The sequence below is a fragment of the Aricia agestis genome, chromosome Z, assembly GCF_905147365.1.
Source record: "Aricia agestis chromosome Z, ilAriAges1.1, whole genome shotgun sequence".
In the NCBI taxonomy this organism is placed as follows: Eukaryota; Metazoa; Arthropoda; class Insecta; order Lepidoptera; family Lycaenidae; genus Aricia; species Aricia agestis.
The window spans coordinates 23,537,548-23,681,726 of NC_056428.1; the positions used below are offsets into that span (position 1 = coordinate 23,537,548).

The following is a 144,179-nucleotide window of genomic DNA, read 5'->3' on the forward strand; positions in this document are numbered from 1 at the left end:
GAGCTCTTCCTTTTTGTAAAATTCTAGGAATTCTAAAATTCACCTTTCACTCCACTCCATTTTTATTACATAATAATAATAATAATAATACTAAAATGCGAAACTAATAAATATAATACTTATTATACTTTAACAACAAAATAATATAATCTTTTTGTATGTGTTATATCTTAAATTATGACTTATAAGTTTACACAATGTTAACTTACTAATGCCACGTATGTGGCATTAGTAAGAAAAAGAAACGAGTGTAATAACTAATAACATTGTACTAACGTTATAATAATAATAACATGATAACATAATAATATATAGAACATATAAATAATGTAAGCCTATTTTAATATAGAATATAAAAATAGGCTTATTTTCAGTACAGTGTACTGAAAATAAGCCTATTTTTTATTCAAATATGTATGTTCAGCTTTGTACACGTCCTGTAGGGTCCAATGAATAAGGAAACAGAATAAGGAAACAGATGGAAGCGACATAACTACAAAAAAGTGTGGCCGGCGCCATATTGCCAAGAACTAAACATGGCGGTCTATAGTGATGGGACACTCGGTTGATATTTGTCGAGGATATCGATAAGTAAGATGTTATAAGTGAGCTATTAAGGTTAAAATCTTTTAAATAAATGATCAGATTCTTCATCTTGTATTTTTTAAATTCGATAAAAAAGTACATCAAGTAGTCAAATACATCAGGTAGTCAAATCTACTAATTTCTATGTTGATTAAATATCGAAAATCAAGCCATGTTATATTCTATTCTATCACAAATCTTATTTATTGTCTAATTATTAACTAAATTAGCACATACGAAGTCAAGCCATCGGTAAAATAACAAAAATTTTAGTAATAATATAAACGTACCGATCCAAGGACAAACTTTTTAAAATTTCTTCACTTTTTTATTTAACCACATTTTAAATTTAACCACAGATTCTGCGTATTTTACTTTTGATTTTGACAGTCGATAAGTGGCCCCATCCCCACTAGCGCGCGAACCGCGCGCGACGCCGCGAAATTTCCGCGAAACGTGAGTGTGGATCCGGTTCGCATATTTTTCGCACTTCGCGGCTGGTTCCCCGACTGCATCCCCACTCGCGCGCGAACCGTGCGCGACGCCGCGAAATTCCTGCGAAGCATGAATGAGAGATCCGATTCGCATATGTTTCGCACTTCGCGGCCCGTTTCTCGATTGTTGTCGGTTTTCGGTCCCGCGACAAAGAGATTTTTTTTAAATCTTTATTTTAATAAGGGCTTTTGCCATACAAGACATGCCAGCATTGTTTAGTGAACAGAATATAATTAATCCTACTTTATTACTTTATAAACTTTATTTACTTTATAATATTATAAAGGCGAATGTTTGTTTGATGTATGGATGTTTGTTACTCTTTCACGCAAAAACTACTGAATGTATCAACTTTACAATAATATAGCTTATACATTAGAATAACACATAGGCTACAATTTTAACTGACTTTCAAAATGGGGGAGGTGTTATGTTTGTTTTTTATATTCAACGATTACTCCGCCGTTTGTGAACTGATTTTCAAAATTTTGCTTTTGGCGTACAGAGTGTCATCCCAATTTGGTACTATACTCACAAAAGTGGTGATCTGATGCTGGGAGCCATGACTAATCGAGGGAACTCCTTAAAATTTATATGGAAACATGCGGTGACTTCGGTCACCACATGTTTCCATATAATCGTGGGAAGTAGTCTAAGCATATGCAATCAACAAGTAAGATTTTGCACCAAGGTATACCATGATTAGATTGGGAAGGTGCTGAGAGAACTCCTTTGCATTGCTTTAAGAACGGAAAGCATATGCTACTATGCAAATTACATTCATCATCACTACCATATTATACCTTATAAAGTTATATGCATCCCATGATTATGAGCCTATTATGACCCATTGGTACTTTTCATAGTCATTTAGATCAAGATTCGATTTTGTCAAGCGATTTAAAAAATATTTATTTGTTTGATTGAACACGTTAATCATAGCAACTATTGGTCCGATAAAAAAATATTTTAGTGTTAGATAGCTCATTTATCAAAGAAGGTTATAGGCTATTTTATCACGCAAACTAATAGGACCGAAGAAACAGAGGAAATGTGGTTAACACGGAAAATTATTAGCAAGAGTGGACAAAATTAGTCTGAAATAAAGTCTTATTTATTTATCTCACGAACTACTAAAGCAATTTTGTATGTTATTTGGCACAGATATAGAGTAGACTACGTGAAGAGAGATTAGCTTATTTTTGTTGCGAAAAAATGTACGATTTCCGTAAAATTCCTAATAATTTACGCGAGCTAAGCCGCGTGGGACATCTGGTTTATAATATAAAGTAAAATAAATTTGGCTCAAGGGCGCAAACTATAGTGCGTCAAGAAAGTGAAGAAAATTTTAAAAAGTGGCAACTTTGCGAACTTGTCGCGAACTTTGCGAGTGTGGATCAGTAAATTTGGCAGAATGCGCGATCCGCGGCGCGCATCGCGCCGCGAGTGTGGATCGGCAGATAGTAAACTAGACAGTTGTCAGTTGTCACTTTGTTCTTGTCAATAGCTTGTTGAGAAATCCTAAAATAAACTTTTGTGATTTTATAATTAAAAAGTATTTAGTTTGGTGGTTTTTATGTGTTTTATATCGCAGGTAAGAATACTATATACTAATAATTTCACATTACTGTAACCCGTATTACTGTGATGTAATTTAATGTTATAGTAGCTATGAGGTAATACGTGAAGTGAATCATTATGTCCTGTTTCTCCTTAGTTAAGGTAAATTATGTCTTCACCACGCCCTAAATCCCCACGCACCCCAGTTTTACCAAAGAAAGAGGATAAAGAAGAGTCCTTTTGGGATAAAATCGGAACCATAGGCAGGAAAAAACGTATAAAGGAAGGTAAGAGGTTTGGAATGTTATTTTATGTGGGCTGACATAATTAGGCCATGAACACATATGGTACTACTATGAAACCAAATTCAAGGGAATCACCAGTATTGGCGGCCGCTTAGGGCTTCATGAATTAATGTACATATAATATATAATATGTAGTAGGACAGGGAAATTGCGTGGGTTTCGTCTACCAATGTTATGATTATTAAAACCACTTGAGTTATCTATAGCTGTAATAAATATTCAACTGATTGATGTTTTTATTTCAGTATCTTAGAACTATTAAAACATTTTAAAGTGCTACTTAGGTCAAGCTAAGGAAATATAGTTTTGTATTCATATAATATGCACTTGTTCTTCTTGTATATTATACTTAACCAAAAAAACAATAATAATTAATTTTTAATCACTTTAAAAAAACTAACATGTCATGTTTATCAAAAGAGTAAAAACCTAAAACTTAGTCAAACAATGTTAAAATTACTATATTTTTAAAACAATTGTACAGTACATTTTTATTATAGTTCAAGAAGTTCAAGCAGAGGGTAAATATGCTATTGACTCTCCTGGAAGCCCCACCGCACCAGAAATACCTCCCGAGGAGTATAGCTTGAGTAAGTCAAAGTTAATTATAACACCATTCATCAAAATAAACTTTTGTTGGGTTGTTAAATTGATACTAAAGCAATGGTTATATTAAATACATGGTCACATACCATCTTTGTCATCCTGTCAAGAAGTGAAAGTCACAGCTTGCTAATTAGAAGGCTTTTTAAAAGCATATTGCTATTCAATACATTTACATACTATACATTAATAGGTAAATAATTTGTATTTTGTATTAGATGAGAATGAAGAGAGAGCCATTATTGAGCCGAGATCTTTGGAGGATCCTCGTGTCAAAGAGCTTATCCAAGTTCTCATAGATTGGATAAACGATGAGCTGGCTACACAGAGGATTATCGTACAAGACATAAGCGAAGATCTATATGATGGACAAGTACTGCAGAAACTGCTGGAGAAACTCACTGAGACCAAGCTTGACGTGCCAGAAGTGACACAGTCAGAAGAGGGACAGAGACAAAAACTGGATGTGGTCCTCAGAGCTGTTAATAGGGTATGTATGAATGTGACTATATAAAAATCAAGAAACCTAACCTAAGAACCTTTTCGTTACATGGAGAAATGCTTTACTTGTCCCTTGCAGATTGGGAATATCAGCCGGGGTATAGTAAGAGGAAAGTGATACTAAGTTTACAGAGTTCATCTAGTACATAATATTTTTAAAAAAATATGAGGTTTTTATTAATTATTGAATCAAAAGTTTTGGAGCTACCAATTCATTGCGTTACAATACTATGTTCAACAGGTGTTATATGGGACCTCAAAGTCGGTGCAGAAGTGGAGCGTCCACTCTGTACACTCGAAGAATGTGGTATCCATCCTCCATCTACTGGTGGCGCTCGCTCGTCACTTCCGAGCACCCATCCGTCTGCCAGAGAATGTTAGTGTCAATGTGGTTGTCGTGAAGAAAGATGCACCAAACCAGCTGTCTCACAGGTAATTGTTTGTCAGCACCCAAAGGGTTTCGTACCATTTGAGAGCTAAAAAAGGCCAAAAAATTGTATTTGTTTTGTATTATTTAAGTACAAACTCTAACTATCAGAATTCTTGAGATACATCCTGGAGACATACAGACATCAAAGTCTTAGTAATAGGGCCCCATTTTTTACCCTTTGGGTAAGGTACCCTAAAAAGGGTTTCATGCCGAAAGTTTGAAAATAGTACCCAGTCACTGTATAGTTTATATGAAAGCTTGTAATTTCGTGGTCGTCGTAAAGATGAATTCACTGAGCCGGTTGGGTCACATGCTAGGGTTCTTTGACTTATGGGGTAAAAAAGTCGAAGAGAATGTAAATCATTACTTCACCATGCCATGGGATGGAATTGTAAAATAGCGATTAACTTTTTAAAAGTCATTACAAGAGCCTTCTCTTGTAATGAGTAAATTTTTCAGATGTCTAAATTTAAACCTGTACTGCTGCGTTGCGTGGCATCACTTTTAATCGTAAATTTTGGACCCTGGACCATTTTACAATTTTTTTGTATATTTTTGTCTGCAGAACATACATTGAAGATATAACAACGACATACGATGACTTAGGTATGAAGTGCGAGAGAGACGCATTCGATGCGTTGTTTGATCACGCCCCGGACAAGCTGCAGGTGGTTAAAAAAGTAAGGCATTTTTCAATACTAGTTAGCCTCATTTCTCCTCATCACTACAGCGTAAATAGGGAATATTTCGCAAATGTCAGAGCAGAGGGCGTTACTAGCACTTACAGGAAACAATCCGACATGTTGCACACGTCAAGGTATCAGAATATTGACAGAAACGTTGTCAAACGTCACGAGAGGGAGATATTTATGTTCATCAATATCTCCCTCTCGTGATATCATATATATCATATCCTTATCCCTCTCATAGGTTGCCCTAAAGTTTCACTTCAGTTGTGTAGTCTAAGACAATAGTTACACGCTGAGTCTGGCATCAGAGTCCATCAGTCTGATGGCAGAATGATAGCTGCAAAGTAAGTAATAAAAGAAAATATCAGTCTGTCAATCGACCGGTTACGATCAATTCAGACCGCAACGCAATTCATTTGTAAATTTGTATTGAATTGACAGACTTGCATTCAGACGTCTCACGCAATGGGCATTGTCCAAAAAAAATCACATGTACTTTTTATATTTTTTTTCGTTAAAATAGGGTATTTTAAGAATATAAATTAAATAATTTTGAAATTTATTGGCTAGTTTTTTCTCAATAAATTTTTAAAGTTTCGCTCTGACGTCGTCATCGGCCGCCAATTGACCTCTGCATATGTTTTAAATTTCCTTTCAATCTTATTTATAATGGCTGGTTCGTCAAATTCAAGTTCTTATTATGTGAAAGCTGATACGAGAAGCCTACCAAAAGTTCGAAACGTAATGTTAGTCGAATTTATTGCTAATTTAACGCCATTGAAGGTCAAACAAAGGTTAAACGTATTTGTTCAAAAATATAAGTAACTAATGGATATTTTTTTCGTTTATATACAGAAAAACGATCACTGACCTTATTCCTCTAAATGTTTTTGTAATAAGCAAAATTAAAAAAAAATGGACAATCCCCATTGACCGACTGCTCTAGGGCGGTCGCGTTAAAATTTGCACCGACCGCTCAGGAACTTCTCGAGCGGTCAAGAACTGAGCGTCCGTGGCCTAATGGGTAGACCTTTTGTTCGCACTCTTAGAGGGTGCAGGTTTGAACCCGGGTGGAGGCATGTACCTATGAAACATTTTCTGATCTCAAGTACATAATACGGACGCTCGTACGGTGAAGGAAAACATCGTGTGGAAACCTGCACATGGTTGGTCCCAGACGTATTGACTAGTTCTTTCCTCTGGACTAGGCCGACTATGATGCCAGAATGCCGTATGCGCTTGGGCAACCATACGGACATTTAAAAATCTTGTCCCAGGCACTACAGTATTTGAGGAGTGGTTACTTCGCTCTGAAAAATACTGTATAAATCATCCATAACGGATGTAAAGGCCTAGTTTTTTTTTGATGCAAGATGCGGTTCGTCTATGGCCGGCCTAGACAATTTTCCCGTCATTCCTGAGTACAGACCAAACTGACCGTGTAACCAACTAACACTCCTTATTTTCAGTCCCTCATCACGTTCGTGAACAAGCATCTCAGCAAGGTAAATCTCGAGGTGTTGGACCTGGACAGCCAGTTCCATGATGGCGTCTACCTGGTGCTGCTGATGGGTCTGCTGGAGGGGTTCTTCGTGCCGCTCTACGAGTTCCACCTCACGCCGCAGGACTTTGACCAGAAAGTCCACAATGTTTCCTTCGCCTTCGAGCTGATGCAAGACGTTGGACTCGCGAAACCCAAAGCGAGGCCGGAGGGTAAATCCTTATCTAATTAATGTGAAAGTGTGTCTGTCTGTTACCTCTTCACGCATCGGTTGAACCGATTTATAAGTGTGTACTTTGTAAGACGGGAAAGGACATAGGACAGTGTTGCGTGGGCTATCTGGTCCAACTATAAACCACTCTCATACTCCTACTTAGTATCAATCTTACGATGGTCTGTATTAGTTGTAGCCTGTAGGACATAAGTCAAGGGACCACTCACTACTCAGACTCGTATGTGTATTACAGCTAAGATTCTTCTCAAGATCATTCTTAAGATAGTTTTGAATTAATTCAGAAACGTATCGTACTAAGTTTTTATGCGTGGCTTAAATTAACTGAGCGCAAAAAGCGAAAGTATTATTAACTGTGAATTGTGATGTCAACATGTAAAATTGAGAAGTTGTTTTTTGACTGTAATAACTGAGGTAATAACTAATAAGTAATATTGTAATAACCTTCACACTCTTGATATTAAACTGGTAAAAAACCACCTTAAGACTCTGAGAGCATCAACCTTTTCAAATAAAATATTCCTATTTTTTCAGATATCGTGAATCTTGATCTGAAATCTACACTTCGAGTTCTCTACAACTTGTTCACAAAATACAAGAACATGGCCTAAGCCTAAGACAAAGTACAAAATGTCGAATCTAATAAATAATAATAATGTAATGTATGTTTAAAAACTAAGATTTATAGATGTATTAACAATTATAGTAATAGATTTTATATTTATTAACAAATATTCGCATCGTGCCTTTACATGTTTACAAATTATATTACTAATGTACTATTCGGGAGTTTTATTTTGACCGTTTATTTTATTATGGGCCTGTTTCACCACTTCCTGATAAGTTATCCACCACTTAACTTGACAGATAGAGTATGGAGAATCTGTCAAAAAAGTTGTGGATAGCCTATCCGGCACTTTATCAGGAAGAGGTGAAACAGGCCCTAAATGTAGCTAAGTAAGATTTATACCGGAATCCAGGTTCATTCAGTGAATTCTTCAATCATCGTCAACGAAACTTATCGCGGCAAAATGCACGGTTACTGCGCGATAGGCAACATCTAGTAGATAATAATTGTACTATCAGAGAAGTTGATTCCTATGCAAATCGGGGACCTAAGTAGCTTGGTTGCGTTACGTCAAATCCATAGATTAAGGATATAAGTAGATGGATTCTTAGCTCGCCAGCGCGTGGCCATTTTATGCCTGTGTGCAATTGCCATAGTGTGCGTGTAGGGATGGGCGTATATCGATAAAAATATAAAATTAGACTACAGCCATCGACCAATAGTCGACCATAATTTTATGTTATAGATTTTTATCACGTTATAGATTTATTATATGATACATATTTAATACACATCCATGACCCAGGAACTTATGAAAACTTTTTGTTCCGTCGGCGGGATTCGAACCCGCGACCCCCGGCTTGAGCTGCCAACGCGCTCACCACTGAGCCACAGAGGTCGTCTGAGTATATGAAAAATGAAAATACTTTTATATAAATAAAATATTTAATTATATAATTTCACAAATTGTTAAAAATATACATAATTTGTATACTCCATAAGCCACGAAGGCTTGTCCGGAGTGTAATATCAATAAAATCAACAGTTTTTATAAGAAAACAACAGAAGAACAAAAATACTTTATTATACTTATTTACTATTTAACAGCAATTTTGTAAAATAACAATTAATATGTATTATCGAAGAAATAAAGACGTTAAAGCATTGTTGGATACTCGTGACGGGACACATAATAATATAATGTGTCCACTGTCCCAACACCAGTGTCCGATCTTTCAGTCAATACAGTATGCCATACATCATAACATGTAAGGATCGGACACCGGTGTTAGGACACATTGTATAATATTACACAGTACACACATATTAAAAATTAGAAATTAAATGTAAATGAAAAATATTCAAATATAAGTTTTAATTGAAAATGTTCTTAGTCGCAGCTTTTGAAGTAAATATAATATTAACTTCTATATAGGTTCCCAATTGTCATCATCATCACATTGACCTCTTGGAGCATTTCTATTAACCTAAAAATAATTTGTTTATTAGTATTAATATTCAAAAAGTATTTATTCCATTTTTTGCACATTACAAAATTTGGACATGTCAAGATTTAAATAAAAAAATATGAAATTAGCAATTTTTAAATATGGATTACGGGGAAGGTTGTCTGCTTTATAATTATTAGACTCTGTTTAATGACTGCATTTGTGTATCATGCTACAAAAAATTACGTATTGCGATATGAATGCAGTCATGTTCTTTAGATCATTTAAAATGGCATCCATAACTTAAAAAATGTGGTTTGATCCACAATTAATGACTGCGAGTACATACGAGTATTGAATACTTAAATCCATATTATAAAAATATAAACTTTAGCTAACCTTAGTATGCCTCGAGAATTATACTGAAAACAGTTGACAACAGTCTCCTTAACGGGGGGGTCTCCTGAGGGTGGTAGTGATAAGGGGGATTTTCCTCACTTAAACCATCCCTCCTCACTCCATCTCACCACCAGATTACTCGGTTATAATCTAAACTTAAAAATAATATTATCTTCATTATAGGTCTCTCCGTCATCACCATCATATTGAACTTTTCTTTAGAAGCATTCCAAAAACCTAAAAAAATAGTTGGTTTAGTGACATTAAATGAACTTAATACTATAAAATATATACATATTATAATATTGTATACGGGGCAATATGCTTTATATAAGTTTTCCATACTTAACCCATCAAGCCCCAAGCGGAACCCAGGTGCCGCATAACAACTAAATATCTATTGTGTGATGTGTCTGGTATTTATTAAAAAAGAGTAATGCCAGGATACTATTTCAAAAAGTAAATCCAAGTAACGATTTGAGTACTTACAGGGGGAAGGTGTAAGAGCTGTTGATCATTTTACTCTCCGTTAGAACTTTTTTATTTCAATAAAATTATTGTTTCAAACTTACGTTTGAATTGATAATTCCAATATTGTGATGCCTTCATATGGGAGTAAGGATTAAAAACTTGCATGAAACTTGCGTCTAAATATTTCTGTTCGTCGTCTATTTTGAAGCATTTTCAAATCCTGTAAAAAAAACATTTAGTCCATGACAATATTTTTATCGATATAAATTTATACTTCAAGCAAGGTGCATCCCTAAAGCACACGTAAAAACCTTTTTATTTCATAGAAATTAGCCTTATTGCTGCTGCGGAACCCTTCATGGGCGAGTCCAACTCGCACTTGGCCGGTTTTTATTTATTATAATTACCAGCATTGGACATTAGGCATAATTATTGAATACGTCAAACATAATACGTCAAATTTAAAAATTTCAACTTCAGTTCTAAGTCGGCATACTCTATCATTCTGTCTACTCTGGTTGAAAGATGGTTGAAAGAATGACTCTGATAGCTTAAAAATTCACCAAGATATGACAATTCAAATATCTCATAAAAATAAAAAAGACCTGCCCGAAACGCTCAATACAAAGTGCTACGAAAGTATGACGTCAGTCTTTCGTAGTTTGTACGCATCGGGAGTCAACTTTGTTCGACAGGTATATTAAATATTGCATTTATGAAAGTGGTTTCATAACAAAAGTTGCTTTTAATTGCATACGTTATCGAATTGTAGGTATACAAATATTAAGAAATTTAATTGAAAAAAAATTCAACTTAAATATCCAACTTTGAAGGCGCATAGCAAAAAAAAATACAAATGCTATCAAGCTGAAACTTTGGGAACACTTATTTTTTACCGTGATTTCTTTATTTTATTAATAAAATTCGCTAATCTTTGACCTTGTCATCATCCCTATTGCATAGGAATCAACTTCCTCGATGGTAAATTAAATAATATTGATATTATATTGTTATTATTTATTCTTACAAGTAAGACTCTTGCTACACTTTAATATGTTGTGGGACGTAAAACTTCCAGGATGTTTTTACAGGTCTTACTTAAAGAGATTTAATCATTACTTAACTTTAATCTAATGTCATCATGTATGTTGATTTATATATGTACTTGGTTGCAAATAAAAATTTGAAATTTTTAGTCGAAATCTTGATAAAATTAATGTTATGTGATATATCTCTAATACCCAGTTTCTGAGTTTATAACCGGAGGTTATGTTTTTACTATTGCTTTTGATTAGCTAGCGTCAAATTAACCAATCAACAACGCTGGTGAAAAAATAAACTCCTGTCAAAACACTTCAGAAACCGGGCATGAGAGCCGCAGTTAGAGCTCAGACTTAACTCATTTTAGAGCCCTTATAAATAGTTGGCTCTTATCTCTAAGAGCTTGCTCAAGAAGTGTTTTGAGCTGTTGTCCTCATTAATAAACCTCACTTGGTTACAGCTTTTAAGTGCTTTACCTATATCAACTAAAAGTGCATGTACCATCAAGGAAATTAATGGCAAAACCTGTCTGTGTGTCTCCAGGCTGTATCTCAAGAACCGCTATAGCTAGACTTCTGAAATTTTCACAGATCGTGTACTTATATCTGTTACTTCTAAAATCACAGATCGTGTACTTATATCTGTTACTTCTAAAACTAAAAGTGCATGTACCATCAAGGAAATTAATGGCAAAACCTGTCTGTGTGTCTCCAGGCTGTATCTCAAGAACCGCTATAGCTAGACTTCTGAAATTTTCACAGATCGTGTACTTATATCTGTTACTTCTAAAATCAGTGGTTGCCGCTATAACAAATACTAAAAACAAAATAAATATAAAAAAACACTATTTTTAGCCTATTGTGGTACGTAACCCTTCGTGCGTGAGTCCAACTCGCACTTGGCCAGTTTTTATTTACTTTTCTCATTCGGTAGCGGCGCCCCTGGATATAAGGCTATCTCCTATAGTATATCTCAATGGATCTACGTAGGTCCACCATCTGCATATTATGAATCAACTTCTCTGATACTTGATAGTACCTACTCAGTTTATGAACTTACCAATTTTTTAAACTGCAATTTCTCAGGAACGATGAGTCCTACAAGAAATGTTAAAGAGTTTTTTGTAGAAAATTGCGCGATCTTTGACATTGTTTCACCTAATTTTACGATAAAATTGACCGTTTTCGAGAAAAACCTCTAGATTAACATTCGATTAGAAATAGAAGAAATAAAAATAAATCGCGTCTGTAGGTACTATAATTTTTCAATACACACTCAGCGCGAGGCGTGCCGCGTGCAAACTGACGTTTAGTTATCTTCTATTGAACGTGAAGTGTCGCGTCGTGTCACGTGTGTGGTTTCACCTTCATTCATATATTATATTGAAAAGTAGCTCATTCAAGCTTGTTATACCTCAGAGTAAAAAGAAAAAGTACCAGTTTTATTACCTTTATTTCATTAATCAAACAAATATCATTGAAAAGCTACGAAATAAAATAACATAATAGAATAACTATACATTTTGAGTGCTGGTGGTATATTATACATTAAAGCCATAAAAATTGGTCTTTACGCTTAGCAAATACATATTATATTAATAAATTAATTGTAAGCAATGCCACGTTTAATCTCAATTCCGTACTTTCTGGTAATGTGTAAGAAACACGAAAATCGAATTAAGAATGATCAATATTTTGGGAATATAATCTACTGCTTATATTATACAGGATGTAACAAAACATAGTGATAATAATTGATAATACTTTAACTAGAGTCTAGGGTGTCTATGTGTCCCTAATATAGAGTTCACTCTGAAAGTAGCAGCGCTGAAGTGGCAATTTTTTTGTCATTTGTATGTCAAAGTCAGGAAATTGCCCATAAAAAAAGTAAAAAAGTTGTTCTTTCAGCGCTGCTACTTTCACAGTAAACTCAGGGTACTCATACACACCCTAAAGCAGTGTTTCCCAAACTTGTAGGGACCGTGACCCATCTACAAGAAAGTTTAAAGTTCGCGGCCCACCTTGTGTCATGAAGACAAAAAGCGGTATGTTGCTGCCGCTGACCATATCATCATCGTCAGCCTACTGCCGTTCACTGCTGGACTTGGGCCTTTTCTAAAGCTCCTCACCACACCCATTTCAATTACAAAACGTACCGTACGTAAGTACGACAATCGTCCTAAAATTTCAGGGCCCACCCAAAATCTACCCGCGACCCACACTTTGGGAAATGCTGCCCTAAAGTATTATCACTTACTTAGTTTGGTTACACGTCTTGTATATACGATTAGACAAAAAATATATTTTCGAAGTAAAAAAATCATCTTATAAATGTGTAATTGTTTTAATATAAGTTGGCACTATCAGAGAAGTTGATTCCTATACAAATCGGGGACCTGAGTAGTTTGGTTGCGTTACGTCAAACCCAGCTGACAGATCACAATTAACATTGAATTGACACATTCGACAAATAACGTTGGTCTGTCAATTGCATAGGAATCAAATTCCTCGATGGTACATAATAACATTTTTTTTGCCTAAAAGTCTTAATACAAGTAGGAGGTCATATGCTCAATCTGCAGTTCATTTCACAATGCATTTTATATTATTTTTCAAAAAAGTTAATTACATTAAGTTTACATTAAGTAGTTAAAAAATAAAAGATCTTCAGTGTCAATTCACAACCGCAATGCTTCGAATTTCATTAAAATGAGATCCTAATATCGAAGTAACACTTTTATTCTTCTCATTTTAAAACACATTGCTTCATTGCGGTAAAATTATGAGTATTACGCATAAATCATAATATAATACACTGACACTTGGCTCTTAAACTATAAAGATACAATTGCTAAGTTACTAAGTACATTATGTGAAATCTCGTACAAAGAATGTGTGCTTGAAAACCCTAAAGACACTACATGTACTTACATATTATAAAACTACAAAAATTATCAAATATATTACTATAGAATTATATTAATATACCTATCTTAATTTGCCACACCATATATAAATGAAGAAATTACTGCACATCATAAAAAATAGTGTGCGAAAAATTATTAAGTTTTAATAAGAAGTAATACTGAGAGCAAATTATAGATGGGTAAATAGAAAAAACTATAGGGGTTCTGAGAATTAACTACGGAACCCTTATGAAAACGGAAGGAGGGATTGGACGGAAATCAGAAGAAGCTTAAGAAAACAATTATCTTAGAATTGACTCTTGCTAGCATTATAAAGTCTGTTTGAGATAAAATATAATGTATAACTGAAGCTGCCTCTAATAAAATAAAATGAAAATAAAATATTCATGCACATAATATTAATAAACAATAATAAATTATTTAATTCAAAACTAAAATAATATACTTCTTAGTTCTTAACGAGTTTTTCGGCACTATCTCCTTGTCTTTATAACCGTATTTACCTTATATTATGTTACAAGATATTAAAATTAAATAAAAATATGGAATGTTAAAAAGCATACCATAATAATATTTTCAAAATACTTTCATTTATTTCATAACGTTTATAATACTTATAAAAATAATCATGACGTTAAAATACTATTATAAATCGTTTATAAAAATAACAATTATGTTTTGGCATTTGTTATTCGATAAGTGAAATTATATCAACATAATTATAATATGTTAGATCTGATGTTTGTTTTGCTGTGAGGAGCTGTTCAAAACAGATAATAAGGTAAGTTCACACAAGTAGTATAATAATAATTATTTATATTCTATTTATATTCTAGCGCAATGCTTTTCAATCTTTTTCAAACCTTTGGTACGAAAAAATATTTCGCGTCCCTTTGTGCTTTTTGATCAAGTATGTAGTTTTTCGTTGTGTAAAATTCTTCTACTTAATATATCAATCTTTTTAATTTTTATATATTTTATAGTTTTCTCGACCTCTAGCGATCCCCTACAGAAGCTACGCAGCCCACAGGTTGAAAAACACTGCTCTAGCGAATTCACTCGTACGCGGTCGTGGATATAAGTAGGTCGATCAAATTCTTGAGAAAAAAAGGTGATCAAGAAGGCAATTATTTCATCATCATCGAGTTGTCTTTGCCAAATAGTGCCAAGATAGGCAGTCTTTTCATCAATGCCAATTCCGAGTTAGGGTTGATTCAGACCACAATGCGACGCGTAGATGCATTTCTAAATTTGTATGGATTGGACAGATTTCAATTGCGTCAGACGTCTTGCGAATCTGTCAAATCCATACTAATTTAGAAATGCATCTACGCGTCGCGTTGCGGTCTGAATTGACCCTTATAGGGACAACTATAAAATGTAAATTATTAAAAAGAAATAAAAACGAGAAATCTATCTTCAACAGAAGCTCCATTGATTCGTTGCATTGGCACATGCTCCGCTTTGCATGTCTCAATAATACTAGATGCCGCCCGCAACTCGAATGCGCCGAAAATTATCGCGTGGGAACCGTACATTTTCCGCAACAAAAGCCATTTTAACGGGCTTTGGCCCACCACACATTCCCACCACTGTATCTCCAGGATCGACAGCGGTATCCAACCACGAAAACCCTTTGATATGATCTCAGGGAGCCCGAGGGACATGCTAAAGCTGTCTTGGGACCCGCAACGAATTTCGTCAGAAGAAGATAGGAGTAGGAAGTATACATTTTCTTGCGCTATCCATAACATCATCGTAACTCAAAGTGTCTGCATACTAAATTCCAACAAAATTGGTTCATCAAATATAGTCTGTCAAAAATGTGAAGAAATTAAAAAATGGCAACATCGTAGTGTCATCCCTTTTTTAACCGACTTCCAAAAAACGAGGAGGTTATATGTTCGGCTGTGGTTTTTTTTGTATTTCTTAGATTGATTTGAAAGGGATGACACTACGATGTTGCCACTTTTTAATTTCTTCACTTTCTTGACACACTTTAAGCAACTGTGCATATTTTTTTCGGAATAAAAGTTATCATATATGCCTTTCCCGGGGAAGTATTTGCTTATAAAATTTTATCAAATTCGGACAGACACACGGACTGACAGACTGACAGATACACTACGACGCAACGAAACAATGCGCCGACGCTTTAAAAATTGGCAGCCGGAATATTTTTTCTATGTAATATATTCACGCTAGATACTGTATACTAATATTATTACATCGAGTTATTTATAAGATAAGTCCTAAAAACACTACATTTACATTAAAACTGTAAAACTTTAACTCGATATTATTATCAAACTACACGAATTCCTAATTTTATACTAGCTTTAAGAAGCTGTCACAAGTAAAATGCTATTGCAGACCAAACGTTAATCTTACGACTAAGCAGTATAAAAAAATTCACATCCTACACTTTGTCGGAATGTTATCTCGCTAACGTCTAGACTACATTTAATTGACTAAAGATTAAATTAATAGTCGTGTTCATCTTATTTCTTTATTGCGAAAATTTTTGACAAGACATTGCTCATGTCAAAATCTTGTCATAACTTATATCATGACAACACCACAAGTCCACAAACAAGTTGTTTATGTTTGTATGTTTTGCCCCGCGTTCCATTAGGCGTTATAAAGGATCAAAACGCTCAAAATAAGAGTCATTTTGAGCGTTTTGATCGTTTTTAACGCTTAATGGAACGCGAGGAAAGTTACACATCAACTTGCGTTGTCATGACATGACTTTGACATACGTGATATTATACGTAACAAAACATTTGCACGATAGAAAAATGAGACGAACACGACTACCTCATTATTATATGTCAGTTGACATGTCCATTACAAACACTACAAAATTCGTATTTAGGCCTTTAAAGGCATTTTTCCAACTCGGTAATTGCACATGTTGTTATATAGTCCGGTCGCGGATCACATAGAAATTCGTACATTGACCCATCGATGTCTATTTCACTCGCGCACCAATTTTGCTACGTTTGCTTAATATTCGTTTGCGAAAGAGACAAGGAGAAATGGAACCATGTACGAATTAATCCGTATACCTTATCTAAAATGGCGGCCACTTTTTGCAGAAACCGCCATGTTAGATCGACGTCACGATACTATTTAAGACGTCTTAGACGTTGAAATTGTCTCCAAAATTTTTATTTTTATTCTCATCTTATCATTATGATCAGATACAATGAGTAGCTTTGAGCTCGAAGTTATGATGCTAGAAATTATGAACATTAATATTGACAGTAGGTAAGTGTTCTAAGCATAGTTTTAGTTCTAAACATACAAATTTTCTATATATTAAAAATTAAATACAGTAAACTAAATATATACACAATCATGTCCAATCACTGAATCTATAATAATATATTTTAATTATATTATTACAATCGTTGAATAACCTAAATATGAATTCGGGAATTTAAGCAACCCTGTTTTACTACACTGTAATGTTACAATATTAATAAATATTATTACTTATATTCAGTGATTGGCCTAATAGTGTATTAACAACGATTATTGCGCAAAAATTGTAGTTTAATATTTTAGAAGCAGCCGCCAAGATGGCGGCTCTAACCGCCAAATTATAAAGATGGCAACGCTAACCACTAAATTATAAGGCCGCCAGCGCTAACCGCTAAATTATAAAGACGCCGGAACCGCCAACTTCTGAACTGGGCTTACAACATTGCTACGAGTTTTTCCTACTGTCGAGCGATGTTGTCGAATTCTTTCTGTTCAAGTCTAGAGATGCTGACGATTCTCTTCTTAGGATAAGTCTTAGCTTGTCATCTTCTTCCAAATCCTCTTCTACTGAGACGGCGTGGGTGAGCGTCCGCCCCAGCGCTCGAGCCTTCCACGCCTCTAATCTCATGACCTAGAATCATTTTAAATATGGTTAAATATTTTAAACATTTTACTCAATCTTAGGCCCAGTTGCGCCAGTCTGCGTTAAAGTTAATCCTGGGTATACTCTCGATTCTCGTATTTTGACAGAATATTAACGTTTCACAGGGTTAACTCGGAATGGCGCAAGTGGGCTTAACTAATAAAGATATTTACGTTGCGTATATTTAAGGATCGCTGTCTTTGTCGGTCACGCGATTTCCAATGTGTCAGACAAAGACAAGTAGACGTTGTATGGTTATTCGCTGTGTAAATATTTTTATTAGTAAGGTATAATACAGCCCCCGAAAGATCCAGTGCATTTTGAACCTTATTTTGACAGTTTCGAAAGCGAAGTTGGATGTCAATAAAATCGGCCAAGTGCGAGCAGGACTCGCGCACGAAGGGTTCCGTACCACAGTAGAGCAAAAATAGGCAAAAAATTATGTTTTTTGTATGGTTATCCCATACAATATATCCCATACAAATATTTCAATTAATTAAATTTTATTATAAATTATTAAAGTACAAATAAAATTAAGTATTTCTTGAATATTTCAAGTGCCTACGTATTACCGTTATTGATATCAAGCAAAAAAATGAAAAAAAAAATCACGTTTATTGTATGGGAGCCCCCCTTAAATATTCATTTTATTTTGTTTTTAGTATTTGTCGTTATAGCGTCACATAATATATATACACTTTCTGTGAAAATTTCAGAAGTCTAGCTAAATCGGTTCTTGAGATATAGTCTGGAGACAGACAGACGGATAGACAGACATCGAAGTCTTAGTAATATGGTCCCGTTTTTACCCTTTGGGTACGGAACCCTAAAAATGTTTGAGATTTGAGTAACGCTTCGCAAGCGCCATGACACTCAACGATGCGTTATGACAAGTGCCATACATTTTTGACATCTAACTGCTATATCGAAACTAGCGAATAAATGTTGACTTTACTCCACTCGGGCTAGCTTGTCGCTAACGGTCGTTGACTCCCTGTCAAAAACTTGTCATTTTCCATATAAAACCACAATAAACAATATCTGACACTTCATTGTCAATCGCGGTTTATATGGAAAATGACAAGTTTTTGACAGGGAGTCAATGACCGCTAGCGACAAGTTAGCCCGAGTGGAGTATAAGCACTCTGATCTTTCCTAGGCTATCAGTTGACAGTTACCACACATTACGAGCACCTAACTACACGCCATATACGACAATATTATTATAACACAATAATTTCCCTCATATTTCTATCTACCACAAACATAGCTACTACACAAACAATCTGATAGATTACTTAGCTGCAGTATGCTTTTTCATTGATTACAACATTGTTTAAAACATCCATAAAAACAGCTTTTCACAACTAAATAATAGCCCTTTGCTCTACTTAATATCTTATTCACCTAAATTAAATCTGTGATATTGAAAACTATTTATTTTTATACTATGTATCTATTTTTTTTCTCAAAATTCTGATAGAAATGATAGCTTTCCAGAGAAAGATTTTTTCTTTAAAATATATCCATTATTTTACAAAAAAAAACTATAATTTTAGTCACAAAAATGAACCCCATTTTTAATAAGGTTAATAAAGTTTATTAATGCATGCTTTATTTCATTATGGTATACTACTTGCACGATTACAGTTTATTGGCATTAAGATTGTAGTATGTCATCATAGCTACTGTCAAAGTGGCCATTTAAAAATGTAGAAATCTCCTCAATTATAATATTTGCAAAGACCCACTACAAACTTAATGTGATTGGTTTAGAGAAGCAAAATAAGAAATGTAACTATTATAGCAAAAAAACAAAAAAGTGACGACAAAGGGCTCCCACAAAAACTGCGAATTCATACTAAAAATGACATTACGATGCGAATTCGCAGATTTATGTGGGAGCCCTTAATTAATACGTACAGTGCGAGATCTTAATCTTCTTGGGCTTTATACATAATATAATAATACAGTTAATTATGTGCAAACTATGACTATGTATACGATTAATATGTTGCATTATTATGTTGACCTTTTATAGTGATTTTTTAAATTATGTGTTGATATACAAGTTTAAGTTTATGATATTATGTTGTTCAGTTAAGTGCCTAATGTTATTTGCAAAAAAACTCATAAACTCATATACTTAATTATAAAATAAAATACAAATAGTACCCTAAATACTTACTTCATGTACAAATTGGAAAACAAAACACATAATATCTTTAACAACCTAATTTTCTTTATAAGAACTCAACAAAGCAAATATACACTCAACCATACTCCATACAAATCCTATTTAAAAAACAATCATGCAACATTCATGCTTACGACACAGTTCCAATGGTATGAACTACGAGACGAGTCACTAAAATTGAATGACAAACGTATAAAATTGACTCGTCTCCTAGTTTGGACCACAAACGCTTAGAATTTCGTATATTGACACAAAGGTTCGGACACTAAGTTGATCAAGATTCGATCAAGATCAAAATTCAATCTATTGCATATCGGCTTTGATGCGCTTGTCTGGTTTATATCCCTTATATCTCTTATATCTATATCCCTTCGATCGCGGATTCTTGGACATGCTATTGTATTCTATTGTTGTCGCGATCACCGGTGCTCTTATGGGGCTTGAAGGATTAAATCTCATTTTATAAATGCCCTTCGATTTTGGTGTTTACGATACGGACCACATTTTAATATTTAAAGTTTAATTTTAAAGATCTATAAGGCCTAAAGCCTGCAGTTGACATTTAATACCATAATATTATATCATGTTATCTCTCTCATATATGCTAGAAAAGACACGAAATTTAAAAAAAAGGAACAGGAAAACTAGATTGGCGCAAGCAGGTAGAGTATATTCTGCTACTAACAAACTATATCATAATCGGCGAGGTCAATGTACGATTTCTAGCGAGGTCAATGAACGATCAGAAAAATTGATTCATAGGCAGTCGGCAGACCTTTGGTTTGGTTATTTCAATTAAACGTTAGTCGTGAATCGTGATCTGTTGACTAGGCTTAACATAAAGGGGGCTTTTCGATTTCGACCGCGACCGATAAAAATTCAAATAAAAGGAAACTTTATGAACTAGGCTATAGGTTTCATTTTGCTCTACGCCACTACAAAGCAGTGGCTTCGGTAGCTAGACGAATGTCGGAAGAAAATGAAACCTTCATTGCATAAAGTTGCATTTTATTTGAAAATTTGCCGGTCGCGTGCCGCGTGGATCGGAAAACCTAGGGTCAATTCAGACCGCAACGCGACGCGTAAATATGCATTTCAAAATTTGTACTGTATTGACAGATTTCGTGAGCGCGAGACGTCTTGCAAATCTGTCAAATTCATACATATTTAGAAATCCATCTACGCGTCGCGTTGCGGTCTGAATTGACCCTCACTCGACCAAATCACGTAGATCCGCCTATGAGTCAATTTCTCTTATAGTACGATTTGTAATGCCCTCTGTGAAGGTCAACATAACGTTAAAGTAACTTACTCGAGCCACTTCCAAGGCTCAACGTCCGGCGTCGTTATCGGCGTAGGGTACTACGTGACAACAGTGAAAGCCAATGTACAAACAGACAAAAATTCCGTTACCAATTTATATATATAATTTTTGTAGTGATATAGGGTGATATTAGAACGATTCCAAGAGGCCTCTGTCAGTTAACGCCGAAACGAAAAATGCGGCAACAAAATAAAAAATAGCTATTGAAAATTGAGCTTTTTTCACTGCAATTACTCTACTTTAATTAAAATACTCTACTGCAAGACACAAAAAAGTGCGTTTCGCAATAAAATTTTCTGTAGTAAAGAAATTTTATAGTCACTTGTTAATTCGTTTTGGTCTCAACTTGAGCTTAGACCTGCCGTAACTTCTGATACTCTCTTTACCTCACCAGGGGTCCGATTCTCAAACCTCAAAAGTCATTTAGATCGCAGGCTAACACGCTCACGCGCGAGTGTGATAGCCTGCGATCTACTCTTGAGAATCGCCCCCCGGTTAAGAGGCACAAATTATGATGATGCCTCCACCGACTTGTAGAGGCGTCTTTCCTCAGAAGAATAATAGTAAGTTTCGGTAAGTTTTTGAAAAAGTTGTAATACCACCCAGCACAAGTGCCACATTTGGTGTAAGTCATGAAAAGCAAATTTACAAAATATTATTAGCAATTTTATGGATATTATTAATAATCATGATAAGTATAATCATGAATAACAAATAACTGTTAAAACATGACTCAAAAGTGCAATAAAAAGTTAAATGTGGTTTAAAACGTATGTTTTTAAATAAACGGAACTCTAAATGAGTTAATGCTCTATTAAAAATATCTATTGATCTTGTTTAAAACCACAAAAATTGCATAAAACACTTACTTTTGTTAGTGGATAAAGCAAAGCTATTTATTAACATTTTATAAAGTATTTTTTTAGTTGTAACCTTTTATAGTTTTTATGTGCATAACAAAAAGGTTGTGAAATCGTTGACCCTATACTGTTATATGTTGTATATCACTGTTTTTTTGTACCATCGAGGAAGTTGATTCCTATGCAATTGACAGACCAACGTTATTTGGTCGAATATGTCAATTCATGAATTGACATGTCATGAGTCGAATCACGAATGTCGATTACATTTCTGGTCGGCGATTCTATAAAGAGGAGACAAAGAAAACGTGATAGCTAAGCCAATTTAATGGGATAAGATAACCTCTGGTGCTTATCGCATAGGAACAGATATAACAACTTACGTCGGCCTTCAATTCAGCAACTAGCTCTTGCATCTCCCTCACTCGGTCCGAGTCGTCGACATTGTTACTGCGAAGTTCACCTTCTGTAGCCATCACTTCGTTCTGGAATATTATTAATACAAATAAGTAGAAACTATATTTTTTCGGCCGTAAGTTATGCGAAGTCGTGACTATCTGGACTGCTGCCGGAAAATGTATCTCTTCATAATATATACTTACTTAATATTATAAAGCAGAAGAGTTTGTATGTTTGTTTGAACGCGCTAATCTTCGGAACTACTGGTCCGATTCCTATCTCTAGTAGGGCAAAACCAGAGATAGATTAAATATTGGGAATGGCCGTTAGTAAATTACTAAGACTTAACGGGACCCTATTACTAATAGTAATCCCGCTAAAGTTTCGTTTTTACCCTTTGGGCATGGAACCCTAAAAAAGTTAAAACTTAAGAGGTGTCAAGGGACACCCGGATGGAACGAAGTTATAAAAGAGAGAGAGAGAGAGAAACACGCGCTACCGCACGGCTTACAACTATAGCATTTTTGCTCTAGTTGTAATATACCGACACTTTTGTGTCATGTCGTTACAACTTTTTCCGTCTGGCCCCCCTTCGCAAGACGCGATAAGGAACTTCGTTACAATAAAGTTGTAAATACCTTGAGTTTATACTCCGAAACTTCAGTCTCCAGTTCAGCTATTCTCTGTGCGTCTTCCATGTTCTTGATATTCGCCTGCATGGACTCATACTTGGCCTTGCTCTCAAGGTCAGTGTATTTGTGTTGGAACTCCCTTTGGCGGGCCTGTAATGCCCTTTCTCTCTGCAGGGCCGCATCTAGGGCTTCTCTTAGCTCCCTCAACTCTTCGTCCTGTCGCCGCAGTTGATTTGTGGAAACTTGGACTTGAGTACGCAGCTCCATCTCCTATAATCATTGTTAAAATGAAATATATTTTGCAAATATTATGAATTGATAAAACATTATGACGCCAATTAAAAATAATATTATAGGGCATGCACATTGCACCATTTTAAGATTGGTCGAATCTTAAAATGGAACTAAACTGGAGTGGTCAATATACGCCTGTATAATCTACCAATAAAGTAAAATAGCTTCTAGTAATATATCTACGTCTGATTTCGATTTATTAAATACTGTATGCAAGTTTTAGGTATCCAGCGAGCACAACCCGCTCACTCCTCAACTCACGAAAGAGACCTAAAACCGAACATTGAGGTTTGACCCTTAAAGGTTTACTCTGCCTATAACATGATGTAGAATGTGAGGGAATATTATCGAAAGAGAGAGAGAGGGAGACAGATGAAAATGTGTCTTGTGTGTATGGAAAATATTTTTTCTTTCTTTACAGATGCGTCTGTACATCATTCCGCTCACTCTTCGCTACATCAAAGATAACCAAAAATCGAACATTGCGCCTAACATGACATAATCTACGGCCGCACTCAGAGACATTTGGCCCGGGCGCGCACTAGCGGCCAAGTCGCGGCGGCCATCGAATGTATGGTGTGGCTGCTGGCCGGGTGGCGTCCAGGTGCGCGTGGTCTATGGCGGTTTCATACTAAGGTATCTATCTCGATGGCCGCCGCGACCTGGCCGCTAGTGCGAGCCCGGGCTTAATGACGATTTAGCTTCAATTTTTGAAGAGTTTGACAGATTATGTTTGGGGCTTACTTATGTCAATATCTTCATTTAATTACAGTTAAGTATGTAATACTCGTCTCTGAATGCGGCAGTTAGAAAGAGAAAAAATAGATAAAAAGAAAGAGATAGAACTAGTTATTACCTTGAGCCTCAACTCCTTCAACTCAGTCAGCGCCTCCACCTCTCGTATCCTGGTGGTCATGAGCTCCTCGTCCAACTTCTGTATATCGCCCGACCGTCCCTCCCAGGCGCGCAGCAACTTCTTAGGGGTCGCCATGATGTCTGACACCACGGTGGACTGGGCTGGCGGTGGCGTCGGCTCTTGTCTGTGCTCCTGGTAACGATAATGTAAATTCTTATAAGAATAACGAGCTTTTGCCCGCGGCTTCGCTCGCGTTAAGAAGTATTATTATATACAAACTTTCATCCCCTATTTGAACCCCTTGGGGTTGGAATTTATCAAAATCCTTTCTTAGCGGATGCCTACGTTATAACATCTACCTGCATGCCAAATTTCAGCCCGATCCGTCCAGTGGTTTGGGCTGTGCGTTGATACATCACTATGTCAATCAGTCAGTCGCCTTTGAGTTTTATATATATAGATGTATCTTCTAAGGGCCTTTCCACACGACGTAATTTCTGCGCACTGACGACGCGCGTTTCTGATGCTCTCGTCTTCTGCGCGTTTTTATCGCGTTTTGGCAAAAATAAAGTTTAAAACTTTAGGCTGCCTTGCGTTTGCTGAGCGTTCAACTTGCGTTATCGACACAAACGAGCGTGACAAAAAAAAGTTGGTTTTTCAGCGCTGCTACTTTCATAGTGAACTCTCTACAAGGAACACAGACACACCCTAAACACTAAAGTATTATCACTTAGTTTTGTTACACCCTGTATTTATGTAAAGGACAACGTCGGTCGGGTCTTTACAAACTTATACAAATTTATACAAACTCACAGCTAGATGCCTCTGCCAGGACTCTGACAGTTCAGTGACTCGCTGACGGAGATCCTTCAGGGAGAGATTGGCCTCGGCTTCACGCAGTTTCACCGCTATCAGTTCATCCTGAAAATAATAATCACACATTAAAAAGTTAGAAAATCACTTAAGGCACTATCACCGAAATTGATTTATAGGCTGATGAAAAACGCACAGACTTTGGTTGGGTTATTTTAAGTTCTCTGGCTGTGCTTGACAAAATCCGACCGAATTACCTAAGTCCGCTAATTATGACATGAATATTCAACAACATTTTCTTTTTATGTAATTTTCTATTGAGTTTTTATTCCCGTCATACTGGTTCCTGTAAACAAGAAATTTGTAAAACTGACTCCAAGAAAAGGCTGGGAATCCGTGATTAGGCAAAGCCATTTCGCTCGCTTAAATTTAAAGTTACCCCCAGCTTCACTCACCGGAACATTCACAAGAATGATCTGTATTTGTACTTATTGTAGCTCCGCTTTTTTGCAAATCAATATATTATATTATTTACTTAGTTACGCTATATGCATATATATATATATATATATATATATATATATATATATATGCATATATATATATATATATATATATATATATATATATATATATATATATATATATATATATATATATATATATATATATATATATATATATATATACTAGATGTCCCGCGTAAATTAGAAATTTTACAGAATCCGTAGGTACATTTTCCCATAAAAAATATTTCCCCCGTTTTTCCCACATTTTCCTGAGTTTCTTCTGTCGTATTAGTCTTAGAGTAATAATATAATATAACCTTCTCGATAAATGATGAGTCTTACTCGATAAATGATCTATCTAACACTGAGATAAGTTTTTAAATCGGACCTGTAGTTTCTGAGATTGACGCGTTCAAGCAAACATACTCTTCAGGTTTATAATATTAGGTAGATAAAGATTTTTTTTAATTATCGCTTGACAAACTCGAGTCTCGATCTAAAAGACTATGAAATGGTATAATATGGTAGTGATGATGATGATGATGATGATGATGAATGTAATTTGCATAGTAGCATATGCTTTCTGTTCTTAAAACAACGCCGAAACTCCCAAACTTGTATCTATAAAGAATCAGGAATTCTCTCAGCACCTTCCGAACCACGGTATACCAGGTATATCTCGGTGCAAAATCTTACTTGTTGGTAGCATATGCTTAGAATACTTCTCACGAAACCGAAGTCACCATATGTTTCCCTATAGGTAAGTTTTGAGGAGTTCCCTCGATTACTTATGGATCCTTCATCAGATCACCACTTTTCTGAATATAATACCAAATTGGGATGATTTCAAAATTTTTCTTTTGGTATATAGGGTATATACCAAAAGAAAAATTTTGAAAATCGGTGAACAAACGGCGGAGTAATCGTTGAATATAAGAAAACGAACATAACACCTCCCCCATTTTGAAAGTCGGTTAAAATTGTAGCCTATGTGTTATTTATTTAATATTTTAATCAGCACATGAATTGAATAACAAAATTTTTTTCAAATTAATCGTAGCACCATCTGTCAGGACAAACTAAAATTGAAATAGAATAATATTGAATGCGATGATAGCGCCGTCCGCCGGATCTAATGTAAAACATTCCAAAATCAACAACTCCTTATAAATAAGAAATTAATTGAAAAAACATTTTCCAGTAGACCAAACTGTAAATCTAAACCATTCTCGAATCTCCACGAACACACACAAAAAATTTCATCAAAATTGGTCCAGTCGTTTAGGAGGAGTTCAGTCACATACACACGCACACAAGAAATATATATATTAAGATATATATATATATATGCATATTCATGATTACAACTTGAGACTAACGGCGACCATACTTATTTAGCCATTTCAATAAAATAATATGACGAAATACTTTATATGGCAAAACAGCGTTTGTCGGGACAGCTCGTAACTAAGTAAATAATATAATATATTGATTTGCAAAAAAGCGGAGCTACAATAAGTACAAATACAGATCATTCTTGTTCAGCATCACTCACCTGTAGATGCGCCACGTTGTTATCAACGCGCTGTTTTCTCAAACTCTTGTTCTCGTTCTCCAGTTCTGCTATTCTAGCGGTCAGTTCCCTCTCGGCTGCCTCTCGCTCTGCAGCATGCAGCCTAGCGCGGACCAGCTCTCGTTGGAGACACCGAGCTAACTCCTCTCCTTTAGCGCTGTTTTCTGTACCCTCGAGGGACGACTGACGAGAGTTATTCTGAAAAGATATGGAATGTTGAGCGTTTCAGGCCTGGTTCAGCGCTACATTGTACGTGGGTGGGCCGTACAAATCGTATTTGAAATTAGTTGAGTTGAGTGTTTAATAATAGGTTGGCGATTAAGTAATTGCGGATTTTTTAGAAAATCAAAGACAATTTTTTATTGAACTAAATAACTTTATTATGTAATGTATTGAACATTTTGATCAATGACCTTGTGCCATCTTTCAGGCAGCATCATAATGCCACATTCACAAAACTTCTGGTTTTTATTAGCAAAAAACTGAATCAGGTACGATTTGATAATATATAATATCAAGGGATCATTATCATAAGGATCGACATAATCATGGGAGTTCCAATTGAAAGTAATAAAGAAAAAAAACCTGCCAAGTGCGAGTTGGACTCGCCCATGAAGGGTTCCGCAGCAGCAATAAGGTTTATTTTCATGAAATTAAAAGGTTTTTGAATTATTTTTATATTTCAGTTGATTTAATGAAAGTTAATTTAAGGTTTACCATTTATGACGTATAAAAAAAACTACTTGCTAGATCTCGTTCAAACCAATTTTCGTTGGTAGTTGTTATAGTAATGCTATCATATATATTTTTTAGACTTATCATGCCACTACTTTAGAAGTTAGAGGGGGGACACAAATTTTTCCACTTTGGAAGAGTCTCTCTCACAAACTATTCAGGTTTGAAAAAAATTGTATTTGAAACTTCAATATGATTTTTGAAAACCTATTCATAGATACCCCACACGCATAGGTTAGATGAAAAAAAAATTTTTTTGTTGGTTTAAGGTTTACCATTTATGAAGTATAAAAAAAACTACTTGCTAGATCTCGTTCAAACCAATTTTCGTTGGTAGTTTTTATAGTAATGTACATCATATATTTCTTTTAGACTTACCATGCGCCTACTTTAGAAGTTAGAGGGACACACACACACACACACACACACACACACATTTTGCTACTTTGGAAGAGTCCCTCTCGCAAACTGTTCAGGTTAGAAAAAAATATATTAGAAACCTCAATATGATTTTTAAAGAGTTATCCATAGATACCCCACACGCATAGGTTAGATGATTTTTTTTTGTTTCAGTTGTACCTATGGGGACCCCTAAAATTTTTAATAATTTTTACATTTTTGTATCAAAATCTTAATGCGGTTCACAGAATACATCTACTTACCAAGTTTCAATAGTATATCTCTTATAGTTTCGGAGAAAAGTGGCTGTAACATACGTACGGACAGACAGACAGACATGACGAATCTGTAAGGGTTCCGTTTTTTTGCCATTTGGCTACGGAACCCTAAAAAATGGGTACCGCCACAAGTGTACGAGGTCAAAAATCTCGGTCTTCACATGGACTGTGGTTTGAGATTTGAACGTCATGTAGGAAATTGTGTACGCGAGTGTTTTATAGACTCAAAATTTTGTACAAGATGAGGTCTTATCTTTGTGTGCCATTACGCGTGCAGTTGGTGAAATCAACTGTACTTTCTAAATTCAATTACATGTATGCAGTCTTTGGTCCGCGATTGTTGGCAAAAACTGAGAAGCTAGTGCAACGTCAACGTGTGCAAATTGTTATGTACATCTCTGATTTTGTGTTTTCTTGTTTGATGATTTCTCTACTAAGCTATAGCTATAATCACTACCATATTATACCATGCATCGTCCCATGATTATGAGCCTAATACTCGTATGACCCTGTTATTGGTACTTTTCATAGTCTTTTAGATTGAGACTCGAGTTTGTCAAGCGATAATTTAAAAAAATCTATACTTAGGGCGTGTTTCACCACTTCCTGATAAGGCTATCCACCAATTAACATGACAGATAAAGTATGGAGAATCTGTCAAAAAAGTTGTGAATAGCCTATTAGGCACTTTATCAGAAAGTGGTGAAACAGGCCTTTAATATTATTTAAAAACTGAAGAGTATGTTTGCTTGAACGCGCTAATCTCAGGAACTACAGGTCCGATTTAAAAACTTATTTTATATGTACTTAATCGCGAGTGTGTTAGATAGCTCATTTATCAAGTAAGGCTATAGAGTATATTATTACGCTAAGACTAATACGACCGAAGAAACTCAGGGAAATGTGGGAAAAACGGGGGAAATATAAGAAAGGGTTTATCTCACGAACTACTCAAGCAATTTTATGACAATATTTGGCACAGATATAGAGTAGACCACATGAAGGGAGTATAGCTATTTTTTATGGGAAAATGTACGGTTTCCGTAAAATTCCTAATTTACGCGGGCGAAGCCGCGCGGGACATCTAGTTCTATTCATAACTAAGACCATTTGGGATCCAGCGTTTTCAAAATTAAAAACAAGCTTTCACAGGATAAGTATTACTCTAAGCATATACTGAATCTATATATTAATACGTGAGCCAAAAACTTTGTATCCCTTTTGACGAAAAATGCGGAAACGTAGGTGAATGAAATTTTGCAGTTATAGCTTATATGGTGAAGTAGTGCATCGAGCTAATATTATTTTGAAATTATGCTTTTATCATTTTTTTAACAAATAAAACATTACACTCACTACAAAACGCACACTCAAGAAGATGACAGATTTTTGAGTGACAAACCTATACATACGAATTATACCTACTCTTTTTATTTATGGTTGAAGTCTGTTGACAAGGTGACAAATTGAAAATGGATTATAGTTTTTTTTATTGAATCTGAGATACTATTTAGACAATGCTTACACGGCCAGTCTGAGATCAGCTGAGTCCTAGAGACAAGAGTTGAAAAAAATAATATGTATGATAAAGTCAATATTTTTTTTTACATAATATAGCTAGTAGTCCTAATGTCGTTGTGACTAAGGTCGAATTTCAAATATTGGGCGATCTCTAGTATTAATAACTAGATGTCCCGCGCGGCTTCTCCCGCGTAAATTAGGAATTTTACAGAAACCGTACATTTTCTCATAAAAAATATTTCCCCCGTTTTTCCCACATTTTCCTGAGTTTCTTCGGTCGTATTAGTCTTAGCGTGATAATATAATATAGCCTATAGTCTTACTCGATAAATGATCTTTCTAACACTGAGATAAGTTTTTAAATCGGACCTGTAGTTCCTGAGATTGACGTGTTCAAGCAAACATACTCTTCAGGTTTATAATATAAGTTAGGTATAGATTTTTATTAATTATCGCTTGACAAACTCGAGTCTCGATCTAAAAGACTATGAAATGGTATAATATGGTAGTGATGATGATGATGATGATGATGAATGTAATTTGCATAGTAGCATATGCTTTCTGTTCTTAAAACAACGCCGAAACTCCCAAACTTGTATCTATAAAGAATCAGGAGTTCTCTCAGCACCTTCCGAACCACGGTATACCAGGTATCTCGGTGCAAAATCTTACTTGTTGGTAGCATATGCTTAGAATGCTTCTCACGAAACCGAAGTCACCACATGTTTCCCTATAAGTTTTGAGGAGTTCTCTCGATTACTTATGGATCCTTCATCAGATCACCACTTTTGTGAATATAATACCAAATTGGGATGATACCCTATATATCCAAAAAAAAATTTTGAAAATCGGTTAACAAACGGCGGAGTAATCGTTGAATATAAGAAAACGAACACAACACCTCCCCCATTTTGAAAGTCGGTTAAAATTGTAGCCTATGTGTTATTCTGATGTATAAGCTATATTATTGTAAAGTTTCATTAAAATCCGTTCAGTAGTTTTTGCGTGAAAGAGTAACAAACATCCATACATCCACACATCCATTCATCCATACATCCAAACAAACTTTCGCCTTTATAATATTAGTAGGATTAAGATATGAATTTCCCTAAAATAACGTCTTATTCTGTTCTTACTATACTAGTAATGATGGTACATTTAATATCTCAAACAATCCATATTTTCAACCCATAACTCGGAAAATCAAATGACTTTTCAAGTTGAACCAATTGAGGTTGTATTGAACCCTAACGATGGCATTTCAACTCGAGTACTGCCGGCTTTGTGAACGCTGGGGCCTTCAACGATTATACCTCTAGTTTTGTTCTCAACTACTTGCTAACCTAGTTATCGTATTCAATGCTTGGATTTATTTTATGTTCGCATGAGTGTTTAGGTATATTTAATAAACAATTTGTGCAACGTCGTATTTTCATCATCGCTTACAGAAGAATTACCAATCTATTATCTTTCATACCTAAAATGAGTATCTTCATCAAATCTATATTATTGTATTATGTACTAAATGAAGTCCGAAACTTCGTTGCGCGAAAATTCCTTTATCACGAGGGGGGGACCGTACATTTTATCGGAATAAAAACTATCCTATGCCATTTCCCTGGAGTCGAAGTAACTGCAAACCAAATTTCATCAAAATCGTTTCTGCGGTTCAAGCGTGAAGAGGTAAAAGCCAGACAAACTTTTGCACTCACAACATTAATAACAAAATAAGGATTGAGTCGAAAATCCATCCATGTCAATCCGTCAACACCTTAAGGGGTTCCGAGACGAACAAGCAGCTCGGCAGCAAGCACGTAGACTTGTGCAGATTTGCAAAATATATAAAAGCACATCAAGCGCTGAGCAAGCACGTAAATGCTTAACTCTTTTTTTTCGGGGTCACCTGATGGAAAGCAACTTCCGTCGCCTATGGACACTCGCAATATCAGAAGAGCTGCAGGTGCGTTGCCGGCCTTTTAAGAGGGAGTAGGGTAATAGGGAAGGAGGGGAGGGAAGGGAAGGGAATATGGTAGGAGATTGGGCCTCCGGTAAATTCACTTACTCGGCGAAATACAGCGCAGGCGCTGTTTCATGCCTTTTTCTGTGAGCCCGTGAAATTTCTCAGGTCGAGCCGGCCGATTCGTGCCGAAGCGTGGTTCCCCCACTCAAGCATCAAGCAAACATTGTATACGGTCAATATGCTTGAAGCTAGCAAAAATGTACGTGCTTGCAGCCAAGCTGTTTGTTCGTAGGGACGAAAGAAGTTGAAGGTTCGTAGGTGTTCAGAACAACACCACAACTCACCTCAGCTATGGTCATCTCCAAGGACCTAATCTCGTCCTGGGCGACTGCCAACCGCTGCTGAGCGTCCACATTCGCCCTCCTCAGGGCCTGGACTTCCCTCGCTAGGGCGAACGTCTCCTCCTCACCTTCAGCTCGGTCTACCTGACCCTGGACCAGTCTTTCCGCGAGCGCCGAAGACTCCTTCTCGAGGAGTTCCACTCTCTGCTTTAGAAGGCGATTCTCTTGGCGTAGACACTGGAGGATGAATATGAAATTGATTATTGGTACAGCAAGAGCAGAATAAATGAGTTCTATAGGATTTTACTGCAGGGAGTCAAGATTAATGAGTATTAGCGTGTTTACACACGCACCGCCGAGGCGAAAAACGCTGCCGCTGCGGCGCCGTGTGTAAACACGCATATTAATGACAATATTACGCCATTATTATGTATAGAGTATGCCCAATTGTCTAAGGGTGCATTTCCATCAGTTCAACAAAGAATGTGTTTTTTAGAACCAATATTAGATACGCTTCATTTGTCTGAACCTAGTTAAGCGCAGCAATTCTTTTGAATTTTAAAAATACATATTTCGCGACACCACGTAAAACTTTTCGCGAAACCAAATAGTTTATGAACCCTAACTGTAATTATTTTAAGTTATAAATTGCCACGTTCGTAAAGATCCACCTTAATACCAATTATGAAAAAGAAGGAATGAAAGGGTTACGAACCTTTGTGGCATAGGCCATCTTGATTTTTTTTTCAAAATTTCCGAGCACGATAAAAGTGGTATATTTGGATAGAATACACATAAACAAACAAAAAATGTTTTATAACATGGTATCCTAAAGTGTCACGTTTCCGAGATATTTGGATGTAAAGATCCAATATGAGTCCAAAGGACACAAATGGCGATCTTTACTTCCAAATATCTCGGAAACGTGACACTTTACGATACCATTTTATATGACATTTTTTGTTTGTTTATGTGTATATTATCCAAATATACCACTTTTATCGTGCTCAGAAATTTTGAAAAAAAAAATCAAAATGGCCGGCGGCTAGATTTGCCAGGCTCCATACAAAAACGTTCGAACCCCTTTTAACAATCGATTGACGATTACCAATAACTGACGTAAATGGGCTTAAATTAATTAAAATGAACTCACTCTCAAAACAGCTATGTCGCCTTGTTCCTTAGTTTTGATGACTGTGTATTCTTTTTCTAACTTTTTCATCTTCTTGGGATTCACTTTGATGGAGTAAGCCAAATTCATAAAACCGTCTTGATCCGCCTCTGCTTTTAGAGGTAATTCCTTTTGTATGTACTGGGGAAAGTACAAAACAGTTAAAAAAAAGGAGTAACGAGTAACTGAAAAAAAGTCATGTTCTTAAAATAAATTCGAAATGGCCATATTTTCCCATGTACCTAAACTATTATAAATATTGCATAGGGTGAAACGACTAGTGATTGGACAGTACATTGGTACTGTCCAATTTATTAATATAAAATTATAATGATTGCATTGGACAAAGCACATAAACACAATATTTATTGAGGTTGCTTTAAAGACTGCCTATTTTTAAAGTAATAAAACGCCTGATTTTAAAGAAAAAAAGGTGGTTTCTGTCTATTCCACCCTGCTATATTAATTTTTAATGACATAATACTATAATATAAGGTTATATTAACTACTGTTAGATATTGTATTCAATAAAAAAATAAATAAACGTATGACTTTTCATTGGCGATAAATGTTGAATTGGTATTAATTTCCATACTAATTTTGATAGACCTACAATACAAAACTATATTTTAATTTATAATTTAATACAATCTAACCTTTTTCACACTTTAAATCACTAAAAAATAGCGTCGTTATATTATAAAACAAAACTTTCATGCCAATGTTGATGCATCACTGTCTATTTATAAAACTACGTTGTATCTTCACTTTGTTATCAGATTCAATAATGATAATAAACTACTAGATATGGTGTTATCGTTATAATACGTTTACAATTACTTATACAATATGAACTCTAAATGATCTATAGATGGCGTAATAGTATAACCGAAACTAAGCATTTAATTTTGGCCCTTTAAAAACATTTGTTTGTGTCGCCTTTGCATAGCAGGATTTCAAGTCTTAAAAACCGCAATACCCAGATGCGAACGTTTATGGGTGTCTACTATCAAATAGTTATAAGATTAAAAAGTGACGCTTTCAAATTTTAATCATCCATAGGAGATACTAATCGAAAGGTGCAAGATATATTTTAATACTGGACCCTTTTTTAACTGACTTCCAAAAAGGAGGAGGTTATACGGTCAGCGGTATATATTTTTATTTCTTTTATTACATATTATTTTTTGCTTCCCAACACTCTCCGAATCTCCCATAACTTTTCATAGATTATTATTATTTCTATACAAAAATTTATTGAAAAATTTGTGTGCTTGCATTTTGGTAACTTTCATAACGGGTGCCTTTTATATAATAAAAAATACACCATTCTATGCGAGCATAACATGAAATAATAACAAAGCTTTCGTCATCAGGAAATATTGGTATACATACCTTCAATATGCTTTCCATGTCCAGTGATAGTAGATCATTCTTCCCCAGGGTGAGCATGGCTAGTGCGACTTTGAAGACAATCTCTATGCCCTCAGATAGGAACACGTCCATGATGCGACAAGCCAGGGGTAGAGATAGAGTCGTCGTGAATAACGTCAGGAACCAACTGCTGGCGTATATTGATGTGCTGAAGCTCTGTGAACAAAATGTGTTTTATTATTGCCACTATCCTTAATGAATTTATATGTTTGAACTTCGACTAATAAAAACTAAGGAAAAGTAACTCCGTCAAAAAACATGCTCCATAATACTTGTCAAAAAAGTGTACCTTAGATACACATTTCAATACATTTGCAATATTTAGCTGACGTTACATGACAGATCAAAAGGAACCAAATTTAAGACTGTAATAGTATGGGAGTTACGATTCCTTAGTTTTTATTATTCGTAGTGTTTGAATTAAAATTAATCGTAGAACTGCCATAATGTCCTCTCGTTCTTGAAAAGGATACTCAGTGTTGTCAACCACATCACAGAGCTAAGCTTGGCTAGATATGCTAGAAAAAAACTGTAGAAAACTGTAAATATCAAATTGAAAAACAGTAAATCTACAGTTTTAGCTTTTATGATTTTTCTTATTTAATTATGGTAATAAATTAGAATATATTTTAGGAAGCCGGGAATAAAAACCAGAAATATCATGAAATATGCGTGTTTTACCGACATTATATCGGTAAGGGGCTTATTCCACCTTACCAACTGAAATGTATTCTGTGACCTTACTAAATTTATACGTCCTAATTAGGATCCTAAAAATATATTCTTTTCAGAAGCTTCTAATTATTAGAAGCTTCTAATTAGTGATTGCACCAATCAAAAGCCCTTATTCTTAACTGATTTAGTACGCTAATTATTATTATGATCCTAACTTTCTACGACTGTCTGCAACTAAAATCCCTTTGACCCTATGGAAGTGTCATCATCAATTTACAAGGACATAACAGGTGTCACAATTATTGTTTAAAATAATAAACGCGCGTAGGTCGATGCTGCCAACAGGCGTCGCCAAAGCGATTTTTATTTTTACTTAACACTAATTGCGCAGATCTGAGTTAAGCATCATGTTATATCTGTCACTCACCAAGTGAGTAATATAGATCTCATCAAAAACATCCTGTAAAAAAACCAAGTCTCGCAACTCAGTTTTTATACCGTAAAAATTTATGAGATCCATGCAATACCAAGTCGGTTAATTTATTCAAATTAGACTAAACAATTTAAAAATATAATAATTATGTATTTCAATTGTAGGATACGTTGTGTTTTCATGCTATGTCCAAGTCGATCTATTTATTTAAAACGTAAAAGATTTTTAATATTGATATGATAATAACTTACGTAATAACTTGAGATAGAAGGTCCCCTTGGTAGGGACTGAATAAATTAACCGACTTGGTATAGCATGGATCTCATAAATTTTTACGGTATAAAAACTGAGTTGCGAGACTTGTTTTTTTACAGGATGTTTTTGATGAGATCTCACTTCTTTTTGTAGAGTCCTACTTTTCTCCTTTTTGGTACCTTTTACTACTATAAAAATCAATAACGATTTTTATAAGAAACAAATAAAACTAACAATTAATAATAATATAAGCTAATGCTTATATTATTATTAATTGTTAGTTTTATTTGTTTCTTATTAATTACAGTATTACTAAGTATACTACTTGCCTTTCATGACTATCCAATATCCATATTAATATTATTATAAATGCGAAAGTGTGTTTGTTTGCTTGTTTGATTGTCCTTCCTTCACGGCCTAGCGAAGCAACCAATCGATTTGATTTTTGACGAAGACTTAGTTGGTCTTGCAAAAACGTCAGGTTTCCAAAGGAGGTTTACAAGAATATTCGTATTTTACGCGATTTTTAATTCCACGCGAGCAAAGCCGCGGGCAAAAGCAAGTGCTTCATATAATATATAGATACCTTTTTACAACTATTACTCCTTCGAATATACGTACGGAAATATCGATGGTACCGGTACTATGATTCATAAATTGCAATTAATGTAACTTTGTAATCTTATACCTACCGTAGGTATAATAATGTTATGCAATATGGGATTACAAAGTTATTCACGAAGTTAGAGAAAGAAGAAGAAAACTGGACAGTAATTATGAAATGTTTATTAGGTTTTCCCTTAATTAATCATTCGATCGTGGATTCTTGGAAATCTATTATTATTCCATTGTGTCTCACTCACCGGTGAGCTTATGGGGCTTGATGGGTTAAGACCCTAAACACTAGCTAGGCTAGGTAGGTAACTGACATGAGGTTTAACTCAGAGTTAACTTTAACCCAGGTCTACGCAAGTCCGCCTTAGCACGTTATGCAGTTGCCTGCATGCACAGCACATGGCAAATGCGTTGTGTGCGTCTGCACAGTGTCGACCCGAGGCAAGGTTTAGGATGGAGTGATATCTCGAATGGGTCGACCACTGAGGCGCCCCTGGGAGTTGGCGCCTTGAGGGGCTGCTAAGTTCACCGTATGGTAGGGCCGGCTCTACACCTGCAAGTGAACAGCAGTCCCAGCCCTATAGGGTTCCCTGCCGATGGTATGCCGGCGCGTGTCACTCACCTGCGACTGGAAGTGCACGTGCAGGTCCGGCAGCAGCTCCTGCACGAGGTTTTCCAGTTGGAACATGCACAGCCCCAGCTCGGCCATGCTCGGCTTGAACATGTCCCGCATGCGGTGCTGCTGCATTATCTTCACTAGCACAGCAAAAGCCTCTTCTTCCGGCATCTGGCAAGGAAAAAAATCTTTTGATAATAATTACATCGAGTGCTTACGAAACCAAAGCCTTTGCATCCGTTGTGGATAATGTATACAGCATGGGCGTATATAAGGGGGGTGTCCTGGGGGTCCGGACCCTATCCATCTTACTTGTCCAATTTCGACAATAATGCATATATGTACCTCGCCGATTAAAATCGGTGCGGTACATAAATTGTATAAAAAAAAAATATTTTTGATTTCCTAAACACGTTGCCTATTTGCAACCTCTTCATGGGCGATTCCAACTCGCACTTGGCCGCTTTTTTACGTTAGGGACCCCCCCGTTATCAAAGCTATATATACGCCCGTGGTATACAGTATTTTCAGAGCGAAGTAACCACTCCTAAAATACTGTATAGTGCCCGGGGCAAGTCCGTATGGTTTAGGGTTCCGTAGTCAACTAAGTTTTGTTGATTACAGAACCCTAAAACGGAACCCTTACCAGCAGATTTTTTGTATATTGGTAGGTTAATAGTTTCATAATTTAAGAGTTACATTGTTCTACAAATAGAACTATCCATATTTTAGGACCATGAAATCAAAGTACTTATTAAAAACTTCCTATCTCTGTTAGCTACCACTTTCAAGATTTTTCGCAAATAGTTCGTCTTATCAAAATGAAGCTGCGCACAAAAAAATCCTGATAGTGATAAAAAAAAATTGTTCTACGGAACCCGGACTAATACCTTTCTTTTGTCAATGGTACACCCACTTTCTTATTTTTTATCTATATTAATTATCCTAATTTACCTATGTAAGCGAGGATAATTGGGTGCACGCACTAGCGTGAATTCAGGTAACCTTATTGTAGCAAAACAATCAGCATCACTCTCTTCAATTGTCTCAATGTTGAAGCAGTTTGATATCTCTTGAAATCAACTTGAAATTAACAAAAGAATAAGATAATATTATTATGTCGTACCTACTACCTACTCTTGCAAGGACGAGTTACTTTACAGTATGATATTTAGAGCCTGTTTCACCATTTACATGATAAGTGCTGGATATCCACAATTTATATGACAGATATCGAATAACTTGTGGATAGCCTATCTGGCACTTACCAGTAAGTGGTGAAACAGGCCCTCACTCCGTGCTCGTACTGAAAAGCGACTTTATCGGACTTATAAAGACGTTAGGATGAACCAGCTTAACCTAGTTAAGGCCTTCAATATGTAACTTAACAATATTAAGCCGGCGGAATTTCATACCGAAGGTCGATGATACAATTATGAACAAAAATTGCTTTCAAACCTAATTACACTGCTTGTTTCGATACACTACTTTTTAAACAATTTTGTTGGTTTTTAGGTGACTTTATGGGTAACAAAGTTGTTAATAAACCAGAGATGCTTGTTTTGTGGAATGCAATAATGATTTATTTTAAGGCGTACATAGGAATGCCATCACCTTAAAAAAAATTAAATTACCTTCGCCGGTCAGGCACGACAAAAATCCCGGACATTTGGCCGACCCCAGAGAATTTATAAAAATCTGATTAAATCAAGTCCTTTAAATCGTAATTGATTTTGATCAAAAAGATAATATGTGTATACTTTAAACGGGCAAAAGGCCCACCACATATTCCCACCACTGCAACTCCTGTGTCGCCAGGATAAATAGTGGTAATCAACCACGAAAACCCTTTGATATGATCTAAGGGATGCCCGAGGGACAAGCTAAATCTGTCTTGGGACCCGCAACGAAATTAATCAGAAGAAATGTAGGAGGAGTAGGAGATATCCAATTTCCCTCCCCAAGTCAATAATTCTTTCTCCCCAATAATATGTGTATATATGTATACTTTGCGAGTTAATATTGTTGCATGTCTAAAAAGTTGGATTTCTCTCAACAAAAGCCTCTTTTCAAAAACCCGGCCGGACGGTCCCCGGACGCCCTTCAAATTAGGACAAAAAACACATTTTAAAGATCTTATGTAATAGGCAGATAAGTGTGAGTGGTTGACCAATTCTTATTTTTAAACAAAAAATTTAAACCAACTTCTAAGATGAAGACTATTAGTACTAGTAGTACTAGTATTATTCTTAAATTAACTAAAAAATATTAAAAAATCTTATTCTGTACTCAGTATTTCTCTTCTATTTTGAAGTCGGTACCAGTTAACCTTATCGCCAGTTCTATGACAGAATGTAACTGCAACTTATAGGACTGGTAGGCTTTGTTTTGATCTAACCCAGAATTTTATTCTGGTTAGACCATAACAAAGCTAAAAGACCACGGATTAAAAAAAAATAAAAAAAATAAAAAAATCGTATTCAATCCCTTCAGGTCCCTTCTTGGTCAACCACTCACAAGTATACCTACATTATACACGTTTAAATTACATAATTTTGATCTAAGGGTATAAATAGTCAGTACTCAAGATGCATCTCGGTCTCAAGACACGGTTCAGGCTCTGTGATCGGTTGGCTGTCAAAATTTGGACCAATCACAGAGCCTGAACTAAGTCTTGAGATCCAGATGCATCTTGAGTACTGACTATTTATACCAGCCTTAGTGTCTCAAGCAAACCGTGTCAAGCAAACTGTCTCACACCGTGTATAGTAACGATTCGTAAACTTTTTTGGTGGCGGAAACTTTTTAAGAAGTAATATTTTAGACGGAACCCCCATAAAAATAATGTTTTGTCTTTGAATGAATTGACTCCATGCGCGCATGCTGGTGACTGATGAGTAATGACGTTTCTAAAAACAATTTATGTATCGATCGCGGAGCCTCTATAATGCCTTTATGAGAGCTCCTCTAGGGCTTAAGAATGAGAGAATGGCTGGCGTAAAGTAATATACTTAATAGTATTTTAACAAGATAAATTGTACGTAATTAAGATTTAAAATTCCTATCTCTCCTATCTCAAAAACTACAGAACCGATTTTGATGAAACTTGCAGTATTCCCTAAGTTGAACAATACCTAACACAACAAAAAATCACATCGGACTTGTAGCTCCGGAGATATGCGAACACGAACACAAAACATACATACACTTTTGAAACTTGGCACATTTGTTCAGACGCTGATATAGACTAACATATACGAAAAGTGGACAGTTCTGTAATGACATACATACGGGTCGAATTGATAAATTCCTTTTTTGAAGTCGGTTAAAAGCGAGAAACTGTTTATTCAACTTTCGAACAAAATCCTTAATAACAATATAATATGGCATAGTACATAGCAATATAGTCTGCTGACTCACAGATGACTCATACATAGCGAGGCGCACTTTTTATAGTCACAAAGTATTGACCCTAACCGTCGAAGCCTATTATTACACTCTATGCTTTCAGTAATGTACATTGTACACTTTTTAAGGTTCCGTACTAAAAGGGTAATAATCAGCCAAGTGCGAGTCGGACTGGCGCGCGAAGGGTTCCGTACCATTATAAAAATTGTGTTTTTTGTATGGAAGCCCCCGTTAAATTTTTACTTTATTATAATAATATTATTAAATATTAAAGTACACATATAACTAAGGACTTTGAGAAAAAATCAAGTACGTAACTGTTGCCATTACTGATATAGAGCAAGAAAAGCCAAAAAAATCATGTTTGTTGTATGGGAGCCCCCCTTAAATATTAATTTTATATTGTTTTTAGTATTTGTTGTTATAGCGGCAACAGACATACATAATCTGTGAAAATGTCTCTCTCTAGCAGTTACCGTTCTTGAGTTACAGCCTGGAGACAGACAGACGGACAGACAGACAACAAAGACAGACAACAAAGTCTTAGTAATAGGGTCCCGTTTTTACCCTTTGGGTACGGAACCCTAAAAACGGGACCCTATTACTGAGACTTCGATGTCTGACCATCTGTCTGCCTGTCTGTCTCCAGGCTGTATCTCAAGAACCGCTATAGCTAGACTTCTGAAATCTTCACAGATTATGTATTTCTGTTGCCGCTACAACAACAAATACTAGAAACAAAATAAAATTAATATTTAATATTTTATCCCATACAACAAACGTGATTTTTTTGGTCTTTTTGCTCGATATCAATAGGCAATAGTTAGGAACTTGAAATTTCAAGTCCTTAATTGTATACAGGTGTAACAAAAATAAGTGATAATACTTTAGGGTGTTTTTTTCGTCTTTCAGAGCTGGAACACGTACACACCCTAAAGTATTATCACTTATTTTTGTTACACACTGTATATACTTTAATAATTACTTAATCATAATATTAAAATAAAATAAAAATTTAAGGGGGGCTACCATAAAAAAAAAAACATTTTTTGGCCTATTTTTGCTCTATAACGGTACGGAAACCTTCATGCGCGTTCGACTCGCACTTGGCCGATTATTTTTTAACGGGCTTTGGCCACATTCCCTCCCACAGCTGTATCTCCTGTGTCGCCAGGATCGACAGCAGTATCTAACCACGAAAACAGTAATGTAATAACACTTTCTTTTTTTTTTTTATGAAATAAGGGGGCAAACGAGCAAACGGGTCACCTGATGGAAAGCAACTTCCGTCGCCCATGAACACTCGCAGCATCAGAAGAGCTGCAAGTGCGTTGTCGGCCTTTTAAGAGGGAATAGGGTAATAGCGGAGGGTAGGGAAGGGAAGGGAAGGGAATAGTTGAGGGTAGGGAAGGGAATAGGGTAGGGGTTAGAGGATTGGGCCTCCGGTAAACTCACTCACTCGGCGAAACACAGCGCAAGCGCTGTTTCACGCCGGTTTTCTGTGAGAACGTGGTATTTATCCGGTCGAGCCAGCCCATTCGTGCCGAAGCATGGCTCTCCCACGTATAGTATGTAAAAAATAAAAAACTATGTATTATTTTATTCATTCATTCGTCACAACAAAGTCGGGAGCGTCGTAGTTTGTTTTAATATTAAAACAATAGGAATATTATTTAGTCTATTAATCATAATATTCAGTACCATAAGCAATACTCGTATTATCGGTCGTTCTGTCTTTTACGTCTTCACGCCTAAACCCCTGAGCCGTTTGTGATGAAATGGACATACTTTGAGTCCCTGGTGGAACATTTTTTTATAAAATTTATACAATAATGGTACACGTATGTGTCTGTTTCAACTCTTTCTAGTTTCTACAATTAAACAAAACACTCGCCTCCAGCCAATCGCTTAGAATTTAGATTATAGGATACAAAGATATAGTCAAACATAATAATTATGTGCCTTATACCATATTATAAACTATTCTGTGCTTATACACAATAGCATTCCCTTTCCGCAGTCCGGTAAATAGACGGTTGTATCGAAATAATTTTTTTACATTTCCAATCGTCTATTCCTAGAGCAAAACTATTCGGATTCCCGCTGACAATCGCATATAGAAATTGGATTTTTGTATTTGCTAAAGATATTCAAAAGCTCTATTCAATTTAAAATGTAAATCCCTTTGCATTTTTTAAAATACGAACTATTTCAAAATTCTACAACCGAAATTGTCAATTGATATGTCCATGTTATGATGCCCGTCGGCAGAGCCGTACATTTTTAATGGAACATGAAAGCATTGTGCTACATAGACAAAAATAAACATCAATTTAATTTATTCCTGTCTATCACGCAAAAAATGGAAATGTTTCATACCTACAAATCTCACTAGTTTTAGGTTTAGGTTCGTTGAACTAAAACCTAAATAAGGTGACTAAAATATCTTATCCGGTTTTTGTTGAAAAATAGACATTGACACTAATTGGTTTACCAGAGTGGGGCGACTAAAACCCCAATAGTGAATAGACTATTCTGCTTGAGCACTTGATGGTAGTTTTCTATAAAAATTAGACAACGTGATTGACAAAGAAATCTGTTACTTTGTCTCTAAAATCACCGTGTAGAATTACCTTATGCGCCAATTTTTATTTATTGCCTATACTATAGGCAATAAAACTCAGAGACTTTTAACTATGATTAACTTTCAATTTAATGAAGAGTTTGACAGATAATGTATGGGGCTTATGTAAAAATTTTTGAATTAAAGTAACATTCAAGTAATTATTAATGTTACACTCTGAGTGCGACAGTAAATCTTCTAAATTTCCCAGCCAATTCTTCTTTATAACAACATCTTACCTGCATCAACAGCAAGCCGACTATAAATCCCGATCCTTGGCAGTAGCCGACTTCTCTGTCGTGTAATGAGTAGGCCTTCATGACATTGAAGAGAGACTCTTGGCCTAGGCCGTCCTTTTCCTTGAAGAAGTCATGCTCGGGGTAAGTGCGGGCAATGTCGCGTCTGATCACCTTCTCGCAAGCTGATTTAGCCTGAGGACAACGACAAAATGAAGTTAAATTAGAAATAAACAAAATATATATTAGTAGTTTAATTAGCAATTAGGTGAATCGCCTCCAATGAGATCATTGGACTTTCCTTTTTGATATGGTGATTGTTGGGTATCTTAAACCATCTCAACATGTCCCAGAAAAGCTGGTTCCTCTTGCGCCAGTCAGTCTTTCAGTTGAAGACGTCTCTATCGCTTCATAAGTGTTTTTTGCAATAAAGATACAAAAACAGTTAATACCCAACCTTAGTACATAATTATTTGTTATACGACGCGTAAAGCGTCGACCCTAGCTAGAGCCTTCGTCTCCCAGTTGCTGACTGCTGTCAATTCCATTTACAGTTGAGAGAGATACTGACTTTTGATCAATTAACTTTAATATACGACGCGTAAAGCTTCTTGTCTGGCGACGTGTCGACCCCGGCCAGTAGTTGCCATATTACGATGTTTCTTAAGTGATGAAACCAAGAAACCAGACTAACTGGCTCCTCCTATACTTCGTCAGTCGCTGATGGCTCTAGAGAGATGGTAATTATCTTCGAAAGGATATCTACTATGTTCAACCAACCTTCATATACGACGGGATATCTACTATGTCAACCAACCTTAATATACGACGCGATATCTAGGTACTATGTTCAATCAACCTTAATATACGACGCGATATCTACTACGAGGGCTGCTATTTATGTATCCGGAATTAAAAAAAGAAACAAACATATATCATTTAACATGGTTTTATTGCTTTTCAAAATATTCGCCGCGATGATCGACACACTTTTGCATACGCTGGAACCAATTTTCATAGCACTTTTTCCATTCTGATTGAGGTATCTCCAAAACGTGCATTTTGAACGCATCAACAGCCTCTTCGCGGCTCGAAAAACGTTGACCACGTAATTTGTTCTTCGCGTATGGAAATAAAAAGAAATCGTTAGGTGCCAAATCAGGGCTGTACGGCGGATGACCAGTCAATTCGATCTTTTGACCCTCCAAAAACTGAGTTGTTTCAGCTGAGGTGTGACAGCTAGCCTTGTCGTGATGTAATATGATTCTGCGTTGTCGGTTGTCCTTTCTTATTTCTTCAAAGACTTCTGGTAAACAAATGGTCGTATACCATTCAGAATTAACCGTTTTACGATTCTCTAATGGCACTGTAGCCACATGTCCATTAATTCCAAAAAAACAGGCGACCATTTGCTTCAAAGTACTTTTTGCACGAGTAACTTTTGTTGGTTTCGGCTCACTTGGAACACCCACACCGTTGACTGTTGTTTAGTTTCGGGGTCATATGCATAGATCCAAGATTCATCACCTGTGTAGATATTATAAACGACTTTTGACGTACCATGGTTGTATTTTTTTATCATTTTTTTGCACCAATCGACACGAGCCCGTTTTTGATCGATTCTCAAGTTGTGCGGAATCCAACGCGAACATATTTTTTTTACAGCCAAATGTTCGTGTAATATCTTATGTATGCTCGTCATACTTATGCCTAAGGACGCCTCTATCTCGCGATATGTAACATGACGATCACGCATTATTAGTTCCCGCACAGCATCTATATTTTGTGGGACAACAGCTGTTTTTGGGCGACCTTCTTTATTTTCATCCGTGAGTATAGACCGCCCACGATTAAACTCACTGTACCAGTGATAAACAGTGGTTTTTGATGGTGCTTCATCTCCAAAAGTTGCGGTGAGTTGAATAAAGCACTGTTGTTGATTTAGCCCACGCCGAAAATCGTAGTAAATCATTGCACGAAAATATTCACGCGTTAAATCCATGGCAAATGAAGACACGCAATTTTCAAAATGACGCCACAATGGAAAAATAATTGACAGTCACATGAAACAAAATGTATTCTTCAACCAAAGAGTTCTATTTTCAAATGTTGTAATTACTTTTTAAATATTGTTCTTGTAAGTGGCCAGTTCCGGATACATAAATAGCAGCCCTCGTATGTTCAACCAACCTTAATATACGACGCGATATCTATACTATGTTCAACCAACCTTAATATACGACGCGTACAGCTTCTTATCTGGTGAGGCATCAACTCCAGCGAGCAGCTGCCACACGATACCCCTGAAGTGGTGCGGGACGCCCTGCCGCACCAGGTCACGGACGAACTGGTTCCTCCTCCTCCACTCCGTCTCCCAGTTGGACACGAGACGGCCCCAGAGACTCCAGAGGTCCTCCTCGCCGTTGCCAACCCGAGCCTCATCGTAGTTGGAGCTTGTCGCTATGTGAAGGAGAATAAGTTAAAAACTATAACCCGAACGTACGCAAGCGTTTGGGTCATTATGTGTGTGCCTAGCACATTACACAACGTATATAATATGATATACATCTTATAAATGTGAATATTAATAGTTAAAAAAACACGTTTTTTTTAAACAAATTATTGCATTGTCAAAAATTGGCTCTTAATACGTATGCAGAGTTTAGAATTAGTTAGACTACCAAAGATAGGTAAAAATCGTGTTCAGAGATACCGTTACATACATATAGCCCTAGCTAATAAAAATAGACAAAGCATAAATAGTCACAGAAATACTAAAATCATTATTTCGCTATGGTAAGATAAAATCCCAAATGTGTCGTTACGACTTAAGTCATAAGTTCCGAAGATGATGATGATGATCGAAAATCCTCGGATTCTTGTGACGTCATTTAGAAGAATGGTTAATATCAAAAATATTTCATTTTTGCATACTTAAAATTAACTTTTTCGCAAGCATTAATTTTAAAATATCTACGCAGTTTCTCTGCACTCACGTCAAATGAAGTGACTGTGTTTGGTTAACTTTATGGTAGTGAGTGGGATTCGAACCCACGATCCCAGTCCACAGGTATAGTTTGAAGATAGAATATCGTTACTATGAAGCGTAATAAATTATTATCAGAACGCTGCACAATATTATACATATATATTTTTGTTGGATAATAGGAAATTACTTGTGTTAATACCTCTTTAATAAATAAATAATAAATCAGTACAGTATTTGACATCGCAAGTTTGTAAGAATGATCCTTATGTTGCTGGCATTAAGATTTCGTCAGAAGTAAAGTAGCTTTGAATGGATTATAACAATTAAATTAAATTCTGAGAAAAAGAGGTAATTTGTAAGATAAAAATTCGCACAGCACCAACAGCAGGTTATTCTATGAAGTAAACATAAATGATAATACTGGCAGTTATATTATTTTAATTAAAATTTTCCATTTCTTAATACAAAATTATTTTTTAAATATTTTCAATCTGTTTTAGGATATAATTACTTCTCTTCTATTTGAGCACAGCAAGCTGAATAAAAAAACATGAATGTAAAAGTAACAATTTTAGAAAAAGATAAGTAAGTAGGTAAACAAATCATTGACGAAGAATAATTTGCATTGATATATAATCACTTAGTTTTTAAAATAAGAAAACTATTGCTAGTGCAATTTTAATAACTTTATAAATTGCTCTCAAATGAATTAATTTCTTTTAAAAATGCATATTTTAATCACCACTCTCCTGTATAACTTTCTTTTTGCATTAATTCTTTACATGCGCAGCCGTTCTTAAGACACAAATAAAATAAAATGAATCGCTAAAAAAACACGAGGCATACTTTAACATTACTTGATTGATAGCACCGAATGGACACACAAAAATCGCAACGCACAATAAACAACTTCAAGTACTTTCTAACGCACGCAACTCATAATATAGTGGAACATACCAATCGATACATTTTCAATGAGATTTGTAATATAATAATCTAATACACTACTATACGAGTCTTTTTCGGACATATTCACTGCGCTCTTAGATGTGAGTTGTGACTAAATCTGATCTTATCTTAACAAGATAAGATCAGAGTGGTTAATATCAATCTGTTGCCCGCGACTTCGTCCGCGTTAGTATAGTAGAATGTAGATCACGTCCCAAGTATTATTTATTGTACAAAAATATTCACTGTGCAGAATTGACATTCCTACGATTTTATTATATATAGATGTTCCGCGCGGCTTCGCTTGCGTAATTTAGGAATTTCACGCGACCGTACATTTTTCCGCAAAAAATAGCCTATGTCCCTTAACGGGGTCTATTCTTCATGTTTGCCAAATAACATAAAAATTGCTCCAGCATAGCTAGCACAAGCACGTAGACAAACGAAAGAAACTAAATTTTGACAGTTTTACCGGAAAAACATTGGAGTAAAAGTTTCTTTCGTATCTCGATATCTTTCGCTTTTGAATATCTATATGTCAAGCATGACGATCCGCTTTTGACATTTAGTTTCTTGATTCTGTTTTTATTTTTATTATGGCACTTGGCTATAAAACCATGGCCAGTGTCGAATAAATGGCGGCAAATTCAAAAAATCGATGATTAGCAACCCTGTCTATAGCCGGAATTATAGTTTTGATCTACAAACTACGAATAATAAAGTTCCTTAGTTTTTATTATTCCTATTTCGTAGATCAAAACTATAATTCCGGCTATAGACAAGGTTGCTACACATCGATTTTTTGAATTTGCCGCCATTTACTCGACACTGGCCATGGTTTTATAGCCGAGGTGCCATAATTAAAAAAAAAGAACCAAGAAACTAAATGTCAAAAAAAAAAATTGCCGTTGCTTTAATGGTTGCTATGGAAAGAGTTTCTTGTCTTTGTCCACTGAAACTCAAGTCGATGGGTGGTGCCATGCTCGGGAATAAGATATGTAGACATGGGAAAGAAACTGCCATTACTTTCTTCCGAAGAATCGACTGGGAAACCCCGTGCTAGCTACGCAGTAGTTCTTAAGAATCTTAAGATAATAAGCAATTTCATATAATTTCCCCCGTTTTTTTCACATTTTCCTCTATTTCTTCGCTGCTATTAGTTTTAGAATAATTAAATATCTTCCTTGATAAATAGGCTATCTAACACTGAAAGAGTTTTTCAAATCGGACCAGTAGATCCTGAGATTAGCGCGTTCAAATAAGCCCTTTCAAATAATTTCCCACCATTTTTTCAACACTTTCCTCTATTTCTTCGCTTTTATTAGTCTTAGCGTGATAAAATATAACCTATTACCTTTCTAATCAAATGGGCTATCTAACACTGAAAGATTTTTTTTTAAATCGGACCAGTAGTTCCTGAGATTAGCGCGTTCAAATAAGCCCTTTCATACAATTTCCCCCGTTTTTTCCACATTGTCCTGTATTTCTTCGCTCCTGTTAGTCTTAACGTGATAAAATATAGCCTATAGCCTTCCTCAATCAATGGGCCATTTAACACTGAAAGAATTTTTCAAATCGGACCAGTAGTTCCTGAGATTAGCGCGTTAAAATAAGCCCTTTCAAATAATTTCCCCCCGGTTTTTCCTCATTTTCCTCTATTTCTTCGCTTCTATTAGTCTTAGCGTGATAAAATATAGCATATAGCCTTCCTCGATAAATGGGCTATCTAAAACTGAAAGAATTTTTCAAATCGGACCAGTTCCTGAGATTAGCGCGTTCAAACAAACAAACAAACTAACAAACTCTGCAGAATTATAATATTAGTATAGATGAGATAAGCGGTGTGTTAAAACATTAGAGCAAATATTTCGATACTACCAAACTGCGTACTTAGATTAGCTGATTAGGTGCTAGATTTTGTTTGCAGTTTCATACGCACTAGACCAGCAGGAACCGTACATTGATCTGCAAATCCGATGATACTGCGATTTACAGTACTACATAATAATTAATAAGTCAGAATCAACGGTTTTTGTGTCCGATTTTGTTGTTTTATCCAACATTAATACAGTTTCGATCAGAGCGATTAAGTATCTAAGACAGAGGTATCACCAATTAGTTTTATTCGGGGTCCATTTTAAGAAATGGAACGACCTTCGCAGTCCGCACATTTGATTAAAAAAAATTAAACAAAGGTAATTACGGAAATTACATAGGTTTTTTTTTTATCATCATTGTAAATGATGATAAAAAAACCTATGAGAAAAGTGAAATTGTTTGTAGCTAATTGTTATCTCTCTGATGTTTGGAGTGAAATTGGTGCAAGCTATTGAAATGGAATCCTGGAGATGTTGATCAGTAAGTCGAGACCGAAATTTATTACAACAAAGTGAGTTCATCTTCGAAAATGCTTGGTTCGCACTCTATGGGGTCGGCGCGGCGGTCCGGATGCGGACCGCGCTCCGCCATTTGGCGACCCCTGATCTAAGACAACGAAGCAACAGGCGTTTGATAGCAGATATTGAACCATCTGCAGTAAGATGCCTATTGCGTAGATATATTAAATAATCGCCGTACGCCACAGATAGCACCGAAAACCGGCGTCCGTTTACATTGAACTGAAACGGACCATAACTTTAGCAGAGCCTGGCATCAAGTTTTCTGGAACTCTTAATTCATTTACATGCTTCTACTACAAAAAGAACGCCCTTCGTTTACACTGAACTAAAACGGACCTTTAATTCATCATAAATAATAGTATTTTAAAATGATAATAAAACCGACTTCAAAATTGTACTAATTGAGAATTAAAATTCCCTATTTCAAAAACTACTGAGCCGATTTTGATAAAACTTGCAGTATTCCCTAAGTTGAACAATACCTGATACAACAAAAAAAATATCAATTAAATTTAGACTTGTTGTTCCGGAGATATGCGAAAACAATCATTAAAACATACATACTCACATATTACATACTGTATACACTTTTGAAATTTAGCACATTCGTTCAGAATTCAGATGCTGATATTATATTATTATTATTCCACAAAAACACACGTTACACAAATCATATTTACCCTTTATAAACCACTGCTCAGTTTTTTAATAATAATAATATAAACATACGGATCGAATTGATTACCTCCTTTTTTTGAAGTCGGTTGAAAAGGAGACAAAAGACGAACTCACCCGAAGCGAGCGAAATCTGTGAGGTATCCGAGCTCTTCCTGCTGTGGACATGTGTGAGCGAGGCGAGACTCTTCGCGTCCGCCTCGATTCTTCTATTCTCCTCCTCCAGTTTGGCCAGCAGAGCCCTTTCGGGCGTTGGGATCTCGTCCGAGGCTGTCACACCACAATCTGTCGAATATATGTGGTTAATAACTGGCTATTACTACGGGGCCATTTTTAAAAAGAAGAAAAACTGGGTATTATGGGTATTAGTGTAAGTTTGGAATTATTGTCGTATGGTAAGAACATTTGGGGACATTAATGGCTGGAACGAACGAAAGCTTTTGGAGTAAAAATTAATTGACGAAGCACAACAGGCCATTTAGCCGAAACTTTTTCGTTTTCGCTTCGTTATAGAATCGCCGATCAAAATGTATGGAATTGACATAAGACGAGTCGAACGTCAACGTCATATTAACGAACGCTTATGTCAATTCCATACATTATCATCGGCGATTCTATAACCAAAGTTTCCGAGTCCGAGTCGAACGGAAATCGTGAATCAACCAGTAGGAGGTATATTATGTCACGTTTATGGAAATGTATTCGGATAGGCAGTCTGAATTTTTGATTGAACAGATGAGCAAAACGATCGCTTGATGAAAAGCGAGTATCGTCCATAGGTAGGTAGTGGTTTAAAAAAAAAGTAGACTAGTGACATATTATTGAAATATTAGGAGTTAGGACTGGACAGGTGTGCTTCGCTTCCGTCCTTGGCATATAGGCCTCTTGGATATCGTTGCTAAGCTACGGCAACGCCGCGGGTCGGTTGACGGCGGAAGTTTTTATTTTTATTTTATTTTTATTTATTTTAAGCACAATAAAAAGTAATGAGCCAAATTATTATTGATTGTGGACTTCATAATATTTCCGCAGACTTTTTCCGCGGAAAATCAGTACTTATCGAAAGCTATATTAACCCCCGACAAAAAAGAGGGGTGTTATAAGTTTGACGTGTCTGTCTGTCTGTCTGTCTGTGGCATCGTAGCATCCAAACGGGTGGACCGATTTTGATCTAGTTTTTTTTATTTGAAAGCTCACTTAATTGAGAGTGTTCTTAGCTATAGTTCATCATCATCAGCCTGCTCCATGCTGCAAAATCGAGGTTGATCTGGTTCGTGAAGGGTTGATTAGCAACTTACAGTCGTTTGGTGGGCTTTATTGCATTCTAGCTCGTGAGATTTATGAATATTTACGCATTAATGGAAAGTTGACCTGGTGCTACAGCATCGCCTGGTAATCAATAGGATACCCAACTCCTCACCAACTTAGAGCAATGGTTTCGTGTTTGGGCTCATTTTAATTGCGGCAACTAGTAAGACGTAGATAAACAGTAAATAAAATAAAGCTGCTGCAGCATCACCTGGATTCTATAGGAGCCGAGCTCCATATGAACCAAAAGTGGAGGTTTCATGTTTGGACTCATATTGACGGCCTCATCCAAAAGGACGTTCCTAGATGGTATTTATTGGGATATAATATGATCCTGTTGATAGCAATTATTCTGCACTATAACCAATACAAGTTTGAAAAGCATGAAATAAAATTAAATTAAGAAATTTAAAAAAACCCCCGCCAAATAACTTTAAAAAGTAATGAAATAATAGATGTTACTGACTTAAAGTTTAAATAATTCCTAAGTGTAAAGTGATATTTTAACCCCCGACAAAAAAGAGGGGTGTTATAAGTTTGACGTGTCTGTCTGTCTGTTTGTCTGTGTGTGTATCTGTCCGTGGCATCGTAGCAACCAAACGGGTGGACCGATTTTGATCTAGTTTTTTTTGTTTGAAAGTTGACATGATCGAGAGTGTTCTTAGCTATAATTCATCATCATCAGCCTGCTCAGTCCTGGACAATCATGGTTTATCTGGTTCATGAAAGGCCGTTATTTTTTTTTATTTTTTTTATGAAATAAGGGGGCAAACGAGCAAACGGGTCACCTGATGGAAAGCAACTTCCGTCGCCCATGGACACTCACAGCTTCAGAAGAGCTGCAGGTGCGTTGCCGGCCTTTTAAGAGGGAATAGGGTAATAGGGGAGGGTAGGGATGGGAAGGGAAGGGAATAGGGGAGGGTAGGGAAGGGAATAGGGTAGGGGATTGGGCCTCCGGTAAACTCACTCACTCGGCGAAACCCAGCGCATGCGCTGTTTCACGCCGGTTTTCTGTGAGAACGTGGTATTTCTCCGGTCGAGCCGGCCCATTCGTGCCGAAGCATGGCTCTCCCACGTATATCAACTTGTAGTCGTTTGATGGGTTTTATATTTCATTCTAGTTCGTGATATTTGTGAATATACAATATACGTATACCTACACATAATAATGGAAAGTAGACCTGGTGCTGCAGCATCACCTGGTAATCAATAGGATATCCAACTCCTCGCCAACTAAGAGCAGAGGTTTCGTGTTTGGGCTCATTTTAATTGTGTCAACCAGTAAGAAGTAGATAAAGTATAAACAGTAAATATTTTTATGCTGCTGCTGCAGCATCACCTGGATTCTATAGGAACCGAGCTTCGTATGAACCCAAAGTGGAGGTTTCATGTTTGGGCTCATTTTAACGGCCCCATCGAAAAGGACATTGATAGATGGTAATCATGAGAATATGATTCTGTTGATAGGAATTATTCTGCACTATAACCAACACAAGTTTAAAAAGTATGAAATAAAATTAAATTAAGAAATTTAAAAAATCCCCGCCAAAACAACTTTAAAAAGTAATGAAATAATATTTACTGCCTTTAAGTTCAAATAACTCCTAACTTGTGTAAAGTAATATTTTAGTCCATAATTGTTGTCAAGGTGTGTCGGGTCGGGGGACCGCTAATGTAGATGTTTAATTTCACTTAACAAGTTTAAGGATCAATTCACAGCGATCTGAATGGAGATAGGTAATCAGCGACTTGACGGTTGTAGGTTGTAGTTTACTTGGCGGTCCCCCGACACACAGTGACAACAATTATGGACTAAAATATTACTTGACACAAGTTAGGAATTATTTGAACCTAAAGGCAGTAAATATTATTTCATTACTTTTTAAAGTTGTATTGGCGGGGGTTTTTTAAATTTCTTAATAGTCCATAATTGTTGTCAAGGTGTGTCGGGGGACCGCTAATGTACATGTTTGATTTCACATAACATTATAGTTTAAGGGTCAGTTCACAGCGAACCGAATCGAGACAATCAGTGATATGGTGATACAAAATGCAAAATACACTGTTGGCGGTCCCCCGACATACCGTGACAACAATTATGGACTAAAATATCACTTTACACTTAGGAATTATTTAAACTTAAAGTCAGTAAAATCTATTATTTCATTACTTTTTAAAGTTATTTGGCGGGGTTTTTTTTAAATTTCTTAATTCAATTTTATTTACTTAAATATACACGATCATGAAATATTCTTCCAAATTCATTGAATATGATTTTTACTTTGCATTTATTTATTTGTAAGATCATCTTCTAAGTTATTACTTATTACTAAAAACAGGTTGTTTACCTAATTAAAAATTATAGAGCACAAACTAATTCCAAAGCAATCATGTTCATGAAGTCTTCGAAATCCATGACGATGGGATCGAAATCAGAGATTGGGAATTTTTGCACCCTACAACACAACAGTACCTCGTACCGCCCATATTTTCCTTATTCAGAGCACTTTTTAACGTTTTCAACTTGTTTTCATTTTGAACTAGTAAACCGTATTTCATAGCTGAGCGCACTCTGACACCCACGTGTTGCCTGAATCTGCCACTCGCCGCGCCACTAGAGATATCCAAGAGGCCTATAACATATTTCCGTTCACGCTCTCATAATAATGGAACAGTGAAAAAATAATGTATAGCTTTATTGCTTTCAATTATACAATTAATAGTTTAAAAAGCGTTAGCCAATAATATCACCGCTAGTTGAAGGCAACTTGCTACAATACTTAAATACAATGTATAAAATTAAATATGAAATACACACATAAATAATACACGTTTTGCTTCCAAAAAACATAAAATATTTTATACGTTTTATCATTAAATATTTATACATTACAATAAAAAATGCGTATCACCAAAATTTCAATAGGAATAAAAAGCATGTTAAATCATAACATTTTATTGATTTTAATATAGCAGTGCATAAAAAGTAATAAATTCTTATAATATTCAATACTAAGTTTAAAAACCCCTTTGATATCAAAGATATTAAGTATTAGGCAAAACAATATATTTAAAAGACACAAACCAAAGTTTCCTGCCACGTTCACCATTTTCACCATAGTGTCTGAGAAAATCTAGAGATGAATACATATTATGTATATTATATTATAAGTTACAGCCCACAGGACACCCAGGACTTCAATTAATTTGCCGAGTTGATTTCAAAACGACTACCGAGTACCGGCACGATTTATATGCGTCCGCAAAACATATAGCATTATACAAGTGTATTTTTCAAAGTGCAGTACAGCCAATGCACTCAAACAGTGCCAAAAAAATTATGCTTTATAATATTTAGTTTAAAACTATAAAACTCGACGAAATCCCTACAATATTTCAAACACTCTATACAGTACAAAACTGTAGTTGTAAATAACAGTTAAGTACAGTTAAGTAACTGCTACTTATGACTTATTAACACATTAAAATACACTAGCTTACAATAATTACTGGCTAATTGTAAAATCAACTACTCCGATACTTAAATCCTATTAAAACACTACGGTCGACTTGTAAGCGTGCTATTGATCACAATTCACACAGTACACACACTTTCCATTCAAAATGTGTAAAAAGTGTGTGCTAAATGACTAAAAAACTACCCACCAAAAACATTTTCATGTAAAAATGTTGCCAAGATGAGAACATAATATTATAGTTCGTCGTGTCAAAAAGTAGTGAGATCTCATGTAGAGCCAAGTTTCTAACCTTACATACTCAACCCTAAATCTAAAAACCTTAATTTTACCCTAAAGCTAGGCAAAATATCTGATAATAATATTATAATGTGTCAGCCGCACAAGGAGAATCTATAAACTCTACACATTAGTCAAAATCGGTGGCCTGGCCATTTATCATTACTGTGTATTTTAGTTTAGTTTAGTATTAAGTTCAAAGCCCTGGCGAATAACAAAATGGCCAAGCCACCGATTTTGACTAATGTGTAGAGTTTTTAGATTCTTCTCGTGCGGCTGACACATTATAATATTATTACGTGTGCAACATGTCGGATTTTGTCGGATTAGTTACTGTTTGTGCTAGCAACGCCCTCTGCTCCGACCTTTGCGTTACATTCCGTATTAATTATGCAATGAATATGAAAAAAAAAAGATTTTTGATGCAACATTAAAGCTGCTCAATTGTTCCTTCTTAGTTCGAGTCGGTTCGTTTCGGACTATCAAACTACAAATTGGTATTCTCTTAAAATGTTAAACCCTAAGCTACGTTAAACCAAAGTTCTGAAAATTTGACGTTTTTTATGAAATTATTGTGTTGTTATTTGTTGTCGATTGACATTAAATATACGAGAACACTGTTTCGCTGTTTGATAGGACAATGATTGATTCGAACAAGGGTCAAGGACACAATATTGTCGGATAATACAATAGCAGAATTTCCGTATTTTTACTATCTCTGTATCACGAATATAATATCGGTTTGTTTCAAGTTTAAAATCTTCACTGGTACATGACACTACGTTAAAATATTAATTGATATATAATTAGCAACATAATATCTACGTTCTACAGGATGTAACAAACTGATAACCACCTTAGGGTGTATGTAATATGTCCCAGGTCCTTTATACAGAGTTCACTGTGAAAGTTGCAGCGAAAGAGTAAATATTTGTATGGGGAAGCGCCACATTGTCATGAATTTTCATAGGGGACTCGTGCTCACCCGCTTTATTTGTTACACCCTGTATAGTGAGTTAGTCAAAGTCAGTAACAGTGCGAGCTAGGCTGTGTAGTTATTTGCTATGTTATGTATGCTGTGGGGATACCCAATATTGAGTGCATTATGTTTAAACATGTGATATCATATTGCACAGTATGAGTCACTTATTCGAAAATCGAGTTAAGCGGGTCACTAAACAAAACAAACAACCTGCAAGGATTTTGCATACAAGTTGTCACGGCCAACATGGCACAGTGCATTTAAGCCCGGCCGCAAATTGTCCGAATTCTGATCATAAACAGTTGAATTTCGCCGGACCGCCACCCCACACACTATCCGAAATATCCTTCTGGCGAGTTCGAGCTCACTCGGCTCAGTACAAAATGTAAGAGAAGCGCGGACGTTCAAGTGTTTCTGATCAGAAGTTTCGGACAATGTGCGGCCGGGCTTAAAGGTTTATAAAAACTGCAAAAGGTTCGCCAATCTATTTGCATAATATTTTGCGTAACAAACCTTAGGGCCAGCGCAGACAGAACGGAGCGCAGCGGAGAGCAGCTTGAAAATAAACTTTAGACACTAAAGTGCGATAAGGGATTCCCGCGTATCCTCGAGGACGCGCGAACATTTCTTGTAAAATTCTTTATGCACTTTAGTGTAATAATTTAAAAGTATATATTTTTCCAGTGCCATAATAAAATTTCTGTCTGCGCTGACCTTTACTCAAATTGCATTCGGTGATTTAGACAGCGGAGTTAGATTAAAAATGTATGAGATTTATCACAAAGCATAACTCAAGCGTCATATTCTCTTACTCCGCTGGCGAAGCCAATCAAACGTAATCTGACGCCCTAGAGCCCTAGACGATCAATTTTATTTTGCAATATCACGTATCGTGCAATATTATTGACCGTCTAGGGTTGATATTGAACGCGTTCGCCTTTCAATCTGATTGTCAAATAAGTTGTTCAATATTATTGTAGGTCTAGGGGCCCGCTAAAGACTTTTGATTTTATTTTTGCGGAGTTCTTAGCGTCCCGCGGGATTTGAGAGCAAAATATGGGAAAGGATTGTAGGAATCACGCACCAATACCGATATCCCCACTAGTGGCGTAGTTTATCAATGGGTGGTATAAATTATGTCTTAAGAATGTTAGATTTAGGCCCCAACAAAAATGCCCCAATAGACACATAGAGCTTTTTTCATCATAAATAGATACGGGAAACGACGATACTTCAGGATGTAATTCTTATGAACCAATAATTTCCACCATTGTCGAATGACAAAAACGAATAGATGGATGAACGAATATGGTGTAATTTTTTTTGATGATCTCAGGAAGTCCAAGAGGCAAACTAAAGTCTCGGGAGTCGGAACCCAAAATCAATCAGAAGAAATAAGGAGTAGTATGTATTCAATAAGAGCTGTCAATGTTCCTCCGACCATTTTCGATAATGTAACGGTTTCTTTGACCACAGAAACTCTTGATCACCTAAGAGCGCTTTCGCACTGGAACCAGAGGCCGTACCACGAAACTATTTTGAGACTCAAACAATCGAACGAGAATGCCGTGTCCTGCTCTATCAACGTCATTTCACGTTTGTTAAAGTAGGACGCGAACCAGAGATTCATTATTCACGGATGACGGAGTCATGCAAGGTATCCGAATTCCGAAGCCGGATTTAAGTTGTGCCTCCAACGGATCGGAATCGGAGCGTACCCACGGAGCGGACGGGTTTGTTGTTTTGCATTGATTTCTGTGGTGCAGTAAACTGGATCGGCATTTCTGCGCCTGATACCGGTATTTGTGCTGATTACGTCATCCGCAGTGAACGCTTCAATCGAATTTCGACCGTTTCAATAGATGTTAATACGCGATGACAGTTGCTTTATAAAAACCTAAATTGCCGATTGCAGTGGACGTACTCCATCGGCATTTCTGCGCCTGATTCCAGCAACCAGTGCTTCGTCCGCTCCGGTTCTATCCGGTGGACGCGCACTTTTAGTGCATATCATAGAAACATGTCTACTCCGGAAAGTATTTTAAGTTTTAACGGGTTCAGGTCCATCTAGTGGCAAATGAAATATTGAAAACCCTCATTCAATTGACGTAGGGGAAAATCACTCTTGAAGTTTTGAACACGTCCAGAAAGGGCGCATACTAAGAGAAAAGGCGCGTTAAGATTACGCGCTCCAAATTCCAATAGGTATATGCTGTCGCGTACTCGCGAATTTGCGACATACTTGCGTTATTCGCCCTTACAGAACTTGAGTCCCTAAGCCTTTACTGGAGGTGAGGCTATTCTTATGCTGGCTTCTTACGGCGCGTAATATTATTAGGACGTAATAATTAGCTCGAGCCACGCGCCGTGTGAAGGTGGCTTGAGTTGGCGCGGGCTGGCTCGATGTGGCGCGGGCTGACTTGGGCAAGCGCGTCCGATCCGATTGAAGTCGGTATCTTCAAACTTTAAAGGCGCGATTCGGCGCAACTCGAGCGGCTCGCGGCTCGATATTACGCGCCGTGAGAAGCCAGTATTACATTCTCAGACATAATCCACCCATTGATCGTGTGCTAGTTGCAAGTTATGAGACAAACCATCGAGTGACGAGGCGGGGGAGTCAGTGTTACTAGCGGTGGTCTCGGTGCTCGCCGGCGTCGCCTCTTGCCCGTCGACGTCCACCCTCATGGCGCCATATAGACCAAAACTGCTCGCACTCTGCACCAATCCTCAAGTCAGACTCTAATCCAAGATATGCACTTAGTCCGTCAGAGTTCCGTCAGACTCTGATTTAGTGTCTACCCGTATTCGAAAATGGATTTATCGGCCGCACTGGGAGAAATTTAATGATTACTTAATTGAAATTTAATGAACATTTTGACATACGATTCACTCAATGGTCCCATTTCAGACCTACTGGGCCCAGATTCACAATGTGCGGTTTCACTCGGATCCGACAACTATGTGCAACAGCCACAACAGCCAATGCTCGCGATTTTCAGCGTTGACCAATGACCATGGCAATGATCATTGATCGCGTGGTATGTTTTGTAAAGAAATAGTGAATCACTCTGTTCATCTTTTAAGTTATTTTTATCTTTAAGGTATAAGGTATGAATCACTATGTTTACATTTTAATATCTTAATTTCCCTATCAAAGTCTACATCCACTTTTAACATCACAAGTTTGAGATTAACATTGCATGAAAAATATATTATGTGGAAAGCAAAAGGGTTTCACGAAAAATTATATATAAAAGACCCTTTAGACACTAATAAAACTTGATGTATTTAATGTAAAGATGAAGATTTGTTTGAAATTTACCAACTCTACTCTCAAAATAGTTTGAGATACTATCGCGGGCCATTACAGGTACTTGGTTGGCTTTTGAAGTGCAAACTTCTTTAGCGGAGTCGTACACTTTTTAGGATAAGTAAAAATGTTAAACTAGCGTCAGCAGGTAACAACCAGCACCGCGGCGTAGGAGAAAAAGTAATATTCTACCTCTATTTCTACCGCGCGTCTAAAATGTATATCAGCCCTGCTGTTTAGTTTAATTTCTCTTTCGGCATTTTCGGAGTGTAGTTCGTTTTTTCTCTACAGAGTTGCTAAGGAACAGCTTGTCATACGAACGGACATCTGGCACTATGATGATTATGATCAAATCGCATGGACATACACAATGGATGTTAATGTGTGACTGAACTCACAGAGATAACAGAGTTATGGCGAAATCATGCCGTAATGAAATCTGTACTAATGGATCTTGGACAATAATTGCATATCCATACTTCTTATACTTAATATTATAAATGCGAAAGTGTGTATGTCTGTTACCTCTTCACGCCCAAACCGCTGAGCCGATTTTGCTGAAATTTGGCATGGAGATACTTTGAGACCCGGGAAAGGACATAGGGTACTTTTTGTCCCGAAAAATTTACGGTTCCCGCGCGATAAACTAATTTTGGCGCAACAAAGTTGCGGGCGTCATCTAGTAATTTATATTACTAACTAGCTGTCCCGGTGAACTTCGTGTCACTTTAAAACCTTCCCTGGACTTCTACGAATATTTTGAGACTAAAATCAGCCCAATCCGTCCAGCCGTTTTTGAGTTTTAGCGCGACTAACACATTTGAAAATCCATTTTTATATATATAGATATGTCTCTTGTCTTGTCTCTTTTAATTGAGTTTCGAAGCTCCTATGCTAGTACTCGTATTTAAAAAAAACTTATTCAAAATAGCAAACGCGTTTCCATTGTTAGAAAGTACAAACTTTTAAAAATACGATAATAAGACGCTTCAATTTCGATGAATTGGAGATTTTTTAGATTGGGGTTCTAACAAGGAAAATGTCCTAAATATATTTATTGGCACTATATAACCTTAAACCTGAGTGTTAACCGTGGTTTAAATGTCATGCTTTTTTTATAATAACGAACATTCCCTTTATAAAACCCACTATCACACTAGATATTGAATGTACCGTAACTTCTTGGTGGAAATTCATATTTCACAGTAGTAAATATACACTTTTCATGCACTTATTCCACTTTATTAATATATTTTGTTACAATACACTACACCTAAGGATGATTTTATTGAAACCGATTGTGTAAAACATTAAAATTGTAACACAATATCTTCATCATAATATTAATACGTGAACGAAAAACTTTGTAACCCTTTTTACGAAAAATGGGGAAACGTAGGTGCATGAAATTTTGCACAGTTATAGTTTATGTGATGAAGGAGTGCATCGAGCTAATATTATTTTGAAATTATGTTTTTATCATACATTTTTTTAACAAATAAAACATTACACACACTACAACACACACACATGAGAAATGACAGATTTTTGAGTGACAAGCCTATACATACGAATTATACTCTTTTATTTATGGTTGAAGTCTGTTGACAACAAGTTGACAAATTGGAAATGGATTATAGTTTTTTTTTATTGAAACTTAGATCCTATTAGACAATGCTTACACGGCCAGTCTGAGATCAGCTAAGTCCTAGAAGCAAGAGTAGGTTAACTTTACACCCAGATCTGCGCCACTGGGCGCCACTGGGTACTGGGTAGTCATAACTCATTAATGCTAAAACGTAACTAATATTCATATTGTTAACATCATTTTCATATGCGACAAACTTGTCAATGTACCTCAAACCTTAGATACGCTATCTCAAAACTTTATTACTTATTAGTACCTAAGCGATTGAATAAAGCCTAATTAGTAGCATTTTTTACGGTATATGAACAAATTTAACGGACATTAATTACGTTTAATTTATGTCTCACTCAAACTAATTATAACCAGAGAAAGTGATCTATTAATTAGAATTTTGCATATTTTAGCTCTATTACGCCCACTCGCTTAAATCCTGGTTAAAGTTAAACGTAGATTAAATATAATTTTGTAATTCATATTATAATGAATAACGAAAGAAGCAACATGATATTTAATCCAGGATCAGCTTTATTCGAGATCTGAATAAGAATTAAATTCTGTTTTCCTAACTTTTTATTGAGAAAAATATAATGGAACCTTCTAAATTCAAACTCCTAAATCATGACTAACTGATTGTTAGTAAACGCACACATCAATAACAAACACAGACACACTCATTCACATGCAATCACTTTTTTGTCCAACTTTGGGATAACTACGTCGGAGGTGTAACTTAGCCGGGAATAAATTTTAGTGGCACAAGTGAGCTACGAATAAATAAATTTGCCACGAATAAATGCCGATTTAGCCACAGATTTTCGCAGCTATTAGCCACGAATACTCTTAGTTAGCCGCAAATTCTCAGCGCGAGTGAAAGCCTGCGTCGTTACGCGCGGTCGCGGCCATACTACACGCTATGAAGGCCGAACGAGCCATGTGCGATCATCACACCCAACCAGAGTGCTTAGTCAAATAGCATTCGCCAGTTTCGATAGCGAAGTTAGATGTCAAAATGTATGGTAATTGTCACAACTCACAACGCATCGCGCCATGACACTAGCGATGCGTCATGTCAAATACCATTTGACGTCTAACTTCGCTATCGAAACTAGCGAAAGAATTACGACTAGCGAGTGGGGGGCCTGGGCAATTAGTCGAGTTGCATTTGATGATGTCAACAGAGGTATTTAGAAATATGTATGGTAGTTCTTTGCGAGGCCTTATAAACTCCACCATGTCACTTAGCAATGCCCTTAAATCTCCTGTCAGAATTATCGAATGCAACTTGAACAAAGGCCTTGAGTCTAAACCTATTTCATCCATACTATAAATGAGGTGTCTGCCTGTCTGTTACCTCAACCGCAGAACCGATTTGATATTCTGAGTCCCGGAACATAAGATAGGAATATAGCTCAATGTCTTGAAAGCAATTAAAAATTGTAGGTTTTTGTTAACTAATAAATTGCAATTGTTTCTTTTAAAATTAAATATTATTAATAATTTAATTCATTCGAATGACAAATCCTTTTATCAATGTAATAAATTCTATGCAAACATAATCTATACTAATATTATAATTGGGAAGAGTTTGTTTGTTTGTTTGAACGCGCTAATCTCAGGAACTACTGGTCCGATTTGAAAAATTCTTTTACTGTTGGATAGCCCATTTATCGAGGAAGGCTATAGGCTATATTTTATCATGCTAAGTATAATAGGAGCGAAGAAATAGAGGAAAATGTGGAAAAAACGGGGGGAAATTATTTGAAAGGGCTTATTTGAACGCGCTGATCTCAGGAACTACTGGTCCGATTTGAAAAATTCTTTCAGTGTTAGATAGCCCATTGATCGAGGAAGGTTGCGTGAAATTCCTAAATTACGCAAGCGAAGCCGCGCGGAACATCTATATATAATAAAATCGTAGGAAAGTCAATTCTGTATATTGAATCATTTTGTACAATAAATAATACTTGGGATGTAATCTACTATGCTAACGCGGACGAAGCGCGCGTTAGCATAGTAGATTACATCGCGGGCAACAGCTAGTCTATACTATAATATTATAATTCTGCAGAGTTTGTTAGTTTGTTTGTTTGAACGCGCTAATCTCAGGAACTACTGGTCCGATTTGAAAAATTCTTTCAGTGTTAGATAGCCCACTTATCGAGGAAGGCTATAGGCTATACTTTATTACGCTAATACTAATAGGAGCCAAGAAATAGAGGAAAGTGTGGAAAAAACAGGGGGAAATTATTTGAAAGGGCTTATTTGAACACGCTAATCTCAGGAACTACTGGACCGATTTAAAAAATTCTTTCAGTGTTAGATAGCCCATTTATCGAGAAAGGCTATAGGCTATATTTTATCACGCTAAGACTTATAGGAGCAAAGAAATAGAGGAAAATGTGGAAAAAATGGGGGAAATTATTTGAAAGACCTTATTTGAACGCGCTAATCTCAGGCACTACTGGTCCGATTTGAAAAATTCTTTCAGTGTTAGATAGCCCATTGATTTAGAAAGGCGATAGGCTATATTTTATCACGCAATGACTAATAGGAGCTAAGAAATAAAGGGAAATGTGAAAAAAAGGGGGGAAATTATTTAAAGGGCTTATCTCACGAACTACTGGAGCAATTTTTCTGTTATTTGGCACAGATAAGTAAGTAGACCACGTGAAGGATCATAGGCTATGTTTTGTGGACTAATTTGTCTGTGCAATAACTAATTTACGCGGGCGGTTATATTCCTTGGGTCACGACTCACGAATCACGACATCACGCGTAAACGCCTGGACCCATTTTGATGAAGTTTGGTATACTTAAAGATACTTTTAGTCCCGAAAAAGAACATAGGATACATTTTGTCCCGGAAAAATGTACGGTTACTGCACAATATACTTTTATGATTTGTGCGTAAACTATTCAATCTATTTTGATGAAATTTGGTATGGAGATACTTTGAGTCTCGGGAAAGGACAAGGAATACTTATTTTGTCCCGGAAAATGTGAGATTCCCACACAATTTACTTTTCTGATTTGCGCGTAAACGATTCTATGTACAACGTACGGGAACAACTATAAACTAAAGTCCATTCGGACGAAGTCGCGGGCAACAGCATTTTATGCATATTACACATATACATTATACATACTTTAAATATACTCATATCATGATATTACACCATTAAAATTATTATGCACAATATATCCACATATCTCCCACTCAATGTCCATATTTGAATGAACCGAGGTCTAAAACCCGTTCACATACTAGATATATTAAGAAAATTGTGAATGGATGCAGCAATACACAATATTATGTTGGATATATTTTATCATTTATGGCAAAATTCATGCAAATATGCGAAATTGTGTCTTTCTGTGTGTAGTCTGTACTTTGTTACCTCTACATGCCCAAACCGCTGAATCGATTTTGCTGAAATTTGCTATGGAGTTACTTTGAGTCCAGGGAAAGGACGTAGGATACTTCTTATCACGAAAAATTTACGGTTCCCGGGCGATAAACGAGTTTGGTGCAACAGAGTTGCGGACGGTGAAACCAAACGTAATCATATTCCATTGGCATATTGTTTGCTTCATCGTATCGTCTAAACTACTGGCGTGCTATGACCCGAAGCAGTGCCGAATTTATATTTTTATGAGAGTAGGCCACTTTATTTCCACCGCACCATGTAAGAAATCTTTCGGCCCCCTAGGACGCTGCCCGCCTCTAAGCGGTGGCCTATAACCGCCTATTTATGAATCCGGGGCTGACCCGAAGGCATCACAGCTCACAGTCACTAAAACTTAGCCCCGGTTATCTTGTCTCATAACCTGAAGCAGACTGCGATCGTAACGACATTCGAGGTATGAGATAACATTTAAGGAAAATAGGTAGGAAGTATGTACATAAAAAGTAGAGCCAGCAAACTAATTATCCATCATCCCATTCCCTCTCCACCCGACTACAATAATTTAACCCGTTAACTCGAGTGAAAAATCCTTAACAATCCTGCAGACGGATTTTTTTCCGCTTTAAACGCGAGCTCGTCGGAAATATATATTTACTATATTAATACGTGAGCCAAAAACTCTGTATCCCTTTTGACGGAAAATGAGGAAACGTAGGTGAATGAAATTTTGCACAGTTACAGTTTATATGGTGAAGGAGTGCATCGACCTAATATTATTTTGAAATTATGCTTTTATCATACATTTTTTTAACAAATAAAACATTACACACACTACAACACACACACTAGGAAAATGACAGATTTTTGAGTGACAAGCCTATACATACGAATTATACTCTTTTATTTATGGTTGAAGTCTGTTGACAACAAGGTGATAAATTGAAAATGGATTATAGTTTTTTTATTGAATCTTAGATCCTATTAGACAAAGCTTACACGGCCAGTCTGAGATCAGCTGAGTCCCAGAGACAAGAGTTGAAAAAAATATGATAAAGTCAATATTTTTTTACAAAATATAGACCGTAGTATTCCTAATGTCATTGAAACTAAGGTCGAATTTCGACCATAAGGCGATCTCTAGTATTTACTATTTTACGAACTAGCGACCCGCCCCGGCTTCGCACGGGTATGAAATATATTATAGGTTATGTCACTCACTGAAGAAATTATAAAAATCGATTCAGTAGTTTTTAATTACATTCATTACTACCCGTGGCTCGAATTGCTCGGTACCGCCGCAAAAGCTACGTTCCGCAATTTTTTTATCTGTAATATCTTCGAAAATATTTATTTAAATAATATAATGTAAACTGTAAAGGGTCATATTATTACAGATCTAATTAAATCAATAATGTATTTAAAGTATTTAATTGAATAAGGATTACCGTATTGTGGGATATCCATAAGAGATAGACAATATATACCATCGCAGAGTTTTCTCTAGACCTTTTCATAGTATTGTAATACTCAGTACATTATTTTGATAAATCTCGTAGGGTTCAGCCTGCGTTTGCAATGTAAGCGGAAAAAAATGTAATTATTTACGATATCACATTAGAAACCCCCAAAATTAACAGTATTTCTCCACTATTTAATGAATGTTATTTTACTTATAAACCTTTCTCTTTAATCACTCTATCTATTAATAAAAACCGCATCAATATCCGTTGCGTAGTTAAAGGGACACGAGGGGAAAAAAGCGACTTTGTTTTATAATATGTATTGTAGTGAACAACATTTTTCGCGGTTGATTCGATTCGTTACTGATATTTTCTAGTTTCGTAATGGGAATATTAATGAAATTGAGTCAGTCAGCATTCGTGGCAGTCCTTTCTTATCTGAACGGCCCCACGAAATTAAGTTATTTTTAATATGGCTTCAATTCCCTTTGATGGATAACTTGAATTTAATCTCCTGAAAGTCCTGAATATAACTTAGTTGGAACGTTGGCAATTTTTGCTCGGATAAAGGGCTAAACCTAGAGGTATATTGAGCCGGACAGACTAGCTAGTTTGGTCGTTAAGGTGGATAAAAAATCCGGAGCTAATCTATTTTAAACAAAATCTACTCCTAACTGCAATCTTAAGTGAGGACCTCTTAAGTGACGTGTGGAGGAGCAATCTTAAGTGTGCGTTGAGATTAGATTTACGTTGTTATTTAATTAACAATACATATTATAGGTCTACTCTCAGGACTTCTCAAAATACTTAAGGCAAAATACCCTCTAAAAATCACCTACCACACCTGTACTTAAAAATCGTTAACGCTGTTGTATTTAAAATACTGTTAGTTGATTTGATAATTACTGTGGGAACGAGAATACTACTCTTTTAACCTCATTGTAGTTATACTATGTTAATTTGCGCGGTGACCCTCTTATTACAATAACAATGGGTTTTCAACTACAATTATTGTTTCTGAATCGAAGTTTTTATTTTTAAAAGTACAGTTACGAAATTCACGTCATACGCCTCTCATATTAAATTATTCGCTTTCGCCCGTGAAATTACAGTATCCTACGTGTTGAAAATACTTTTTCAGGATAAAAGTACTAAATTATATCGAGTTTCATAATAATCTGTTTTGTGCTTTTAAGCGTGAATAATACCATCAACAATTAACATCTATCCATAGTATTTTCATAGTAGAACGCGGCACGTTCGTGACTGCGATCAATGCAGACCACGGAGCTAATACTAAGAGGAGGTGTTGTAATCAAGTTTCCTTATGAAACGACGCGTGACAATTTGCGGGGTGAGGGGGTGTCAAGCTCCGCCCACTTCTCAATATTTCATCTATCGGCTAAAAGCCAAACTACTAGCTTAGGTCGATGTTGATGTTACTACGTAGTTTAACTATCTTACACTAGATGTCATTTTGTCTAGAATATAATGGGACGTACTACGGCCCTGGATATTTTTTACGTTTCAAATAGTTATCATAGGTAACGACAGATGGCGGTTTATAAGTAATATCATAATAAAAGCTATATAATCACGGTTTTAGATATTAAATGTGTTTAAGAATAAGTGTATAACGGTTTTCAGTATTCAAGTATGATTATTGTAATAAACTTATGCAAAATTATACGCATTTACGTCTGTATTATCTTTCAAAGGTTTGGCCACCTAGTATCAAGTAGTATAATTAACGCTGAAAGCTGAAATGTTCTAGAACTTTTATATTTAAATTACATTTAAAATTATTTCCAAATGAAATGTGATGGTATTTATGTTATCAGAACGTCTGTCTGAGTGTTTTCGACATTATAAAACATAATACTTCATCCTTTTCTTGTTAAATACGCAGAAAACACCAATTTATTGGGAGTCTCGTTACGTGTGCACCTGACAAACGCTCAAAGTGTACTGACTTAAGCCCCACCCACAAGGATGACGTCAGGACCTAGTTGAAAATCACAGTGCACAGTTGCTTAGGCCAGCTCCTCTTTGTATGAGCTCCGTGATGCAGACTAAACAACAGACGGCCCAATCGGGCCGTATTTGAATCTTCACAACGCGCGCGGTAGTAACATATTATCTGCTTTGAGTTTTTCATCATTGGTGTGAAAAATATGTGTACGTATACACTTACACAAGCATGATTGAACATGATTTCTATGAGATTAAATTGTCAACGTGCGGCATGTGCCGACTGGACGTCAAAAAAGAGTGCTGCTGTCATGTATCACACGTCTCTTTTTACCACGCAGTGTTACTGATAGTGACATCTCTCTTGCTCAGGCCTTTGTTTCTCTATTCCGCTAGGTATATTAACTTTATGGTCGGACTCAACACGGGCCGACCTGATCGGACTAATTTTGTTAATTTCTGTGTGTGTGCACGAGTCAGTTCCGCCTGCGATCAGTTCCCATATGTAGGGGCCTTTATATACGGAAGGACTCCAAGCATTAGCAAGTGCTATTCTGCATTTATATGCTATTGCTCATTGACCATCACTAATGAACAATGATTATGTAGAGAAAGGCATTATCATTACTCAGTCTTATCAACCTTCATTGACAGACTAGGTGTGGTGTACACAATAATTAAAACACTCGCGGTCGCCCGCGGCTTCGCCCGCATGGATGTCGGTTACCGCTGCAAAAAGCCTACCCAGGAAAGAGGCGGTCATAATTAAGACATTAAGGAAATTATAGTCCGGGTTTCCTGGAACATTTTTTTTATTACTATCAAGCAAATTTTTCGTGAGTAGCTTCATTTTAATAAGAAGAAAATTCTCGAAAGTGGTAGCTAACAGAGATTAATAGGTTAATAGTTATATTTAAGAGTAACATTGTCCTACAGATAACCATGGTCAAGTCTATACGAATATAGGCCCTTTGACATTATCAAGGGAAAAATATATAATATAACATTTTTCAGGAAACGCAACTATTTTTAATAAGGTAATGTAACTAACAAACCTCATTTCAGGCGAATATAAAATAATAATTTTACATTTGTAAATATTAACATTTAACCATTTCATTTCATAATTGGAAGTCCATGCGTCCATGCATGATCATTAATTCAAACTCAATTGCAACTGGATTTCAATTCTAAATTCAAAATATCGTTCTAGATGTGATAGCTCATAACTAACATCTTTTGTAAAATTTGATTTTGCAGAAAGTTTCAAATAGTATTTGTGGTTAATAATCCGTAAATGTCTTGATCATTTTATAGCAAAAAATCGGCCAAGTGCGAGTCGGACTCACGCACGAAGGATTCCGTACCGTTATACCGAGTGAAAGTAGGGAAGAATAGTGTTTTTGTATTTTTTTTTATTATTAATATTTATTTTATTTTAATTTTATAATTAAACTAGATGTCCCGCGCGGCTTCGCCCGCGTAAATTAGGAATTTTACGGAAACCGTACATTTTCCCATAAAAATAGCTCTTATGTCCCTACTCCCTTCACTTGGTCTACTCTATATCTGTGCCAAATATTGCCATAAAAATTGCTCCAGTAGTTCGTAATTTCTAATATTTCCCCCGTTTTTCCCACATTTTCCTGAGTTTCTTCGGTCGTATTAGTCTTAGCCTATAGTCTTAGTTCTTACTCGATAAATGAGCTATCTAACACTGAAATAAGTTTTTAAATCGGATCTGTAGTTCCTCCGATTCCGTTCAAGCAAACATACTCTTCAGGTTTATAATATTAGGTAGGTATAGATTTTTTTAAATTATCGCTTGACAAACTCGAGTCTCGATCTAAAAGACTATGAAAAGTACTTACCAATAACATGGTATAATATGGTAGTGATGATGATGACGATGTTGATGATGAATGTAATTTGCATAGAAGCATATGCTTTCCGTTCTTAAAACAACGCCGAAACTCCCAAACTTGTATCTATAAAGAATCAGGAGTTCTCTCAGCACCTTCCGAACCACGGTATACCAGGTATACCTCGGTTCAAAATCTTACTTGTTGGTAGCATATGCTTAGAATACTTCTCACGAAACCGAAGTCACCACATATTTCCCTATAATTTTTGAGGAGTTCCCTCGTTTACTTATGGATCCTTCATCAGATCACCACTTTTGTGAATATAATACCGAATTGGGATGATACCCTATATTTATGATGATACCCAAAAGAAAAATTTTGAAAATCGGTTAACAAACGACGGAGTAATCGTTGAACATAAGAAAACGAACATAACACCTCCCCCATTTTGAAAGTCGGTTAAAATTGTAGCCTGTGTGTTATTATGATGTTTAAGCTATATTATTGTAAAGTTTCATTAAAATCCGTTCAGTAGTTTTTGCGTGAAAGAGTAACAAACATCCATACATCTACATATACATCCATGCATCTATACATCTGTGGGATAATGCGTGGCGACGCTAAAGGAAGATCTTCCGACCGAGCGAGGTGTTATGCTCGGTCAGGCCGAAGCCCACGTGATACATTTCAGCTGTCGTATATATACCGACGCGCTCAGAAAACTTCGATAGCGCGATGCAGGAATATTAGGCGATTTGTGGGTACCGCCACACATCCAAAATTTTTCTCACCTTTTAAACCTTCCCTAGACCTCCACGAATAATTCAAGACCAAGATAAGATAAATCCGTTCAGCCGTTCTCGAGTTTTAGCGAGACTAACGAACAGCAATTGATTTTTATATATATAGATTAAATATTAAATATTAACCCATCCAGTCCCCTAAGCTCACCGGTGAGCGAGACACAATAGAATAACAATAGATTTCTAAGAATCCTCGATCGAAGGATACATAAGTATACATAAGACTTTTATAAAAATTCAAGTGTCTACACGTTGCCATTATGGATAACGATTAACGAGCCAAAAAGGCCAAAAAAATGACATTTGTTTGTTTGTTTTTACTTTTTAGTATTTGTTGTTATAGCGGCATCACATAATATATACAATCTGTGAAAATTTCACAAGTCTAGTTATAGCTGTTTTTGAGATACAGCCTGGAGACAGACAGAGAGACGGACAGACATCGAAATCTCAGTAATAGGGTCCCGTTTTTACCCTTTGGGTACAGAACCCTAAAAACGACGAAGGCTTCAGTCTCGAAACCAGCGGGTAGCGGGGCGGAAGCGGCGCGGTGGCAGCGCGGCGCGATTCGGGGCCTGTCCATATAAAATAGTTTGCACATACGAGCTATCACATCCAGACCGACGACATAATATAATACTCCTGAAAGCTGCCTGGTTACGAGTATATTGGCGTATTAACCGAAAATGTTATTCTACTGTCAGAATAACTAATGGCCACACTTTGAGGAATTAATGATTATTTAATATGTAATTATTACTAATTTGTCAATATTTAATCATTAGTACCTCCTCGGAGGGCGACTGTAAGTACTTAATAATGTCAATATTTAATCATTAGTACCTCCTCGGAGGGCGACCGTAAGTACTTAATAATAAACTAGATGACCCGGTGAAATTCGTATCGCTTTCCTCCTAAATCTAAATGTAAACCTTCCCTGGTTTTCCACTAGCATTTCAAGACTAAAATTAGCAAAATCGGTTCAGCCGTTCTCGAGCTTTAGCTAGACTAAGAAAAACTCTCACTCAAAACCACTCTAACTTATCCTTAGGAAATCGCGCATATTTACCTTTTTAGGGTTCCGTACCCAAAAGCTAAAAACGGGACTCTATTACTAAGACTTCGTTGTCTGTCCGTTTGTATGTCTCCAGGCTGTAACTCAAGAACGGTAATAGCTAGAGAGTTGAAATTTTCACAGATTGTGTATATCCGTTGCTGCTATATAATTAAAATAAAATAATATTTAACGGGGGCACCCATACAACAAACGTGATTTTTTTGGCCTTTTTTGCTCTATATAAATAATAGGAATAGGTAGGTACTGGATTTTTTCACACAATCATAAAAAACTTAGTTTTATGTGTGCTTTAATATTTAATAACAATATTAATATATTGAACTAAGAAATTTAAAAAAACCCCCGCCAAACAACTTTAAAAAGTAATGAAATAATATTAACTGCCTTTAAGTTCAAATAATTCCTAACTTGTGTAAAGTAATATTTTAGTCCATAATTGTTGTCACGGTGTGTCGGGGACCGCCAAGTAAACTACAACCTACAACCGTCAAGTCGCTGATTATCTCGATTCAGTTCGCTGTGAATTGATCCTTAAACTTGTTATGTGAAATCAAACATCTACATAAGCGGTCCCCCGACACACCTTAACAACAATTATGGACTAAATTATTACTTTACACAAGTTAGGAATTATTTGAACTTAAAGGCAGTTAATATTATTTCATTACTTTTTAAAGTTGTTTGGCGGGGGTTTTTTTAAATTTCTTAATTTAATTTTATTTCATACTTTTTAAACTTGTGTTGGTTTAAATTAACTGCCTTTAATATTAACTGCCTTCAAGTTCAAATAATTCCTAACTTGTGTAAAGTAATATTTTAGTCCATAATTGTTGTCACGGTGTGTCGGGGACCGCCAAGTAAACTACAACCGTCAAGTCGCTGATTATCTCGATTCAGTTCGCTGTGAATTGATCCTTAAACTTGTTATGTGAAATCAAACATCTACATAAGCGGTCCCCCGACACACCTTAACAACAATTATGGACTAAATTATTACTTTACACAAGTTAGGAATTATTTGAACTTAAAGGCAGTTAATATTATTTCATTACTTTTTAAAGTTGTTTGGCGGGGGTTTTTTTAAATTTCTTAATTTAATTTTATTTCATACTTTTTAAACTTGTGTTGGTTTAAATAGTGCAAAATAATTCCTAACAACACAATCATATTCTCATAATTACCATATTCTATCAATGTCCTTTTCGATGAGGCCGTTAATATGAGCCCAAACACGAAACCTCCACTTTGGGTTCATACGAGGCTCGGTTCTTATAGAGTCTAGGTGATGCTGCAGCAGCTGCATGTAAATATTTACTGTTTATTTATTTACTTATTACTGGTTGTCGCAATTAAAATGAGCCCAAACACGAAACCTCTGCTCTTAGTTGGCGAGAAGTTGGATATCCTATTGATTACCAGGTGATGCTGCAGCACCAGGTCAACTTTCCATTATTATGTGTATACGTATATTGTATATTCACAAATGTCATGAACTACAATGAAATATAAAACCCATCAAACGACTACAAGTTGCCAACGGCCTTTCATGAACCAGATAAACCCTGATTGTTCAGCACTGAACAGGCTGATGATGATGAATTATATCTAAGAACACTCTCGATCATGTCAGCTTTTAAAGAAAAAAAAACTAGATCAAAATCGGTTCACCCGTTTGGATGCTACGATGCCACGGACAGATACACACACAGACAAACAGACAGACAGACAGACAGACACGTCAAACTTATAACACCCCTCTTTTTTGTCGGGGGTTAAAAATGAAAAACTAAGAGCCCGGACTTCCATACAAAAAACACAAATTTTGGCCTAATTTTTCTCTATAATGGTACGGAACCCTTCGTGCGCGAGTCCGACTCGCACTTGGCCGATTATTTTTTATTCTTACCTCGGCCTCCCTAGTACTATAGTATTAAATGAGAACGGAGGCGGGTCATAGCATTAAACGCGTCTCTAATTGGAAGCCGAGTGATACCACTTATTCCCGAAGCGAAAATAAATTAATGAACTAAAAAGTTTCTACAGGCTAAAAAAAGCTTTAGGTTGACTGAAAATATTCATTTTAAGCAACATAGACTTTATTTAAAGGTTATTTTACTGAATGATATAAATTGCTCCAGGTAAAGACTAGAGACATTATGAATAATAACTGATTTAAACAGAATGTGTGTATAATGTAGACTCTTTAATTTTAATTTAATTAATTTATTCTTTATTTTTAATTAGAATTCTAATTTTAGTTCTGAAGCCTACAACAATATTCCCTAAAGTTGCGAAATATATCAATTTCCTTCTACAAAAAGGAACAAACTGGACACACCCCGCAATAATTTATCGCCAAACCAGTGGGGCTTTTAGGTAAAATTAACAAGCGACCGATATAGCTTAAACTATACTAGAGGTATAATCCAGTGTTTTTCAACCTGTGGGTCGGGGAATTCAACTTTCAAAGCTTCTTCGTCGAGCCAACTACATATTTCAATAAAATAAAAGTAGGAGAATTAAAAAAAAATGATATATTCATAAACATGCATTTAACATGATAGAATAAGCAAAGGGTCTCTAAATATTTTTTCAGTCCAAGATAGTCGCATCGTAAAAAAAGGTTGGAAAACTCTGCTATAATCGAAATAATGGCACATAATCTCATAAGTCATACAATTGATAGTTTACATTAAGTTTTGTATTCCAATAAGCAGTTGGACTTAAGAGCGGGCTGCCAAATTTTGTTGATTTCTAATAAGGTTGAACTGGCTAAGTTCTTTGTCATGTCAAGTATCTCCGTTCGGCTGGTAGCGACTTCAAACGAATGAAAATTTCTAACAGAATTAGTTGAGGTTTAGTGGAATGTCGAAAACCGGTCGCGTTATGCTTTTCCTATGCGCTATGCCCCTTCTAGTCTACTGACCAAACGTCATCAAAATCGGTTCAACGATTTAAGCATAAGAGATAACAGATACCTTTTTGTATATTTTATCACATTAGTTTGGAAAAATTTAAACAAAATCGGTTTTAATGATTTAAACATAAATTATTATAGACAGACAAACTTTCGTATTTATAATATTAGTATGGAATTAAGAGATTACAGACAGACACACTGTCAAATGTATACCTGCTATTAGTATGGAATTATGTATTCGGTATATTCCCGTACTGCTTTTAAAGTTCTCGAGTGGATCCGCCGGGAATCGGGATCAATCAACTTTGATCGTTAAAACCGCAACAGGTTTTAATTAATATCAAGTGCTATACTTTAATTAAACTTATGTAATACATCCTTACTTCATAATACAAGAATAGATTAGGCCTTGAGGAAGGACACACAATCGCAAAACTTTTTATTTTGCTTAGTATGGTTCGTATATGTTTTACTGGCTTTCCCTTGAACGAAATCGCCTCAATACCGCACATTTTTATGAAAATAGGACATTTTTATTGCAGAAAAGTTTCTTCTATATAAAAAATCTGAAAATGGTATAAAATGTCACCATAGTTGGGCAACTAAACGACAATTATACGGTGAACTAGAAGCTGCGAAGCATCATCAATTTACTAAGTGAAACCTAAAGGCTAATCTAACTAAATAAAAGCAAGGAAATAAAAAATCTAATAAGTAATAATTTCTCATTTAAGTTACTTAATATAAACGTACAAAAATGTTGATAGAAAAATGGAAATTTAATTTTAAAAAATTGAGGGTAAACACATTTCAAAATTTTACCTCTAATTAGCGAAAAATGGTTCGATGTACTCCCCACGTTTGGCGCCGACTCGAACATTAACTGGAAAAGAAAATAAAATTTTGACTTCCTTTGTAAGGCTAATGAATAGAACCACTATTAAAAAAAAAGTATATTCCAGATTATTCAACCTCAAAAATTTCAACCCCCGACCAACAAACGATTTTTGGTCGGGGGGTGAAAATATGAAGTTTTGTAATATAGCATAAACTGTGTATATATCTAACCTAACCTAACAATATGTCTGTTAATGTCAGCGTTGCCAGATATTTTTTTGCGCCAAGTCGGGACTTTGGAACTTTTTGAGTGAAAAAGCGGGATTTTTCGGTCAAAAGCGGGACAAAGTAAAAAAAGGTATAAAATCAAAAGTTTTTTTAATTTTTATCTTTTTATTTGCGTTAAAATAACGTTTACGTGACAATAGATAGCTAAAGTAGCCAATGAAAATCCACCCCCTACCTCTACACTCTTATCTTCATTACGCACCTTTCTTTCTCAGCACGCTGCACGTACGTTCGGGCTTTCCCCGAAAAGCGGGACTGAGCCTGTCCCGCGCGGGACATTTAATTTTGATGAAAAAATCGGGACGTCCCGCCAAAATCGGGACGTCTGGCAACGCTGGATAATGTTTGTTAAATTGCCGTTTTAGTCTGGCAACACATTTGAGTGATCAGGTTACTAATTGAAGGAGTAAAAGGATTCAAGTGTCCACTAACGGGACTCAAGTATCTCTCGTATAGAAATCCGTCCGAAAATAGCTCAGTGCATACATTTGGAACCAGACAATACATTTTTTTAATTAGTAACATGACTCCAGTTTCATCTAAGGGGGCTCCCATACAACAAACGTGATTTTTTCGGGCTTTTTCGCTTTATATCAATGATGGCAAGAAATTAGGCACTTGAAGTTTTTACAAATTCTCTTGTTATATTATGTGTACTTAAATATTTAATAATAATATTAAAATAAAATAAAAATTTAAGGGGGGCTCCCATACTAAAAACAAAATTTTCAGCCTATTTTTGCTCTGAATCGGTACGGAACCCTTCGTGGGCGAGTCCGACTCGCACTTGGCTTTTTTTTGCTTTTTTTTTTGCACTCGTATGCGCACGTTTGATATAGTTTTATGTATTTCAAATGAGTCTTATTTACTTGAAAGTCAATTTATACTGGGATTTTTTTCCGACAATTTGCTTCTAGCAACAACTGCACAAGAAAACAAAATATGAACATTTAATGATTGTATTTTTTTATTCTTCTAACCTATTGTTAACCATTAAACAGGTAAACTAACCAAATATAACCAGTCAGGTTAATATTCAAAATAATCGGCCAAGTGCGAGTTCCATTCCCACACAATAAACATTTTTTTGGTTCATGCTGGACGAATTTAAATATGAGCTATTCAAATAACTTTTGTAAGCCGTTTCTTTCAAAACAGAGAAGCTAGCGGTTGAAACAGTGTATTCACTATTCAGCGAAATAATTCCAGTAGGTAATCAAACAGCAGAGAGTTGAAAGTTGAGAGTCGGAAATCGGGATGGTTTCAGCAAAATAATTACAGTAATCATATAGTTATAGGATAAGCTTATCCTGAGGACTACTCAGCTCTCACAAGAGGGCATAATGACTGTTTCTTATTTCCACCCTTCCCTTCCCTACTCTCCCCTCTTACCCTATTCCCTCTTAAAAGGCCGGCAACGCACCTGCAGCTCTTCTGATGCTGCGAGTGTCCATGGCCAACGGAAGTTGCTTTCCATCAGGTGGCCCGTTTGCTCGTTTGCCCCCTTATCTCATAAAAAAAATAGTTAAAGTAAACATATAACTTTTAATTAGGACTTTATACAAATTTCAAGTGCCTAGCAGTTGCCATTATTAATTACGAGCAAAAAAGGCCAAAAAATAAGGATTGTTGTATGGGAGCCCCCCTTAAATACTTATTAATTTTATTTTGTTTTTAGTGTTTCCTTGTTAAAGCGGCAACAGAAATACACAATCTGAAAATTTCTGTCTAGCTATAGCGGTTATTGAGTTACAGCCTGGAGACACACAGACAGACAGACATCGAAGTCTCAGTAGGTAATAGGGTTCAGTTTTTACAGTTAAAATTAAATTTGACATAAGGCTAAATATATCCACATTTAAAGGTTAAATCATAAAGTTAATATACCTAGCGGAATATATTATTAACTTTATGGGTTAAATATAACTTTAACTTTGACCATAATTACTGTAACTATAACAACGCCTCTGTTGCAAGTTGCAACCCATGTCCCATCCTAAGCCCCCTAGGCCCCTACATCTCCGCAATAAAGCTTTTCTATTTGAAAACAATATAACGAAGCACGTTTCCCTCATCCTTGTTCATTAAAAAGCTGCGAATATAGTTTTTATTATTCTCGTAGTTAAAAAGGCTTTTGTGCCATAAAACAGGATTCTTCCAGATTAATGTCACGTAATACGTATTGTTTAGTCTTAATTACTACAGTAATTAAGACTAGGTACTACAGTCATGATACTAAACAGTTAATCCTAGTGTTATTATAAAGACTTTTTATGAGATGTGTTATACTGTTGACCCTGGCCAGACCTTTGATACTTCACTTCAGTGAAGTAAGCGAACATTTCTTGATGATGACTGCATGGTAATTAAATTTTCTTTAAGTAAAAATAATTTGTCTAGAAAGATGGGTTGATCTATTGTTATGATCTACGCTTCGAGCATCAGTCTACGGAAACATTCAGAATTCCCATTTGACTTGAATTCGGGACCATTCAAGTCTTTAGCGAATAAACGTCGAACAATAGTGCCGCGCGTTTTTGGATCGAATAGATGATTTAAATAACGGAAGATGACGACATCAAAAACCGCAGGTGAATATGAAAACGGTCATTCTATACTTATAAGAGGCATGCCATTTTTTCTGGTGGAAGATAATATAAAGAATATGAAGGGAAGGGAATATAAGGCTACAATCATTGCCACAAAATCTCGTTTATTCTATTCTTTTTAATTAAAACAATCCTACAGCATTTCTCGGGAGTCGGGACTCATTACTCATGGATTGCCATAGTAAATACCAATATTTTTAAGCTATTGCATAGCTGCAGAACAGAGCCAACCTGCAAGATTAACAATCTGAGGACCCCACTGTAATTTACTATCAAGTGTAATACCTAAGAATATAGTGTTGTCTACCAAATTCATCTTCTCATTATTTAATACTACATTGGTTTGGACTTGCCTAACATTGGGCAAAGTAAACTTTGTACATTTTGTTTTACTAGAATTTGAAAGTTAATAACTTACTTTACTAAAATATTTCAATATTTAAAAATTTACTAAAATAAACATTCTGAGAATATTTATTTTAAATTTATTCAGAAATAAAACAATTTTGATTTTGATTTTGCTTTTATCGCGGGCATTGAGTGCGGCGATCGAATGGATTAGGATTACTCACTGGGCTGGGCTCACACCCGTGATCATCGCTAGGTGAGTGGTGACTGGTGACGCTGTACAAATCCCATACAAAATCTTAGTAAACGCCAAATGCGTTCACGATCGAATGTAAAACAAAAAAAAACTCACACGGCTCGGCACACTTGTCACCTAATGAAAAGCAACTACCGTCACCAATGGACTCTCGCAACATTTTCGTTGCACGTGCGTTGCCGGTCTTATTTTTTATTAACTTTAGATCAATCTTTGTACCTTAAAAGTGTTTTGAATAAGTATTCCATGAGTGATTGTAATCTTTCAAAATCACCATTTCCATCAAAATTAGATTATGAAGCTTTAAGCTCAGACGTACATTATGATGCACCTTGTAAAAATGTCATAGGGTCCACAATAATCGCAATACATTTTTGATATTTTATGCAATGAATTCCTGGGCATATAATTATTTTTCTTTTGAGTGTAGTAATTGTATTTGTTTTTATAAAAACTTGACGACTTATTATTGGCATATTTCGTATTCCCTGTTTGCAGGGCTTTCAGTCCTGTCGTAGGTTCCGCCTTCAATTTTACTTCGTGATCTAGTAGGCGAGTTTTTACAAACACCAAATTTAGCTGCTCTTCGCCGAGTGTTTCCAACGCAGTAATAACGCCGTCGTATGAAGTGGGTAGCGTGAGCAATAGATGCGATATTTTATCCATTTCGTCCAGCCTTTGGCTATCATATTTTTCTTCGACCATTCAACATCGGCATCCTTTGGAGTTTCGGAATCAACAACACATAGCACTTGAAGTTCCTCCAGCAACGATCTTATGCGAAATTTCCATGTACTATATCGCTCGCCAGTAAACTGATGGATATTTCTCTTGTTGCGCGAATCCATTATTATTTATGCAAAAAATTACTTGTATTTTACTTTTAGCTACAGTTAGCGACCTGGGCCCATAACCTGATGGAAATTGGGAATAGGTTTACAGCAAAAGAAAAATCGACCGTCCATTCAATAGATATAATTTTTAATAGAATGACATAACAAATGACAGTTGTCATATTTTAGTGTGCGAAAAAGAACCAATTTCAAAAAGGTTGAAGTTGGGATTTACGTTTCCTTAGTTTTCATTATTCGTAGAGATAAAGATTATAGAAATCGCCATTTAACGCACGTCACCTGTAGGCACGAGCCCCAGTTTTCACTGCAACCTGACCTCTAGCTTTGTCTACTCCGCTATCGAATTACTAAACAAAGAGGCTCCCTTTATACTGGTAAGTGCTATCACTTATTGAGCACGATTTGGGTTTATTTTTACCCGACTTAAATAGAGATATAGAGCGTTGTTATTCTTTAAGTGTAGGGCGAGCGAACGAGCCACATATCCCACCATATCCCACAACCTGAGCACTTTTGTGGCATAAACTTTTACGAAAAAACTATTACGCGGCATGCCTATTGATTTGTGCTTTAACATAGTTATTTTATTTATATGTGGCTATGTGTTATCACTTATCAGCAGTCAGTCAAGGTTTGGTTACTTTTAAATAATATTTAAAAAATACCACGCAGAAAAACGACACGAGCCCTCACAAAGCTAGGCTTTTAGCTAGTAATTAAGAATTATGCATATTCCATACTTTACATACCAATATTTTATGCTAGTTGGTAGTTGAGTTGCGTCGAAATTCGCTTACCGCGCAGCAACCGTACGGTTTCCCGGGACTCAAACTCTCGATTAAAAGTACCTATCTTCATACGAAATTTAGGTAAGCAAATCGGTTCAGCGGTATTTGGATAGGACCTCTTCCATACAGACAGTCAGACACACTTTCTCATTTATAATATTAGTATGGAAACGCTTTGTGTCAGTCTACTCTTCATGCTCAAGTCGCTGAACTAATTTTGATGACATTTGGTATGGTGATACTCATGGCCCCCGAGAAAGAACATCTAACGGCCGTTCCCAATATTTGATCTATCTCTGGATTTGCCCTACTAGAGATAGGAATAGCTCACATTAGACATTAGAGACATAAATTTTATGTCAATTGTGAGCTATTCCTATCTCTAGTAGGGCAAAACCAGAGATAGATCAAATATTGGGAATGGCCGTAAGTCGTTTTCCCCGGAAATTGTACGGTCTCAAGCGATACGCATTAAATTGCAGGCCGCAGCTCAAACAAAAATACTTAGTGTGTAATTCTTTGAAAACACAGGGGCATAAGAGGCTTTCAACAAGTCCAGAAGAGCTTAATTCCACAGCTTTGCGGTAAATTTTGATTCAACTTCATATTCAACTCTGTAGTAAACTTTGAATCAACTTTGCAGTCAAAGAGTTTACTAAACGATTAAAATTAGAAGGCCGATTGTCGAAAATCACTATCGTCATAGCATATCCATTATCCATACTAATATTTTAAATGCGAAAGAGTGTCAGTCTGTCTATCTGTTAAGACTGTTCTCTTCACACCCGAACTGCAGAATCGATTTTCTGGGTAAGTATAGTAATACTTTGAGTCCCGAGAAAGCACATAGGATACTTTTGTTTCCCGGAAAAAGGTACTGTTCCCGCGCGATAAAAGAATATTGCGGCAACGGAGTTGCGGGCGCCATCTAGTACCTACATAGATAATAGATATAATGTCCGACGGGACATAGAAGTTGAATGACCGATCACAACTACGCGCACACTGTACGTTTTTAGGATTCCGTACCCAAAGGGTAAAAACGCGACCCTATTTTACTGAGACTTCGATGTCTGTACTCGGTCCGTCTGTCTCTAGGCTGTACCCCAAGAACCGCTATAGCTAGACTTCTGAAATTTTCACAGATTGTGTATTTCTGGTGCCGCTCGCGCTATAACAACAAAAACTAAAAACAAAGCAAATTCCATTCCAAAGCATTTTTGATTCACTTTTAGGCTAAATAGAAAAAAATTCAGTTCAGTAACATAGAACAGAAAAAGAAACAGACACTTCTAAAGTTACAAAAACATTTTCGGCACAAAATTCAATACGACTAAACTATTTTAACTGTCGCTACTTGCTAGGTCGAACTAGAGCTTATGTGACGATGATTCATTATTATTCACCTACTTAGTGGTTAATGAGAATCATAATAATTTAGGTAATTATAATCAGATAATTACTTGATGAACCATTATCAAAATTATTACTTTGACTTATATATAAAAAATAATCGGCCAAGTGCGAGTTAGACTCGCGCACGACGGGTTCCGTACCGTAACACAATTTTTGGCCTATTTTTCGTCTATAAGACGAAAAATAGGCCAAAAATTGTGTTTTTGTATGGGAGCCTTCCTTAATTTTTTATTTTATTTAAATACTATTATTAATTATTAAAGAAGACGTATAACTTAGGCCTTTATAAAAATTTCAAGTGCTTAGCTGTTGCCATTACTAAATGCCAGCAAAAAGGCCAAAAAAAATACGTTTGTTGTATGGGAGCCCCCATTAAATATTAATTTTATTTTGTTTTTAGTATTTGTTGTTATAGGGGCGACAGAAACATACACAATCTGTGAAAATTTCAGAAGTCTAGTTATAGCGGTTATTGAGTTACAACCTGGAGACAGACAGACAGACGGATAGAGAGAACCGCTGAATCAACTTGTAAATATGTACTAATATAATTAATTAACCATACCCTACTTCACCTTCACCAGACCTACAATTTTAGAGCAAAGTCTATCTGTCAATACACTCTGACATTGGCAATCCACGAAACTGCCATTAAAGAAGAAGAAGAAGAACCGCTGGTCTATGGAAGAGTACGATACATAGACGCTGAAACATACATAGACATAATATATACTGTCGTAATATTAAGTCTATGGAAACATACGTATAAGCTTTTAGACTCTCCCTCACGATTAAATCGATATTACAGATACAACATTATGTACTTACATTGTACATAGTTTATATAATTCTGTCTAGAGTAGGCAGACTGATACAATGTACCATTCGTTTGTGTGCATAACTCATAAGTCAATAAAAACCCTCTATACTGTACTCGGCGAAACATGGCGGTAGCGGTCATTGACTCTCTGTCGAAAACTTGGCATTTTCTATACAAAGCCGCGATTGACAACATCTTCAAGTCAATCGCGGTTTAATTGTTTATAGAAAATGACAAGTTTTTTAACAGGGATGATCGCTACCGCCATGTTTCGCCGAGTACAGTATAGGTATTGGCATTCGATCCTGGATGCTTCGAAATGTCAACTATTCGTCATTATTGGAATTTGGAACATCGAACACAATGAGAAATTTAGACTAAGCATAGTCCTTACCTATAATAATATTTATGTAAATTGAATTGTAATGGAAATATTAAGCAAAGGTCGGAGCAGAGGACGCCACTCGCACATAAGTATAGCACATAATCCGACCAAAATCAAATCCGACATGTTGCACACGTCATAATTATAATCAGAATATTGACAGAAAGGCGAATGCCCAAAAGTGGTACCAATTTGTATCAATGCCTTAATATGAGAATGTAATAGTAATTCTTTTTCGAATTTTAATATATAATTTCCAAAATAAAAGTAGCCTATGTTACTTGTAAATAATGTAGCTTTCGAATGGTGAAAGAATTTTTAAAAACGATCTAGTAGTTTTTGAGCCTATTCGTTACAATAAAACAAACAAACAAACAAAGTTTACATCTTTATAATATTAGTATAGATATACAAGAATTGCTCGTTTAAAGATATAAGATAGGTCAATCAAAATAGGTTAGAAAATATTTTTTCATGCCATGGGGGTCGCGTATTAAAAAAGGTTAAAAAACACTGACCTAGAGGAACGTTCAATATTAAGTTAGCGAGAAACTTTGAATTTTTGAGGGCTGCAGCCGACAAACTCAGTCTGGTGAAATAAATTAAACATGGTAAATGGATTCTGTCTGAATTTTGAAGCAGTGTTGCCAATTTCGAAAAACATTTCTCCCTAAACTTGAGCAAAATATACAATTTTTAAAAAGGGGAAAAGCGCAACTGGTGCAATTCTCCTAGGTTCTCCATGGACTATCCAGACAATCACAAACAAATCATAGCAAATAACAAATAAGTGTTCAGTAGTCATCGTTTTCTCTTAGTATCTATACAAATTATAGGTTCATATTTAAATCTACTTCATACTTCCAAAAGCTTATATTTAAATCGCTTACAGATTTGCCAGTTCAAGATAACAACGAAATAGGAAACCTCTAAAATTGTTACATTAAAATACCCTTCAAACATTTATCCGAAAAACCTACAATTTGTAGAGAATTTACCCACAAATATAGGAATAATTTGATCCAAAATTTTGCCACAAATGTAGCAATAATTCGTGGTTGGCATCACCGCTCTGAAGCATTTCATCTAGCTCTACATTATAGGAGAGATCGCAGTCACAACAGCAAGGTGCGTCGACCTGGGATCTTCCGTCCCGCTCTCGCTTGCGGCACCGCTATATGCGTCTCACTTTTCCAATTAATTTTTCGTATAGCTTTTTCTCTGATACGTTAGCTACTGTTATATTATGTTGTACACGATCACGCAACTTCCTAGTACATTAGGCCGGTACATATGATATATGGAGTATTCCGATCATATACTGTGGATTCTTTCATAATATATCGTACCATATGGAATATGGATATACATATCGGCGTGATAAAAACTCTATTATTATTGTATGCACACATAATATCGTATTGCTGCGACTTTTTGTCTGGGTCACTAGTCTATTTTTTTTTATAAAACAAGGGGGCTAACGAGCAAACGGGTCACCTGATGGGAGCATAGTGGCCGTCGCCCATGGACACTCTCGCATTATTAGAAGAGGCCAGTAACGCACCTGCTTCATTATTATAATGTAATATTATATTAATCATAAAGAGTGAGTTTGTATGTGTGTTTGTTTGCATCGAAAACTGAAAAGGCTCCGAAAATAGATGGCAGATATTGCAAAATTGTAGACCACGGGAAACGACAAAGTATACTTCTTATTGCGGTAAACTCAAGAAACTGCAGGTGGTCTAACACACATCGCCAATATTATGATCAAAACAGTAATAACTAATAAGTAACTAATAACTGAACTTCGATAAAAAACGAACGTATATTTTTTATGGGCAGCAAAATTTTTTTTAACATCCTTTTTCTAGCCTTGCTTTTGTTATTTGTTCAATTCGTTTAGATATCGCATACTGAATACTGGTACTTATAGCATTTTTTGGGATGTTAAACTGTCGCCATTTGCACCAGAGATATTATTGTGTTCGACCATAAAAAAAAAACGGACAAGTGCGAGTAGGATTCGCGCACGAAGGGTTCCGTAAAATTGTAAAGCAAAAATAGGTAAAAAATGTGTTTTTTTTTGGTATGGGATTAATTATTAATTTTATTTAAATTTTATTATTAACAACTGAGTATTTTGTGAACATTTCTTTTCAAGTATCTTCCTATTGCCATTATTGATATCGAGCAAAATATAGCAAAAAAAAATACGTTTGTTGTATGGGAGAGGTATTTAATTTATTTTGTTTTTAGTAAGTATTTGTTGTTAAAGCGGCAATAAAGTAAACAAACTTTGTGAAAATTTAAAAAAATCCAGCCATAACGGTTCTTGAGATACAGCCTGGAGACACAGAATACATAATTATTAGTACATTTCAGTACGGAACCCTAAAAATAACTTTTTATAAGTACATAATATGTATGGTCAAATTAAGAAACCTCTTTTTTGGAAGTGGTTAAAAATGTATAAAAAGACATACATTAACTAGATTTTGCTTAATCCTTCAATTGCTGAAAGGATTATGAAACATTTAAAGGGAAAGTTTATTGATATGGACCCGTGCGAACTGCGAAGTCAGAGCAGGTAGGTAGTTATTGATACAACAACAAATAACATGTGTACACTTTTTAGATTAGAACGATAAACCGTACAAGGTTACAACTTACAAGTAATGTTATTAAATACCACCGCGGCCGAAGGTCGCTACGAAATACATAATTGTTAACTAAACTAAACAGAAAACGCATTGAAATTTAACTTGGTATTAATAATGCAGTCCGACTTGTTTAGAAGCAACCCTTCCTGGCATTGTAAATATCCCGTCCTGGGACTCAATATACCCAGTATGTACACTATACACCAAAGCAGAGGTCACCAATTAGTTTCGCTCAGGGTCCATTTTAGGAAATTAAATGACCTTCGCGGTCCGCACGTTTTATATAAAAAAAATATTAAACAAAGGTAATTACGGAAATTACAAAGGTATTTATTTACTTACATATAGCTTACATATCAATCAGAAAAGTGTCAATTTTTGTAGCTATAATAGCTACATTATCATCTCTCTGCTGCAACTTGCAAGCTATTGATAATAAATCCTGGAGATGTTCATCAGTAAGACGAGACCAACATTTATTTTTAAAGGAAGTTCATCTTCGAAAATGCTTGGTCCGCACACAATGGGTCGGCGGTCCGCCATTTGGTGACCCCTGCACTAAATCCATACTTCCTTACTTATCTATATAATATTATAAAGCGGAAGAGTTGGTTAGTTTGTTTGTTTGTTTAAACGCGCTAATTTCAGGAACTACTGGTCCGATTTGAAAAATTATTTCAGTGTTAGATAGCCCATTTATCGAGGAAGGCTACAGGCTATATTTTATCGCGCTAAGACTAATAGGAGCGAAGAAATAGAGGAAAGTATGGTAAAAACGGGAGAAATTATTTGAAATGGCTAACTTGAACGCGCTAATCTCAGGAACTACTGGTCCGATTTGAAAAATATTTCAGTGTTAGATAGCCCATTTATTGAGGAAGGCTATAGGCTATATTTTATTACGCTAACACTAATAGAAACGAAGAAATAGAGGAAAATGTGAAAAAACACGGGGGAAATTATTTGAAAGGGCTTATCTCACGAACTACTGGAGAAATTTTTCTGTTATTTGGCTCAGATAAGAAGTAGACCACGTAAAGGATCAGAGGCTATTTTTGTGGACTAATTTGTCTGTGAAATATCTAATTTACGCGGGCGAAGCTTCGCGGAACGTTATATTTCGCGTGGTCACGACATCACGCGTAAACGGCTAGACCCATTTTGCTGAAATTTGGTATAAAGATACTTTGAGTCCCGAAAAAGAACATAGGATACTTTTTATCCCGGAAAATATACGGTTCCCGCACAATAAACTTTTATGATTCTCGCCTAAACTATTTAATCTAAGTATTTTCATGAAATTTCGCATGGAGATTGGAGATACTAATTTGAATCTGAGACAAGGAATGTTTTTTGTCCCGGAAAAATGTGCGGTTCCCACACAATATACTTTCTGATTTGCGCGTAAACGACTCAATCGATGTACGGGAACAACTATAAACTATAGTCCACGCGGACGAAGTCGCGGGCAACAGCTAGTAATATTATAAACGCGAAAGTGTGTCTGTCTGTTACCTCTTCACGCCCGAACCGCTGAATCGATCTTGCTGAAATTTGGTATGTATATACTTTGAGTCCCGAGAAAGGACATAGGATACTTTTTTTACGCGATAAACTAATTTTGGAGCAACGGAGTTGCGGGCGCATCTAGTGTCATACATATAAATTGGTATGGTAGTTTCCTGTACAAGCAAAACAAACCTACCTTCTCATATTTGTATTATTAGTTAATAATAGGCTTATATACTATTAGGTACTATTTTTATTAGGCTTAGGTACTAATAACAAAACTGTTCAACCAGCATGCCTAATGTGGCTAGCCTATAAAAAGGTTAATTATTGTCTCTACAGATAATACAAAGTGCCAACGGAATCCGTTCTTGTGTACAAAATCAACTGTAATTATTGTGGTCCATTTTTTCTGAATACTTTAGTAGATTATAGTACAAATGCAAAACACTTCCGAATGTTGTATTGAAATTTTTAATCTTTAAATTCTTCAGAATTTGAAACAAAGTAGAAAATAATGGTAGGTAATGGAAAGCAGAATGGTCATTTTAGGTGTAAACAAAACGCTTTAATCATAATACATAATATGTATTTTCAGATATTATATTATCTGGTCTTTAGACATTCTTGTCTTAACAAATTATTAAAAGCTTGCTATCCCGTAGCACAAACAATGGTTGCAGTCAGTCTCGAGTTGTAATAATTTTCTATTATATCAATATAAAAAGTAGATGTTGTCTGATTCTCCACCCTAGCCAATATGCTTGCTAAGATTCACGAAAATCAGTCGAGCTGTTTCAGAGGAGTCCAATTATGCACACCGTGACACAAGTTTTTTATTTATTATTAAATGTTATTTAATATAATCACTACATAGGCATTTAATTTTAATGCCATGACATTATGCCAGATCGAAATGTGTTCAATGCCTGTTATGTAAAAGCAAATCTCTGCCAAGACATGAAACCGGAGTCAGTGGACAGAAATAAGATATCAAAATAGTACAAAGGATGCAAAGATATTATATACAAGCTATCCAATAGAAAATGATGTAAATAAATGTTTTCTTGCTTTATTTTTCAGTTTTTAGATGAAACATAACATTTTTAGCTCTCAATTTGACTAGGATAGTCAGTTTGTAAACGGACTACATAATGAAGGATAATATAACAGGAATATCACTCTACACCAAAAAGCCAACCTCTTATCTGTTTATAGCCTAAAGGCTGAAAGGTTTAGAAAAAAGCCAAATTGAAGCACTAGTGAATAGATGAACTTCACTCAAAAAACTGGATACTGAGCATTAGACAAACACAAATGTGACAGTGACTACACAGCTGTCTTTGAGTAAAACTCAATTACTTAATATAAAACATGGGCAATCATAGTCCATTTTTTGTTCTTTAACCCATCAAGCCCCATAAGCTCACCAGTGAGCGAGACACAATAGAATAACAATAGATATCCAAGAATCCACAATCAAAGGATTAAACCAGTATTCAGCAAACTTTTTGTGTTCAAGGTACAGCTATAAAAAATAAAATTTTTGGGGGTACACAACACATTAATTAGCATACATATTATGGGGGTGCTTTGTTTCTACTTCCCATTTTTTTTGTTAATGGTCCTGAGACAATTATAGCCTTTTTATTGGTTCTTATAAACTAGGAATTTGTAGGTAAAATGACATTTTTTGTGGCACACCAACTACTGACCTTGGTACACCAGTTTGCCACGGAACACCTTTTGCGGAACTTAATTATAGATTAATAAATTCAAAAAACCATATTATGTCAAGTTGAACTCTAATGTTGCACTAACTGTTTGTAGAGTGTATTATCAAGGAGGGAAATACAAATAGATTTCTTATAAGCTCAAAAGGAAACGAAAACAAAAAAGAGAAAGAACTGATTCTCTAAATCCCGTATTATTTAATTATGTCCAGTCCAGGTTCACTAAGGACTCTACAGATTACGATTTCTGATGAGTCATGTCAGTCACCAGGAATCACAGATAGACAGCAAGGCACATTCAAACACTGGGCCTTGAAAACAAAGTAAAAGCAACCATTTCAAGTTCCTCTGTGTAGAAACATGCAACATAGTTAGAAATCAAGATTTTATATGTAGACAAATTGGGGCAAGTTACAATTCTAAAAACATTTAAAAACTTACATGGCAAATAATATTACGGTACTTATGTGATACCTGTCTTTTCTGCACTTAACATTTTGTTTAACAATGTTTTTAAAAGTTAAAATTATTATAAAAAGATAGATAATACTATATTACATGAAATTAATATGATTCGTGACTTTAAAGATTGGTAACTGTTTTATAATGTATATTAACACGAATATAGCCAACCTAATGTGGAAATACATAATAAATTATTATGAAGTTTTTCTCTCGTGTGTATAACACATAAGTAGAACGAAAAGTGTTGGAATATTCTGCTTTCCATCGTAAATAACTTTTTAAAACTCTAATAAACTTTAAAAGATCTCTGTTTCACCTGTTTTCGAAGATGCCACGGAAAAATATTAACTGACTTACTAACAACAGTGCTCTACATATTTTTTACACACAACAGTTACTTTCTCAAAACTACCTTAAAATGTTTTTAGAAAAGATATGTATCAAGACAAATAAAATATTAAGAAAAGCAATGAAAAAAACACTTACATTACGTGAAGTAGGCACTAATAGGCAAGGATATTTTATTTGTTTTAATAAAAGTTTATAAAATTTGTTGGAACCGCCCAGCTGGCAGACTTGTAGGTATTCGACACTGATGACAGCGTTGACACTTGACAGCTTATATTTTTTTTCTTTTAATGGCACTTCGGCCATAACCATGGCCAGTGTCGAGTACCTCATATATATATATATATATATATATATATATATATATATATATATATATATATATATATATATATATATATATATATATATAGGGTTTCGGGGTGGTAAATCGATCTAGATAGGAATCATTTTTAGAAAATGTAATTTTCATCGAATACCGAGCAAAGCTCGGTCAGATAGCTAGTAATACTTTATCTTTTTATTTAATATAAATTATTTTTAACTTATAAAATATAATGGCTTGTTAAATCAGAATATATACTTACAAGAATTGCTGGTTTAAAGATATAAGATAGTATAGAATATGTAGTCTAACGGCCGTTCCCAATATTTGATCTATCTCTGGTTTTGCCCTACTAGAGATAGGAATAGCTCAGATTAGACATTAGATACATATATATGCGAAAACGAAACGAAACGAAAATGCGTCCTAGAAGATAGTTCATTAATAGAAGTAAAGAGAAAAGTTAATAACTGGCTCAAAACTCTAGATTATCAAGAAAAAGAACAATTGCTACGAGAGATATATAGATAGACAACCCACACACACACACACACACACACACACACACACACACACACACACACACACACACACACACACACACACACACACACACACACACACACACACACACACACACACACACACACACACACACACACACACACACACACACACACACACACACACACACACACACACACACACACACACACACACACACACACACACACACACACACACACACACACACACACACACACACACACACACACACACACACACACACACACACACACACACACACACACACACACACACAGCGCGCACTTTAGTCAAAATCGCGGGTGGCCTGGCCATTTATCATTAGTTACGGTATATTAATAAGTTCAAAGCCCTAACGTATAACAAAATGGCCAAGCCACCGATTTTGACTAATGTGTAGAGTTTGTAGATTTTTCTCGTGCGGCTGACACATTATAATATTATTATCACATATTTTGCCGCGCTTTAGTGTAAAATTAAGGTTTTTAGATTTAGGGCTGAGTAAGTAAGGTTAGAAACTTGGCTCTACATGAGATCTCACTACTTTTTGACACGACGAACTATAATATTATTATGTTCTCATCTTGGCAACATTTTTACATGAAAATGTTTTTGGTGGGATTTCATTTCTTATTGTAAGCTGGTTTACGTTGTTTTTTCTCTTAGTTCATTTTTTAGGGTTCCGTACCCATAGGGTAAAAATGGGAGCCTATTGCTGAGACTTCGATGTCTGTCCGTTTGTCTGTCTCCAGGGTGTATCTCAAGAACCGCTATAGCTAGACTTCTGAAATTTTCACAGATTGTGTATTTCTGTTGCCGTTATGGCGGCATGTGTCTTAATTGACCTTGCTCCCGGCCCTTATTTAGTGTCGATTTTTAATTCTCTTTTTTAGGAACAAACTAAGTTATTAATTAAAAGTGAATATTTAATTCTAACATAAACTAAACATCCACTTTTTGAGTGTCATTAAATTACTTCGCTTCGCCCAAGGCTGAACTTGAAACCCCCCCCCCCCCCCTTCTCTCTTCTAAATGCGTCGCTAGAATTGTTACGTCAGCTGGTACCGACTTCAAAGTGATAAAGATTGAGTAAAGATATAGTTGAGGCTTAGGCCAATCCTATAAAGGGCACTTAAATAGAGTAAGAATTATTATTTTATACTTTTTAGAGGCAGTTTACTATGGAAGTCGGATTAAATTTTTTATTTAAAAATAATTATTTGCTATTTTTTCCTTTTTATAATAATAGATGTCGCTGCTGGTCTTCTACATCGCGATATAGGTTGCACGAATAGTTTCATATAGTTGTTAATGCACTGTAATCGACAATAGACACTATCGATGACGCGAAGATGTTTGGTATTATTTATAGCCGTTTAACTTTTGAAGCACCTTTATTTTTGTTTTTAACTAACCGTAAACCGATGTTGTTTGCATTAAAAATATATTTTAAGACCTACTATACTAAATTATCCTAAAATTCCTAATCAATATGTTTAAAGTTTAAGTAAACATGAAATATAGTGATAATTAAGTAACTAATTATTATTATTATTAATGAAATATTCTTATTAATTAAATATTTGCAAAGGAATGCTAAGACTACGAATATTCTTTGAACTTACGTACCCAAAGGGTAAAAACGGGACCCTATTACTAAGACTTCGTTGTCTTTCCGTCTATCCATCTGTCTGTCTGTCTGTTTGTCTGTCTCTAGGCTGTAACTCGAAAACGGTCATAGCTAGAAAGTTGGAATTTTCACAGATTATGTATACTTATGTATTACCGCTATAACAACAAATACTAAAAATAAAATAAAATTAATATTAAAGGGGGGCTCCCATACAACAAACGTGATTTTTGGGCCTTTTTTGCTCTATATCAATAATGGCAACAGGTAGGTACTTGAATTTTTCTCAAAGTCCTTAGTTATGTATCTACTTTAATATTTAATAATCATATTAAAAAAATAATTAAGGTGGGCTCCCATGCAAAAAACACAAATTTTTGCTCTATAATGGTACGGATATAGGTTAAGTTCGGTTTGATAAGTTTTTTGTTGTTTTAGTACTAATATCATGTTACATACCAAATTTCAGCTTTCTAAGACTTCAGGAAGTACCCTAACAGTTTTGATGATCGGTGAGTCAGTGACCAAATTGTGGGTTTTTGGACACCTGTAAAATCTAAAGTATAATAGCTACGATATTCAAACTTTGCGCATTTAATAACTATACCCATGTCACTATATCCTTAAAATTTCAACTATCTGGCATTATTCAAACCAAAGTTACGAGGGTTCAAAAATACGACGAAACGTTTCGAGAAAAGGTAGGTAGTGCCCTTGCGCGCTTCGCTTGGCTCATCTTGGCGGGGGCACTACCGTGCCCCCAGATAGCCAAATTATTAATTGATGTGACATTTTTAGCATTAATGCTATAAATAGCACGAATAAGGGATTAATAAACTTATAAATTATCTTTTTAGCTTACAAAAATACCGATTGAAAAGCCCAAAAAACGTTGTTCAAAACTTACGTATTTAATGTTAAATCCACGTGTTTGAGGCATTCTTTGACCATTCTGATGGTTTATTATTTAGCGGAACCACAAAACTCAACAATATTTAGCATTAAATGTTCACTAAAAACCTTTATTAACACTTTTATTACATGAAATATGCAGAGTGCAGACTGACTCCTTTGTTATGTCCTAGTAAGTAGGACATAACATTACACGCTTTTGACGCTTATACACTGATGTAAGGCTCTCTCCAGTCTATAGTACCTCAATGTTGTCATCCAATGTATTCATCATAGATAAAGTATTATAGTATAGATGTAGTCTTAGCCCGTCATCGCGTGGCCATTTTGTGCTTATTTTCATACAAGTAGTGTGCGTTTATTTTCTTGAATATTTCTATTTGTTGATTATTTCGAAGCACATTATGATACAGGAAAGAAAGTCAATTAGTTCATGATATCGATTAACTATAGTTCAAGTGATGAGAATTCGTAAACACACGTAAATAGCTATGCAATTTTTATAGCCAAATTATTAATTGGTGACATTTTTAGCACTAATGCCTTATATAGCACGAATAAGGGACTAATAAACTTATAAATTATCTTTTTAGGTTACAAAAATACCGTTTGAAAAGCTCAAAAAACCTTGTTCAAAACTTACGTATTTAATGTTAATCCACGTGTTTGAGTCATTCTTTGGCCATTTTTATGGTTTTTTATTTAGCGGAACCACAAAACTCAACAATATCTAGCATTAAATGTTCACTAAAAACAATGATGAAATACTCAAAGCAGATATGTTACTACCACGCGCGTTGTGAAGATTCAAATACGGCCCAATTGGGCCATCTGTTGTTTAGTCTGCATCGAGCGCAGTCACGAACGTGCCGCGTCTTGTCTTACCTAAATAAATTGAAAATGACGTCGTGCGCGTTTCGAAAATGTACCAATTAAGACTAAAAAAAAACAAAACACATGGAATCTCTTACCATTACCACATGTCTTGATTGCAATAAATACCTCGATTATTTACATTTTCAATAATTTTTTCGAACAATCTGGAAAAAATCGAATTTTCGTCAGCTCAGGCGAAGAAAGAGACAGCGATACGATTCGACGTTTAAAAATAGAACTGTCTCTTTTATGTAAATGGTTTTTCGTATCTTTTGTTTTACTTACCTGTCAAATTTGTCAATGTTTGCAATTTTGAATTTGAAAATTGTTCGGAAGAGATTTAAGCCGGATAATAGTATGGACGTAACAGATCTGTATAAGTACATCTATCCTGACCGATTTCGGCCACAGCGACTTTGGGTCTACGGCTATTGCAAGCGTCGTTCGTGTGCTCGCAGGTGACTGACGTAACCGATTTTTGCACTAAACGTGCGAGAACATTGAGCGCAAGTCAGTACCCCTCCTTCATAATGATAGTGTATGGCTACAGGTGGTCGAGCCTTGAGCGCGTCGCGTTTAGCATCTAGCTCGGCCACACGCACTTTCTCATACTCTGACACCTTAGTGCTCACGGTCCGCTTCCATAGTGATCGGCCCGCAGCCATTGTCTCCCATTGTGACGGATCTAAGTCACACTTCTTCATGTGGCGCATGAGCACGTCTTTGTACCGCAGTAATTGGCCGCCTTGTTTTCGCTTGCCATTACTAAGTTCAGAATAAAAGACGCGCTTGGCCACAGCAGTGTTAGGCATCCGAGAGACATGGCCGCACCACTTCAATTGCCGTTTCATTAGATATGCCTCTATACCGCTGACATTAGCTCGTCGTAGAACTTCCGTGTTTCGAACACGTTGGGACCAATGGATGTTCATAATGTCGCGTAGGCATCTTAGATGGAATTTATCTAATGTGCGGATATGCTTGCGGTATAGGACCCACGTTTCAGATGCATACAGCAGATTGGGTAGAACGACTGCCATGTATACAGCCACCTTCGTAGTGAGCTTTATGTCGTGTGAGCGGAACACCTTGAGACGAAGCTTGCCAAATGCTGCTGCAGCTGCTCCAATTCTGCTGTTGACCTCATCATCAAGGAGGCACTTAGATGATACAGTGCTGCCTAGATATTTGAACTTGTCCACAATTTTAAGTGAGTCGTTACCGAGTTTGATGTCGAGCGAAGGTCTACGCAGTGTATCCAGAGCCATTACCTCGGTTTTCTTTACACTAATTTTTAGGCCAAATCTTCGACATGACTCATTGAGACTCTCCATAAGTCTTTGTAGACCCTCCGAGGATTCCGCCACAAAACACAAATCGTCTGCATACATCATCTCGGTGATGATCATGTGAGACACTTTGGTGTGAGCTTTAAGCCTGGCTAGGTTGAAGACTCCGCCGCCGTCGATACGATATCGAATACGAATTCCCTCGGATAAAGTCTGCAGGGCCTCCCGAACTACTACTGCAAAGTACAAAGCGAACAGAGTTGGTGCGAGCACGCAGCCTTGCTTAACGCCGCAGCTCACCGGAAAGAACTCTGATTCCTCGCCGTGTACATTGACGCAACAACGCATACCATCATGCAGGAGTCGGATTATTCTAACAAACTTATCCGTGCATCCAAGTTTCGATAGTACCACCCATAAAGCTTCTCGAGGCACACTATCAAAGGCTTTTTCTAAGTCAACGAAACATAGTAAAAGTGGTTGACCTTGTTCTCGGCTTTTCTCTTGAAGTTGGCGGATAGAGAAAATAGCCTCACATGTGCCCCGATTAGGCCGGAAGCCATACTGGGTCTCGGGCAAGATGTTTTCAGACAAGGGTATCAAGCGGTTTAGTGGGATTCGAGCAAAAACCTTCCCCGGGGCAGTTAACAGGGAAATACCTCTATAAGAATTGCATTCAGCTCTGTCACCTTTGTTCTTGTAAAGTGGGCAAATACAAGAGACTTTAAAGTCATCGGGAACACGTTCTTCAGTCCATAGTTGAGCGAAAAGTTTGAAAATGACTTGATGCAATTCTGAGCCACCATACTTCAACAATTCTCCGGGTACATGGTCAACGCCGACCGCTTTGTTGTTCTTTTGTTGCTGTACAGCAACGACGACCTCCTGCAGAGTCAGCGGTCTATCCAACTCATTACTCGTGGGCAATGCAGACATTGAGCTAATGTGGGCGAGGTCTGCAGCTCGGTCAATATTGAGCAAGTTGTTAAAGTGCTCTCCCCAACGATTAAGAACATCTTGCTTGTTGGTCAGCAGCTCTGTGCCGTCGAGTGATTTAAGGGGCACACTAATACGGCTAGCAGTACCAACAAGTTTACGGACCTCATCATAAAAAGCTCCCAGTTGGTTACTGTCAACAAGCCACTGCATGCGTTGGGCCCTATTTTTCCACCACTTGTCTTTTATTTCCCTTACGTGCCTGCGCAACTCCGCACCACTTTCTTTAACTTTCTCCGATCGGTTGTTATTGAGTTGCTGACGTAACAGAGAACGATGCTTCTGAAAAGCCCTGCACAAAATTTCGTCATTGTCATCAAACCAATCTTCGTACACATTGGATTTGATACCCAATGTTTCCGATGCAGCGACGACTATATTGGACGAGAGCGTTTGCCAGTTGGCAATAGTATCACCGTTCTCAAGGTCCAGCAATCGAAGAGTATCACCAATTTGCTGATTGTAAGACTCACGCACACTTGGGTTCTGCATTTTTCCAATGTCTAGGAATTTAGGCTTTATACGTTGGGATCTACGAGGAGGGTGTAGGCGAAGCCTCAGTTTGGCGATGACGAGTCTGTGATCAGTAGAGCAGATCGCATTTGCATCCCGCATAACACGCGTAATATGCACTTGGGAAATATCACGTTGTCGGACAATTACATAGTCAATCAGGTGCCAGTGTTTCGACCTCGGATGCATCCATGTGGTCTTATACTTTGCCGGGAGTCTGAACATGGTATTGGTTATAGCAAGCTGGAATTGGGCGCAAAGCGTAAGTAAAAGTTGCCCATTGCTATTCATGTTCCCGATACCATGTCTTCCCAAGACCTTAGGCCAAGCTTCAAAGTCACGTCCGACTCTCGCATTAAAGTCGCCCATCAAAAGTACCTGTTCTCTATGTGGAATCCTAGAGAGGGTGCGCGTGACTTCCTCATAGAACTTGTCCTTGATGTCCTCATCCTTGTCCATGGTTGGCGCATATACGCTGATGACATTAAGATGTTTGTCATTGGCCAGGTGTAAACGTAACGTGGTAACGCGGTCCGAGATGTGAATTGGACATTCCTCCAGTTTGCGTACAATGTTGTTTTTGATCGCGAATCCAACACCAGACCTTCTAGGCTCTGACGACGGAGTTCCTTTCCAGAAGAAAGTATACCCGCCGAGGCGCTCAACTCTCTCCCCCTCGTCAGCCAGGCGTGTTTCACTGAGAGCAGCGATATCCACGCCGTAGCGTCGAAGTTCTCGGGACACGAGAGCAGTTTTACGAGGAGGGCACAGATTGTCTTCGCGGTCAAGAAGCGTACGCACGTTCCACGCAGCAAAAGTCATGTCATAAATTTTTGAGATGTTATGTCCTTTCTTATGTGGCTTTCGACCGCGTAAAAGGTGATGCAGAGACAGCCGCGGCTACCACCTCCGAATATATTGGGGCTAAGCCTTTTTTAGGACACCTTTTCTAGTCCCCTCCCCGGATTGGGGAAAGCAGGGCCTCCCTGAATAGAGCTGCTTTGTCACTTAGGGTGCTGCCGAATCACACTGTCAGCCCCATGCAATGCGAAGCGACCACTCTCCCTCAGCCGCCAGCGTGCAGACATCAGACAAGGCCTGGTTGCATCAGACACAGACCTCTCTACCTCTGCCCATCGCCGCCGGACTTTATATCTAATCGGAAAACCATGTCCATAGCCAAGTCATTTGCGCAGGAGATATTATAGTGCACGATACAATAAAAATGTCAGTGTTCGCGCTAACACAGGTGCACTCTTGCCCCTGCCACTCTGAGTCCAATGGAACGGGGAGCCGCTACAATTGGAGAGAAGTAGGGACGTGAACGTTAGCGAGACCCCTAACGTTAATATAAGCTGCTACATTAGCAGATCTTGTGACTGGCCAGGATCGCCAGTCGGTGTTGGTGGGGGGCTTCCACCTTATTGGGTAGTTGGGAGGTGAATGGGGCATAGGATACTACTGTCACAGGAGAAGGGTCATGACAGCAGTAGCTAGAGCAGTTCGGGGTCGCATACCCGTAGTGACTCCTACAGTACCGGACAGATGGCTGAAGGAAGCACCCTCTGAACTAAACGCCTCCGTGGTCTAGTGGTACAGAGCGCGGCTCTTGACTCGGAGGTCGTGGGTTCGATTCCCGCGTTGGAAACATGTTATTTCCAAGTTTGGTTAGGACAATGCAGGCTGATCACCTGATTGTCTGACAAGTAAGATGATCCATGCGTCGGATGGGCATGTAAAAAGTCGGTCCTGCGCCTGATCTCTCGCCGGTCGTGTCGGTCTGCCGTCCCACTGGGTTATGAGAGTGAAGGAACAGAGAGTGCTCTTGTGTGCTGCGCACACACTTGGTCACTATAAAATTACTCCTGCGTAGCTGGCCTGGTTTCAATGAAACCGGCCACCATCCGTCACCGAAACCGGTGTGGGAGCTCTGTATAAGTAGAATATCATTGACTAAAAACCTTTAATAACACTTTTATTACATGAAATATTCAGACCGACTCCTTTGTTATGTCCTAGTAAGTAGGACATAACATTACACGCTTTTGACGCTTATACACCGATATAAGGCTCTCTCCAGTGTATAGTATAATAGACTACAGAGTTTTTAAATTTATTTATGACCATAGATCACTGACCTCCATTATATGGAGATCAGTGCTAAAACGTAGTGATTATATTCTCTTTGATCAGTGCCATAGATATACATGATACAAGTCCTTCATGTGTAGACATATTTCTAGAAAATTAATATATTTTTAATTAAGCATTACAATTTACGTAAATTTATAAAATCAATGATTTTTAAATTTAAAAGACGTTATAAATTAATATTATTTTGGACAATTTTATTCGATGTCTTGGGAGACCAGTGAATATACTACTAAAGAGATTGCTTAGAGAGTACGACGGTATAAAATTGGATCTACATCCCATATGAAATAAATAAGTTAATTATAATTGCTTTTTCTTTTTCATATTACTAGCGACATCTACATTTACTTTTGAATATCGTTATTGCAACAAGACAACCCAGATACGAACCATAATAATGTGAACAAACCCTTTTCAATGCATGAAGTACATATTGCTTACATAGATGGAGCTTTATGGCGATTTCATGATAATATTAAAAACTAGCTGTTGCCCGCGACTTCGTCTGCTTTAACATAGTAGATAGTTTTCCCCTTTTTGTGGTTCATTATACAAAGAGTAAAAACGCGACCCAAAATATGTCAAACGCAAGTCAATAAACTTTCATGTTTCTTCTATGAAATGACGGACTTTCATTCAAACTTTCAACCCTGATTTCACCCCCTTGGGGATAGAATTTCCAGAAACGTTTAAATACGTACCTATCCATTCATTTTTAATCAGTAGCCCAAAAATAAACTTTCATGTTTCTAACTAAGGAATGACGGATTTTCATTCAAATTTTCAACCCCTATTTCACCCCCTTCGGAGGTGAAATTTCCAAATTAATAAAACAACCCTATTTACTAAATTTAGTGGCTGTAACTTAAACAGTTTTTGCTCAGCGATGATGATTCAGTCAGTCAGGACATGTTATTTTTTAAGTAAGTATAGATAAAAACGATTATTGTGAGTTAATGTTAAAAGATCGACATATGCTATCATAGACATTTTTTAGATAATTTAAAGAGGAATAATTCTTTTATACATATTTTTTGGGTATCTCGGACCGTTTTTGCTTTTAACAAACATACAGACTCTTCAGAATTATAGTATTATACCTATAGTATAGACACAGTATAGCAATATGACATAATATTGCTATACTGTGGTATAGATTATAGTAAGTATTATTATATTATAAAAAATAATAATATTAATCTCTATTCTGCCTATACTTAATATTATAAGGCAGAAGAGTTTGTTAGTTTGTTTGTTTGAACGTGCTAATCTCAGGAACTACTGGTCCGATTTGAAAAATTCTGTCAGTGTTAGATAGCCCAGTTATCGAGGAGACGTGCGCGAGTCTGACTCGTACTTGGCCGATTATTATTTTTGTTATTTGATATTACGAAATAGTTCAAACATAATTAGTAATTATTATTATCTAAATAAGTAATTGTTTTCAAATGTTTTGTACTCTAATCTCTAAAAATGTTTAAGAAAGTGTTTTTACTTTTTAGTTATCTCGAATAGCTCTTTCCCGGAACTCTGAATTTTTAAATAAGTACAAAATTTCATAATAGTTGGTTTAGTTATTTAAGGGTGAAGTGGTAACAGAGATAATATTATTATTTAAAGTTCATACAAACACTATTTTTTTTTTATTATTCGTAGCACAAACGTTTGTGTCCCCCATACGGGCCATAATAAGTGCATAAAGCGAACTTTACAAATCTGCGAGGACAGAATACAGGCTAATATAGTTAAAATCTGTTGATAGAAATACGGCAAAAGCGATTTCGGACAAGAACCATTAATTTCAACAAGTCGGATAACTTGCGAACGATGCCAACTTAATTAAGTCTCAAGTTTATGATAATTAATTTACTCAGTCTATCTGATGTTGGACATTTGGATTATTTTTGCAAGTATCAAAATTAAAGAAGTTTTTATTCTTCAGTTGATGTTGCTCGTGGATTTTTTTATCGTAAGTACTTTTAATTATATTTTTCCGAGTTAGGAATTATCCTAGATGCACATACTTTTCTGGAACCCTCTCCATACCCATAACAATCGTGACAGCGGTTTGAGCGTAACAAACAAACAAACAAACCCATTTATTATAATAGTATGTATACATAAAAAAACTAATTCCCAAACGCAGTTATCGCAGCAAACCTAGTAAAATAAGTGCCTATTGTCACAGAAAAATATTGGAAGTTCTAAAAAGCCAAGAATTTACAAACAAAACGTCTGTATTTATAGGGTATTCTTATTTAGGTTAAAGGCATTGTCCTGAGCAGTTGGACCGATGCCAGTTCATATGTAAGTGCTGGCTGGCTTGAAAATCACTCGTCAAAAAGGCTTCAAAGGCACATTACTTTAATAAATTCTCAGGGTGCACTCGAAATGATATTGTTTTAAAGTTTTCTTATTTTATTTCGCAAGCGAATAGGATATGCACAACCTTTTTATTTAAACTCTTCTATTTATTGTTGTTCTCTTATTTTTTTAAGTAACGTCTAATTTATACGTATACTTATCTTTGACATTCGTTTTAGGATACAATTAAAAATAACAACTAAAACCTTAAAATTACTTAGTCCAAAAAATATGTGCATCTGATAATAATAATATATTATTGTGCCTAGTGGGCCTAGTGGCGACTGCGGACTTCGAAGACGTCTATGTGTCTTATCTAAATTATTAGATAATTATACCACACGCGATTATTTAAATAAATTACACAATATTTTGTTTTACTTTAAAGCTAATAAATTTTTTTGAGAAAATTTTCTTGGAAACAAGTCTGGTAGACTTGTTTTGCCTTTGCCGACAAACCGACTGTAGGTTGGTACTACTAATATATATTCTGTGCTGTAGGTACAAAAATAACATAGTCGATACTGATGATAACTAAAACAGATGTGAGATGAGCCAATAGACAAACTTATGTTGTAAAGTAGTTAATTGCCAAGTTTGAACCAAGCGAGTCTCGGTAAGATCGAAACCTTGCCAGCATAATAAACTCTATCCAGCTTGTTTAAAGTAATTTCAACGTATGAATTTTGGAAGAATTTTTAAGAAGATCATAGATTCAACCGAAGAAATTGTTTCATGGACAATTATTTAATATCAATAATTATTAATTTCGTCAGGTTACGTCAATCTAATGGATTATTGTATGTGCTTCCGTGGTGAAGATTTTTTTTAATAAAAAAAGACGGCAAACGAGCTAACGGGTTGCCTGATGGAAAGAAACTTCCGTCGCCCATGGCGTCGTAAGTCGCAACATGAGAAGAGCTGCAGGTGCGTTGAGGGAATATGGGTAGGGGAGGGTAGGGGTAGGGGATTGGGCCTCCGGTAAACTCACTCACTCGGCGAAACACAGCGCAAGTCCTGTTTCGCGCAGGTTTTCTGCGAGCCGGTGGTATTTTTCTTGTCGAGCCGGCCCATTCGTGCCGTAGCATGGCATAGCATCCCACGGTGATGTTCCACGGTAATGAATTAGAATCTGGCTTTTGCCTCGTGGGTTCGATTACTGCCTAAAAAATTGTTCCCAAGTTTGGTTAGGGCATAGGTTTTCAACTTGGGCGATAACGCCCCCTTGTGGGCGTTTGAGACTTTCGGGGGGGCAGTAGAAGACCCAGAGAAAATTAGGGGGCATTGAGATGGCGCAGATGGGGCGTGGGTAGATAATAAAAAATATAGTCTTAAAAATATACGCTAATCACATAAAATAAAAATTAATATCGTTTATTTTTCGTTATAAAATGTCAAAAACAAAATTCCTCCATATAATTAAGCCTAATTGCTCCCATTGAAACATTCTTCTATCATTCTTCATTTTAAACTCAGAAATAAGATAGGGGTCATATTCCTATCTTACGACTATAATATAATATCTTACGTTTAAATATAATCGTGGCAATAGCTGTTTTAAATCCGCGACAGATGGTAAGTAAAATTAAGATGGGGGGCTCTAGAAAAAACATATTCTCAAAGTGGGCGGTGAGCAAAATAAGGTTGAGAAACTATGGGTTAGGGCAATGCAGTCTGCATTCTGTATTTGTAACTACATAGAACATCCCTAATTCCATATTTTGGATGGAAGTTGGGACTGTAAAAAATTCATCCTGCTCCGGATATCTTGGATCTCTAACTGGCCATCAGTTAAAACCATTACCGTCGCCAAAATCGGCTTAACTCTTTAATGCAAATAAGAGAGGGGTTGTAATAAATCAGAGGATTAATACGAAGGGGTAAAAAACAACTACAAGTAACAAGACAGTCCTCTTACATGTAAATTAATCGTGGCCTTTGGCGACATGGGCGTATTCAAATGCAAATTGGTATCGACCCCCTTTCCATCATTCCTTTGCCCATACCCCATTCCCCCATACTCCATTCCCCGTACCCCATACTACGCTTAATTACAGGCTCCGTCTGCTAGAGTCACTTGCTAATTCATTTTTGCCCTCCTCGTAAAAAGTGACCAAGGCGGATTTTTTATAAAAAATATGCATATTTTGTAAGATAACACTGTCACAGAATATATTATATTAGTAGGACCAAACACTGATTACATAGTGTCGCCTCGGCATCGCAATAATATCGCACCTTTGGCAATACAAAGGCGAAACATTTTGTTTAGCACTTGTGTCGTGTAGGTAAGTACCGAAGCTACGCTATTATCGATAATAGCTGCACTTTTGGAGTGCAAAAGACAAAATCCGGAAAAAAAATTGCAATTTGCAAAATAAAATCAGCAAGTACCGCCTGTGCCCTGTGGCATAATACCTATATCTTATGTTGAGAGATAGATAAAATACCTATAGTCGTCCTATGATCGCATATATTTAAACAAGACGTATTTTTTTACTATATTTTGTAGACTTAAGAGTCCTGTGGACGTCAGAAAAGTTGCAAAACTACCCAAATACCTACCACATGTAAAGTTTAATTAAAAACTATCTAGAAATATCTCTCAAATAAACAGGTTTCGTGCCTACATGGATACTTCACCCCAATTTGAGAACTCTTAAGTTTAAGTATCGAATGTAACTCTGATCCTGTTACTTAGTCCTTTAAGCCGAAGGCAGAAGTGCCTAAGTAACCCTTGTAGATAATTTAATCCGTGCTGGCTGCCTCAAGGTAATCTTATAGGAAACTTTGACGGAGCCGGGTGATTCCCTGAAGTCAATTACTCAGAAAATACTTCCATGTGATTGTTTTCCAGCCAAGCATACTTCCACGTTATGCGAAAGTGTGTATGGATTCGAAAGTCTGTCTGTCTGGATACTTTCCCTAGTCCCAAGGACAATAGAAACGGTTACTGTATTCAAATTTTAGTAAAATTGGCATAATCAATTTCGTAAAACTAATTTGGGTACTATACAAGGTGTAACAAAACTGAGTGATAATACTTCAGGGTGTGTACTTGTTCCTGTTAGAGAGTTCACTGTGAAAGTAGCAGTGCTGAAAGACCAAAAATTTTTTTCACTTTTGTATGGGGAAACTCGTGACGCTGAGGCGCTTGCCCATACAAAAGTGAAAAAAGTGGTCTTTCAGCGATGCCACTTTCACAGTGAACTCTTTACAAGGAACACGCGTCTTTGGCTCAAGATGGACCAATTTCGTTCAAGCATCGTCTATATTCGTCTAAGATTGTCCAAGATCGACGCCGATTACTAGAAAACTTCGTAATCATATCGATAATAGTCATTAAATAGATAATAATCAGGCTTTACTTTGCGGAAATCCATAGCTTAAAATTTAGTAAGTATGTTATTATTGTTAGCAATATTCCGCGAAATAAACCTCAACCTTAACTTTATACGTGGGAGAGCCATGCTTCGGCACGAATGGGCCGGCTCAACCAGATAAATACCACGTTCTCACAGAAAACCGGCGTGAAACAGCGCTTGCGCTGTGTTTCGCCGAGTGAGTGAGTTTACCGGAGGCCCAATCCCCTAACCCCTACCCTATTCCCTTCTCTACCCTCAACTATTCCCTTCCTTTCCCTTCCCTACCCTCCGCTATTACCCTGTTCCCTCTTAAAAGGCCGGCAACGCACTTGCAGCTCTTCTGATGCTGCCAGTGTTCATGGGCGACGGAAGTTGCTTTCCATCAGGTGACCCGTTTGCTCGTTTGCCCCTTTATTTCATTAAAAAAAAAAACCTGTAAGAAAATGAGTGTAGTATACGCATGCACTCACTCATTTACAGGTTGAGGTTCCGTGAAATAAACCTTAGGTGGAGGTTTATTACGCGGAATATTGCTAAAAATAATAAAATACTAAATTTTAAATCATATCTTCGCCAAGGCGTAGATCAAGCTTCGTACTGACGAAGTCCTGTTGAGTAAAAAACTTGACAAACATAAATAAAGTTCAGAAGAGCTTAGTTGAGAGAAATAGAGGCTGCGAGTACAATTTATAACCCTGTCGCTGTTAAAAATTATTTAAGTTTCGTACAAACGATTCCAAACGGTCACTCGATATGTCTTGCTTATTGGACTATAATATGTTAGAAGGTTCTGATGTTATATACTGGATACTTACTTATACTTAATATTATTATAAATGCGAAAGTCTGTTTCTGTCTGTCTATTTGTAACCTGTTCACGCCTAAGCCGCAGAACTGATTTTGTTTAAACGTGGTATGGAGATACTTTGAATCCCGGGAAAGGACATAGGATACTTTTTATCCCAGTAAAATATATGGTTCTCGCGCGAATTTTGGCACAACGGAGACGTTTTAAACGAGATATAATGCTATGATTATAACCTCTTCGGGCAAAAATATAATGCGGTAGACCATATACGTTTGTTTTTCGTTATAAAGTAAACATCACAAATAAAACGTAGTGATTATATTCTCTTTGATCACAAAAATCACTCGCTTTTGCGTGACTTTTTTTGCTCGTACAACAGACCAAAAGACAAATAGAGTTTTAATTACTAGTTAATTATTGTAATGAAACGAAGATTTTGACATAAGCCCCATACATTATCTGTCAAACTCCTCATTAAATTGAAGTTGAATCATCATTCTTTGAGTGCGGCAGTTAGGCATATAAAATTAATATAGGTCTACCAGAATCTGATGGCAATTTTTGAAAGCAGATTTTCAAAAAATATCCTTGATCATTGGATAAAATATATAATATGCATGTTTAGCACACAGAATCAGCCGCTATAAGAATAAAAGAAGATCAAAACATTTTATTCCAATTACCCCGGTATTGCTAGAGTCTATTTATTTTCTCACTTTTTGCCATCAGATTCTGGTAGACCTATAATTGTTATAATATTCAAAAATAGTTAAATTCTTGCATGTATTCGGGTCTCTTCTTGCATAAAGTATGCATGTATTCGGGTCTCTTTTTGTAGCTCGCGGATTTTTTTGACACACTCGCTCTTCCTTAGTTTTTATTATTCTTAGATTCAAGACGATCAACTAGCCTACTTCTGTTTTCTTTTTTGCAGCGAAATAGTAACAGGTTTATATTTTAGTAGGAATTAATTATTGTGATCATCTCTAAAAGAACTGCCACAAACAACAGTGAATATGTAGAGACCACAGATAGAGACAGATTACGTCAGTAGTCAGTACTCAGGAGCTGCGGCGTACGATAGGGATGAGGTATAAGACTAAAGACCACCTATTATTAATATAGAGTAAGATCCCAGAGCGATCAGACATAACTTATTTCCACCTCCTCCCTCCGCGAACTCGGTACGGTTAACGTCGTCTGACGTGCGCTCCGGGAATTAAAATCGTTTTCGGTGGTTAAAATCGTTAATTGCGTACTGAGTGTGTGTAAAAAGCTAGGTAACGGTGTAATCTACGTTTACTGTAAGTTTTTGAACACATTTGCCCGTACTTTATTGGATTTAACTCGGTAAGTAATTCCCTTTGTTCATTTTTAACAGTAAGGAATTGTAGGTAGGTAAAAATATTGTATCGTCGGTACCGCGCGCGCTGCGCCGAGCGCCCGGCCTTGCGTATATTTTTTAATTTTAACAATCTTAACTACATAGATGGCGTAAGGATAGACACTTCTAGATTTTCTATTGGTTCCTCACCGATCTGAAATTATCTGCAGGTTGGCTTCACTGACTATTTCCTATTTCCAAAAAATATCAGTGTACTGTCAAGTGTGACATAAATCAAAATATCTTAAACCAAAGTGACCATTGGCCTAAGCGATTAGGCCAGTACACTGGTAATAGTTTGGGAACACGCTGACATAATAAAAACTTATCAAACTGAAACTTGACAACTGAAAGAGTTTTGGCGGGCATGTCACTTTCAAAATTCTTCTACTTTTTATTGTTTGTGTGGTTTTAATTATATTTTCCCAAATTGTGGTTTTTGGGTTTTTGATATTCAATATTAGCCATTAAATATCCGTTATCTTGCACAAGTGCAGGTAAGATGTTGTCAAAACCAAAATGTATAATTCCTGTGACATTTGGTGTGAATATCGGTAAATAGGGCTATTTCTTCCGTGAATTTCAGCTAAAACATCGTTATAATAACTTTATCCTTTATCTAGTTTGTTGTATGGGAACCCTCCTTTAAATATTTGATTTTATTATGTTTTTATAAAATACATAATCTGTCATTTCAAGCTCTCTAGCTATCACCGTTTTTTTTTTTATGAGATAAGGGGGCAAACGAGCAAACGGGTCACCTGATGGAAAGCAACTTCTGTCACCCATGGACACTCGCAGCATCAGAAAGCTGCAGGTGCGTTGCCGACCTTTTAAGAGGGAATAGGGTAATAGGGGAGGGTAGGGAAGGGAATATCGTAGGGGATTGGGCCTCCGGTAAACTCACTCACTCGGCGAAACACAGCGCAAGCGCTGTTTCACGCCGGTTTTCTGTGAGAACGTGGTATTTATCCGGTCAAGCCGACCCGTTCGTGCCGAAGCATGGCTCTCCCACGTCTGTTCTGTTCTTGAGATACAGCTTGGAGACAGACAGACGGACAGACCGACATCAAAGTCTTAGTAATAGGGTCCCGTTTTTACCCTTTGTGTACGGACCCTGAAAAGGGGCCCACCCCATTATTAAGACTTTGCTGTCTGTCCGTCTGTCTGTCTCCAGGCTGTATCTCAAGAACAGTGATAGATAGTTGGAATTTTTATAATATACTAGCTGTTGCCCGCGACTTCATCCGCGTTAACATAGTATAATAACAAAGATGGATAGTTTTCTCCTTTTTGTTTTTGTGGTTCCTTATACAAAGGGTAAAAACGGACCCTATTTAAGCAAACGTCAAACGCAAACGTCAATAAACTTTCATGTTTCTAACTCAAGAAATGACGGACTTTCATTGAAACTTTCTACCCCAATTTCACCCCCTTGAGGGTAGAATTACCAGAAACACTTAAATACGTATCCATTTATTTTTAATCAGAAGCACAAAAATAAAGTTTCATGTTTCTAACTCAAGAAATGACGGACTTTCATTCAAACTTTCAACTCCAATTTCACCCCCTTGGGGGTAGAATTTTCAGTAACGCTTAAATACGTATCCAATAATTTTTAATCAGTAACCCAAACATAAAATTTCATGTTTCTAACTCAAGAAATAACGGAGTTTCATTCAAACTTTCAACCCCAATTTCACCCCCTTGGGGGTAGAATTTCCAAAAACGCTTAAATACGTATCCATTCATTTTTAATCAGTAACCCAAAAATAAAGTTTCATGTTTCTAACTCAAGAAATGACGGACTTTCATTAAAACTTTCAACCCTTATTTCACCCCCTTCGGGGTAAAATTTTCAAAATTCCTTCCTTAGTGGGTGTCTACTTAATAAAAGAACCCTACTCACCAAATTTTGTGGCTGTAAATTTTACAGTTTTTGCTCAGCGATGATGAATCAGTCTGTCAGTCAGTCAGGACATGTAATTTTATAAGTATAGATTACGTATTTCATTTCCCGTTCCCAGATGTTTCCTAACAAATTCTAAAAGCAAAATAAATTCAATACATTTTCGTGGGGCTTCTATTTAACAAACACGATATTATAGGCCTTTTATATTTAGGGGGATTTTGTTAGCTCCCATACAAAAAGCACACATTTTTGCCTATCATTGCTTTATAATGGTACGGAACCCTTCGTGAGCGAGTCCAACTCGCACTTGGCCAGTTTTTAAATAATAACAATAATTATTATTATTTATTATTATTATAGGGTCTAATCCATGATCAGAAATATACAGTTTTATCCAGTCGCTTGGGTCCCGGACTCCCGGTACATATTATTACCATAGGCGTAGAAAAGATCTTATGATCTTTTCTACGCCTCATCAAATTTGTAGAAAATTTAATAATCTATCATATCTACAACTTTGTTTCTTCAATTATTTGCGCTTTTGATTTTAATTATTGAAATACAATCTACAACTTTGTTTCTTCAATTATTTGCGCTTTTGATTTTAATTATTGAAATACAGGCGGAATTATATTTTGACTTGTTTTTTGCAGTTATTTCCGTAAATACTGATTTTACAATGAAAATTATAAGGACTAAAGTTGTATAAAACAACTTGCCTTGCCTCTAGGTCCCTCAAGAAAGATATTACTCGGGCAAAGCAACAGCACGTCAATAGAATTGGCAAGAGACTTGAGTGCCTCCCCTCGGGAACCCGTGCATTCTGGTCTCTGGCTAAAGCTATTGAAGGAAATTTCTGCAAGCCAACCCTACCATCCCTACACGTAGGAAATGGATCGTTGGCCCAGGACGCAAAGGACAAAGCCGATCTTCTGGGCAAGCTCTTTGCGTCAAACTCGACCCTGGATGACGGGGGGCAGAAACCGCCGACCATACCGCGATGCACGAGCATCATGTCGGATATTCGGTTTCATCAGCGCTCAGTGCGAAAAGCCCTCTTTTCCCTTGATATCCAAAAGTCGAGAATTCATTGGAGAAGGTCTCTGAATGGGGTAGACGTAACTTAGTCCAATTCAACCCCACCAAGACACAAGTCTGCGCGTTCACCACTAAAAAGTCACCAATGGTCGTTTATCCTCGTTTCGAGGGCACATCTTTAACCATCTCCCCTAGCATTGAGATACTTGGCGTCAACATATCGAGCGAAGTCCAGTTCCGATATCATCTTGAGGGGTAGGGCCAAATTATCCTCGAAGAAGCTTGGTGTACTTAACAGAGCGAGACAGTACTTCAGTCCGGACCAACGCCTACAACTCTACAAGGCGCAGGTTCGGCCTCATATGGAATATTGTTCTCATCTCTGGGCAGGGGCGCCAAAATACCAACTGCTCCCTCTGGATCGTATCCAACGAAGGGCTGCTCGAATTGTTGACTGCCATAGTGTTTCAAACAGCTTGGACCCCCTGGAATTACGCCGAGAGGTAGCTTCACTCTGCATCCTCTATCGGTTGTATCACGAAGAGTGCTCTGAGGAATTGTTCGGAATCATACCACCTGCAACTTTTCGCTATCGTCCCACGCGAAAAACATACCATCCTCATCACCTTGATGAGTGGCAGTCTTCCACAGTGCGTTTTTCGCGTAACTTTCTGCCGCGCACTGTAAAACTCTGGAATGAACTGTCACCAGCAGTATTTCCAGACCGATACGACCTGCAAACCTTCAAGAAAAGAGCGTATTCCCTCTTAAAAGGCCGGCAACGCACCTGCAGCTCTTCTGATGTTGCGAGTGTCCATGGGCGACGGTAGTTGCTTACCATCAGGTGACCCGTTTGCTCGTTTGCCCCTTATTTAGTAAAAAAAAAAAAATTTTCGACAACTTTGGTCCTTACCATTTTCGTAAAAAATGAAAAATAAAGGTGATACGGCTAAAAAAAGATATTGTTTTTTTAAACAACACCTAAAGTCATTCAAGCATTTGAATTTCAAACCATATTTGATAATTTATTTCATTTTTACTATTTACTAATTCATTTAGACTAATAATTTCAATAAAAAATATTTTTCCATTATTTTTCTAATTTTTCTGAAAAATAAATTGAAAAATTTCCGAGCTTTGAAATTTTTCGGAAAATTACCCATCACTAGATATATGCGACGAAAAAATATTGCGCGCGCGTCACCGCTCGCTTGTGAGTCCCTTGTGATCTGCCCCTTTAAGAGGATACCACAGCGGCTAGAGAAATGAAAAAAAAGTACGTGTAATATCTATAGCTGTCTCCCTTACCTCAAGCCTATACCGCAGAACGCGATAGAGACAACTGCAGAAAATCCAGAAAATCAACGATTCGTTGTCCCCTGATTCCTTCTCCAAAACTTAACCGATTTAAGTACTTTTTTCATTAAAGATTAAAAAAAGGCTTGAGCTGTGTTCCTATGTTTTGCTTTTTTTGTATAATCTATCCAAATCTGTTTTCTGGACGTTTGAACACAGTGGAAAATCTGGCCATTTTTTTGGGTTTTTGAACGTTCATATCATAATTAATAATTAAATTATGAAAAAAAAGAAAACATAGGGAGATTGTATTAGTGGCCGTAGATATTCAGGAAAAAAATTATAACTCTACTAGCATTATCCAGGGAGGAAACAGGGGACAACGTTTGTATGGAAAAAATGGCGGTGTGGAATCCTCTTAAAGGGGTACTTACAGTTCGATACCTAAAGGCGCGAGGGGTAGTACTAGTAGTGCCTCATATATACAGAATACCTGCGTGTTTGTGGAGCTCTACGTGTGACACGGGCAGGTACCAGGTGAAAAAAGTAACTAAAAATTTATCTTATTTAACATAAATTCTCATGGCTGATGTTTATATATATTATGTTACCGTGAGAATGCAGAATATGTTACTGTGCACATTACCTAGGTAATCTGCAGATTGCCTGATACAATCCGTTAAAGTGTGAAATTTTAAAATAAAATATATCTTATATTTGCACTTTACCTAGTTAGTTTGCATTCTCGTCCCCCGTAAAAGTCCTAAAAACTTTGACTTAAACCTGACTGTCAACCTAAGGCTGTTGTTGATTTGATTGGTTTTTTCTAGTTGATACGATCTGTTAAATTTTTTATTAGTGGAGTAACATTTTACCTAAAATAATTTATTAATTTATTCCTTTGTTTATATACAAAATTGTATAGTAAATAATTCTCTACAGCTAATTATCATTATCTGCATTATCTAACTATCTGCAGCATATCATTATATAATTATCTGCAGTCCAACTGGTTTACGGACATTGACTGTATTTTGTAGAATAGTATAACTAGTATCAGTACACAAACACGCAGGTATTCTAAGTCCACGAGGCTGAAAATCTGAGGTTACATCCATGAGAACATAAGTTATGTCTGATCGCGCTAGGATCTGGGAGTTCTGGGACCAATACTAGTAAAACGAACTTTTGTAGTCTCAGGTTTTACTCACGTGAAAAACTGGACACGTTATTCATCTGAAATTGAAGTTCTCTAATTAAGTAATAATTAAACATTTTTGAAGCTCTTGTTTAAAAATGATCGGTGGACTGCTAGCAACTATTTTATTATTAAAAAACCTGGAACTAGTCTCTAAGCTTAACAAATTTCCTCAAAATAACAAGACCTTTTGTAGTTTCTTATGTTTATGAAAGCCACATAAAAATATTCATTACGCCAATCTTTGTAGGACCAGTAATGTGTTATTCTAGTTTCTAGATTGTAGGACCAAAACAGCAACACTAGGTACTCATAATGTCCGCTAAACAGATCGTCAACAGAGTCATGTTAATTTCAACTTTGTAATCTCCATTAGATGGTGTTCTAAAATCTGATTACGTTAATTAAACTTTGGGAATTCCCGCCAAAAGCCAAACTATCAAAATGACGGACCTGTTACTATTTTGATCCTTTCCGATAATTTTGGTTTGCTTTATATAAACGTTAATGTCCTGATCTTCATCAAAGATAGGTTTAGGGTCTGTTTCAGCACTTCCTGATAAATGACGAAAAGGCTAGCCACCAATTAACTTGACAAGTATGGAGAATCTGTCAAAAAGTTGTGAATAGTACCTATTCGGCACTTTATCAGAAAGTAGTGAAACAGGCCCTTATACTCTCATTTTAATGAAAAGTCATTCTACGTTTACGGAATTTTCAAGCTGAATAATGTTGATATTTTTTTAACTGAAGTTTATCTATTCACTGGCGCTTTTGACTGGCTAAAGTCAGTATAGTAAGCAATCAACAACTCTGTTAAATAGTTCTATACCGTACTCGGCGAAACAAGGCGGTAGCGATCATTGACCTGTTTAGTCTGTGCACTAAATGAAAAATGCTCGCACTATATTTAGAATATTTAAGAATAACATTGGAAAACCTCTTGGTACTCGTAGCTCTTTGAATGATAAACTCCAACTTTTTATGAGTTCGAAGTTCTTCATTGTCAATCGCGGTTTATATAGAAAATCACAAGTTTTTTTACAGGGAATCAATGACTGCTACTGACTCGATTCCTAGTGTTCACCTTGGTCAAGAAACCTCTGTAGCTCAGTATTCATCTTTGGAAACTGTGCAATAGTAAGTCAAAATCAAAACACCAATCACCATGCCATATTCTAAAATGACATATTCTGATGGGAAACCATAAGACCTTCCCGATATAGTGGCCACTTTTACATCTTTTACTTTGGGTATCGGTTCTTGACCAATACGCATACTTAATATAATGTCTACACTCTACGCATTACAATTTACAAGCAATGCATCTTATGCAGTGTATAAGTTTTTGCTTAAATGTAATAAAATTTAATTTCAACAAATTAACAGAAACTCTTTCAAGTGTTGAAAACTGACTATTAAATGGTTACAATTTAAAACCTTATTGGAGCAAATTGGTTCGCCTCAGTCTTAAAAGTCATTATAAGTTTGAGATGATATTCCGATAGTCTATGAAGTTAAGTCTAAGTTTGTGATTGCTAATCTCCCGGTAATAGGTTTGATTTGTAATTAAGACTTTGCACACAAGTCTCAGGTTATCTGGAATCATGAGGCAAAGAACGTGCTCTTAGCCCCCGATAAAAAGGTGTTATAAGTTTGATGTGTTTGTCCGTTTGTGTGTCTGTATCTGGCACTCAAGTGTGTCTAGGGTTACCAGATACAAATTTCAAAAGTCCTAACAAAATTCTTGATTTTCGGACAAAATTCCTGACACGAGCTATTTATTTCAAGTTGATTTTTTAAGTTTTTAATTTGTCAATGTTGATTGATTTATGTTTTTTAAGATATTTACGATTATTTATAAGTTACAATTAATGAAACTCCAAAGTACCTACCTTTTTTGTTATTGTGATTAAAAATAAAATTTTATTGTTTCAATTATTTGCAGAAAATTCCTAACATTTCCCTTTTCCGGCCGTATTCCTGACATAATATTATGTCTGAAATTCCCGACATGTCAGGAAAATTCCTGACATCTGGTCACCCTAAGTGTGTCCGTGTCCGGTTGGAACGATTTTTACTCCAGTTTTTTTGTGTTTGGAAGCTGACAGTATGTTCGCAAGTGTTACATTTTATTATTAGATAATAGTACTGGATCCGACCGTAAAATCAATATTAGCCCTAGTAGACAAGTGGCAAGCGATTATCGTAAACGCTAACAAAATGTATGCTATTTGACATTTAATTGACATTGCTTTAATGTCAAATCCTATACATTTTGTGACGTTGGCGTTGGCGTTTACGATAATCGCTTGCCGCTTGTCTAAGCCCTCAGTGCTGAAAAAGGGTAGGGGCCTGTTTCACCGCTTTCTGATAAAGTGCCCAATAGGCTATTCACAAATTTTTTGACAGATTCTCCATACTTGATCTGTCAAGTTAATTGGTGGATAGCCTTATCAGGAAGTGGTGAAACAGGCCTCAAATGTTCATAAAAGTTTGTAAGCAACTTCTGGTTATTTGATCAGTTCAGTATGTAGCATTTCTTATTTTATTATTGTTATTTTATTCAATAAAGGCAGTTTACACAAATAATTTTATTAATTATTATTTATAGAAAGAGATATTATGCAGATTTAATTACGCTATAAGAGTTTTGTGACAACAGTAAAAATATAAGTTTTAGAGATTTTGAAAGACTTTGTTTATTTTGTGAGAAGCAACGTGTTAAAAACATTCGTTATTAACACGATACATCCAATATCCTTTGACCTGAATATCAAATTACTGAGTCAAATATTAACCAAGTTAAAATTGACACACAAGAGTTTCGCTCTTATTTGTTAGTATTTTAAATATACAATTGCTCACTCGTTTGCAGTAATAAATACACAGTGTTGCACCGTACGGCAATACGTCTGCATATCATGTCCCCGTATAATTTACAGCACATATATTATTATGTCCATTATTTGTCGATGCGAGAATCAAGCGAGACGATACTGGGACCCGATTCTGAAACCTCGAATTTCGCTTTGATCTCGAGCTGTTTGAGGTAGTATTTGTAAGTAGATATATAATACAAGGTGTAACAAAACTAAGTGATAATACTTTATGGTGTAAATGTATTATGTATTCCTTGTATTGAGTTCACTCTGAAAGTAGCTTGATATTGTCGATGCGAGAATCAAGCGAGACGATACTGGGACCCGATTCTGAAACCTCGAATTTCGCTTTGATCTCGAGCTGTTTGAGGTAGTATTTGTAAGTAGATATATAATACAAGGTGTAACAAAACTAAGTGATAATACTTTATGGTGTAAATGTATTATGTATTCCTTGTATTGAGTTCACTCTGAAAGTAGCAGCGCTGAAAGAGCAACATTTTTTGTGATTAAGTCTGCCGAACACTCGCTCTTAGACTATAGGTGTAACTAGGGTTGCCCGGCGTCCGGATAAAGCCGGACACAGTCAGGCTTTTTGATTGCGTGTCCGGCCAAAATTAAGAGGAGTCCGGATTTTGTAGAGCTTTGAATCAATAATTTCATATGAAAATCTACTATTTTTAGAAGGAAAAACCTAATAAAATGTAAAATTGTTTTAATAAAACAGAAAATTACGAACGTAATTCTACACTAAGAGTTCAGATTCTAAGTACTCGATAGCAGGATTTTTTTGTACAAATGTCTGGCCAAGCTGGCTTCTTTGTCCGGCTTTTTGGTTAAGCGACCTGGCAACCCTAGGTGTAACATAATTAAGTGACAGTAGCAGCGCTAAAAGATCATTTTTTGTGATTTGTATGGGTGAGCACGCCCGGTTCACGTGTTTCCCCATACAAAAGTGAAATAATCGGCCAAGTGCTAGCCGGACTCGCGCACCAAGGGTTAGGTTAAAAAAAATGTGTTTTTTGTATGAGAGCCCCCCATAAATATTTACTTTTATTTAATTTTATTACTAATTATTAAAGTAACAATATAATTAAGTTTTTTGTGAAAATTTCAAGTGCCTAGCTGTTACCATTATTGATTATAAGCTAAAAAGGCCAAAAAATCAGGTTTCTTGTATGGGAGACCCCTTAAATATTTACTTTATTTTATTTTTAGTATTTGTTGTTATAGCCGCAACAGATAATAATATATATAATCTGTGAAAATTTCAGAAATCTAGCTATAGCCGTTCTTGAATTACAAAAAAAACTAAGGAAACATAACTCCCATACTATTACCGTTTTAAATTTGGTTCCATTCGAACTGTCATGTAATGTCAGCCTTTATACCGCTCAAGGCCACCTAAATATAATGTGTACCTAAGGTACACTTTTTTGACAAGTATTTTGGAGCATGTTTTTTGACGGAGTTACTCTTCCTTAGTTTTTATTATTCGTAGATGGTAAGTATATAAAAGGATATTAAAGATTCAACATTATGCACTTGTAAACTGTCCATAAAAATAATAGTTGGCGACTTTAATGCTAAAATAGGAAAGGAGGATGCATTCGTCCCTACAATCGGAAAATACAGCAAACATATTCAATCTAATGACAATGGAGTACGTCTAATAAGCTTCGCGACATCTAAGTCCATGGTTGTAAAAAGTACAATGTTTCCCCACAAGGAAATACATAAAGGCACCTGGAAGTCACCCGATGGAGTTACTGTTAACCAAATTGATCACGTACTCATTGATAACAGGCATAAGAAATACATAGAAGACGTTAGGACTTTTCGAGGCGCGGACTGCGACAGTGATCATTATATGTTAGGTGTTAAATTAAAAGCTAAAATTAGAATAGTAAGAAATAAAAAACAGAAAAATCCGGATGACATTAATGTAGAAAATCTCAAAGTAGAGAAAATCAGAAACGAGTTTCAACTGCAATTAAATAATAGATTCAAAGAACTAGATAACGAAAAGAGCGTAGATGAGACGTGGAATACGATAGAAAATACAGTAAAAGAAATTGGAATAAGTGTACTAGGAAAAAAGAAAAATAAGGGAAGGACTAAGTGGCTAACGGAAGAATGTAAAGCTATGATAGAGGATAGAAGAAAACTAAAAATTTTAGCTGAGAAGGACGAAAATGTTAAAGCAATTTATTTAGAGAAAAGAAAGGAAACAAAAAGAATGTTAAGGTTCGCTAAAAGACAACACATGGAAAATATGGTACAGAATATGGAAAACCTAATAAAGGCCAACGAGTCTAGGAAATTTTATAAGGAAGTTAAGTCAGTTAAAAAGGTATATCAAGCAACAACAAACTTAATGGAAGATGAAAGTGGAAATTTAATAACTGCAGAGAATGAAATCCAAGATACATGGAGAGATTATTTCAAGCGGCTTTTAAATTGTGCTGTCCCGGACCAACATATACAGGAGAATGATGCCCTTAATATGTCAGATATACCACCACTGCAATTTGATGAAGTGAAGCAAGCAATCCCCAAACTAAAAAATAACAAGTCACCAGGTATTGACAACATCCCCTCTGAGATCTGGAAATGTGGTGGTGAGATGTTACAGTTAAGGATATATGACCTACTAAGTAAAATCTGGAATAATGAAGTTCTACCTTCTAAATGGAACACTGCCATTATCTGCCCCATACTTAAGAAAGGTTCGAGGAAGAAATGTGCAAATTACCGAGGAATTGCACTATTGCCAACAGCATATAAGATCCTTTCGTACGTGCTCCTAAAGCGATTAGAACCATATGCTGAGAATCTGTTAGGGGACTATCAATGCGGATTTAGGCGAAACCGTAGTACAGTAGATCAGATCTTTCTACTTAAGCAGTTGATGGAGAAAAAATGGGAATATGCACAGAACATCCATGTGCTATTTGTAGATTTTGCTAAGGCATATGATAGTATAGATCGTGCTTCCCTATACACGATATTAAGGAATTTCCAAATCCCTGAGAAACTTATTAACTTGATCAAGACAGCTACGAGTAAGAGTAGTGCGGTGGTACGGGTAGACAGGTCATATACGAGTTTATTTAACATAGAGACTGGACTAAAACAGGGGGATGCTCTCTCACCAATGTTATTTAACCTAGCGTTAGAATACATAATAAGGAAAGTAACAGACCTTGACAGGGGCGTCCAGCTTAATGGAAAACATCAAGTAATAGGCTATGCAGATGATCTGGCTCTCATGAGTGAGAAAAAGTCTGATGTCGTGGATATGGTAAGGACCCTTGAGAAGGAAGCCAATAAAGTCGGACTTAAAATCAATCATGGCAAAACTGAATACTTGCACATGCGGAGATACAAAGATAAACGACAACCACCTGAAGATCTTTTAGTAGATAACATCTCATACACAGGAACAGCTAAGTTTAAGTACCTAGGTTGCACTATAACCGACACAAATTCTAGAGTAGATGAGATCGACATCCGAATCCAAAGTGCTCTTCGGTGTAGTGCGGCACTCCATAGAATTTTAGTGTCCAAGATCCTAAGTAGAGGTACGAAGATACGAATATATAAAACTGTAATTCGACCTATACTCTTATACGGCAGTGAAACTTGGACCCTAACTCAAAAGGAGGAAACAAAGCTGTTAGTAGCTGAGAGAAAAATACTGCGCAAGATTCTCGGACCGACGAGGGATGAAGATGGCAGTTGGAGGCCACGGAAAAACCTTGAGGTTGAAAAACTCGTGGCAACGCCCAATATTATCGGGGAATACAAATCTCACCGAATCCGCTGGCTCGGTCACGTAGAAAGAATGAATGATGACCGAGCGGCTAAAAAAGCGTATGTGGGGCAAATGACTGGCAAACGACCGGTAGGCCGTCCCAGATACCGCTGGAGGGATGAGGTAGAAAAGGACCTGAAGGCGTTACGAGCCGGATCATGGCAAGATGTCGCACAGGATCGAAATAAATGGCGTGTGCTTGTGTCAGAGGCCAAGACTCAATTTGGGTCGCTGCGCCGCAGTAAGTAAGTAAGTAAGTAAACTGTCCATCTAACTACTGAGATCGTTGAGTTACAAAGCAGTGTCGAATTTATATTTTTTATGACTGTAGGCACCTGTAGGCTGCCTACAGCTGCTAATATTATATTAGTGATCGAAGCCTGTAGGCCACTTTATTTCTGCGGCCGCGATGTACGAAATCCCCTCTATGAACGCTGCCGCCCCTCTAGGACGCTGCCGTCCCTAGGCCTCGGCCTTTACGGCCTATTTATAAATTTGGGGCTGATAGAGAGAGAGACAGGTTTTAAAAGTACATTTAGGTTATAATAAGTACGCCTCTATGTCATTCAAGTGGAACAAGATCCTTATCAGATATGAAAACGAAACAGCAGGGATACATTGTTAGTCGTGGCGGTCTACTCTCTCCCTGGTCCAAGTTTTCAACCAGGTCAAAATATGTTCTGCGCTTGACGCGATTTATTCATCAAAAAAAAGTACAAACATCGGTAGGTATACGAAATTTCTGATAGACACCAGATATTGTGCCTGCTGTCAAAAGTTTCTGAGAATCTTTTGTAAGACATTGCTACTCTAGTATTTTAGAAACTCATTGCTTAAACCTGTCGCAAGTGATGCGGGTGTAATCTAGAAGCACCTTAAAAAATTCCCCGTCGCCCAGGTAGTATTTTTAATACGCATTGATATTCAAAATAGATTTAAATGAATGCGTCAGCGAAGCCCCATTCTCTGTTCGTATTATTCACTGAATCTTTTGTGGTAAATTATGCTAAGGAGCTAAGTTTGGGCCTTATTAAATATTCTGAAATATTATTTTTTCGTGAGGGAATCTATTTTGATATTAGGCGGGAAATGAATCTTCATCATCAACAGCGTTTTGTATTCAAAAAAGTAAAAAAAATAAAGTAAAATGTATCTAAGGTCTACTAGAATCAGATGACAATTTTGGATTAATTAAAGCATGTTTAACACACAGAATCAGCCGCAAAAGGATCAAAATGTTTTATTGCAATTACCCCGGTATTGCTAGAGTCAATTTATTTTCTCACTTTTTGCCATCAGATTCTGGTAAACCTATACTTATCATTGATATGTCATGAAATAAAAACTCCATTTTATAAAATGCAAAAATGTGTCTGTCTGTTTAACTTTTCACGTTCAAACTGCTGAACTGATTTTGATGAAACGAAGCATGGGGATACTTTGAGATCCGAAGAAGGAAATATGGAAATAGGTTTGTTTTAATATGTCCGGTTTCCACGTGATACACTAATTTCGACGTAACGAACCGGCAACAACAGGTAAATAAAAATATATTTTAGGATAAGTACTCCATTAATTCCCAAAAACAATATGAAAATAATTTAAACGGTGATCAAATAACAAATCTTTTCACCAAACTTTTTATATTAAATTGTGAAAAGTTTCCAAATATTGTTCGAAATTTCGCTTGTATTGTATTCCTAAATATTTTTATTGACACGTGATTCTATTCTAAACAAATTCTATATATTATAAGTCTATGGTTTTTACCATGTTTTTACCATTTGTGTTTACAGTCATTATATAACGTGTGTTTTTCGTTATTTCAATAGTTTCGGCATATTAATAATAATATACATAATTATATTAAAACGATACATAAAGTACAAATATATTCTGAATCGAGGTCGGAACATTTTGGGTAAAGGTCAATCTATATTGCGACGTTGCAAATTGCGATGCGTTTTTCACAGGTAGCGTAATACCGCTAGCCGAAAGCGTATCTTGTAGTAAACAAACCATAATATTGTTACTAGTTGTTTGACCGAGCTTTAAGATAACATTTTAAACTTTCGCGTTGCATTATAATTAAACTTTTTAATCGGGACTTAACGCGACTTATTTAAGTAAGGGTATAAGGTGTCGAGGGGATTGAGAAGACAGAAGGAGAAAACGAGGTATCCAGAGGTGAACCGTCAAGCAGCATTTTTACCATACATCAAAGGCGTAACGGACAAAATTGGAACAGAGCTGAGGAAATACTCCATTAAGACTGTGTATACTCCGTTACGTAAAATATCACAAGTACTTCGGTCACCAAAGGATTCCTTACCTTTCCAAACTCCTGGGGTTTATAAAATAGATTGTAGCTGTGGTAGTTCGTACATTGGCCAAACGAAACGGACTATTGGCGAAAGAGTGAAAGAGCACATAGCCGCAGTGAAAAATCGCCAGACAAATAAATCCGCGGTAGCAGAACATCTGCTTGATATGGGGACTAATCACTGGATGGAGCTACACGACCCTAAAATCCTCTCTACGGATCGTCATTACCACACGAGAGTAATACGTGAAGCAATTGAAATTAAAAAGTACAAAAATTTCAATCGTGAGGACGGATTTAAATTGTCGCCCGCCTGGAATCCAGTGATCAATAAGTGCAAACCGCGTGTGTCACCTCTGTCTATAAGTGTAAACCCGGATACAGTTAGTGTTGTGTGTCGCAGTGAACCTACTGACTTTCAGTGTATTGGAACACAAATATTGGACAATTCGAGGGTAGTCGTAGAACCGACCGCCCGGTGCAAACGAAGACGTCGCGCTCCTGCAGTCCCCTCGTGACCACGGCCGTTGCAACACGGCCGAAACGTCGAGAAAAAGTATGTACTCGTAGTAGCATTACTACTTAAATAAGTCGCGTTAAGTCCCGATTAAAAAGTTTAATGACCGAGCTTTGCTCGGTTTTCGATAAAACACGAATTAAATGACATTTTCTATAAATGATTCCTAGCTAGATCGATTTATCGCCCCCGAAACCCCCTATCATCATAATATTAATACGCGAACGAAAAACTTTGTAACCCTTTTTATGAAACGTAGGTGCATGAAATTTTGCACAGTTATAGTTTATATGGTGAAGGACTGCATCGAACTAATATTATTTTGAAATTATGCTTTTATCATACATTTTTTTAACAAATAAAACATTACACACACTACAACACACACACATGAGAAATGACAGATTTTTGAGTGACAAGCAAGCCTATACATACGAATTATACTCTTTTTATTTATGGTTGAAGTCTGTTGACAACAAGTTGACAAATTGAAAATGGATTATAGTTTTTATTTATTGAATCTTAGATCCTATTAGACAATGCTTACGCGGCCAGTCTGAGTTCAGGTAAGTCCCAGAGACAAGAGTTGAAAAAAAAATTATAAAGTCAATGTTTTTTACAAAATATAGGCAAGTAGTAGTCCTAATATGTCGTTGAAATTAAGGTCGAATTTCGACCATTGGGCGATCTCTAGTATACTAAATTTCATGAAAATCGTTGGAGCCGATTCCGAGATTCCAATTATACAAGAATTGCTCGTTTAAAGATAACTAACTGATAACTGTGCAAAATTTAAATCACCTACGTTTCCGCATTTTCGTCGAAAGGGACCCAAAGTTTTTCGTCGCGTATATTATGAATCGTATGAATCAATAATATAATTACAATATTGATATTATATTTTATAGAAACTATGTAATATTAGGTTTTATTGTGTATGTCAATGCCGTGTCATGTCAACACCACAACAACTTGTTAAATGAAACAAAAGTTTTTATAATACTGCAGTATAATTTATAATTTCAAATGTCATTTTATCCTTATTAGACCATTCTTGCGTCAAGTATTTACGTCGAGAATCCAAACGATGTAGGCTCAGTCCTGCAGTTCAAAATACAAAGTGTTTCATTAATCAGGGTTAAAAAAATATGACATACTATACAGCAGGGGTCACCAATTAGTTTCGCTGTAATTCATTTTCAGAAATTAAATTACCTTCACGGTCCGCACATTTTGTAAAAATTAATAAACAAAGGTACCTAATTACGGGAATTACAAAGGTATTTATTTACTTATCAATGAGAAAAGTGACAATTTTTGTTGCTTGTTTGGAGTGAAATTGGTGCAAATTGAAGATGGAGATGTTCATCGGTATCGTCGAGACCGAAATTTATTTCTAACGAAGTTCATCTTCGAACATGCTTGGTCGAACATGGTGGCTTGAAACACACAATGGGTCGGCGGTCCGGATGCGGACCGCGGTCCGCCATTTGGTGACCCCTGCTATGGAGTATAGATTATAGAATAAGACGCCCACAACTCTGTTGCTCCAAAATTCGTTTATCGTGCGAGAACCGTACATTTATCCGGAATAAAAAGTATCCAGAACGGCAACGGAATCAAGAAATTCCATACAACAATCGTCATCATCATCAGTACGGCGTTGCAAGACTTCGGCACGGTGTTTGTGTGCGTGCGCCTTGACGTGCGAATTATAATTGCATAACTTGATAAAAATGCTATGCGATAGCTTTACCGCGGCAGCCCCCGAGTATCACACGTATTTTTTTTTATTTGGATATAATTAAGTTTATAATTTTGGGAATAAGGTCATAAACTAAAGACTTTGTAGCTTAGGCTTTGGCCTATAGTTGGCCATCGGTTGATTCTATTGAACCACATTCAGCGAAATATCCTCTAAATTCTGAACGAATGAGGATTTTATGGCGCTAAGACCTATGTAGCATTCGGGTCTATCGTGTCAATTGTCGTGTCAAAAAGCTGTCATACTGTCCCTCTGGTGACAAATTAAAATATATTCGAAAATTCGAAAACTCATTGGTACAAGAGTCAAGACGTATTATAACACGCACAAGTTATCGAGGTCGTTTGTTTAACAAAACTCTATAGAAGCAGCTGCCAAACAAAGCATAATATTATAATATATGAAAATATTATATTTAGTTGTTAATCCATATTCATACTAATATTATAAATGCGAAAGTGTGTCTATCTGTCTGTTACCTCTTTACGCCCGAACCGCTGAACCGATTTTGCTGTTGGCATGGAGGTATTTTTAATCCGGGAAAGGACATAGGATAATTTTTAATCCGGGAAAATGTACGGTTCCCGCGCGATAAACGAATTTTGGTGCAACGAAGTTGCGGGCGTCATCTAGTAGATACTATAATAATATACTTACAGATTCTCTTCTCATTCTGCTTTGCCTGAAAGTTCAATAAACATAATATTGCAATAATGGTAAATGTTATGTTATATTATAATTGTTTAATTATTATAAACAAATGTTTTATACATTCATTCAGGATGTACCCGTAATGGAAAACACCTAGTTGATTGTTCTCTGTTACAATAGGTGCTTCATAGAATTTGTGATAGAAGATTGTGAAAGTGTGTCTGTCTGTTACCTCTTCACGCTCAAACCGCTGAAACGATTTTACTGAAATTTCGTATGGAGAAACTTCGAATCCCGGAAAATGATAGAGGATACTTATTATCCCGAAAAGATGTACGATTCCCGCGCGATAAACTAGTTACATATAAACATCACCCTTCGTCAGCGGCTGCCATCGGTGCTGTGACTGCCCTTCCTCGCTTCCTCCATATATCCCTGCACACGCCATTTACCAGTCTTTGGCCGTCGGGGCAGTTTTCGGGCACCGTAAAAACATTTAAAGAATCCCTGAAATGTATGGGAGTTCGTCAGAATTTAGATAATACTTGTTGGCCAACTTTTAAAATATTAAGGGCCTGTTTCACCACTTTCTGATAAAGTGCCTAATAGGCTATTCACAACTTTTTTGACAGATTCTCCATACTTGATCTGTCAAGTTAATTGGTGGATAGCCTTATTAGGAAGAGGTGAAACAGTAAGAAATTCCGTAACGAAAAAACCTCACCCCCATTCAGTTATCAGTGTGGCGTTGCCAGACTCGGTTTTTGTATACGTGCGACTAGATGTATGCGAATTATAATTTCATAAGTTGAAATGCTATGCAAGTTTTACTGCTGCAGTCCCCGAGTGCCACTTATTTCTTTATTTGGATAGACTAAGCTTATAAACTGAATACTTTGTAGCCTTAGACTTTGGTCTATAATAATTGGCCATCGGTTGATTCTATATCGGTTTCTATGGTATCTGAATGAAGTAGAGTTTTATGGCGCTATGTAGCCATAATTATAGGGTCTATATTGTCAATTGTCGTATCAAACAGCTGTCATAACTCATCTAGCTGTCATATTATGTCTGTCTGACACGACATTTGACACGAAAGACCCTACCGTCCCTCTGGTGGCAAATGATAATATATCAAAAACCCTCATTGTAAGGGTTAATTCAGACCGCTAGGCGACGCGTACCGTACATGCATTTTTTAATTTGTATGGATTTCACAGATTTCAATTACATGACACGTCGTGCAAATCTGTCAAAAACATACATATTTAGAAATGCATCTTCGCGTCGCATTGCGGTCTGAATTGACCCTTAAATCTAGTATAACACGCATAATTCAACGAAGTTGTTTGTCTTCAAAACTCTACAGAAGCAGAAGTCGAGTGAATTTCTGCGTATTTTAAGTAATACATAGCGTCCTTTAAGTTCTAACATTTTAGGAGAGAGAAACCAATTGCATAATTTTGTATAGATACCATACTAAAATGTGTTTACTATTTAATTATTTTAGAAGTTTTTGTTAAGTTGTACGTTTTGGCTGATAGGATGCGTCTTCAGATTCTCTAGCGAATGACATCAAAATTTTAAAATAGCCAAAAAGTGACTTACGTGGTGTTAGAACTTAAATGACGATAGAATATTTTTTATATGAAGTTGTTAATAGACACTATAATTACATTGGATCAGCGTCCCTTCTCATTCTGCTTTGCCTGAAAGTTCAATAAACATAATATTAAAATAATGTTGAATGTTATGTTATAATTATTGTTTAATTAATAAAAACAAATTATTGTTTATCCAATCATCAATTATCCATAATGTAAAACACCTATAGAGTATAGTTCGGTTAGTGAGGCCCTCTCACTCACCGAGCGAAGCATAGAAGCGATAAAGCTATTATTCAAACAGAAATAGAAAGGCATATTTAAAAGTTATCATTTTTTTAATTTTCACTTTTCCTGATCCTGTAGTGCGAAAACGGATGAGAATTTGGAAAAACTGTGTAGAATTTTAATTATAGACAGCTTTAGTTTCATCATAGAATATTTTTTGCTACAACGCAACGTTTTTTAGTTATTGGCGATAAAACAAAAATTGAGACCTTTTGTCGCCCCCCCTCCCTCCAGCTCACTGCCTAGACGTCAGGACTTTTAGTATTTTTGTCCCTAACCACCCTGAATAAGTTTCGTATGGAGAAACTTCGAATCCCGGGAAATGACATAGGATACTTTTTATCCCGAAAACATGTACGATTCCCGCGCGATAAACTAGTTACATATAAACATCACCCTTCGTCAGCGGCTGCCATCGGTGCTGTGACTGCTCTTCCTCGCTTCCTCCATATATCCCTGCACACGCCATTCACCAGTCTTTGGCCGTCGGGGCAGTTTTCGGGCACCGTAAAAACATTTAAAGAATCCCTGAAATGTATGGGAGTTCGTCAGAATTTAGATAATACTTGTTGGCCAACTTTTAAGATATTAAGGGCCTGTTTCACCACTTTCTGATAAAGTGCCTAATAGGCTATTCACAACTTTTTTGACAGATTCTCCATACTTGATCTGTCAAATTAATTGGTGGATAGGCTTATCAGGAAGTGGTGAAACAGGCCCTGAGAATTAATAAATTGCGTAACTAAAAAACCTCACCCCCCCAAATATTCAGTTATCATAGTGGCGTTGCCAGACTCGGTTTTTGTGTGCGTGCGACTAGACGTATGCGAATTATAATTTCATAAGTTGAAATGCTATGCAAGTTTTACTGCTGCAGTCCCCGAGTGCCACTTATTTCTTTATTTGGATAAACTAAGGTTATAAACTGAATACATTGTAGCCTTAGGCTTTGGTCTATAATAAATTGGCCATCGGTTGATTCTATATCGGTTTCTATTGTATCTGAATGAAGTAGAGTTTTATGGCGCTATGTAGCCATAATTATAGGGTCTATCTTGTCAATTGTCGTATCAAACAGCTGTCATAACTCATCTAGCTGTCATATGTCTGTCTGACACGACATTTAACTCGAAAGACCCTACCGTCCCTTTGGCGGCAAATGATAATATATCAAAAACCCTCATTGTGAGGGTTAATTCAGACCGCTAGGCGACGCGTACCGTACATGCACTTTTTAATTTGTACGGATTTGACAGATTTCAATTACGTGACACGTCGTGCAAATCTGTCAAATCCATACAAATTTAGAAATGCATCTTCACGTCGCATTGCGGTCTGAATTGACCCTTAAAACTAGTTTAACACGCATAATTCAACGAAGTCGTTTGTTTAATAAAACTCTACAGAAGCTGTAGTCGAGTGAATTTCTGCGTATTTTAAGTAGGTAATACTTAGCGTCCTTTAAGTTCTTAAATGTGTTTACTATTTAATTATTTTAGAAGTTTTTGTTAAGCTGTACGTGTTGGCTGATAGGATGCGTCTTCAGATTCTCTAGCGAATGACATCAAAATTTCGAAATAGCCAAAAAGTGACTTACGTGGTGTTAGAACTTAAATGACGATAGAATATTTTTTATACGAAGTTGTTAATAGACACTATAATTACATTGGATCAGCGTCCCTTCTCATTCTGCTTTGCCTGAAAGTTCAATAAACATAATATTAAAATAATGTTGAATGTTATGTTATAATTATTGTTTAATTATTATAAACAAATTATTGTTTATCCAATCATCAATCATCCATAATGTAAAACACCCATAGTCCGGTTAAGGAATGTCACAAAGGAGGGTACCGTATATAGTGCGTGAGCGGGACCTAAGCGATTTCTGCAGGTACTTATTCAGGATGGTTAGGGACAAAACATACTAAAAGTCCTGACGTCTAGGCGGTGAGCCGGAGGGAGGGGAGGGAAAGTTCTCAATTTTTGTTTTTTCGCCAATAACTAAAAAGCAATGCGTTGTAGCAAAAAATATTGTATGAAAATTCTATACAGTTTTTCCAAATTCTCATCCGTTTTCGAACTACAGGCTCAGGAATAGTGAAAATTAAAAAAAATCTTTATTTTAAAATGTACCTTTCTATTTCTGTTTGAATAATAGCTTTGTCGCTTCTATGCTTCGTTCAGTGAGTGAGAGGGCCTCACTAACCGAACCCGCATCCCCTCATCTCCTCATCCCCCCACACATCCCATCATTACACCCCTTAAAGCGGAAACACACCTGTAGCACCCTTGGTGTTGCGGACGTCGCATACGTATTATGGTAACCATTTTACATGAGACGTCGCATAGGCATATGGTTACCAGTTAGTGAGATAGACCATACACTTGTTTGAGCTTAGTTATATGTATAAAAAACATCATGAATTATCGGGAATGAGCTTCAAGAGTGAGAGTGGAAAAATGAAGGTAATATCTTGGACGCCAAGAACAACAGACGACTTACCAGCGCCTGAGGCTTAACTGAAAACAATATTTTGTGGGTGCTAACAGAATTAGAAAGGAATACCTACGTACTTAAAGAAGAAATCGCTTAGGTTCCCGCTCACACGTTCTATATTATAGAACGTGTGAGCGGGAACAGTCAGTCAACAATGTAGTTATAGAATCTATAACTACATTGTTGACTGAACTACTAGTTGATTGTTCTCTGTTACAAAAGGTGCTTCAAAGAATTTGTGTTAGAAGAATGCGAAAGTGTGTCTGTCTGTTACCTCTTCACGCTCAAACCGCTGAAACGATTTTGCTGAAATTTCGTATGGAGAAACTTCGAATCCCGGGAAATGACATAGGATACTTTTTATCCCGAAAAGATGTACGATTCCCGCGCGATAAACTAGTTACATATAAACATCACCCTTCGTCAGCGGCTGCCATCGGTGCTGTGACTGCTCTTCCTCGCTTCCTCCATATATCCCTGCACACGCCATTCACCAGTCTTTGGCCGTCGGGGCAGTTTTCGGGCACCGTAAAAACATTTAAAGAATCCCTGAAATGTATGGGAGTTCATCAAAATTAAGGTTTTTTTTTAATTTTGATAAAATCACACTTCCTTTAGGCCTTAACTAATATTATAAAATATGTGAAAGCGTGGATGTTTGTTACGCTTTCACGCAAAAACTACTTGACGAAACATTATGAAACTTTGTAAACATACTCTTGGAGGTATCAGAAGTAACATAATATTATGTTTGTATGTTTGTCACTTCTTCACGTCTAAACGGCTGGAGCGATTTTAATAAAATTTGGTATGGACTATGGAAAATATCACAATTTATTTTCCCTAATATACCGCTGGTAACACCGCAGGGCACAGCTAGTGTATAATAATTACATTGGATCAGCGCGTCTTCTCATTCGCAACGCGGCTGCGTGGATCCCTGACCTGAAAGTAAAAAAAAAAATACCTAACTGTATCTAACCAAGAGAGTATGTCAGGAGTCAGGATGTGGCTTACTACACGGGTTACGCAGATTATTATCATTTTATAGCACTATAATTATTTATCATTGTAAGAAGTTAATCAGTAAGTTATGACGCAAGGGAACTTTATAATATATGACGATCACGCATTTGAAAGCGTTCTGCGTTCGCATTCGACGTTCGAGCGGTCAGTCACACAGCAGCAATTCTGACGCGGTCAGAACGCCCCCTGTGTGAGTATCTTTATGTAACGTAATACAACACAAATAACGCAAAACTGACCGTTTGAACGCTTGACCACGTGACCGTTCTCTGATAGGTCCTTAAAAGGCCATGACTAGCAAAATTTCAACATGCTCTTTTTGATGAACGGATACTAAGGTTCACTTGGCATAACTTGGCGGTAGCGGTCATTGACTCCTTGTCAAAAACTTGTCTTTTTCTATACAAAGTCGCGATTGACAACATTTGACACCTTAATGTCAATCGCGGTTTATATAAAAAATGACAAGTTTTTGACAGGGAGTCAATGACCGCTACCGCCCAGTTACGCCGAGTGAACCTTAGTTAAACCTTGAGATTGGTTGGATCGATTTGGCTACTAATTATGTTCTTAGAAATAAACGTAAGTAATTTTGGAATTGTCCCCGTGCAGAAAATAAATTTGTGGTATTATGAATATTCCATTATGATAAGTATTTTTGTACTTACTCACTATCCCCATGGTCAATACCGTACGATACGGATAATCCCAAAAGCAGCACCAGAATTATTGACATTTTGTTGAGAGGAGGTTTAGAACACTTATTGGTATCACTTGAAAAAGCGTTGATATTTATACGTTTTTGCTAGCATACAATATTTATTGTTGCAAATAATAATATCATGTAATCTTTTATCGTAAATAAATTGAATTTAGACAGAAATTGTAGATAAGTAGTTGGGTGAGAAATTTATACTCACATTTAAAGTAAATAAAATTGTCGTTTCGTCGGATTGCCGGTTTTATAGTATTCTTAACAGTATAGGGTACCGAATGTTGCCTGAGTCCTGACACACATGAAGTAATAGTGTTAAATTAAGAAGTTAACTGTTGCTAAGGAGTAAGGACACTCGAGATCATATTGTTAGCTTAAACAAAGAAACATAGATCAAAATCGGTCCACCAGTTTGGATGCTGCGATCTCTCGCGGGGCCGGTTTTAGCACTATCAGCGCCCTGTGCGATATTTCTTCGGCGCCAGGGTTCAGCGGGGCTAAAATGGTCACATAGCAATTCCTCTCAATCAATTCAGCAAATGAATTGTCAAAACTGTCAAACTGACAAATGTCAAATTAGTACGTATTAATGAATTGCAACTTGCAAGCAGACTTGCATTTTGCGATTTAAAAAAAGTAAATCATATTATGATATGATTCTACTAAGCGACCATTTTAACCCAGCTGGTAGTTCTCAAAATTGGGGAGCCTGCGGCGCCCCTATTTATCCGGCGCCCTGGGCGGTTGCCTAGCGACGCCCTCCCTAACGCCGCTACTGCTGCCACGGGCAGACCGATACGTCAAACTTATAACACACCTCTTTTTTGATGGGGGTAAAAACCTATTTTATCGTGAAAATGTGCAACTATGTGCACCATTCGCCTTGCGCTAAAGAAGTTGCGGGCAACAACTAACATACTTACTAATATTAATATTATTTTATGTAGCGTGACCAAATTCTATTAGACCCTAATAATAACACTATATGAAATACATTCAAATCAAATTAAAGTTCGCTACGGTTCGAATGCCCGAATAAGGAGAATAAACATAATATTTCGCTGGTTGCTTCATAGGGTTCCGTACCCAAATGGTAAAAACGAGACACTATTACTGAGATTTCAATGTAATATGTCTGCCTGTCTCCAGACTGTATCTCAAGAACCACCATAGCTAGACTTTTGAAAATTTTACAGTTAGTGTTGTATTATTGTTTGTTGCTCCCATACAAAAAAAAACACATTTTTTTCTCTATAACGGTACGAAACAATTACCAGATTCGCGCAATCTGGTTCGCACTTAGCTGATCTTTTTATGTCACTGAATGAGGTTATAAATAGTTGTCATGTGATCTATAATAATGTTCGTCTACTCTTTATTGAGTGGAAGTAAATTAACCACGAATGCCATATTTTGCACGGACTCGTAAAACACCAAACAACTGCAATAAACATTGAATCCATCTCGAAAATCATTGCCAAACTTTAGAAACTGAAACTTTTTCATCACCTTAAAATTTTATTACTATTTCATGATAAGGTCCACAAATTACGCGATTTAGGCCAATTAAAAAAAAAGTTTCTCGCAATTGTTTATCAACCTTTTTAGGGTTCTGTAGCTAAATGTCAAAAAACGGAACCCTTATAGATTCGTCATGTCTGTCTGTCTGTCTGTCTGTCTGTCTGTCTGTCTGTCTGTCTGTCTGTCTGTCTGTCTGTCTGTCTGTCTGTCTGTCTGTCTGTCTGTCTGTCTGTCTGTCTGTCTGTCTGTCTGTCTGTCTGTCTGTCTGTCTGTCTGTCTGTCTGTCTGTCTGTCTGTCTGTCTGTCTGTCTGTCTGTCTGTCTGTCTGTCTGTCTGTCTGTCTGTCTGTCTGTCTGTCTGTCTGTCTGTCTGTCTGTCTGTCTGTCTGTCTGTCTGTCTGTCTGTCTGTCTGTCTGTCTGTCTGTCTGTCTGTCTGTCTGTCTGTCTGTCTGTCTGTCTGTCTGTCTGTCTGTCTGTCTGTCTGTCTGACTGTCTGTCTGTCTGTCTGTCTGTCTGTCTGTCTGTCTGTCTGTCTGTCTGTCTGTCTGTCTGTCTGTCTGTCTGTCTGTCTGTCTGTCTGTCTGTCTGTCTGTCTGTCTGTCTGTCTGTCTGTCTGTCTGTCTGTCTGTCTGTCTGTCTGTCTGTCTGTCTGTCTGTCTGTCTGTCTGTCTGTCTGTCTGTCTGTCTGTCTGTCTGTCTGTCTGTCTGTCTGTCTGTCTGTCTGTCTGTCTGTCTGTCTGTCTGTCTGTCTGTCTGTCTGTCTGTCTGTCTGTCTGTCTGTCTGTCTGTCTGTCTGTCTGTCTGTCTGTCTGTCTGTCTGTCTGTCTGTCTGTCTGTCTGTCTGTCTGTCTGTCTGTCTGTCTGTCTGTCTGTCTGTCTGTCTGTCTGTCTGTCTGTCTGTCTGTCTGTCTGTCTGTCTGTCTGTCTGTCTGTCTGTCTGTCTGTCTGTCTGTCTGTCTGTCTGTCTGTCTGTCTGTCTGTCTGTCTGTCTGTCTGTCTGTCTGTCTGTCTGTCTGTCTGTCTGTCTGTCTGTCTGTCTGTCTGTCTGTCTGTCTGTCTGTCTGTCTGTCTGTCTGTCTGTCTGTCTGTCTGTCTGTCTGTCTGTCTGTCTGTCTGTCTGTCTGTCTGTCTGTGTATTGTCTGATAATTCTAAAAAAAAATGATGTACATTACTATTAAAACTACCAACGAAAATTGGTTTGAACGAGATCTAGTGTTTTTTATACGTCATAAATAGTAAACCTTAATTTAACTTTCATTAAATCAACTGAAATATAAAAATAAATCGAAAACCTTTTAATTTCATACAAATAAACCTTATGTCTGCTGCGGAACCCTTCATGGGTAAGTTTATACGGGCAAATGGCCCAGCGGCCAGCACGCATTCCTACCACTGCAACTCCTGTGTCGCCAGGATCAATAGTGGTAACCAACCACGAAAATTCTTTGATACGATCTCTGGTAGCCCGAGGGACAAGCCATATCTGTCTTGGGACCCGTAAAGAAATGAAAAGCTATGGTACGGGCAAGCGCCCAAGCGTCACGACTCACGAGAGGCCCCATACAAAACTGAAAAAAAAGGTCTTTCAGCGCTGCTAATTTCACAGTAACTATGGTACACACCCTAAAGTATTATCACTTAGTTTTGTTACACCTTGTATAGTTTGAAATATAAATAACGTAAGTACTATAACGCAGTTGGTCTAGTAGTCAGTCCGGGTTTAAGGTTTTTTGACAACAGTTTAGATGGATATATAGATAAAACACATTATTGCTCACAAATGGGTACTATAAATAGTTCGACTAACTTAATAATATTAGTGGGCAAAGGCGGCTGTATCGCTATAAGCGATCATTTCCCCGGGCTAACACGGCCACCAGTAGAAATGCGAAAGTATGGACAAGCTGTGGACATAATTTGTGTTGTGTGACTTAAGGTCCGTTCCGATCTTTACCGCGGCTAATCGTGAAAGTCATGAATTCGTGATCCGTCGGCTGCGTTTAACATAATTAAGTCGACCAAACTACGTAGGCCCGCCATCTGTAAATCAACTTCTCTGATAGTACATAATTAAGTGGTTAGCTTTTCTATGACTACCGTCAAAATGTAAACCAATCAAAAACGTTGTTAAACACTACTATTATCAACATAATTATTATCATTTTAGCACAATTGTTTTCATTATACATCATTATTCATTACAATATTATGTCGCTGAGTTTCATGCAGCATAATTTTCATTATTTTTATAGTAGAATTTATCATATTATAGCACCAACACTACTCAACCGCACCTGTTTTGTCATCCTCAATTATTGTTCCAAAATAATCTATAGCGGTTTCAAAATTTCAAACATTCATAATATACAGGTTGTAGGCTGCTGCTTTCACAGTGAACTTTTTAAATGGGACATACACAATACACATCCTAAAGTATTATTACTAAACTAGCTGTGCCCCGCGGTGTTACCCGCGGTTTAAGTGATATAATATATCACTTCTTTTATGATATTATCATAAAAGACTATGAAAAGTACCAATAATAGGGTCAAAACGGGATGAAACATGGTTCTATAACGGTTTATGGTAGTGATGATGATTAAGATCAAGGTAATTTGCATGGTAGCATATGCTTACCGCTCTTAAACCAACGTCGAAACTCGCAAACTTGTATCTATAAAGAATCAGGAGTTCTCTCAGCACCTTCCGAACCATGGTATACCTTGGTGCAAAATCGTACTTGTTGGTAGCATATGCTTAGAGTACTGCTCACGAAACCGAAGTCACCACATATTTCCATATAAATTTTGAGGAGTTCCCCCGATAACTTATGGATCTCTTCATCAGGTCACCACTTTTATGAATATGGTACCAAATTGGAATGATAACCTATACACCAAAAGAAAAATTAAAAAAATCAGTTCACAAACGGCGGAGTAATCGTTGAAGATAAAAAAACGAACATAACACCTCCTCCATTTCGAAAGTCGGCTAAAATTGTAGCCTATGTGCTATTCTGATGTATAAGCTATATTATTGTAAGGTTTCATTAAAATCCGTTCAGTAGTTTTTGCATGAAAGAGTAACAAATATCCATACATCCACACATCCATACATCCAAACAAACTTTCGCCTTTATAATATTAGTAGGAGTAGGATTTTGTTACACTCCGTATATAAGATACAGCAAGGGAACCATTAATTTTTGTGATAAAAATTACGGGTCTGTTTCCAAGACTGACTGACCACAAAACACCCAAATCATCATACAGCCACACAATCTGCAGTTCACGATGCAACGTAACGCAGCATTGTGATGCAGTTTTTTCATAAGCCATTGAATACTAAAGCTGCGCGTGCACTGAGCGTACGGAGCGTACGGATTTGTTGCTTTGTATTGATTTGTATGGTACTGCGTGCACTGGATCGGCATTTCTACGCCTGAGACCGGAATTTATGCCGATGACGTCATCCGCAGCCGCGTCTATGTGTCTATTTATATACATATTTAGAGCAGAGTCAAAGCGCATCGAAACAAAGTATCAAAACTGAACATAGCAAATCCAACTTTAACTCTAAAGCGTTAACGCACACATTTCATACATACATTAATAACTAAATTGCCGATGCGGAATCCGAATGCAGTGGACGCACCCCATCGGCATTTCGTAAATGACGACACTCCGTACGCTCCGTACGCTCCGATTCCGATGCAGTGGACGCGCAGCTTAAACATCATTTTCTTCTGTATAAAAATATACACATTGAAAGAAATGCTGCCCGTTGTCGGTCTGCCTGTTTCAATTTTGGAGCATATAAAGCGGAGTCCAGACGAGTGTAACGTGTAATGTAATTTACCGTGTAATGTAACACGAATCCTACGTGTGGACGGCATTACGAGCATTACATGTAACGCTCGGGGTTTATCCATCGGCTATCGGTTTTCGACTCGGCGAGCACAGGCTCGTTTGGACAATTCGCTTTGAGTTCGTGTGCCGTCCACACTGTTGACGCTAAATTATACGTAATCTTACATTACACGTTACACTCGTCTGAACCCGGCTTACAATGCATTGCCGTATAACTTTGCAATCCGAACTGACCCCTGCGTGAAGAAATAACAGACATAACTTAATATTATTAGTACGGATAAATCACAGGACACGAAGGCCGTTATATGGCGCTAGTGGTTGCTCTACGGGTTGCTATTAACATTCAAAGCGAGGAAGTGTCACTCAGTTGGCGTTGATAAATGACACACCGTTTTGGCAATTTTCCATTGTTATTACAAACGATGCGACTCAATTTTTTAACTTGAAAAAATAAGCCGCGATAAATGAAGAGGGATGCGCAGAAACGTTGGTCGAAACATTATATTGTTGAATAGAAAGCATACTTAGTACATTACGCACCTAGGACAGGAAAAAAATGTCTCAGATCACATGTTGGCCGAGAGTCGAGACGAACTGAGGTCTGAGGATTTATTTACTGCCCATGATGCGTACTACTTTCTCCTCGACAAAGGCGGAAAACGGCATCATCGGTAAGCGCAGCGGGACGAAAGATGATGTTTTCCGCCCGGAGGTGATAAAAATAAATATCCTAGATGATACGATGATGTGATAAATTATGAAACTCTCGTGTTACGGTGTTTGTTAAATGTTACCAAACTCATTCGTATCGGCTGGGCGGATTGTGTTGCTGTTATTAACTGTTCACTAAATTACAATAGGCTAATAAATTGGTAAAATACGTACTTTTTATCAATTGAAGTTTTCTCCCGGTTTTCATAGATTATTATTATCATGAATAAGTCTATAATAATACTAGCTTTTGCCCGCGCTTGGCCCGTGTTAATTAGAATATTATTATTTTTAGGTTCATCGTACTTGGCTCTTAATAAATATTTACCGATTAAAACAATTTTGTTGTTATTTGCTCACTTTTCAGATTTTATTTGAAAGTGTCTATTTTTTACTATTGGCAGGTTATGGTTGTTAGTTGTAGGGCATCGTTAATTCGACCCTTTTGTTACAATTATACATGTGCAACTTATTAATTAGTGTTTTGTATTATGTTTTAGATCATACAAAACACTAAAGAGAATCTGAACATAAATGCTTTCTAATTACCGTTACATAAAATATTACATTGTCCAATTACCGTACCCATAAAAACAGATCATAATATTATGCCAGAGCATAATATTATAATGATCTGGCGCCTGTATTATAAAACAATTACATAACGGCTAATCACGTCATTCATTCGTTCAATCGTGACTCGGTCACGGGTCGTTTTCATCAATTCGCCCATCATCGTTTCGCTCGACTAAATCTAATTTGCGGCTTCTATTTGCCGCGACATTGTTGTTTAAGAGCTGGTACACATTGGGCGTTTTGAAGCGCGCGCTTTGCTAACGCGCGTTTTGAGAACCCCGGATTCTATTGAAGCATATACATGCAAGTACGCCAGTAACGCGCGCTTGCATGTGTACTAGCTCTAACCCTTAATTAGTCAAAGTGAAGCCATTTTGAAAATAATTTATTTTTCAAATAATGCACTTGCGACTAGTTGATGCCTCCGTTGCGCAGAATTTAGTAGGTAACCTGGCTATATCGTTTGCATAGCCCATAGATTACTATCCCGGAAAAATGTATAACTTTGACAAATGCTTAGTCTAAGTATAGTCTAAGTGTTTAATTTATTTTTTTAATTATAATTATATTGTAATGGCGCTTACTGAAAACCAGCGTTGCGAACTGCGTTCGCAACAGATGCTGAGTAGGTGCCAATTCGGTAAGAACTAAGACTTATCTTAAAATGTTCTTGATAATTTTAGTGTTCATCTACTGTTTTACCAAATAAATATTATTTTCTTTTTTTCTTCTTTCTTTCGATATAGTCCGTGCAATCCACGAGGACGCGCCCCACTCCTCCTAATCGTTTACATAATATAGTCTACGAATAATAAAAACTAAGGAAAAGTAACTCCGTCAAAAAACATGTTCCACAATACGTCTTGCCAAAAAAGTTTACCTTAGGTACACATATCAATACATTTGCAATATTTAGGTGACCTTGAGCGGTACTAGGCTAACGTTACATGACATATCAAAAGGAACCAAATTTAAAACGGTAATAGTATGGGAGTTACGATTCCTTAGTTTTTATTATTCGTAGCATATAGTATATGACGTGTGCAAGCTTTCGCCAATGTTTGAGTGTTATCGGTACACACTAATTATTACCTATGAGTGCACGCGCACACTAGACCAAGAAAAAGCATCACGGTAAAAGGGAAAGATGCTCACCCAAAAAGTGGTGGGGCGCGTCTTCGTGGATTGCACGGACTATACGGTACAACAAAGTTACGAGCAACATATTGTATTATAGAATATATTTTATTATTTATATTAAATTATTATTTTAGTTCACTTAAATCTAGGCTTCAGATTCCGAAGTTGGGAGTATCACATGAGATTTGCCGTGAAACCTGCCAGTATTTCAATTTAGCTTCCCGAGACTTTATTCTTTAGTTTCAGCGGAAAAGAATCCCGGAACGATTGAAAAATATTTTCCCAGTTCTATTCATTCTACATTACGAAGATTCTTATGTCTCTAGGATTCCTTTTTTGTATTTTGATAATATTTACTATGCCGAAATACTAAATTGGTGTTTTGTTAGAGAGATGGTACTAACCATATAAGTATGTATTATAATATAAGGATTTCAATATTTAGGGCCTGTTTCACCACTTCCTGATAAGGCTATCCACCAATTAACTTGACAGATCAAGTATGGAGAATCTGTCAAAAAAGTTGTGAATAGCCCATTAGGCACTTTATCAGAAAGTGGTGAAACAGGCCCTTAATATTGTAAATTATCTCGTACAAAGTACGAAAGTCTATGTAATTAAATTATTACTTATTATTATTGTCAATACAATAATATTATGCTTGAAATTAAAGGACGGTCATCATCCTTTCATAAACCTAATGTAGACTTAAAAATCTAAAACTTGCAATATCTGGCAAAAAAGTGTTTGTGAAACATTTGCACCCACTGATATCTGAATATTGTTTATTGGTATTCACCCTGACATATCTATTTTCCTCTCTGTAAAACGCATTGGGCATTTATCGCGTCGACGAAAACGCTGCCAATAGAAATAGCAGTATAAACAATTTTCACGACACAATTTTTGGCTTCAATTGCTTGAAAAAGAAAACTTATTGGTTTAATAAACGCGTCCCCGATCTTAATTTTAGGCGGCACTACGTTAGCTCAAGATGGACTATTAACATATTTTGTGAATTATGTTCGTCTATTAAGTCCGATGATTCAATTCTTTTTTTTTTTTCAAAATTGCTATTGTACTACCTATTGAGTCAGTCTACAATGATGCAAGCTTACTACTAGTCTGGGAACTATAAACCTGGCGAGAAGAACCGGCATAAAAAACTCACTTATCCCCTACGCCTATCCCTAAAAATTTACGTCGATTATTATGCATACTGTAGGGCGTCGCCATATGGCTAACCGATCATAGTTTTCCATCATGGTGCTGGTGATGCATAACCACGTCTGTGAAGCGTTATCATATTCTCCAGTGATTTCCAGAATCTCACACCTAATAAGGCAGGTTAAGAAAACGTCATGTTTGCGAATCAAACCGCACACTAATTTAGTACGACAGTTGTGTTGTTTGGGATTCCTGTGTCTCGTTGTTTGTCGTTGTTTGTTGTTTGCTGTGTCGCCACAAATCAATGAGCGGTAATTCAATCCCTAACTTAAGTTGGTCTCCGAAACTATTCCAGTACGGCGATTTCTAAGTCTAGCTTCCAAGACTCACATCTGGCTTTTGTCCGAGGATCCATCCACACTTATCGGTAAATTATTAATTAACTTATTATTTATTTATTTATTTTATATTGGAAAACCACTTTCTGCCGCGCACTGTAAAACTCTGGAACGAACTGTCACCAGCAGTTTTTCTGGACCTATACGACCTGCAAACCTTCAAGAAGAGAGCGTATTCCCTCTTAAAAGGCAAGCAACGCACCTACAGCTTCTCTGATGTTGCGAGTGTCCCATGGGCGACGGTAGTTGCTTTCCATCAGGTGACCCGTTTGCTCGTTTGCCCCTTATTTTATAAAAAATAAAGCTTAAATTTTTTACATAAATAGCTAAAATATAGAAAAAAACAAGAAGCGAATGATAGGTTTTTACCATTACCACAGTATAGCAATATTAGTCCCTACAGTAACGAAACGCCTTTGATGTTGCACGATGCCGCCACCGATGACAGGTACCGAGCAGATATGCCAGGGTTGCCACGAAACGGGAAATAAAATATAAATAAAATATAGTGCTTGTGATGCAAATGTTATCATTTAATCTGTTTAATCAGCGTGTTATATTTACATTTATTTACTTTTATTATATTATGTCGTACTGCCAGATATTTACGTGAAACTTTATTTTTAGATGATTTTAGTTCTCTATATAAAAATTTACTTAACCTATCAAGCCCCATAAGCTCACCGGTGAGCGAGACACCATAGAATAACAATAGATTTCCAAGGATCCATGAATCATGATCGAAGGATTAATAATGAAGACGCATTCGAAATTTCGAATATATAAAATATCCAATAATTAATCACATGTCAGGTGTAAGAGAAGCACTTCAAAACCAGGGATGTCGGTTCCACGTACCATGTGCCAAGACTACTCGGTCCTTGTACGCAAAAATACCAAGATTGGCCCTTGACCGACCAAAATACACTGACCATAATATAGAATAACCGTCGAATTTCAAAGATGCATGTAAAAAACATTCCAATCAGATTTCCTTTATAATATAAAACTTTTTTATAGCAAGCAGTCTCGATAAACTGTTGTGTTGTGTGTAAAAATGTTTTTTCGAAATCTCAATTTGTTTACTTCGGACTTCTTTTCCATTGTTTGGTTAAGCAAACGAACCCTTGTTTCTTATAAAAATCTTCGTTATGAATCATTTATCTATTTTTTTCAATATATTTTACATTTTATACCCGAATTATGCAGTATAATATCAAAAAGATAATGCAGTTCAAAATTATATTTCTTCCATGCGTTCGATGATTACTGCCCTCTATTAACAGTATACGAAATTAAATTATTATTTTTTTTCACTAGAATGCGACTTCCGACATAGTTTGTCATCAGTGTTCGCAGCGCCGGAGCGGAGCACAGGCGTACCAGTTTTCTGTCTCCTATACCAGTTTTCAGCCAGCTCGATACAAGGATTTCCAAGTGGCCGTCTAACATCCCTGTTCAAAACTCTTATTACGTGCGCGGTAAGGGCGGTCCAAAGGACAAAATGTTACACTTGGTGTGTGTACCTAGCTAGGTAGGTACTAATTAGTATGTAACTCTTTGTTACACTTTTAACAAAACTAGGCCTTTACATCCGTTGTGGATGATTTATACAGTATTTTTCAGAGCGAAGTAACCACTCCTCAAATACTGCAGTGCCTGGGACAAGATTTTTAAATGTCCGTATGGTTGCCCAAGCGCATACGGCATTCTCGCATCATAGTCGGCCTAGTCCAGAGGAAAGAACTAGTCAATACGTCTGGGACCAACTATGCGCGGGTTTCCTCACGATGTTTTCCTTCACCGTACGAGCGTCCGTATTATGTACTTGAGATCAGTAAATGTCTCATAGGTACACGCCTCCACCCGGGTTCGAACCTGCACCCTCTAGGAGTGCGAACCGAAGGTCTGCCCATTAGGCCACGGACGCTTACTTTTAACAACGTAAATAATAAAACAGAGATGCAAATAAATGCCGCCAAGGCCAGCACAATATTAGTGTAAACTGTGAGCCGATATTTATGAAAATTTAAATCCTTTTTGATTTTTGAATCAGATTTACATCCGTACACTGAACATTTATTATAATATCCCATTGTTTATAAGATAAGTTATCGTTTTACAACACAAAATTCGTAGACAATGCGCCAACGTCACCCCTGTGGGCGCAGGTATACAAACTCCGCGAGTTTGTGTACGCGGGCCCGCGCCGCCCGCTTCCCCGCGGGTACCCCTCCGTTGCTCTGCGCAAGTACATTCGTTTCACTACTGTAGGGATATGTCATATTGCTATACTGTGCCATTACCAAGAAAGTGACTATAACAAGCATACCTACATCTACTCTGCCTACAGGAAATTGTTACACTTAGAAACAAAATTCAGTGTTTAATATTAATAGCCATTTCTACCTGCTTATTTGTTAATAGTCAGTCAAAGGACAGAGTCCTTTGCTGTATTTGGCCATTCTTTGAACCTAAGGCTAATTAGACAAATTGTATTTATAGACAAATAGAAAATAAATAGCCCTGATAATGTTAGGGGACGAAAAAAAAATCTATAGCGTCGTTTCGGTTCGGTGAATGCTGAATAAAAAATCCACAATAGATTCAAAGTCAAATAATAATGCCTTTCATTTTGATCTTGGTGATGATGGCAGGTTATATTGAAACCTGGAAAAAAATCTCTGTGCTCTCACCTTCACTAGACATAACTAAGTGGAATGTATGATCGCCACAGCTGAAAAGCGGGACATACTATACCCAACGCATCTTACCATCAGACAGCAAGGTCAGCTTGCATTGTCATAACTATACAGGGTGTGTATGTGTTCCTTGTAGAGAGTTCACAGTGAAAGTGACAGCGCTGAAAGACCAATTTTTTTTTCACTTTTATATGGGCAAGCGCCCCAGCGTCAGGAGTTTCCCCATACAAAAGTGAAAAAAAATGGTCTTTCAGCGCTGCTACTTTCACAGCGAACTCCCTTCTTTGAAGATAAACACACGTTACAATTATACTTAGCTATTTATTTTCCTTAATAACTACCGATGAGTACAATATGATCTTCACACTTGTAGGCGAGTTGCAGGAAGACGGGAATTGAGCCTTTTGCGGGATGAGCTCTGTTTATATACCCGTCCACCTCCCCTCCGTTCCCGTCCCGTCGGACGGAACCGGAGTGGGGTGGTGGCGTGTTATCAGTGTTGCTATTGTAATACATAATAATTAATTTAGAAAATATAAAATATAAATTTGGAAAATATGACACTTCAAGGAACACATACACACCCTAGAGTATTATCATTTAGTTTTGTTACACCTTGTACAGGTAACAACATTCTTACAACGCGCGATTCGAACCCATGGACTCTGAGTCAAGAGCTAAGCTCTAAACTATTGGACCACAAAGGTGACAAGAAAAATACCTTAATAATATGAGC

At 36.6% G+C, this 144,179-nt stretch overlaps 3 protein-coding genes and 1 long non-coding RNA gene across 9 annotated transcripts; 1 reads left to right on the plus strand and 3 right to left on the minus strand.

The window, feature by feature from the left end:
- The first annotated feature begins 2,596 nt into the window (after positions 1 to 2,596).
- On the plus strand, positions 2,597 to 7,683 carry LOC121739438 (beta-parvin). 2 transcript variants are annotated; one of them, XM_042131918.1, is made up of 8 exons: positions 2,597 to 2,674; positions 2,798 to 2,927; positions 3,446 to 3,535; positions 3,767 to 4,038; positions 4,291 to 4,481; positions 5,045 to 5,159; positions 6,638 to 6,881; positions 7,436 to 7,683. In XM_042131918.1, exons 2-8 carry the CDS (start codon positions 2,810 to 2,812, stop codon positions 7,510 to 7,512), a joined length of 1,107 nt encoding a protein of 368 aa, XP_041987852.1. In that variant the 5' UTR covers positions 2,597 to 2,674; positions 2,798 to 2,809; the 3' UTR covers positions 7,513 to 7,683. The 2 variants fall into 2 exon arrangements, with proteins under 2 accessions (XP_041987852.1, XP_041987853.1); XM_042131919.1 differs by having other exon boundaries at positions 2,643 to 2,658.
- Positions 7,684 to 9,410: 1,727 nt separating this feature from the next.
- LOC121739440 lies at positions 9,411 to 9,870 on the minus strand. The gene is made up of 2 exons (XR_006037448.1): positions 9,806 to 9,870; positions 9,411 to 9,553 (listed from the first exon to the last, which is right to left on the minus strand). It is a non-coding gene; the product is annotated as an uncharacterized LOC121739440 (long non-coding RNA).
- A 6,535-nt stretch (positions 9,871 to 16,405) lies between these two features.
- On the minus strand, positions 16,406 to 90,891 carry LOC121739435 (ecotropic viral integration site 5 ortholog). Of its 3 annotated transcripts, XM_042131916.1 has the most exons (16): positions 76,165 to 76,223; positions 59,475 to 59,595; positions 50,953 to 51,120; positions 46,055 to 46,284; positions 43,828 to 44,019; positions 37,564 to 37,728; positions 34,925 to 35,119; positions 33,512 to 33,670; positions 32,362 to 32,595; positions 27,107 to 27,322; positions 25,043 to 25,150; positions 24,230 to 24,421; positions 23,086 to 23,349; positions 22,432 to 22,533; positions 21,177 to 21,226; positions 17,574 to 17,655 (listed from the first exon to the last, which is right to left on the minus strand). In XM_042131916.1, exons 2-16 carry the CDS (start codon positions 59,563 to 59,565, stop codon positions 17,649 to 17,651), a joined length of 2,373 nt encoding a protein of 790 aa, XP_041987850.1. In that variant the 5' UTR covers positions 59,566 to 59,595; positions 76,165 to 76,223; the 3' UTR covers positions 17,574 to 17,648. The 3 variants fall into 3 exon arrangements, with proteins under 3 accessions (XP_041987849.1, XP_041987848.1, XP_041987850.1); XM_042131915.1 differs by lacking the exons at positions 21,177 to 21,226; positions 59,475 to 59,595 and adding an exon at positions 90,800 to 90,891 and having other exon boundaries at positions 16,406 to 17,655; positions 76,165 to 76,225; XM_042131914.1 differs by lacking the exon at positions 21,177 to 21,226 and having other exon boundaries at positions 16,406 to 17,655.
- A 32,912-nt stretch (positions 90,892 to 123,803) lies between these two features.
- LOC121739316 lies at positions 123,804 to 131,439 on the minus strand. 3 transcript variants are annotated; one of them, XM_042131703.1, is made up of 9 exons: positions 131,309 to 131,439; positions 130,509 to 130,559; positions 130,032 to 130,163; positions 128,780 to 128,812; positions 127,511 to 127,642; positions 126,899 to 126,931; positions 125,598 to 125,729; positions 125,229 to 125,253; positions 123,804 to 123,933 (listed from the first exon to the last, which is right to left on the minus strand). In XM_042131703.1, exons 1-9 carry the CDS (start codon positions 131,374 to 131,376, stop codon positions 123,874 to 123,876), a joined length of 666 nt encoding a protein of 221 aa, XP_041987637.1. In that variant the 5' UTR covers positions 131,377 to 131,439; the 3' UTR covers positions 123,804 to 123,873. The 3 variants fall into 3 exon arrangements, with proteins under 3 accessions (XP_041987637.1, XP_041987640.1, XP_041987639.1); XM_042131705.1 differs by having other exon boundaries at positions 123,843 to 123,907; XM_042131706.1 differs by lacking the exons at positions 125,598 to 125,729; positions 126,899 to 126,931.
- Positions 131,440 to 144,179: the final 12,740 nt, after the last annotated feature.

Excerpts from the sequence above, each read along its gene's own strand:
- LOC121739438 (XM_042131918.1), top strand. The coding sequence starts at position 2,810 with ATGTCTTCACCACGCCCTAAATCCCCACGCACCCCAGTTTTACCAAAG. Across the intron at positions 4,039-4,290 it reads TCCTCAGAGCTGTTAATAGG|GTGTTATATGGGACCTCAAA; the intron begins GTATGTATGAAT and ends TATGTTCAACAG. Across the intron at positions 4,482-5,044 it reads CCAAACCAGCTGTCTCACAG|AACATACATTGAAGATATAA; the intron begins GTAATTGTTTGT and ends TTTTGTCTGCAG.
- LOC121739435 (XM_042131914.1), bottom strand. The coding sequence starts at position 59,565 with ATGAGGGTGGACGTCGACGGGCAAGAGGCGACGCCGGCGAGCACCGAG. Across the intron at positions 33,671-34,924 it reads ACATGGAAAGCATATTGAAG|TACATACAAAAGGAATTACC; the intron begins GTATGTATACCA and ends TACTTTCCCCAG. Across the intron at positions 24,422-25,042 it reads CCTGGCAGAGGCATCTAGCT|GAGCACAGACAAGAGCCGAC; the intron begins GTGAGTTTGTAT and ends TATCGTTACCAG.
- LOC121739316 (XM_042131703.1), bottom strand. The coding sequence starts at position 131,376 with ATGTCAATAATTCTGGTGCTGCTTTTGGGATTATCCGTATCGTACGGT. Across the intron at positions 125,730-126,898 it reads AGAAGGGACGCTGATCCAAT|GGATTCTTTAAATGTTTTTA; the intron begins GTAATTATAGTG and ends CATACATTTCAG. Across the intron at positions 123,934-125,228 it reads GCAGAATGAGAAGAGAATCT|GAAACACTTTGTATTTTGAA; the intron begins GTAAGTATATTA and ends ACCCTGATTAAT.